The 123,887-nt window shown below is 42.2% G+C and overlaps 4 protein-coding genes across 11 annotated transcripts; all 4 read left to right on the top strand.

The window, feature by feature from the left end:
* The first annotated feature begins 5,350 nt into the window (after positions 1 to 5,350).
* Positions 5,351 to 22,975, top strand: akap1b (A kinase (PRKA) anchor protein 1b). The gene is made up of 12 exons (XM_080459152.1): positions 5,351 to 5,492; positions 13,681 to 15,161; positions 16,457 to 16,581; positions 17,013 to 17,139; positions 17,231 to 17,352; positions 18,301 to 18,478; positions 18,578 to 18,728; positions 18,940 to 19,007; positions 19,093 to 19,166; positions 19,245 to 19,310; positions 19,721 to 21,560; positions 21,924 to 22,975. Exons 2-11 carry the CDS (start codon positions 13,706 to 13,708, stop codon positions 19,781 to 19,783), a joined length of 2,430 nt encoding a protein of 809 aa, XP_080315278.1. The 5' UTR covers positions 5,351 to 5,492; positions 13,681 to 13,705; the 3' UTR covers positions 19,784 to 21,560; positions 21,924 to 22,975.
* A 2,310-nt stretch (positions 22,976 to 25,285) lies between these two features.
* cuedc1b (CUE domain containing 1b) lies at positions 25,286 to 51,477 on the top strand. Its single transcript, XM_080460175.1, has 11 exons — positions 25,286 to 25,424; positions 39,689 to 40,348; positions 42,281 to 42,408; positions 43,616 to 43,742; positions 44,356 to 44,617; positions 47,857 to 47,922; positions 48,097 to 48,177; positions 48,262 to 48,355; positions 49,663 to 49,721; positions 50,580 to 50,649; positions 51,342 to 51,477. Coding segments are annotated over exons 2-11 (1,200 nt in total). The 5' UTR covers positions 25,286 to 25,424; positions 39,689 to 40,036; the 3' UTR covers positions 51,343 to 51,477.
* Positions 51,478 to 57,959: 6,482 nt separating this feature from the next.
* On the top strand, positions 57,960 to 70,435 carry wsb1 (WD repeat and SOCS box containing 1). The gene is made up of 9 exons (XM_080460582.1): positions 57,960 to 58,347; positions 59,798 to 59,966; positions 61,008 to 61,282; positions 62,533 to 62,664; positions 63,802 to 63,902; positions 66,617 to 66,789; positions 66,940 to 67,053; positions 68,261 to 68,368; positions 68,453 to 70,435. Exons 1-9 carry the CDS (start codon positions 58,308 to 58,310, stop codon positions 68,613 to 68,615), a joined length of 1,275 nt encoding a protein of 424 aa, XP_080316708.1. The 5' UTR covers positions 57,960 to 58,307; the 3' UTR covers positions 68,616 to 70,435.
* A 9,318-nt stretch (positions 70,436 to 79,753) lies between these two features.
* Positions 79,754 to 123,253, top strand: LOC308107265 (kinase suppressor of Ras 1-like). Of its 8 annotated transcripts, none has more exons than XM_080459521.1 (20): positions 79,754 to 79,985; positions 85,599 to 85,688; positions 109,321 to 109,462; positions 110,088 to 110,475; positions 110,942 to 111,105; positions 111,186 to 111,252; positions 112,915 to 112,998; positions 113,085 to 113,146; positions 113,857 to 113,969; positions 114,239 to 114,416; positions 115,334 to 115,388; positions 116,967 to 117,021; positions 118,354 to 118,602; positions 119,472 to 119,668; positions 119,769 to 119,865; positions 119,987 to 120,120; positions 120,207 to 120,338; positions 120,443 to 120,578; positions 121,879 to 122,006; positions 122,454 to 123,253. In XM_080459521.1, exons 2-20 carry the CDS (start codon positions 85,617 to 85,619, stop codon positions 122,560 to 122,562), a joined length of 2,562 nt encoding a protein of 853 aa, XP_080315647.1. In that variant the 5' UTR covers positions 79,754 to 79,985; positions 85,599 to 85,616; the 3' UTR covers positions 122,563 to 123,253. The 8 variants fall into 8 exon arrangements, with proteins under 8 accessions (XP_080315647.1, XP_080315646.1, XP_080315650.1 ...); XM_080459520.1 differs by having other exon boundaries at positions 114,239 to 114,473; XM_080459524.1 differs by lacking the exon at positions 85,599 to 85,688 and having other exon boundaries at positions 114,239 to 114,473.
* The last annotated feature ends 634 nt before the right edge of the window (positions 123,254 to 123,887 follow it).

The following is a 123,887-nucleotide window of genomic DNA, read 5'->3' as shown; positions in this document are numbered from 1 at the left end:
GCACCACACACACACACACAGACACACACACACACACACACACACACACCTCCCACTCCTGTACATATTTTACATAGACAGATTATGTATAACTAGTCCTTAGTGCTAATTTCGATGTTGACGTTTTCTCCATGGTGTGCCTTTGTCAGGGTTTTTCAATGTGTACAATTTGTAAAGTGGAACCTCGCTGGGTGAAGGAGGGGGGAGCTGAGAACAGGTACTAATTACGGAGGGCGAGCCGTCCACGTTCCCGCCAGTTTCACCCGAGCTGCATCGGCCTCCGATGAGATATTACAATCACTCCCCCACCACCACCACCACCACCACCACCACCACCTCCTCCTCCTCCTCCTCCTCCTCCTCCTGCTGCCTGAAAGTATTTAACCCCTACAACTATAGTGCTACTACACCTCTGTTCACTTTCCACAAAAAAAAGGAAGAATATCCCCTTTTTCCAAACACTCTCAACATGAAGATTGCGAGACACTAGGGGAAACGCCACCGTGTAAATAGCTGCAGGCTTTTTCAGTTCCTTCAGGGTTTATTTTTTGCTTTTATTCCGCTTTTTTTTTTTCTTTTTTTCTTTTAGTTTTTTTTGTTGTTTTTAATTATGGAATTTATCTTCAGTGGCATAGCCTTTTTAATTTGTTTACACAGCGAGAAGGAAAATAATGAATAATAAGGAAAGGCAATAATCCTCAACCTCCAACTCCTTTTGTCAACCACATGTTTCATCGGTGCGCCAACAGGGGAGAGCGCGATGGCGTCGACTTGAGATGCATCTCTCTTCTCTGGCGGGGGATTAGCTCCAGTAACCGTCCCAGTTGAGGAGAAGTGGGTCCGTTTTGGGCGCCGTCACAGTCACAACTTGGTGCGATCGAAGCTGCACCTGCAATCAGGAGAGGTTTCTTATTCAAACTCTTTGAAGGAAAAATCCCAGCTCGCTTTAAAAGGTCCGACTGCCAACAATAAACTAGCTCCAGAACGACCGCAGCCTGGACGTACCGAGAGTCTGCGTGTCTCTGTGTGGCGTTAATCACTTCGATTTTTAAGTCTCATGAATAAAGAAACTGCTCATCTGGGCCAGACATGTAATACCACTTTGTACCACAAGGTGGTGTCATTTTTGGACAAATAACAATAGTGAACGCGTGAAAAGCTTAAACTGTACACAGAGTGGACAATAACGGATTTACTTACATTTGACGTATCATTTGAACCCGTTAACCTATTGCATTGTGGGGTTTTTTGGTCGTTATGTCCATCTTAACTTGGAGTATTGGCAAAGCAACTCCAAAATCTTAACGTTGACCCTCGTACTCCAGTACAACATGCTGCATTTCTTCCTCGTGGTTCTCAGTGACAGGAAATTATGGATTTTCCCTTCAAGAGTTCAAATAAGAAGCGAACTTAAAACTAGTCCTTGAATGAGTTGTACTGTCGGAGAATGTGAGGTAGCTGCTTTCCTAAACATGTTCTGCACTTGTTTTAAAGGTACAGTATGTGCTTTTAAAAATAGGCTTATAGTAAAATGAGGTGACTGAATACTCTGGTTTTCATGGAAGTTATCAAGCAAAAGATTAGTCTTGAGTCTTGCAGTACCACATTGTACCACAAGGTGGTGCAGTGAGTCGCTCAGCTGCTCGTCTATTGTCTTGAGAAGTAACGTGTCAGGACGAGTAGAGCTCTAAAACGCTTTATTAGCGCAAGTGTTGGACAATCTGCAGTGACTCACCACTGCCACCCAGTGCACATCAGTGGTATTGCTTGAATTTTAACATACTGTACCTGTGACACACCGTCATTACACCTTTTGTTCCAAATCATTTGCGTCGACTCGGGAGGGTTTCACGTTTTTAACTTTTCCATTCACATCGTCGTGTTATAGACTCTGCTCATCACAGTGAACGTCATGCGTGTCTGTTTTTAATTTAATTTTTTTCCTCCTTTCGATAACGTGCATGTGGAAGTACAGCGGAAGATGACTTAACAATCCGCATGGCCGGCATCATCACTCCGTCCTTACGCATCACGATGTGTGTTTTTAATCTGGAAAGAACGTTGATTTCTGAAGTCTGGAGATCAGCGGCCGTCCGTCTTCATACTGAAGCGACTGTGAAAGTGGGTTTGTCCTTGCTTGGAGAAGCAACGAGACAAAAAAAAACAATCTGAGAGAATCCGACTGGTCGAGGGTAAAGATCTTCAAATGTCCCCGAGACCCTTTCAAAGGACTTTAGTGCGGCTTTAAAGAAGTCACGCCCGGTCCATCCATCCTCATCCCCGCCTCTCAGACGTCCGTCTTAAAATCACGTCCCTCCGCACCATCGCGTCTCTTCGACAGTACAAGCAGCCACAGTGTCGAGACTCGGTGCGCTGGCGCAGATGTTGGAACCGGTGGTGGATTGACAGATCTGGAAGTCGGTGGTGTGCAGTGAGAAGTCCTGAAGCAGGTCGTTGAACGAGACTCGTCCATTCGCCCCGGTCGCTCCGAACGCTTCAAATCCCGCCTTAACATCTATGCATGTATAGAGTCGAGTGTTGTTGTGCAGCTCGGTGTCGGACGCCTCCCGAGACGTCCTCCGTGAACCCGTCCACTCTAGTTTTATGTCCTGCGCCGCAGTTGAAGGAATCAATTAATATCTCTCCCTGTACTTCAATCGATGCTCATTTCATGGAAAAGGACTTTTTTTTTTTTTTTTTATGAGAGGCAGCGTTTAGTATTTTACTCTGAAAGGGATGACAAAAGGAAGAAAGACTTTAAAAAGCCCGTCAGTCCTTTAGAACCGTTTCTCTTGTTAAGTGAATCAGGACCAAAGAGAAGAAATCGACTTTAACTGAAGGTGGAACAGGAAGTTAGAAAGTGACACTCCCACCCTGAGCCGGATGGTCATGGTGTCCGATTGGGTCATGATGGAGTAACGACGTAAAGTCGAGGAGACGGAGGATCCGGTTCCTGCTAGAAAAGATCATTCGACGTTTAGAAGAGCAGGTTAAAACAAAACGTTTTCTTCTTTTAATCTTCGCGAAGTCTTCAAGTCGCCACAAAGAATGTCAGTATTATACATTTCTCCATATCGTGGACACACTGAGTATCTTAATCTCATAAACAAAATCTACAGTTTCCACCAATTTTTACTCACGAAGAATCCATCTTTTGTTTTTTTTTTAAGTTCTTGGTTTAATTCCGGGCTCTTGGTCAGCGTTGGGTCTTCCAGAACAGAGCTGGATAAAAGTTGACAATTTCTAAATATTTAGACACCAGAACCACAAGAATTTCTGAATATAAGTACGGTAATTAAATGTGCGTCAGAAAGGTGTTTGCAGGTATAACTCACTTATTTTTTATTTTTTAACTTGGTGTATGAAATGTAGATTTGAAGCAGAGTTGGGTACAGGTGAAATAATTAAAAAAAAATTATAAATATTAATACACTAAAGTTACTTAAATGCATATAAAGACATTCTTCATGGCGACTGGACTGTTTGGTGTCTTACGGGAAACGGTTTGACCTCTGTCGCACCGCCGCGTCACAGAAGATGTCGACTTTCAATCGTAGTTGTACAAAACAAATAACCTGACGAGTAGAGGAACTTTAAAAAAAAAAACAACTGGATGCCAGTGCAGTCGGACCGTCCTCTCAGCGCTTCAGAAACAACTGAAGTCGGCCCGCAGGTCTCCTCACCTCGAGCTTCTCCACACTCCCCCGTCGCCGCCGTCCTCCAGGAATCCGCCGCTCGCACTCCTTCAACCAAAACACACGGCCGGGACGGAAAGAGGAAAGAAAAAGAAAAAGTGAAGGCTGGCTTCGTCTGAGCACTGTGTCCGCAGGTCGCCATGGTTACCAGGTTTCAGTTTGTGTGTGAATGAAATGATTAAGGATTCTGTATCCATAACCTCCTAAACAAGTGGTTGACTTGCACTAATTTAAAAAAACAAAACAAAAAAAACGGTCATGGATTTGTAAAGATGAAAAACCTCAAAATGTGGCATGTTTTATTTGATGTTATGCAAAATCTAATGTCTGTAGAGTATTAGTCTGAGTTTTGTTTTTAATGCAGTAAGTGTGACAATTGTAAATACTTTGTGTACAATTTGAGATGGTATATTTACTACACTGTACATACATGTGATATTGTATCATTTTGTTTTTGTAAAGCAGTTAGTTTCTGTATAATAATATACAAATTGAACTATTCCAGTGTTAGTAATAAAATGTTTTGCTCTCCACGTGGCCTGAACCTTTGTGATGACTCAGCACTTTAGGTGTAGGATCCATTAAGGGCGCTCTAAATTAAGGTTTAAAATAATAATAATAAGATGGATTTTTTATAAGCATTTGTTGACCATTGAATGTGATCCAATCTTGATCTACACTCACCAGCCGCTTCATTAGATACACCTCTTCAGACACAAATAACCACATGGCAGCAAATCTGTCTTTAACCATGAAGACATGAGATGAGGCAATGAAGTTCAGACTTAATGTATGATGTAATGAGCTGGATTATTTATAATCCTAAAAATAAATGATTAAAGAAGAGGTCTCGTAAGAAAGGAAGCTTAAGTCAGTTTAAAAGTCCGGTTCTACAGTCAAACAAATTCAATGAGAAACGTGTAATCGCTCAAATTATAATATATAATCTCAATTTCTTTTTATCAAAACAGCATTTCACAAGTCCAATCTTTTCTGAAACAGAGATTCTGGAAATTTATTTGTGCTTTTTATTTTTATTTACTACATCACAGATGTCTGCCTCTTTTAGAATAGACTTGGGAATTATTTTACTTGATTATAAATCACTTTCTGGATTACAACCTTCATATATTTCTGACAGAAAATATGCCAAAACGCTCTTCAAGATCAGATAATTCTGCTTAATTTAAAGTTCATGTCATGAAAAGGATGTGAAAAGGTGAAAAGTTCTGAATTCTCTTTTTATACAGTGAAAATATCAAAGAGCAAACATAGACGAGAATCAAAATCAAGGGAGCAAAGAGTAAGTAATGATCAAAAAGGTGAAAATAAATATAGGTAAAATGATAAAAAAAAAATAAAAGGTTGAATTGAAAGTCCACGGTGAAAGTATTTCCATATATTTTACACGTTTGAGTTAATTGGGACATAAATATTAACACCAGTTTATGTGCATTATTTTCTTTAATGGTTTTTTTAAGCGCTCAGACGAGTGTGTTTGTTGACATCAAGTGGTCAGTGCTGGTATTGCCTCTGGTGCCCTCTCGTGGTCCGGGGATGCTATTACCTCTGCTGCTCTCTGGTGGTCAGCGGTATAGTATTACCTCTGCTGCTATCTCGCGCACACGCCTAAGTATCGCGAGACTTGCCCAGCTGTTTAGTCTGTGTTTTTTTAGACGTGAGCTGGTCGGTCAACACGTGGGGAGCAGACCTCGACTTTCCACCGGGACGCGGATAAAAAAACTCCCACTGTCAGGATCTGTCTCACCGTGGCGGCACCGAGGACTCTAAAATACCGTAAGTAAGGTCAGAGATCCCGGAGAGGACCCATTAGACTGAAGGAAGGCGGGTGGGGTGGTGGGGGGGGTGTAGCGTGCTAGCCTGTAGCCTGCTGCGTCTTGTTCACTCCACAGCGTGATTTCCTCCATATCCACTCCGCGGGTCCCAGCGGCGGCACGCCGGCCGCACGCACTCAACCACGCACATCCACACGCTCGTTCGCGGCCCGTGTGGAGCTCACTGCCCCGCCGAGTGAGCGTGTCGAGCCCATGTCATTGAACTACTAGCCTCGCACATCTTCCCACAACTTCAGTGTCGGAGCAGCCCGGCTACACCCCCCCTCAGCCCGGGTTGTGTAACTGCACCCCCCCCACCACCACCGGCACTGTGCACATGCTAACGTCCCCCTCTGTGTGTGTTGCGGGGTCGTTGCGGGCTGTCAGCGGTGTGTGCGCGCGGTGCAGGTCGGCTGCCATTTGCGCCAGGGCCGGCTAGTCGGCTAGCGTGAAGGTCTGAGGCCCGTGCGGGACGGGGGCAGAGCCGGGCTTCCAGTGTCATTGTAACCGCGGCGTCACGCCGCGGACTCGGGCCGGCTCTCCCGGCGCGTCCCGGCCGTGCTTCCAGCTCCGGTTGGAGGACACGCGTATGAAGCACGCAGCTTCGACGGTGTAACCGGGCGGTCACGGTGTCGTAATCGAACGAGTCTGCGTGATTAGCTGGCTTCTCGGTACCGTGAACGCGTTTGTGCGTGGAGACTTTAGCCTCAATGTCAGTGTCGTGTGCTGACTTCGTACTTTGGAGTGTGTGTGTGTGTCACTGTGTGTGTGTCACTGTGTGTGTGTGTGTGTGTGTGTGTGTGTGTGTGTGTGTGTGTGTGTGTGTGTGTGTGTGTGTGTGTGTGTGTGTGTGTGTGTGTGTCCTGCGGCCTCCCGCACAGCCACGCTGTATTATCCCCACGACTGTTAATGTCAGGTCACAACCACCTCTGCGGTGTCACGCCAGACTCCGTGGTCTTTCCGGTGAATTTAGCCTTTCTCCCGTGCTCCCTGCACGCCGCGGGCCCCTCTGCAGCCCACAACCGGAGCTCTGCGTGCCCGCTGGAGTCTCCCACACTTCGGCTTCCAGCAGAAGGAGCAAGCGGCGTGGATTGAGTTTCAGTGTCTATAAATCGAACACGCCGCTTGCGAACTGGCGCAAGTTCTACTACGCCTGCACGCCCTTATTTTTATAGACACACTCAAGGCACTTCAACCGAGTATTTATTATATATATATATATATATATATATATATATGTTATCAGTGTGCTTTTATGGAGGCGCGTACGCCCGGCCGCACACTTCTAGGTGGATTACTGCGAGCCTCGCTCCCCGGGTTGGGGTATAATTAGCTCCAGCGTTCTGCCGGTAGCAGTCATCGCCCAGGGTTGTGTCACGTCACGAGACGAGGTGGTCGCCGTCAGCCTGTTGCTGCAGCCGCTCCACGGTGACCGTCCAACCCGCGGAGGAAGGCGGAGTCGCGGGTTCGATTCCGGCGAGGTGCACCTTGTCTGCTCACCACATTTTACGTCTGATACTTTATTCAGTTTTTCTTCAGTTTTGTAAGAGTTGCTGCACAATATTACTGCAGTGATATGACTTGGAATACACCGTGTCACACTCGGTGATCATATCTTGATTTATCACGGTGCTCTTTCTCTTCTTGGACCCAATTTTAACCAGATTTTCTAAATCACACATGAGTCTGCAGCTGCCAATTGCAGCCTCTCAGAAACTTGTTGATTTTAGTGGTTTTTGTAAATTTTTTCCCCCCTTGATTTTTAATGCTTCTTTTACCAGCATCGATGATAGATTCGTGATTAAATGTGCGGCTCCACCTCACAATCCCCTCTTTATGTCGGTTATACTTTATTTTATGTCTAATACAAATTTACATCGTAGATGCTGTATTCTGGAATAAGATTCATAAGAATTTCTCAGAGAATGATAAAGTAGTCCTATGTTATTGCTTTACAGTAAGTTAGTGGTGTTAAATTTTCTGTATTCCACGAGCCACATAAGGTCCAATTTGATCTCGAGTGGCCCCGACAGGTGAAATGACGGTAAAGTAATCCATAAACTACAAATGAAATGAAAGTTTCATTCAATCTCCTCATACAAGTCCCCAAAAAGATTAAATCTACAAAGAAATATGTACAATTTCAACATAATTAAAAGTCTCCTGATGCAAGATGCAGAGAAATATAAATAATAGTCTTGAATGTGCACATCTTTCTGAATTCACCTTCAGTGTGTCAGTGCTACTTCACGAGCATTAAGAGCTGTCCTTAATAACTTTTACTCGATAACTAAAATAGAAACTGCAGTTATTTTTATTAAACGATTACTAACGTTAGTTAACTAAAAGCTGAGAGCAGCGACGGAGAGAGAGAACTGGACTGTTTCTAGGCCACATTTACAGTTAATGTGTGTCTGCTGATAAGTGGTAATACTAGATTATATTGTGCAACGTTCAGGAGAGACTTCAGAGCAGAGACTCTTCTCAGGACGGCGGTGCGTTTGAAACTGAGAAAGTTTGAATTAAACCCAGAAGCATGTTTGTATTTTTTATTTTATTTTTTTCCTCCACTTGTGGTCATCTTGTGGACCGTGGCGTTCCCTCTGACGGGCCAGCTTTCAGCCCGCGGGCTTTCATGTTTGACAGCGTGGCTTGTGAAGCCTGCGCTCGGCAAGCCGGTGATCTTTTAGGAAGTCGGGAGTGGAGACGAAGGTCGGCCTGGCGAAGAGAAGCAGCAGTCTTCCTCCCTGCCTCTCTCCCCTGTTGTAACCTTGTCCAAGGTGAAAGTGGAACGAGCCGCCGTCGGCTGCTTTTCTGCCTCAGTCCGACCCGCTTCGGGATTTTCTTCATGCTACAAGTTGAAACTTGACTTTCTGAAGTGGTTGTTGTTTTTTTAAATCCATACCTTTAACACGGGAGAGGCTTCGCCCAGCTGCAGTTATTCATTAGCTCTGGTGACACATTGAGCCTCCATGGCCGTCTCGCTTTTCTCCAAACGCCTCCATGCGGGTGCTTCTGACACGGAACGCTCGCGACTATCGTCTCTCCCCCCTCGAGGAGACCCTAAACAAAGACCAAGGTTACAAGAAACCTCGCTGTAGTCTCATCATGACGACATGTGTTTTCACTCTTAAGAGACACAATAAGTGACTTTAAGCCGCGTACGGTCACAGATCAAGGTCACGGGTGTCCCCATGTGCTCTCCGTGACGGTTCATAGTAACCCCCTCCTCTGGTTTCATTTGAAGCTCGTTGCATACCTGCTGTCACAAGTCGAAGAGGAACGACCAGAAATGGCAAAATGAGAATCAGAGGAAAGAGAAAGAACATTGGCATTTAAAAAAAACTGATTATAATAGACTAAAGTGTTTTGAATTTATGGTGATACTCAACATTTTCACATCTTGGAGTACATTTATTTTTATTTATAGCCACTTTATCAAAAGAAAAATACAAATATTCTTCAAACTGACACACATTTATTAAAAAATAGAAAATTAATTTGGCGTTAAATGAATGATTGCGTGATTGAAATGACTTCTTTTCATATTTCATTTGATATGTTCAAAGTAACGTGGATCAGCCGCTTTCGGTTTGTTGTGAAGGAGACGGGATTTGTTTTTAGAAGTCGTCTCTTTCTAAAAGTTTCACCGCTCCTCCTGGTTTCTGCTTCTTCTGTTCTTACACTTTTAATTCAGCCGGGCGTTTCTGCCCGCCTGCAGTGCCGTCGTGTCTTCACAGAAGTCTTTAGCGCCTCCCTTTACTCCAGATTGTGTTTGTTTTTATTTTGTTTAACGTCTCTTGATGTTCCTAACCTTCATGCAGGAAACCAGGTGAACAGATTCTCTTTTCTCTTCGACACTTTATCAGTTGTCGGTGGATCGTAAAAGGCGAGAACGATTCAAGGTCACCTTCCTGAGCAGCAATCATTTACTAGCAGCACATTTTATCATCAAAGAAAGTCTAAATTAGATCTGATGTCACTGACTGGACAGATTAGGTACAGTTCGATTAAAACTAGGTGAGTTTGTTTTATATGGTGGCAGGTGAATTAATTTATTTTTAAGGTGATTGTTTATAATCGACTCGGAAGTCAAAATTGGCCTTTGTGACATCACTTGATGATTTACGAGGTTCCACCAACAGCTTAAAATCGGATAAAAGTCAGAGGTTCACCTTTGCATTATAAAATAACAGTTAACCATATAGGGAATCAAACATTCTTATAAAACAAGTTTTGTAATACTGTCCTCTCTGTGGTGTTGTGATGTATCCAAAGTTAGTTTGGTTTTCTTTCTGCCACAGAAGACGAGAACAAGCGTTTTAATTCTGAGATGAAACGGTAAAATAGCATTCAACAATCCACACAGTTCTAGGATCAATAGTTTTTGAATGTATAGTTTTAGTCAGTGTTTAAGTTGCAATCCTAACTGAAGTTAAAAATGGTGTTGCACCGTGTAGTTTATTTATACTCCAATAAAAGAAACATGTAAAATCATGCAGAAACTCTGACTGCACCTATTGATTTTATAAGATTTTTTTTTTAACCTATTAACAAAAATACAATGAGATTTCCAATTTTGGCACAATTTTAAGTTTAATACTCTTTCCACAGAATCACATTAGTCAGATTAAGAGGGACTAGTGTTAGTGTTTCTGCAGCCATAACTCTATAAGTCACATGTTGCTTTAGATACAAGCTTCAGTGAAGTGAATGAATTTGATCCCAAAGGAAATATTTGGGGCTGATTACTTAAAAAGCTGCAGAACAAAACTACTAATTGAACAATAGAATAAAGGAATGTCACATTTTCACCGGTATCTAGAAGAAAAACTTAAAATTGGAGTAAATTGGACTTTTTATAAAGTTTATACTAAAGTAGGTTAAAGTTTTGTGTCCAACAGTGAATAATGTTTATTGTAGATAAAGAAGTTAATATTCTTACATCTCGTTTTCAGTATAACAAAGCTACTTTATTATTTATATTTAACTTTATTGGGTAATGAAGTTCCCTCATGAGGAGGAACCTTGCGTGGAGTCGTGTGTACGTGCAGGTTTTGATATTTGGTCGTGCCGGTAGTTGATAATTACACGTCGCTGGCAGACCGAACAAACCGGTTTAGTTTGTACTCTGGTTCTCCAGGCGTGTCCCAAAAGACACCGGATGGACGAGACGAGCCTCGGAGGGTCTCGGCAGGACGCCGCGGTTCAGTCGCTCTGAAGGAAACTCTCTCTGAACGCGTGATCGGCGTCCTCGATCAGACGTCCGATAGCAGGTGGAGCGGCGGACATGTGAAACACGCGGCCCGCTGCCTCCCGGCTCCGGCCCGGAGAACACTGGTGTAGGTTTCCCCACCTCTTTGGGAATGAGTCTTCTCGGCTCTGCATTATTGAAGACCGGGCTGGCGTTGGGCGTGCGTCTGTGCGTGCGTGTGTGCACTTGCCCTTTATTCTAAATGTTGGGCTATCATTGAGGGCCGAGTGCATGCAGTACTCCCAGAAATGCTTTTCTGGAGCGTGAACCGGAACTAAATGCACCTCAGACATTTTATTTTCTTCTTCTCTCAAGTAGTTGCTTTTAATAGCACATGCCCACTCGACTGCACAACCTGTGTGTCCATCATAACATGTCCAACAAAAAGACTGGATTGGATTGACTGACGTCTCCATGCACTGTGCATGCGTTCTCTGCAAATCAATTCTATTTAAAAAAAAAAAAAAAGTGTGATTGTACAATTTACTGATTTAAAAAAAAATAACTGAATCTTGTAAGAACAAATGCCAATACACAAAACAGTTTTATTATTAATATATTTGATCGGGACAGCGCACACTAAGGAACAATTACAGACAAATATAAATCTTAAATGTACCAGATTATAACAAAACTTCTCATTTACATCTGTAGTCCCGCATCATGTCGTTATTCAATACTTGGGTGTTCAACATTATTACAGATCACATGTTCACCTCAGATCGTGCAGCTCTAATTTAACTTAGACGTTGAGATCCAGAGGAGGTGAAAATATTTCAAAACTTGTTATTAAATGACAAGAAAACTCAAACTTTCAGGTCACTTTTATAACCGCTGTCGTCAAAGTTAAGTCTGAAAGAAATTGCACTAATTTAACCATAAAGGAAGAGTCGCTGCTCGTATTTTACATAGATTGCTCTGTTGGCTGTTTTTATTTTTTTTAATTCGTGCCTCCTGTGCAGGTGAAAGTGGTGCCGCCTCCTTCAGATAGTGGACTTTGACACAGGAGCTACCTGCTGACCCCGGGATCAGATTCTGGATCCTTGCTGACCTCAAACCGTCTGTTACTGGGCTGGACATGGCTTACAATCGGTTGTTAAAGCATTTATATCTGGATAGTGTCATTAATGAGTTACTGGTCGCAGATAGAGGCACGTGGGCCTTTTCTCTCGGCGACTGTTCATTATGCTCAAACGGAGCTGCGGGTTTCCTTTTTGGTGCGTTAACCTTCGACTGCGTACAACGAGAGTCTGCTCTCCCAGCATGGCCGGACGTAATCGAGTCACGTCCACACCATGTGATGCATTCCTCCAGGTGGAGGCGTGCACAGCCGGCTCCGTTAAGGAAAGGCATGCACACATGGCCTTTTTTTAACACGGACACGGAGTCGCCTCGTCCGAGATGGAACGCAGAGGGGCTCCCTCCCTCCCTCCCTCCCTCTCTCCCTCCCGGCCTGGCCTTGTTTTCATTTATTTACCCTTTAACTTGGGAGGATTTGCCCCTGCGGCCGAGAATCTTCCTCAATAGCATTTAGAGCTGAACAAGAGTTCAGCATCTTTGATTGAGGACGACCCGGCCGCCGTGGCGGCAGGAAATGAAGCAATCTGAGGACTCGTTTCCGCGACAACTTTTTGAAAATTGTTAACATGGTGGAACTTTTCTGAAACACTGCGCATGCGCCAGTCCATAGTCTACTAGGAAATCGACGGCACCCACTAGTGGCCCAATATGAAAACTACGTTTTCAGCGCTCCGCCGTTTCCATGTAAACGGACATCGTTTTCAAAATGTTGTGCTTTTCTGAAACCAATGTAAAGACGATGCATTTTGTCTTTGTCTAAACGGAGCCTGAAGCCGAGCCTCGGCCAATCCAGCAGTGATTGGAGCAGCAGCAGTTTCTAATGTATTTGCAGGGGATCACAGTGTTTTAGTAATATTGGTGGCGATTACACAGAAAGCAGGTGTAGTGGTGAGATTTAGCTACCCACACTGAGATCCTGAGTTTGTAAAAACCTGCATGCTGAAAGCTGCAAAATGACACAAATTGAGAAAGTGGTTTTTATTGTATTTAGTGTTGAGAATCCATTTAAGCACGGTTTTTGCTAAATAGAATTAAAGCTATTTCTTGTAAAGGATCAATAATGTTTATTTTCAGCATCCCTGCAGTCACCAACACATTAAATTGGATATCACTACCTCTTTTAATAACGGAAACACGCTTGAAATGCTTTAAAAAAGTTTATTATGCAGAATGTTTCTGGTACGGCCCACTTGATCGGCTGATCTTGAATTAGTTCGATACTCATGATGTAGTTTGTCCTCCATAAATATAGCAGAGGCTGGAATAAAACTTTATTGATCATTTACAGTAAACGGATTTATTTCTGCAGACGCCAACATTCATCAATGACGATTTATCATAAATTTAAGTAAAATGAGAAAAATGTGCATACTGGTGAATACCAATTAAACAATAAATATCCAATAACTGCAATGTCTCGGTACTGCCATCTAATGTACAAAAGTGACATTTCTGATAAAGTACACCTTCCAGAAAAAGTAATCTGGCAACCTTTATAAAACCTGCAACAAGCTGCTCTGTAAAGAACAAAAAGAAATGTTTAGGAACATTCTTACCAGCAAGGGAGAAAATCCTTTTAAAGCTTGCACTTGGTGAATTTTGCCCTCTAGTGGTCAATAAGGGAAACTGCATGAAGCCGATAAACTACTTTTTTAGCACCTGTTCCCAGACTTGGGTTCATTTGAGTTGTAGACTCAAACTGTCTCTAAATCAGCCTGTAGTGGACGCTCGGATCAGGACTGTGTCTCTCTGTATGTTGGACAGACTGCAGAGTGACGCCTTACTAACACGCTGCTGTGTTTTCTGTCTCTCTCAGGTTTAGCCGTTAGTGTCCTGCGGAGATGCCGCTGTTTCGCTCATTTGTGCCGTACGCACTCCCTGGGGTCCTGGCGCTGATCGGCTGGTGGTGGTACACCTCGCGGAAGAAAGAACGCCTCATTAGCCTGGACAGTGCTGAGGAGGCGCTGACCACTGCGGGCCACCTCCGACCGTCTCCGGCGGAGGGAAGCAACGGCTTGGTGGAGAAAGCCTCCGTATCGTCAACGGACAACGGCGAGAGCCCCACGCACAGACCTGCGAAGGTCAGCGGTCGGAGTGCGCAGCATGAGGACATTTCCCACATCCAGGTCCAGCACAGTGAAGCGGCTGCCTCACAGGAGGACGCCGCTCCTCAGACTGGCAGTATAATCAGCGAGGAAGTCCAGAAACATTCGGCAGAGGACACCTTACAGATATCCCAGACAGACACGGAGAGGAGCTCCTCGGAGCTGGAGAAACCTCTCGCCGAGGTCTCGGCGACGGTAGAGGAGGTCGTCTCCTCCCAGCAGTCTACCAAAGTCAGCAGCTCCTTCCCCTCGTTGCCGCGGCCCTCAGAGGCTCAGCGGCCGGAGCCGGAGGGCGAGGTGGCGAAGCACCATGGCGGTAGCACGGCACAAAAGGAGGGGACCGACTCTGACGTCACCCCGGCTAAAGAATGGAGGACGAGCTTGTTGGAGGTCAGCTCTCTGGAGACAACGCCACTGGAGCTACACCAACACGTAGCCACCAGCACGCCCACCGCGGCTTTAGAGTCGACCGTGACCGACGTCCAGCTGCACTGCAGCGCCCCGGAGGAGCAGCAGGACCTGGAGCTGCTGGCAGCCGGACTCATAACCAAGGTCATCTCGGCAGCCACCCAGGAGGTCCTCGGCGTCACCGGCTGCCATATCGCCGACAAGAGCCCACCGGGCTGCTACAGCCCGGTCCTCCTGAGCGGCGACGGCAGGCTACATTCACACCCGGAGACCGCCACGTCCATGCAGCAGCACCTCCTGACGGGCGGCGACTTTATAGAAATGCCAGAGAAAGTAGAGCCGGGGATGCCCAACGGCTGCTCCTCGGCTTCCATATGGGAGCCGCTGGAGGCCAGCAGGCGGCTCCACCAGACACACGACTCACAGAGTGGCCACTGGCCCGTGGCTTCGCCGCTGTTGCGGAGCGCCGCGCTGAAGGGCGACGAGGCCGCGGCGCTGGCCGAGGACTCGGCCTGCAGCACGTGCCACTCCGAGGATGGGCTGAGCAGCGAGGACCTGCAGAGCAGTGTCTTCCACAGCCGGAGTGGCATTCAAGTGTCGCGCCTGGCCGAGGGGGACGCCGCGGGGCCGCAGTCGCTGGTGGAGGGCATCACGGAGGCGGCGGTGCTGGCCGCTGCCGCCGCCGACTCGGTGGAGGTGGCGTGCGAACTGAAGAGGCTTAACGGGATGGGTCTGAGGAACGGCGCTCACGGGACGAGCGAGGCGGAGACGGACCAGTCTGGAGGTGAGACGTCCAACATGGAGAGCAGAGCGTTAAAGATCTGGAAGGTTCAACTGGTCAGTCCAGTCAAACAAAACCAGCGTAACATCAGCATCAAACCAGATCTGGTAAACTAGGACGAGCTTTCATTACCAAGTGAAATGTTTTCATTAGAAGGTCTGCAGCCTCAGAGAAATCCTGACACGTCACACAGAATGAGTGTTGATTTGAGTTATATGAACTAGTTTGATACTTTTAATGAAATACCGTCAAAATAAATCTCTTCAACTATAAAATGTAAAGTTTAACAGCCAAATCACTCATGGGTCTGATCAAACATGCTTGTTTTGAAGTGTTGGTACAGAATCAAATCTCACACAATTATTATTTTTTGTGTGCAACTGTAAATAATTGAGCTGGTCATTTATAAAACCTGCAGGAGAATTTGCCTCGGGTTCAAACTGCACCTGATTTTCATACGTTAACTATCAATGGGGAAGTTGAATATCTTTATGAATTACAACTTTTCTCTGCCGATGATTTGTTGGTCAATCTGTCCCATTTCCTCAGTGTTTCCAGTGAGAAATTCAGTTCGCAGTGGAGTTTTTGTATTTTTCAGTTTTAAGCATCAACAAAAACAATATCAGTGGTTGGATTTTAATCTATTGACACATTAGTTCTAAGATGATTTCTTGCCTTTCTAAAAGTTTGTTTAAACTGCCTGTATTTCTATTTTATTTTTGTAGTTTTCATACAGTGACATCTAGTGGTCCCACATGGCATTTCATATATAAGTTGCATTGCCAAACGGCTAAAATGTGACTTGTAATCCAGAAAGTGTAATCTGTGGCGTAAAATAAGGTTAACGCGGTGTTTAAGCTGCGCGGCATCCTCTGACCTCCTTGCTTGAAGCGTCTCCTGCACAGCTGATAGGAACGACTTCCTCATTAAGATTCACTTCATGTGGTTCAGGTGTGCAGCAGGAAGGAGGGGCAGCTCCGCAGGCGGCTGCCGTTCACATCACAAACACTCATGTAGTCGTTCCATCGTTGGACTCGTTCCTCGGGGTCCAACGGTGGGGGGGGGGGGTGAAGGAATCGGCAGCCAACTGTTTCTGAGGGTTTTTATTTCCAATCTGCACTGTAATGCTGTGTGAGTCTGTTCAACTGTATCTCTGGCAGGTTGTGCTCCATCCTGCTGTGCCTGACAGTGATGGTAGAGGTGGTTCAAAGTTTTGATGTTTAGCTTTGTTGCAGCAGCGGTTTGCTCCAGATTTCAAACAAAATCCTGGATTAAACGGCCCATATCGTTGTTTCCAGGTTCTGATGTCAACAGCATGGACTCCGTGGACAGCGGCTGTACAATGGGTGTCGGGGAGAGTCAGGGCAACCACACCGCCTCCTCGGGCTCCGAGCTCGTCGTCTGGGAGATCGAGGTGCCAAAGGTGAGATGAACCGACAAGCTCAAACTGAATACTAATGGGAGGTTTGAGAAAAGCGAGTTAGAAGTAAGTTCTTCTACCATTTCTTTGGTTTGTTGACACAGATGCTCAAGGAAGAAGCGCTAAAGACAACATAGTCATAGCAAATGTGATGAATGGAGGTTTAATGGTATGAAGTTGGTACAAACTCCTCTGACTGCAAGCAAAAAAGTAATTGCAGCTTCATTTGCAGTTCGCTCATTGTAAGAAATAGACCCTCTGGTGAAGTGGAGGACATTTTTGTGGTAGTTGCACGTCTCTGGACATGAAAACAAAACTAAACTCTTTACCTGACGGGATTAGAGTGTCGGGTCCAACACTGGTGTTCCTCATCGATTTGATCTGTCGATTAGATGTAACGTACCGTCCTGTTGTCTTTGTCTCGTGCGGTCCAGCATCTTGTGGGGCGGCTCATCGGGAAGCAGGGGAGATACGTGAGCTTCCTGAAGCAGAACTCCGGTGCGAAGATCTACATCTCCACGTTGCCTTACACACAGGAGTTCCAGATCTGCCACATAGAAGGTGAGTGTGTGTGTTTCTCAGGCTGGACTCCTTCGTCATACAGGAGGGGGGGCACGTGTGACCCCGGAGTGTGTGTTTCCTGTCCGCGCAGGTTCGCAGCAGCAGGTCGATAAAGCCCTGTCTCTGATCGGGAAGAAGTTCAAAGACCTGGACATGACCAATCTATACGCCCCACCGCCTCTCTCACTGCCTTCACTTCCCATCACCTCCTGGGTAAGGACGCACTCTGGGAAGTGGAGAAAACTACATTAGTACACTTACCGAAAATCTGGGATCCAAGACGAGGTTGAAGCAAAGTTTTTTCTTAAAGCTTTATCTTTAACTTCAGTAAATAAGTAGTTGAATATACAGTGAAGACTGTAGATTTTGTATTCATTCTTTCATTTTGATATTAGGCCACATTAATTGGGGGTTAGGATTAACCATAGAAGTAATTCTCCCACTGTGGTGTTAAACATTTAGCCCACAGAACTAAACCAGCCCCTTTACTGGTTAATAACACAAAAATAACTGAAATTCTTTCAGAAAATGTACCTGCTTTTCCTGATGTGTCCACTGGGGGTCAGTGTTTCAATTAGTAAATGTAGGACAGGAAACAATGATCATGGCTTCTTTTAAATTGTTAATCTGATAACAGAAGAATAAAATAATTCCAATAAACAGATCTGATGCATTTACATGAACTTCAGAAACGCAATAGTTCAAAGAAATCTTGCCTGAAACATGCAAACCAGAGGGTTTTTTTGGACTACATACTGTGTGTAGGTGTTAATACAAGATTCAACTTTAGCTTATGGTGTACATGTAGAAGTCGTCAGCCTTAATGTAACTTGAGAAGAATCTGGTCTTCATTACATTCTTTCCACCCTTTTGAATGAAAATGTCTTTTTTTTTTTTTTTTTTGCGTGGCTGTCAATGAGTATGCCGCAAAGTTATTTGTTCTTGCTGGAGGAAAAAGCATCAAAAATAGTAAAATGCTTTACCAAACCTTCAGGCTTTAGCCCCCATAAACATAAATAGAATAACCTGCAGTGTGAAATTCAAATTGCTGTTTTCCGTCATTTCCTGGAACAATTTCTGGATTGATTTCCTTAAAATAACACGGCACGTGAATTCTTACAGGATGTTTTTGCTTGTTTTACAATTGTGTCTTTTCTCCAGCTCCTGCTCCCCAGTGGGGTGACTGTGGAAGTGATCGTGGTGAACATCGTGTCGGCCGGTCACATCTTCGTCCAGCAGCACACACACCCGACCTACCACGCTCTGCGGAGCTTAGACCAGCAGATGTTCCTGTGCTACTCTCAGCAGGGCACCCCGGCTCTGCCCTCGCCCGCTGAAGGTCACTCGACAGAACACTGGCGCCGCGTTTGCAAGCCCGTTTCCATGTGTCCTAAAGATCCCGGGGCAATCTTCTTGAAAGTTCTGTTTTGTGTTGCAGTGGGTGTGATCTGTGCGGCTCCGTCAGTGGAAGGAGCCTGGTGGAGAGCTCAGGTTATTTCCTTCTACAGCGAATCTAGCGAAGTAGAGATCCGATATGTGGATTATGGAGGCTACGACAGAGTCAAGATCGACACGCTACGGCAGATAAGGCGAGTGTGATCCACCCATTGTCTGATGGTGTAATAGTGCCTCTGTACCACCATGTAGTGAGTCACTTTGATCCCACATGAACTATGATTCCATTGGCAACTGCTAATGTTTAAAGTTTAAGGATTTCTAGAAAATGTGAATATTAAGTTTTTTGGCTGTATGAGCCGCGTGTACATTATCAATAACGTACTGCTTTTATTCATGTTCCAGGTCTGATTTTGTAACGCTACCGTTCCAAGGTGCTGAGGTTTTACTTGACAACATCGCCCCACTTCCAGGTAACCTCTAGCAAAGCCTTTTAGGAAGATGTGTTGATAACGCAGCAGAATTCGATTCACTGTTTTTCTGCGTTGCGTTGACCAGGTGAAGACCGTTTCTCAGCCGAGGCCACGACTGCGCTGGAGGAGATGACCAGGGGAGCGGCGCTGCTCGCTCAGGTAGGACCACCTCACTCGGAGTCTCCCCACAGCGTCACAGCACATCAAACTCATCACCTCTCTGCATCTTCTGCAAAGGTCTCCAACTACGATAACAACACGGGACTTCCACTGGTCCATCTGTGGAACATGGTGGGGGAGGAGGTATGTAGACGGGGATGATGGGATTCTACATACCGTCTGATCGTGACGTAATGTTCCAGATGAGGTTACTTATGTTTAGTCTTGCCTGTGTAACATGTTGAGGAAAGAACTTTTGAATTTTTTTTTTTCTTTTCAAATAATTAAAGCGCCACACTGATTTTTCAAACAATCACTCAAGACGGTTGTCTTGAAATGTTTGAAATTATACCAATTACATTACAAATGCCCAGAAAGATATACAAATATAATCATCCTCTTTTAAACACTATTTAAAGAATGTATTAAATCTCCTTCAGAACTTGTATTGAGAAGTTGCATAAAACGATGGAAACATGCATTTGGATGTAGCACCTAGTTTTCTTTGTACTGAGTGGGTTGGTGATGATTTTGTGTGTGTGCTCCCCCTGCAGGTGATTTCAGTGAACCGCACGCTGGCAGAGAGGGGTCTGGGTGTTTGGGTGGATGCATTTTGAACTCCTACAGCTCCCTCCTCCTCCTTGAACTAACCGCCCAGCACCTCACCTCCCTCCTCCCTTTCTCCCTCTGTGGACGGCGGTCTGGAGGCCGAGCTCACTAGGACGGGCGGGGGGGGGGGGGGTCCCGACTTCGCCACACACCACCGGATCGAAGATTGTTTTTTTTGTTTTTTTTTTCCTTTTTGTTTTTCCTTTTTCTGCTCTTCTTCTCTCTCCTCCCCACCTCCCTCATTCCTTCCAAGAGAAATTAAATCTAGTTTGCAAGTGTTTTCTCTGTCAGAGTGAGACCACCTTACACCTCTCGATCACGTGCACTGAAGAACATGAAGCACGAAAGGAAGAGGTACTTTTCTTTTTCTTTTCTTTTTTTTTTTTTAAAGAAAATCTATATTGTAACAAAATGGCTCCACCCAGTGGTTTGTCTTTTTCTTTCTATCTTTTCTTTTCTTTCTTTGTTTTTTCCCCTCGGGCCTTTGCACACGGACTGCGGTTCATCACCTCCCTTTGGACTACATAGACGCATCAGATTAAAATCTGCGTAGTCGTCTGTGGGTCGATCTATTTCAAAGCTGGTGGGATGGAGGAAGTTGGTGGTGTTTCCCTGAGTGGGTGGGGGGGTCTAGCTGCCTTCTCGCTCCACTTTGTTGCCCAACATAACCTGCACGCCGTCACAGAAGAGCCATAAATCCAACACAGGTTTTACTTTAAGGATTTCTTGTTCTGTCCGGCATCACGTGGGTCCTCCTTGTGCTCTTTGTTTTGTTTGTTTTACAGACTTGACAGAAAAGATCCACTTTTTTCCTTCTTGTTGAGAACCTACAGATCCAAAAGTCTTCTCTCTCTAAACTCATAGCTGATTGTCTCCATTTTTTTTATTTTTTTTCCTCCTCCTTCCCTCAATATCGAAGGAACAAATTGTGGACTGTGGAAACTCTAAAAGATTTTGTGATTTCATGGCACTATAACCGCGTCTGACTACATTTTTAAAAACACTTAAATGGTTATTGTTGTAAATCTGAAGGGAATCAAAGCTGCTAGACGTCTGTGTTGACTCCTCATATACCTGTTAATACTCACTGTGCCCTCTCATGACTGTCTGACGCTTGTCCACCGGTTTAAATCCAAAGGAACGCAGATTTTCTGAGCGGAGGTGAAAACACTCAATCTGTGGGGACACTACGAGATTTACTTTGAAGTTCAAGGAAAAACTGTCGCTCTCCGGTTTGATGGAGAAGCCATCGCTGTTGCCCTCGTGTGTTAAAATACACGATGAGGCAAGACGAACTTCTCCGCTTCAAATGATCACAAAGCTGCTCTGGCGACTCCAGGTTTTCCTTCCCCAGCAGTCTTTTATTATTACAAACATCATTGCTTATGCCCCCGAGTTTAGCACTTTAATGCGCGCTAGAAGGTGAAGCTGGTGTCAAATTACGCGCTCCCAGAAGTAATCATGACCTAGATAAAGCGGGCTAATCGGAAGACGGTGAGGAAGCACTTAAAGGTGACGTGTGTAGAGAATAGTTGACGTACTGTCGACGTAAACAAAGTGCACTCACCTGGGAGCCGTTAACCGCCAAGTGGCTCCTCCAGTTATGAATCTTTTCATTTTAGCTCGTATCGATTGAGCAAGAAAACCAAATATAAGTACAAACGCTTGGAACAATAAATGTTAACCCTGACAAACTGCTACCAACTTTGATGTTATGTGTTTTGACAAGTTTGAAGTCCCTCCTGCTAAAGTGGAAGTGGGCGGAGTTCATGACTTGTTCTTTCAGTCGCCATTGGGGGGGGGGGGGGTCACGTGGAAGATTTTGGTCTGTAACTGTTTGTTTCTATCGTGTCACAACGGAGCCGGAACTGTGGTACACGAGATCCCATTATCTTGGTTTAGAAATCGAGAGTTAAGGACGATTCAACCTGATGCAAGTCTGGTTCTTAAGCTCCTAAATCATTTGTTTTGGGTCGGTGTGTCACGAGGAAGGCCCTCATTAGAGACGCGGTCGGACCTAAAGTCTGCCCTCCTGAACCACGACGTAAGAGTTAACTTGTAAAGTCCAGATCGCGTTTGACCGACACGGGCATGTCTGCGAAATCCGTGATCTTGACGTGAGCTGATGCTTTATGTTGTCGGGCGTAGCCCCCCCCCCCCCGGCGTCTCTGCTGGGTCCACCATAAATATCTCTTTCACACGTTTGTCAGCAGACGTCGGCCCTTTCTCTATGCTTGCACTTCTTTGGTAACGTTGGATTGAACCCTGTGAGGGATTATCTGCCAGTGACTGTAATTCTACACGACGCAACCCGGGTCCTTTTTCTTTTTAATGGGAATTAAATCACTGGTTCTCTAGCAATAAGGCAGCTTTATGTTGACTGACTGAAGGACAGATCGGGGGAAGGGTAACTTTGGGTGTTAAATTTTGACACAACTAAGCTGAATAGTTGAGTGTATAAATGTTGTCAAGCAACACTAATGAGTCTCTATACTTCAATAATGTATCTCAGGAATGGGCAATGTGGCGGGCGATCAGTCGATCGACCTCCGACAGTCGATGAGGGGAAAATGGGACTATTATGTTTGAGTTCCTCAGACGTAGAGAAATTGGACTTTTGGTTGGATGGACCTGGAGGGTACCCGCATGCTGGTGCTGGAATCGGAGCAGTAGCCATATTGTCTGTAGCTCCTGTGAGTGTCTGCTTTCTGTCTCTGCTCAGTCTTTCTATTCAAAGCCCCGCCCCCTTTAATCCTTTTACACCCCCCCCCCTTCCCACTGTCCAGAAAACCTCAGCACACCTTAAAGATCCAGCTCGAGTTTGTTTCATTTCTCTGTAAATAAGATATTTGACTGTACTTTTCTATAACACTGGAGAGAAAGCGTTATAAAGGGAACATAATTTGCAGTTTTGGTTTTCGGTTTGCTTCGTGCTGGTTCGTCCCGCCTCCCAACCGTCGCTCACGCCGCCGCCTCAGGCTGTGGGACTGAGTGAGAAGTGTTTGCATAGATAGACATGTCATCATTTGGTTATTTAAAAATGGGTTGAGCTGTTGTGCCCATAAGCATTTAACGTGTACAGATCAGTTTGTTTGTTTTTTTTTTGTTTTGTTTTTGGTTTTTTTGCTAGGCTCATCTTAAGTTTGATTTGTTGATTGTACAGATCTATTAGGGGAAAAAAATAAAAGTTATTGAAAGTGTTTGTGGTGTCTTTTCATTCTTATTGAGTTGTGGGGAGAGGAAGTTGTCCATTCCAGCCGATTCATTTATAATCCAGAGATGACGCACATGCACACTGTTCCACCACCACATGGCCCCATTTATCTCAGGATGGAGACGAGAATCCAGTCCAGTATCCTCGGTCATCCATCACAGGTCCAATGCAGATACACACAGCTACACGCAGGAAGGTTTAGTTCTGCTTTTCTGAACCAGTGTTCAGACAATATTCTTTAAATGTTATTTGTGAGCCGGTATGTTAGTAGATCTCAAAGTGCATGATGAATTCTTGGCGTCAAACTGATGACCTTCCTGAGCAAGGTTTCTTCCCATTCATATCTGAGGAGAAACCTTCATTAAAAACAAATAATTGAAGGGTAAAACTGTGAATAACTTCATTAAAATGCACGATTTTGGGCCCTGGTGGGCCCCCAGATTTTACTCTTTAAATCTGAAGAATCCTCAGAAATGTCATATTTATACTGAATACATTTCTAATTGTATGTATATTGCAGTTAAACTACAAAAATAAACTTATTTATAGCGGGACCAAACCCAATGCATGGTGTTTTCTCCCCTGCAAAGATGAATTTTTCTCAACAAAGTAATGGAATTCGTGGATTCCGCCAAAGCTGTGGATTATATTTGGAACAAAATCATCCCAGCAAGTGAAGAAGTGACCGACCCGACTGATTGTTTTACACTTGAAACTACAAGGACACTGAACTGAACTTCACTGAAGCCACGGACTAGAGAGCTGAACTGCTGCAGGCAACAAAGAGGATTATTAACCGATCTTAAGTTACCTTATGCTGGCATAACTATATGGTTCTAAAACCGAAGTGACTTCTATAGACGGGCCTGGGTTAACCCTCCTTATTCTCTGTCACATATCGTTTGTTCATGGAAATTAAACAAGTCATGACAAGATATTCAATGTTGAAGCACCTTCCTTTACCTGGAAGCGTGCTGCCGATACAGGAGGATGACCGTTTTTGATGATGCCTCAGACGGTCTGTGGCTCAGTGGCCTACTTCTGTGCAGAGTTTAACTTCAGGGCAGAAGCAGCATCACGCTGAAATCCATGTCAGCTCTTTCAAGCTGCCGTTCCCTTGAAATCAGTCCAGCCTTCATTCATGTGCTGTGCTGCTTTGTGGAGCCCTCAGGCCCATCAAGCTCAACATAATACCACAGGAAGTCAGTTGTCCAACTCTCCAAATTCAAACGGTGAAAAAAATGCAAGGAGTTGTGTTCACCAAGTCAAGACATCTACGCCAGGAACGCTTGACGTAAAATCAAGGGTGATGAATCCATCCTGTGGATGTTCCTTTGTACTCCAGCATGCCACTGTAGACTATTTCCTCCAAATATTTCATTCTAACCATTTTTTTTGGTCAAGATTATTGCAAACCTGATCGACGTGGAGACTGTGCAAAGGTGGTTTGCTGCAACGCCTAACCTTTGCGTATTATTCATCCATAGAGTATAATTTAGGTTTAAAGTCATTGTGATCTAAAAAATTAAATAAAAATAACAATGAAATTTTAAGCTTTGTTGCGTAAAGGACCTCTGAAGATGGTCTAAACTAGAAGATGGCAGCATAGGAAAATGTGCCCCGAGTTAAAAACAGCCTGTAGCAACATGAATTCAACAATTGTGAGAGTAAGAAAAAAAGAGTGAAGGTTTCAAGATGCCAAAAGGAAAAGAACAGCAAGAAATCTATGCAGTCAAGGAACTAAGACCCCCGTTTACACAACTTCACAGGTGAAAATGCATCGTTTTTGCATTTTCATTTTAAGAAGGTTCCGCGTTTACATGGCAACATTCTGAAAATGGAACTATATCGTTTTCTCCCGTTTACACAACAGTCAGAGCGTTTATGAAATGTTCTACCATGGGAGCCGTTTTCAAAAAATTATGTTATCTTTGGCTCTAAGCATCTTTGTGGTGTAAACGGATAAACAAAAGTTGTCCCTGTTTCACGAGAAAACAACATGACTTCTGGCTTCTCGGAAAAATGTTACTTAAATCCGGAATTACCATGATGAACCACTGGGGGGCGCACCACGCTACGTTTTTAAAAAATCCTTAAAAAAAATAAAAAAATAAAATTAAGAATGTATTTGCAAGAAAACAAAATGTAAAAATTGCTGATTTTTTAAAAATTATTATTATGCTATTGTACCAGAGAGAGAGAGAGAGAGAGAGAGAGAGAGAGAGAGAGAGAGAGAGAGAGAGAGAGAGAGAGAGAGAGAGAGAGAGAGAGAGAGAGAGAGAGAGAGAGAGAGAGAGAGAGAGAGAGAACGAGAACAGACAGTAGCCCTCTGCCTGCTTCCCGTTCACAATGCTCCGGTCCGCCGTCCCGCGGCTCGGCTCTCCTCCGCCTCCCCTCTCGACCCCGTGCAGCGGGACCTCCGGCTGTCCCCGTCAGTGAGTACCGCTCATATCCTCCGCGGATTCTCTCTGTTTTCCCCTCTTTTCCCCCTCCCCCGGTTCCAGCTCGAGCAGCTGGATGATTTTTCACCCAGTTTACAGCCTCGCTTTGTAGAACTTGTTCTCGCCGTTTTACTCTCAGACAAATCTAAATTTTCCTGACACGAGCGAGTGTAAATCGATGGGATGTGTGTTTACGGTGTGTGACCGAGGCCTTGCGGTGGTCGTCCGGAGCCCGGAGGGGGGAGTGGAGCGGAGCACCGGAGCCCGCTTGTGATTAGTTAGCTGCGGGAGCTAACGCAGCCGTTAGCCGCCACTAAAGCTCCGGGGTTAGCGGCTCCAGGCCGCTCCTGACAGAGGCTCCGCTCGCTTTAAGCTCGTCGTTAAAGTGCTTTGTGCTTTGTGCTTCCCCCCCCCCCCCCCCCCCCCCCCCCCAAAGCAACGTGTGACAGCTGCGAGCGGCTCAGAGTCCCGTCAGCTAGTTAGCAGAGCACATTTGCACACCGGCGCTGCACGAAGCTGAGAAACATCCACCAAAACAAACAGATTATTTTCTAGATGTGGGCCACTGACAGGCAAAAACACTACACCGCTTCCAGACTGTCTGCTCCTCATCCCACTCCAGAATGTAGTGGAGCTCCCTCACCTCCTTCAGTTTCTCCACTTTCTTCACTTTCATGTATGATTGTTGTGTTAAAAAAAAAAAAAAAAAAAAAAGCATCAATTTCCATGTGGAAGTTCTCCGAATTGAGCTTCAAACTAGAAGCAGATGCCATGAAAACATCCACAGACAAAGACCTGGTTGCCGGAGGAGGGTGTGAAATGTTTACTGATTTCTCCTGGGGAAGTGGATTAATGATCAGCTTCAGAAAAGAGGTTTCAAGTGAAAATGCATCGTTTTTGTGTTTTTTTTTGTTTGTTTCAGGAAAGTTTTGACAGTTTACACAGCAACGATGTTTATGCCTAAACCCTTTAAAGTTTAAACCACATAGTGAGCATGCCAGGCCACGAGGTGGCACTGTTGGTTGTTTTTGTCATGAAATCACACTCACGTGTGCAGAGAACAATAAAGCTATAAACATAAACGATGACAAGTTCACTGACATTGGTATTGACAGACGGCCAAGTTGGATTGCTATCACGGTGACTCAACTATAAAACTACCAGTTCTCTGGAGGCAATCGTTGTTATTGTCCATCTACCCGTACATGTGTTGTAGAACTATGGAAATGGATTCCCAAAACCCTCAGTTTTCACTTGAGAACATCTGGTGAAAGGGGCCCAAGTGTAGATGCCCTTCAGCGAGCGAGATGTGAGTGGCTGGAGTCACAAAGTGTGTGTGCGTGTGTGTGTGTGTGTGTGTGTGTGTGCGTGTGGTTAACAAAAACATGTTGACTGGGTCGATTCGCAAGGATAATGACTTGGAACGTGACAATGTCGCCGTGATGGCAGGATCTGGATGATACGATTTTCTGGAGGTTGCATCTCCTTTGTGCTGTTCATCGTTGTGTCCTATTCTGCTGTAATGACCCGAATGTAACTGCTCCATCCATATTTATTTGTTTTCTTTCATCTATTTTGTTGTTCTTGATCACATCCGCAGCTCCGACCGGCAGCGTTTCTGAAATAATCACTAATCGAGGTCAAAGAGATGCATTTGATTGTCCAAATATGTTAACCTGCACAACGCATGGAAATAAAAAAAATGCATTTCTGTCAGTGTCTTTCAATTAATTATATTGCAAATGTTGACACTGGAATAATTATAAACTGGCTATTTGTCGTGCAGCCTTATCATCAGCCTGGTTATATGTGGAAGTACTAGAAAGAGTTGACAGTGGAGCATCCACAGAGGAGGCCCTAGTATCTCCAATAGTGTGTGAAGCGTTTACTGACATCTTCTGTGGAAGTGGTTCTCTGATCATCTTCAGGAAATAAAGCTGTTTTCCATGTGTGATGAGACGGTTTGTTTGGAAATTAGGACGGATGTTTGAAGAGTGTGCTGTCGAGCCACATGAGCTCTGTGTGTATTGTCGGGCTGATTATTGAGATCTGAGAGTAAATACATGCGGTATTGGCTGCAGTGTCAGTGTTTGAATGAATGTTTCTATTTATTCAAGTTGATTGAATTAAGCTTGTTTAAGTACAGGGTTTTCACACATGTGGCCTGTTGAATACGTGTGAAAATTCCTGCCATTTTTCAATGAAACTAACTGCCAGATGTCAGAGGTTCTAGAAAAAGAAAAACATGCATGGAAGACATTTCACTGTATTTTACACCGTTAGGCATTGCTAAAGATGACATCATGTTAAAATTCAGTTTATTTTTTAATGCAGCCAGTCATCTTAAAATGACTTGATGTTCCTGGTAATATGGAACTACTTTGCCCTGTATTTTATATATATTTTTTCCCCTAATAAGAGCTGTCATCATATGTGGAAATGTCACTCTTGAAGAGACTTGATTTCAACTGGTTGCATTCAAAAAAAAGATTAAAAATAAACAATCTAACCCATTCTAGAGATCTCTGGTTTGTTTGTGAGGATAATGTAGACCCAGTCCAGATTTGAGACGAGAGAACCAAAACCCTCAGATTTGCCTTCAAATCAACCAAAACCTTTCAGATTTTGAGGGACGACACCTGAATATCCTTCAGTTTGCAGCGCGCAGTGTCGCGTGACTGCTGCTGCTCGGTGCAGCTGAAAGTGACGTGATCGGAGCACTGGAGGGGAACTAAAAGAGTGAAGTTGTAGGATGAGACTCAGTGGAGTGCGGTTGATGTGAGCAGGACTGCGTGTGGATCAGTGTGATGGAAATGTCATTGCCCGTCTCCGTCTGCGTAGGCGTCCATGAGCTGTGTGGCTGTCTGACACCGTGTGAGCTGTCTGCTGTATTCTAACACACTGAACGAGACGTCTTCTCTTGCTGCCGGAAGGATGTAGGATTGAAGAATGTATGGACGCATGTAGACTCAAATGGAAAAACCAGAGAGCTTTGACTACTTGACCACATGCATTTATGTATTTCCTAGATTTCTAGTCTTATGATCAGTGCTACTATGTGCACAACATATTCACAAAGCACCGCTGCATAATAAGAGGTGAACGTTATGATTTTTGCAATATGCAATTCCGGTTTGACAAAAATAATCTTGTGTTGATATTAAATATTTAAAGTGTTATTATTTTGGTTTAACCTGAATAATCGACAATCACAGTTTTGTTGTTCTTTCCTTTGGATTAATTTCTTCCTAACATCGGTTCTGTCACCAGTTCTGGTTAAAATAGGCATTTTCACAGATACTAAAGGCCCGTTTACCTGAGAATATTTTCAAGTTAAAAGTGTTTTGGTGCTTGGAGCCGCTTAGTGGAAACTGAGGACAACACAATTTTTGGGGAAAACGCTTCTTCTGCACATGCGTGAGTAGATGAACAATCACGGCCTCCAAAGTGTCGTGACTCCCAGTCCATATTCTCCTGGGACTTTGTAGTTTTATAGTTGAGCCGCCCCTAATAGCAGCCCAACTTCTTCATCTGTACATACAAATATCTGTGTACTCGCCATTCATTTTAATAGTCGTTAATGTTTATAACGTCTTGGTGTGTGTGTGTGTGTGTGTGTGTGTGTGTGTGTGTGTGTGTGTGTGTGTGTGTGTGTGTGTGTGTGTGTGTGTGTGTGTGTGTGTGTGTGTGTGTGTGTGTGTGTGTGTGTGTGTGTGTGTGTGTGTGTGTGTGTGTGTGTGTGTGTGTGTGTGTGTGTGTGTGTGTGTGTGTGTGTGTGTGTGTGTGTGTGTGTGTGTGTGTGTGTGTGTGTGTGTGTGTGTGTGTGTGTGTGTGTGTGTGTGTGTGTGTGTGTGGTGGGGGGTGTAGCTTCATTACAATCACAGCCAAAAGTGCCAATTCATGGCCTGGCATGATAATTACATTATTTTACATTATTGCTGTTTCTGTGTAAACGGACATTGTTTTTCAAAACGTTGTTGTTTAAATGTGAAACTTTTCTGAAATGAAAACATAAAAAACGATGCTTTTTCACTTGAAATGTCATGTAAACTGGGTGTAAGAGAGACTCTTGGTGATACAATACATTTTAAATTATGGTTATAATTTGATATGTCACAAATTGCAGGGAAGTAAAGTGGGATTTCATAAATATTTTTTTGCATTCAGATCAGACTGATCCCCATTTTACCTCACAATCTTCATCCAAATTACAACATCAAACGGAAGAACCAAAGAAGCGGCAGTGTTGTAATTAATCCTGATAAATCTGTTCCAGAGAAAACAGGAAGTCAAGGCAGCCCCAGTGTTAGCTGGCTAACAAGCTGCCAATGGTAGAATTAGAAATCTAACAGGAAAAAGTTCAAACTATTGATTAGAAATCCATTCATTGTTTTGGGAAATAGATAAAAACACGACTAAACGAGCTTACTACAAAAAAAAAAGTGTGAGCATTTCTCAAGTTTGTTAAAAACCACACCAATTGCATTTCTCGGCAGTGTGTCTGGGGTGGTTCTTGTAAGAAAATCACACATTTTGTTTCCTTACACATAAACAATCTAAAAGGGAATAAACCTTGAAACTCTGGGGTGCCGGGGGAGCATGGCCCCTGGTTGGGCCTCTCAGGCACCACTTCCTCTCATGCTGTTGGAAGAGTTTTCCCCCTAAACTCAAACCATTTGATGGTTGATGCTGGCTGGGATCAGTCTGACAGGAAGTGCTGCTTTGCAACGGAGGACAAGAAAGAGCTGCAGCCAGAGGGTAGAGCAGACTTATGCAGAGTTTCCACCCGATCGTGCACAAAGATCTGACCAGTGACAGCGTGTTGGTGTTGGTGCAGAGCTTCATCTGCAAGAAAATGCCGAAGCATTGTCTCTTTCATGTGTTTTCCCCGACAAAAAACACATTAACTGATCAGCTGAACACTTTATTGAGTTTTCTGTTCCGTCATTCAATCACTTCTGCCTCTTTTTATCTTGCCGTGTGGTTTTCTTCACTCTGACTTTGCTTGTTAGTCGCATTTGGCTCCAACACGGTACAACGCTGAACAGGATCAATGTCAGTGGTACTAAAATGAACTGTGCAGCACTTTAATGATGGCATCAAACAATAATTCTGTGTGGGGATCAAAAGGCAACTAAAGTATTTGGCTTTTTCTTTTCTTTTTCTTTTTCTCCAAAACAATAAATATGAGGCTGGTCAATACCCGGCTCCTTGCACCATTTTTCATATCTTGCTTTAAGTTATTTTAATGTTCTGTACTTGGAGTTTGTTGTTTTTCCCTCAAATTACAGCATTGCAATTTGAATGAGCACATTGCTTGGCAGTTTTGCAAGCAATTTTTTTTTTTAAACGTCAATTTGGGAAATTGCACACTTGTGCAGCAATGGCGAGTTCTAACTTTTTATGTTACTGTATTTTTTTCCCCATAATTCAAAATTAAACATCCAATTACAGCATATTTGTCCAAGTGAAAGAAGAAAAAAAAAGTGCTATGTTTTTGAATTTACTGTTTATAGGGGTGTAAGTGTGTCCATACATGCCGATAACAAATGTTTCAGCTAATATAAAATGCTGGCGGCTTTATAGACACAATAATACTTGCCAGCTTGCCGTGTCCAGGTCAGAGGCACAAACTCAAGCTGCACAGATGCAGCGGCGAGGACGCGACTCTGAGGCGACGTTAGATTCATGATGATCCTAAGTGATCGGCGAGCTCTGTGAAGGCCTCATGTATCACGAGCAGCGGGCGACAGGACAGTGATGGTGTGGGAGAGCATGTGCTACTCCAGCAGGGGAGGATGCTGACTGGTAGTGACAGACGCTCGGCACAACACGGCCAACAGATTTGTTGACGTTAATACGAGAAGGGGAGAAATGCATCAGTTTCACACTGTAGTGGGACAAAGCCGACCATGACGAGAAGCCAAAGTGTTGCACATTTTTATTCTGTATGTGCATATACTGTATTCAGGGCCTTACCTCTGTGCATGCACTGTTTAAGTGTATACTCATAACAGCTTAATACTTAACATAAGGAATAGATCCAGGTTTGACGTCGTCATACTTTTTTAGCAATCGTAGTTGCCTGTGCACAAAAAGAAGCCCATCTTTGGAGAATTGCTAAATATACCAAATATGTAAATATTCTTGAAGTCTTTCATTCATTATGAATGTTTTGCTCCATCTGTGCCTTGATTGGGACTGAATGTATGTCAGCTCTGTTTTTAAAATGTATGTATAATGTATTCATGTTAAAAAAAATTATACTAAAGAAAACACAGCTCCCTGCCTTTAAAAGCTAATTTAGGTAGAGATGGCCTCCAAAAACGGAATAATGGCTAAATGTAGAGCAGAACATCATCTCAATGAGTGGAAATATTCTGAAGAACAATCATTTCTTCTGTTTCGGCATACTTCGAATTTAGACACTTTTATTGATGTCTGAAATCCGAACATTTTAAATACACACTCAGTTTGATGTAAAAAGAAATCCCTCATTTGAAAAGAATAAAATCTTTGTCAGAGCCTCTTTATGAATTATACTGTATTATTAAGAAGTTGCAACATGGAACAATGTGTTAAAATATTACTATACGGGCCACGTTTCCCCTTCAAAATACACTTAACAGATAAACATGGAGGACAATAAACATGACAGCATTGAAAATGACATCTAACTCAATTTTAAATGACAGAATTTGATGCAACATCAGAACTGAGTTTCTACTGTTTGTATGATGAAAAGCTGCGCTGTCCTTCATAGTTAACTGATGTGATCTTTTAGCATGTGTCACTCCTCCCTGAGGGCTCGTAATGTTCACTTCAAATGTCTTGATCGCTGAAAATATTCATACACGCATCCAGCATACCACCAGCCTGCTCTTTCATAGCGTCTTATCCATTTTATTAAACTTTTTGTTTTAAGATTCATGTAACATTACTCCATTGGTCATAGTCACATTGTGAGCATTAGCTGGTGTATCGAGTGAGTGATCTTACTTTGTGGCCTATTATTTAATAAACAAACATGGATTGCATTCACTGATTTAACATGGAAATTTGCTGCATTAATGAAATCATTTATATATACTGTCCTATCCTAAAGTTAAGCCTAATTTACACTCCATATGCAAAGGATACAGAAAAGCTATGTGTCCTCGCGAACCACCTCAAAGCAGAACCTTGCAAATCTAAAATGAAGCGTCACTGTCGATCTTTGTGCCAAACGGCTCATTATGTCTGCAGTTCGGCAACCGAAAAAAAATAAACATTAGTTTCGTGACCTTTCACAACCGATCCTTCTACGCCCCCTAGCGTTATGGTGGTGAATTACTTCATAGCACACACAACCCCAATGCAGAACTTCCAGTGGAGCAGGGACTGTCGGGCTACGTACTTCCCTCTGTGTACTAGAGATGCAGTGGTATATATCGGCCTTTAGTAGGCGCTAAAAAGATTTGCCTTCACCATTACTACTAGGCAGCTCCACTGTGGGTGGACGAGTCGGTGAGAAGTGTTTCTCAATGGAGGACAGAACTTGAATGACGAAACGACATTTAAGACGGCTTAAACTGCAAAAAATACTCTTGAAATAAGTGTCATGTGCATCAATAATTACAATGAACTGCAAGCTGAATATGCATGAGCGCTGTCTGGCCTTGGTGACTCTGTAAAGGCTGTACATGAGGTATGGATGGAAGTAAGGCAGCCGCGGAATGAAGGCAAACACTACAGATGTTGTGAACCTTTTCTAAAGAAGGACTGCAAAGCCCCCCCTTCCACCGCCAGCTTCTGTATTGAAGTTGAAACTGTCCACAGTATAGTTACTATGTCATTGAGAACATCCAGTTTTCAAACATTGAATTATGCAATTTGTTAGAACAACAAAATAAAAGTGTGATCATGTTCGGTTGCAGTGATGCTATTTTGATGTAGTTGTTTGTCGATCTAGTACCTACTGAATACTTAGCCGGACAGAAAGATTTATTTACAAAATTATATTTACAAAAATAATCGTAAACCATGTCCAACAGAGGCTCAACTAAACATAGACATTATTTGGTCTTATTTAGGTGATCGGTATACATCCTCAATATTAGGATGATGCTAAAAGGGCATGGAAAATGCATTTTAAAGAATTTCCTAGAATGCCACATATAGTGGTATTAGTACAAATGTTTTCCACGTACAATTTATCAAGCCTTCGTTTGAGCCTTTATTATAAGAACCTGGAACATCTGGCTGTCCTGGAGCAGGATATGATCCCTTTTTTTAATTTACATCTGGTGCAGCTGTTGGATCCCATGACCCTGACTGCATTCATCTAAATCCTGCTTCCTGTATGTGGGAGAGACTTAGAGGGTCAGATATGTAACGATATGAAGACATGTGCTCTCTTATACTGACCAAAATCATTGTCGGTAGAATTCTGTTGATGGTAAAATGTAAATGCACAGATACAGACACTGAAATGATTGATCCAACTCAATCATATGTATGTTTCGTTTCATGATTAGTCTATTGGGCATTGGTTTTATCATGTAGTTGTCATACATGATATGTTTGTATAGTGTCAAGAATCTATTTTGTCAAAGCTCTGTTCTTCGAAGGAGCTTCATGTTTAGGACTTTCTGCTTTATAGCCGATACTTGATCATTTCCTTTTTACTTGAAACTCCAGACATCCCAATCACTTTTTTTTTTTAAAGAACTGAGCGTTTGCTGATCGTCATTCTTTCCAGATCTATTACTGATGATTTCTTTGTATATTGACCTGCAAAAGTGGTTTTATGGTATGAATAATGACTTAAACCTGTTGTTGGTTTATTCCCGAATTATTGATCATGAGAATCAATCCGGTGTGTAGTGACATGGGGGCAAACGTCACAGCTCTGTGGTAAAACTTAACAGCGCTCACTTCTTGTGATAAAAGTTTTAACAAACTGATTGTGTTGAACGAAGCTCTGATGCTTCCACCTTTTAAAGCGTCGCTATTGCAGACAAGCAATTTCATCAAATTCTTCCTGTAGAAATCTAGAATTTGTAGTTGAGGTTTTATTGTGTTTTAGTGAAACCTCTTCTGAAATAACTACGTTTGCTTCCTTTTCCCCAATACGGTTCACAGACATGAATCATGTGTGAAGTTTCTCAGTCATGCTTTTGACATTTTGGAGTGAGAAGAATGTTTTTGAATATTGTTATAATTTTCTTTTTCATCTCGATCAGGAATCCTGTTTCTCGATTAAGACGAACGACTCTGTCGTTTTGTTATAAACGGACTTATATTCAGTTAAAACTCCTACCAAACGCTCGGAATTAAATGCGGGATCAGTTGGCTAAATCACGAAAGGTCAACACCGGAGAGATTAGTTTGTTAAAGCAATTCGCGTTTCACACATAATCAAGATTGACTGTCCTTTAATTGAAAATGTAAGGAAGTAAGCATGTTGCCACACTCCGCCCAGTTGGATGTCGTTAACCCAGAGACACTGTAACCTCGTCCGGTCTGAGAAAATAATGCAGCTCGTCACTTCGCAAAATCTGCTTCCGCTTAACTTTGTGTAAGGTAAAGGTTTCAAGAAGTTGTGGCTAAAGACATGGTGGTTTGAGATTTTTTTTTTTTATTTCTTAGTTGAAATATCTAATCCTAATTAGATGCTTTGCTTAGTCATCTGAGAAACGATTCACCCGTAACATTCCTAGAAGCTTTCTAGCAGATCACGGGGCAGATGGGTTTGATCCACTATTTGCTCTGGGCTGTAGTGACACTTGTAGCTGGCTTATGTAAGGACAGTCCAAAGCTGATATTTGTGTGTTCACCGGTCAGAGGAGAGATCACACAGGAGGTTTTTTTTTATTTATATATATATATATATATATTTTGTTGGTTTAGCCACTAAGCAACTAGCTCCCACGCGCCGTCCCTCTGAGGACAGAGAGTCCTGGATTGTTGGCTAAATATAGCATGGTTCTTAGGTGTAGATTAATATGATGATGGGAAGATATCTTTTGAGAGCAGAGCCAGGCCTCGCTTTTATATACACACTAGTACCTGCTCTCATTGTGTGGGACAACAAAGCTGAGAGACTCTGATAGTTAACAGAGTAACAAATAATTGAAAGTGTGACCACAGAAGCCAAACGTGGGTGTTTTGTCTTTAGTGCTGCATTCTCATCTCCCCTGTTCCTCAGCAGTCACAGTAATGTACTGCTGCTTCCTGGCATGTTGCTCCATGACCATGAACACGCATGCAGTGGTCTGTTTTAGCCTCTCTCTACTACAACAAAGGTTCACCTAAATAAATATCCACTACAGAGTAAGAAACAAAGAAAATCACAATGAAAATTTACAAAAAATTATGCAGAATTTATAGTTGGGTATTCTAGATGTTGACTCTTGAATATATTGTGTGTTTTAAGAGCGATTTTAAAGCCTTTTTTATCACAACCTTCAACAGCTGTTGGATTTCAAATGCTGTAGCATGAGACACTCTGTGCCATACTAGGGTAGTTAGCGTTTAGCATTTAGCATGGTGTATTTAGACCACACTAACTACCTGAAGTCTTGACAGTCAACAAACTTGAGTGAAAGCAGATTTTTTCGGTGTCATTGTCGAGACAAGTTGTGTTATTTTCCAAGGCTTGTTGGGGTAAGAGCATTAAACAATGTTAAACAGGCCTGAGTGTGGCGAGCTCGTTACAGCGAGCAGCAGCAGCCATTGTTTGGTGCAGATTAATATAAAAATGCTTGGATTGATGTTGTTGTAGTCTACCCTAGTACTGTTGTTTGACGGCTCTGTAGCTCCAACGAGTGTCGTGCAGGCACATGCCAGTTAAGCGGCACTTTGTACATGAATTAAATAAACAAATTGAGAAATATTTTTGATGCTGACTAGGCACAAGCATACCTAGTGGTAGAGCTGGTTTTCATCCAATTGCGTATGGGCAATTCGATTAATCAAAAACGGTTACTTGATCGTCAGCAGGATGTGCTAATACTGGCGGCACAGCTTCCTCTTTTACTTTTTCTGTGGAAGAAATGCCTGACACCGCCACCTGGCATCCAAAGAGTGAGAGTAATTTATGTTTCATTGAGGGCAACTTGTTTTGCTGCTTTGAGTTACTTAAAACATGATACTGTTTGATGTATGATGGAAGGTACAAAACAAGATGCCTCACGGTGATGATACCTATTTTTATTAGTTTCCCAGAATTAAATAGCAACACTATACACTGCCATTCTCACAATGTTCTTGATCAATTCTGTTGTAACTCATGCACTGTGGTACAGATTGTTTTGCTAGATCCTTGCCAAGAACCGCTGCATTCAATTGTAGAAACACATTGGCAGGCTGTGTTTTTAAACCGCAACCGCCGATCATACCTGAGACAGCCTTGAAGGCTTTTTCACTCAGTTTGGGTTTTAACCTTGTGGAGCTGACAAAGACGGAGCGCTTAACATTTGCACTTTAGCTGGAACACAATGCTGCAACATCTGGCGAGCATTAGCCGTTTGACTTCAAACGTTTGGCCGATCAGCGTTGAATCTGTCCCAGAGTCGAGCCCTCCCCTCCATCCCTGCCCCGCCTCTTTAGGAGTGAGCTGCATTTCAAGTCTTTCTCTATACGACCTCATTCAGGGTTTCTTGTCTTTTCATGAGCACACAGTGCTTCAGTGTGGCAAGGAGACCAGGGTGCTCCGGCAGACATCTTGTTTACATCAAAGAGCCGGACTCTTTAGTAAATGGGAGCCTGAGAGAGGAGCTGTTTATAGGCCGCGGACGGGGCCTGGCACTGCCATGTGGCACTGGGCAGCCGCCAGCTACAATGAACCCCCAGTAAAGCAGGAAGGAAGGGGGGGTTAGGAAGAGGGAGAGTAAGGGTTTCCACATGGAGAAAACAGAGCAAAATTTTTTTGGTATGTCTACATTTTTGTAATTCCACGACTTTGCTCTGTGAGCACCTGCTTCTCTACCTTCTCATTCTAATGAATGTCATCACTGAAAAACATGACATTACAATTCACTTTTTGGAACTGTCATGCAGTGAAGGTCCTCCCAGCAGAGATGAATGTCTTATGCAACTAGCTCTAACACATAAATAGTATTTATTTTGTCTGCGCCATTTTTTAATTGATTCTGCCTGAGGTTGCAATGAAAATGTGGAAATAAGGTGAAAGGAAATACCTTAGAGAGCGGAAAAACCACATCAGTATCACATTATAAAGTAAAACATTGGATTCTATAGTGATTGATGAGTAAGTTAATTTGAGTTCAGAGTCCACTTAACTAAATGTACAAGTTCAAACACTTACCTATTTGCAAATGGAAAGATGGCAGCGTGCAAGGGTGCAGCACCTCGTAGCTCTGTTATGTCTGTATGTTAATTTGTCTTTTGTCTAATTTTTAGTCTTTTGGTGAGCTCCTTTACACCAGACAAGAGTTAATTAACATCGTTTTCATAATAAATATACTGTATTTTCTGGACTTTTAGTTGCCCTTTTTTTTTTAAAGTTGTTTGCCTGGTCATGCGACGTGTACAGTATATGAAAATATCCCTGCAGAAAATATTGTAAAATGTATATACTTTGGGCAATTTTGGCAACATGTGCAAATAACATTAACATACTAAGAGATAAACAGCATTGAACTGCAATATACTGTATATAAAATGTTCTATATGTTATGATTCTATGATCTCTCTGCTTTGTCAGGTCGTCAACACGTTCTAATCCTTTACGATCTAATATCGCCAAATCACACACCCTTAGACTGAACTCTCAAATAATCAACAGTCATAATGATAGCAGTAACAGATACCCTGTGAACCCTCTAGGTGTCACTGTATGACCACAGCAGGCTGGTACAGTACCGCAGAAATGCCAAACAGAGAGAAAAAAAAAACTACACAGTAAAATTTATGTTAAAAAATAAATATACTAGAGAAAACACGAACAGAATTTAGAGTATATGAGAAACTGAAGTAAGCAATGATGGCTAATCGTGGGCTAAAAGCAGGAGGGCCAGAGCAGAGCAACAAATTCACAGAAGGTTCTGGAACAGCAGCTGCTGGATTATAAACTCTGCCGCATTGTATCCATCACAGTGAGGAGATAACGCATTTGCAAGAGCTACTTTTTATACCTCCCCTTAACGCTGATAATTTATTAAGATTCTTAAGAGGCACCTGCTTCATCCTCATTACATGGTTGAAATGGTCTGACGCGTCTTCGCTTTTGGTAATAAACCGCAGCTCATTCATGTCACTGCGATCAATAAACTGTCGTCACAGGATTCGGGAGCCGCGCTTTGCTCAAAGGACTGCATCATTTATTTTTATCCTGAAATGTGGATCATGACATACATTCACAGTTTACGCTGCTCACTCAGCTCTGCATCGAGTCCATCCAGAGAGCCTCCACATCGCCCACCCACCCACTCAACTATTCAAACACAGCTCACCCCTCGGTCGCCGCATTTTTCTCCAAACGCATCTAAAACATTTTGTTCTCGTGTTACAGCTGCCCAAAAAGAAAACCCACGTTCTTAATCTCCCTGGGGCCATTATTTGCTCTGTATTTAATCCATCCTATTAAGGGTTAACCTTGAGTTTGACTAGCAGCCCGGATCGCTGCTGGGGGTCAAGGGCCTTGCTGAAAGTTACTCCACCAGAATCCACACAGGAAAAATGTAAAATTTAGGACCCAGTTTTAGTTTTTGATGTACATCTCAAATACTTTATCAATACCTTTCTGAAGGAAATTCATCATTAGACTCATACAAACACTTATTTCCAGTATTCAAATTTCGCGGAACATCCCCCGGTTTGTTGACATCTTTGCCGGTCACGGAAACTCTTGAAGATTTCCGAGGCATTGCGTGCATAAGACCCCATTTGTACGCTTGATCTCGCGAGATCATGATTTGCAACTGGAAAAATGGTCAACGATCAGTTTCACAACATCGGTCAAATGTCAATTGTTTCACTTGAGCTGGTATGGGATAATCATGTGATATCTAAAACTAACTGCTAAGCCTTTTTTGGTTACCTTGATTTTAGGGAGTGGTTACAATTACAGTTGTATAGTTACAACTGGGACTGGTGAAAATGAGTTCCAGATGAAGCATTGATTCTACAATCTTGTTAGTTGTGCCATCTGCAGTTTTCACTCCCAGTTGAGGAGCAGTGCTGTGATTTAACTGTTGAACTTCATTCTATTCTTATTCCATTTCTAACTCTCTGCCTCTGTGCTCTCTCTTTAGGTGATGACTGTGGTGTAGCTATGCATGTTCCCTGGCGGACTTCAACTCTCATCTCCACTTGATGACAGGACCATGGACATTTAATTTGTCACCACCTGTTTATTCTACATCCCACACACTGTCTGATACTGTTAGCCATGCCAGATGCAGCACAATAACGAGTAGCACTGGGGGGGAAACTGTAGTTTTTCTAATCTCCCATCAGAAGACTGCCATATTTGTGCGAGCATGAGAAACTGAGCAGACGCATTAAACACAAGCGAGACTGAAGGAGCCGAAGTGCTTGACAGGAAAGAGGAGCCATCCTCTCAGTAGGTTGGCAGCGCCTGAGGAAGCCAGGCCCCGAGGATGACTAGCCTGTTCAGGCGGAGCAGCAGCAATGGAGGCTCCAGAAGCAGCGGGAGTGGAGGCGGAGGCGGCGCCGGACAGGGACAGCTCAACAACAGCAGGCCCAACCGGCAGGTCAGACGCCTGGAGTTCAACCAGGCCATGGAGGACTTCAAGACCATGTTCCCCTCTATGGACTACGAGGTGATTGAGTGCGTGCTGCGCTCCAACAATGGCGCCGTGGACGCCACTATCGACCAGCTACTCCAGATGAGCATTGACGGACAGGGCACCGATGACAGCTCCGACTCGGATGACAGCATCCCACCAGAGGTCAGTGGAAAAGGTCGAAGGGCACAACACCAGTTCAGTTATTATTGACAGCCTCACCAATGCTTCATCCTCAATTTGGATAATTATCCGCTAACTCTTAACTATCTGTTCACATACTTATCCTTATTGTTTTAAGTGATGACATTGCTTTAGATATGTATTCAGATCCTTATCTAAGGTCAACAACACTCAGGTTTATTAACAAATGATTCTTGCTGCATCTTTTTATTTTTTATTTTTTGGTTTCTCTTAGCAGAATCTCGTAAAGTCCCCTATGTTAGCTACACAGTCTTTGTCCGATCCCTTCAGAAATGTCGTATTGAGGTCAGATCTGGACTAGCCACTCTTCTTTGTGGCATGCTTCAGGTTGTTATTTTACAACTTTTCACAATTGCTATACCGTTGCTCTTATTTGCTCCCGCAATCCAAAGACATGCTTGTTATGATAACTGGTTGTAGGCGTGAGTGTGTGGTTTTTGTTGTTTGTCTGTGTTGGCCCTGTGACAGCCTGGTGACTTGTTCATGGCGTACCCAATGTTAACTTGGATATCTGCCCTCACTTGTAAAGTCGGGAAGGCTTCTGTCCTCTCAGCTGCCACACATCCATAATGTGCACTCATCTTCACAAAGGAACCGGGGAAACTCACTCTTGAGACCCTTCATTGCTCTGATATGCATCTCAGGAGGCTTGAGGAGAACAGTAGTAGCTCTAAACTTGAAAGTTTTCTTGTATCCTTGTTCAGATCCAAGCCTTTGCATAATCTCACCTGTCTATGGATGATTCGGTAACCTTTCCTAATTGTGTTTCATCCGCGAGATCCTATATAGATTAGTATATCCCTTTCCTAATTAAGTCCACAAATTGAATTAGGCTGAGGTCAACCAATCAGTGTATTGAAAAATCTCAAGGACCATTGATCAAAACAGAAGGTGGAAAAACTCGGTTGTAAGATTCATGACAAGAGGTCAATATTCTCCTCCGAAAGAGATCTGTGTATAAGTTCATGTTTTAATTTCATACATCGAACAATCTTCAGGCTGGTTGGTTCAGAACGAAGGTTCTGAACAAACACAAATAATTTTTATCTCTGGATAAATTTCCATGAATTAGAATTAGTTTGGACTGTCATGGTGGAATGTTTTGTGTTGCAAGATGATATTTGACTCGAAATATAATCAAGTATTCTAAACATGAACAGGCTTTAAACCCTCCAAACAGGTCTGAAAATGTTCGATTTTTTCATCACTTTGATCCCTGCCTGAGCAGCAAGTTTAATAAATTTAATAAATTCTCTTTTCCATTGATCCCAGTATACATGTAAACAAGAGACGGATGTGTGCAACCAGCTTTATTCCCTGTGCTCCTGTGTCTCGTGCGTCATCCATGAAGTGTAACTCGTCACTCTGCTGGCTCCAATCAGTCACAGGACATTGACCTGGAGCTTCACGCTCAGTTAGAGGTGCTGCTGACCCAATCGCTCATTGATTTTGACTTTAAGCTCAACTTTGATCGCAAGCTCCACTTTAAACTGTAATGTTTTTCCTATAATCCTTTTTATATCACCACTCATAAACCCCAAAAACTCCTGAAGCATGCATTTCATTCAGTGTTAGGGTGACAAATACGCCAGAAGGGAAGACTGTGAATATGTCTCAATTTCAGAAGTGATCAAATGGAAACCCGAAAGGTTGGCGATATGTTTGTCCTCCACACATCTAAATAAAGGAGCTGGGGGGATGTCACCTCTGAGTGGAGCTCGACACAGCTGCAACTTACAGCCTTTGAGCCACAGTAAATAAAACAAAGACGATATCTAACAAGAGTGCATTTTTAAACATTTGAGAGCTGTCTGCTATCTAAATCTAATGACAAATGTGTGGTTGGAAACATTAATAAAATCATCGGGTTTTTTTCTCTCTCTCTCTCTCTAGATTCTGGAGCGAACTCTGGAACCGGACAGCTCTGATGAAGAGCCACCACCAGTTTACTCTCCGCCAACATATGACATGCACATTTATGACAGAAAATACCCAGAAGCCCCACCAACGCCTCCACCACGGTGAGTAAAAACTTTGACCAGACAAGGCTGTTTGTGGTTTGTGGTAATACATCCCGATTTTTTAACATAATAGTGGAAACTTTTGCATGCGGCAAGAATCAAAACGGTGAATCAAACTTTCGTTCTAAGGATAAACGATGAAGGATAAAGGATGAGATTAACTTTGCTCGATGTCTGTGCTTTCTGTGAGCTCCAGTGTCACATCCTCTGAAACACACTGAACTGTTCGTCTTATGGCACCCTCTCCAAGCCCGGTTTACACAACATCGTTTCAAGTGAAAATGCATCATTTTTGCTATTCCTTTCAGAAAAGTTTTGTTTTGTTTGTATGGCGACGTTTTGAAAACTGTCAGTTTACAAGGATCCGACAGAAAGGCTGTAAGTGATGTAGTTTTCCTGTACGGCCACGGGGGAGTGCTGTTTTTATGTAATGTAACCACCAATGTTTGCACGCAGAGAGCAGTAAATGTTTTAGATTTTCATTTGAAAGCATTGTCGTGTAAATGTGGCCTTAGCACCTCCTGCACTCACCGGTAATGACAGTCGTCATTTTTTTTAAGTGAAGCCTGGAACCGATCAGCAGTACGTCACTGGAGACTGATTGAAGCACTTAAAGAACCACAAAGCATGAATCATTCCCAAGATTACAATAATAAGCACCAAAATGCTCAAAACAACTTAGGTTACTTAATTTGAAGACTTCTAATTGGTACAAGAAGTTAAGGCGTTTGGTAAAGCAACTGTGCAACGTTGATCACTGTGCCAAACACATTCACTTTTTTTAAAGTGGACATTTGCAGTCTGGCAGGAGTGCGTTTCCTTCTTCTTCTAGCAACACTTTCTGTCGTCTTGACAGGTTTCACTCATTGTTTATGCTTGGCTGAGCTTTTACTCATTCGTACTGAGGAAGAAGTCGATGTAACCCTAACAAAGCTGCACTGACAAACTGTGCTCGTTTATGCGTCGACACACCAATGAGTCGGTGCAGCTCACTTACATTTCAAATCTGTTGTGACAATATCAAAAACCATGCATAAAAAAACGGAGTCAATTTTTGTCCCTGTCAATATGGGCAGACATTTTCTGTCTCTGGGCCTCAGACATTATTTTATAAGTGAGCAGTAATGGGAGGCATTTCAGAAGTAGTGGATAACTCGTAAGCTTCGCTAACATCATGCGTCTCTCCATCTTGTGTCGGCTCCTCCAGATTTGAAGCCCAGCCACCTCCAGGTCACCAGCAAGTCCAAAGCTACAGAAACTGGAACCCACCTCTGCTCGGGAATCTGCCCGATGACTTTCTACGGATCCTGCCACAACAGCTGGACAGCATCAAGGTGAAAATATTTGGTCATTATAATACCATCACTACTCTATACATAACCCTGGTTGAAACACCTCCAGGCCGTCTGAAGACATTTTTTCAGGGACCGTTGTTGGTCCACGGACCACTGGTTGGCCTCTCTGGTAGACTATACAGTGAATATACAGAAACATAACTAAAATAAAATCCTCTCCTACAACTGTTGTATCTTGCATGTTTTTACAAACGCACCCTGGCAGCAAGGCTTTGAGGCTAATGCTGGTTTGCCATCTTTCGTGGCAGCATCACCGACTTCTCAGCTAAGGTCTCAGTGTTTTGTTGTATCTGCTACTCTCAAGTTTAGTTTTTTTCTAAATCAATGTTTTCTTTTACAATGTGTGTTGGTTTGGCAGCCAGATGGAGCCTCTTGTGGGTTGGTTTTGGTCCATGGGCCTTATGTTTGACAGCCCGGTTGTACATTATACCACAGTTTGAGTGCAGATGGATCTTACTGGTCTTTAACGGTACTGTATTTTTGGTATATCAGGGTCATGTTAAGATATTTCACTGAGCTGCAGGAGTTTACAGAAGAATATTTGTTGTGTAACCACATGACGCCAAGTAACCTCTTGTCTTTGTCCCTGCAGAGTTCTCAGAGCAGTCTATCTCAGCCTTCATCCTCCTCCTCCTCATCAGTTTCTTCAATAAGCCAATGGACAGCTCAATCTGGTTCTGCCTCAGGAGCCGCGGGCACCGCTGGAGGTCCAGGTTTGACCGCAGCAGCCACCGAGCAGGACAAGAAGCTGAAGCAGTATCTGGAGGACGAGCGCATCGCTCTTTTCCTGCAGAACGAGGAGTTCATGAGAGAGCTGCAGCGCAACCGCGAGTTCCTCATCGCCTTAGAAAGAGGTATGAACCCAACCGTGCTCATCCAGCTGTATCCCAATGCACACAGGATATTAGTTACTCTAAAAGTGGCCGTGTAAAAACACTTACCCCTGGAATCCGCCGGGTCGGGTTACGTTGTGCTACAATGCTTCATACGCTGCTACATTCCATTCTTCTAAAAATATACTGCTATTTTTAAAGGAACCGTGAAGACTAACGGTTATAGATCATGTGAAATATATTAATAATAAGTTGGTTTTACAGTTTGCCTGTGATCACAGTGAAAGAAGCACCTTTTTCTCTCAATTCTTTTCTGCCTTTGTGTTTTTATCCCCTGAAAGTATTCATGCTGAAGTATGTCAGTGCTTAAATGAAAATGCTTAATTCCAAGTTTAGGGCGCATTTACACGACAGCGATTTAAGATAAAAACGCATTGCTTTTGCATTTTTGTTTCTGGGAAGTTTTGCATTTACATGGCAACGTTTTGAAAACGATGTCGGTTTCCATGGAAATATATCAGAAATGCAAAAAAAAAAATACTAAAAACAATGTAGTGAGCATGCCAGGCCAGGAGTTGGTGCTGTTGGTTGTTTTTGTAATGAAACTACACACATGTGTGCAGAGAACAATCTACTATAAATATTAACAATGGCGAGTATGGAGCTGGAGTGTTTTCAAAAACTTCCACCTTGGGAGCCGTTTTGAGTGGACCCCCAGAGCGCAGCAGAAGTTTTCTGTCTTCACGTTGTGTAAACGGGACTTTAGACAAACGGTCTGACGCTTTTAGCTGCACTTGTTCTTGCTGTTGTATTCATGTGGGCTTCACAATATTCGATAAACATGTAATATATGATTATCTTTCTCAAGTATTGCAATACTTTACAATACAAATACTTGTGTAGATGAAGTTACTGTCTTCATAATCTCAGTTTTGTTCTCATTAATTGCAGTGCTCTTTCTCTTGCCCCGAGTTATTCCTAATTTTTCCTTGATTTTTGTTCTTCTGACTTCTGCCCTGCAGCCACCAGATGTTAAATAATTGTGGGTGTTGATCAAATACATCCTTTAATGAGTTGATCAAACAAATCATTTGAAAGATTGTGATTAGATGAATGCTTTATGAATGCTCAGTAAATGAAAACATTACATATATTGCAGAGGTTTATCATGATAGTAGTAATACATTTGCAGCATATTGCTCAACCGTACCTCAAACTAATGATGCAATGTTGTAAAATTCATTAAAAAAAATGTTTGTATTGTAGAATTGTAGAGGAACGATCATGTAAAATCCTATTATTCTCCGCCTCACTCAGCTCTGCTCCATAAACCCTCCTGGTGAGATTTGAAGCTCTGCAGTGGACATTATAGATGTCCCAGATCCCCCGGTGGGATCCAGGGGGTCACATCTGAGTAAGTTAGATGCTTCACGGGTATATTGGAGAGCCTTCAGGTCCTTTTGAAGGTTGCCATCATAAAGCTCCCTGTGGAGATATTCACCTCTCGCTGTGCAGCTGGTTCTACATGTTCCGTTTGGTTCTTCCTCACATCGCAGTCAGTCCTTAAACTGTTTAGATCAGTGGTGCTAAATATGCGTGGTTCTTAATTCAAAGTGATAATTTCTGACCAACTTCCTGTTGCAATTTGAAAAGCTTTTGTCTCCAAGCTTTTCACACAAGTTTATTCCGCTTCAATATCTTCATGGTAGTTTTTTGTTTGCTTGTTTTTCGATAATCTGAAGGCAATCCATGAGTCCAAACTATAATACGAGCACTAAGATAAAAATGTTGTCTTGTGTTATGGAGGAGTCACTGAAAACTTGCATAAGTAGCTGCCAGTCAGGATGCTTCTCCTGCATATTAGTAATGTTTTGGTACAAATGCACTATTTTCATGAAACGCCACTGAATGGAACTCCACAGGGAAGGCTTTAAAGCCTTTTATATTTCTACTTTTTTTCTGGATTCTACAGTCTTAGACCCCATTTACAAGTGAAACTGGAAAACCTTTGTTGCATTCTGGGTATCTGTTTACACGACAACGATTCTCGGAGCCACTGAAAACACAGCTTTTTGAAAACGGCTGCAAGGTGGAACTTTTTGAAAATGCTCAGACTCTGTCTTTGTGGAAACAGGTGAAAATGCGACTTTTCTGAAACGCTGCTACTGCGACAATCACAACCATGTTTACCTCCAGAGTGTCATGACTCAGTAGTTTTATTGTTGAGTCGTCTGTTATAACAATCCAACTTGGTCGTCTGTCCATACGAATGTCCGGGTGTCCTCTCCATTGGTAATGTAAATGAGTATTGTTCTCCGCTCATGGGTGTGTGGTTTCATGACAAAGTCAACCAACCGTGCCAACATGAAAACTACATCGTTTTCAGCATTTCTCCCCATTTCTGAAATGAAAACACAAAAACGATGCATTTTCACTTGAAACCTTGTCGAGTAAGCAGGGCCTTATGCTTGTCTCTTTTGGAATTACTTTTGTCTGAATAATGAAACTTCACTGACTATTCACACTGCTAATACTGAATACTAAAGCTGCTAACTGCTAAAATGTGAAAAGTTAATTAACTTTGCAGAAATGGAACAGGATTTGTCCTCTCATCAGGTACTGCCTGTTTGCACTCGCCTGGCCCGGGGTAATTTCCCGTCGGAGGCAGAAGTGGACATTACAAATACATTTTCCCGATGGCTTCATATCCTGATAACACATCCTGCACTGTGCGCTAATTGGAGCTACAGTCCAGAGTCGATCTCAGTGCAGAGATGCACCAGGTCTGTAATTGAACTGAATGGAGAAAAACAGCTTGTCATGATTTCAGGCGTTTGAAGTTGCTTTGCGTTTCACATTTTAGCTCTGCTTCTCCTCACACTTTTATCGGCTCTCCTGTTCATCCTTTCTATTAGAGTCTGCCGTTCTTTACTTGGACAAAATGAATTCCAGATGTCTCCATTTGTCATAGTCTTACATCCCCAAACTTAGAGTCCAAGCACCTGCTTTCATTCTTTACTGTTTCTATTCAGAGGTACTGAACCACACTCCTGGTTTCTCACTTTGAAAACATTCTGTACTGTATTTTTGAGGAAAAAGTGACTCTTTTGGCCCGGGCTGTGCACCAAAGCTTTAAACTGTATTCCTCTCCTCAGCAGAAGGTGGCCCAGGTGAAGTGGTGTGGTTTGGCAGCTGGGTCATTGCACCATTACTCCAGAGCTCATCACATCCTGCTCATAACATCTGCTCTCTGTTTTTAGATCGCTTGAAGTATGAATCAAAGAAATCAAAGTCCAATCATTCATCTAGCATGGAGAGTTCCACAGGTAGATATCAGTCATCCAGCTTCCTCTGCCGAGCTGTGTGTGTGTCTCCGTGTGTGTGTGTGCGTGTGTGCGTGTGTGTCTGTGTCTGTGCTTCCACTGTGATTCCTGTGTTGAATGTTAGTGGTGACTGGATGTCTTAGCTGGTGTGAGTGTACAGTGTGTGTCTGTGTGCAGGGGAGCAGTACTCGGCGGCCGCCATGGAGGCCGCCTCCGACGACGCCCTCTTCAGAGACAAGCTCAAACACATGGGGAAGTGTAAGTCTGCTCCGTTGGTAGTTTTCACCGATGCTGGTTGTCATCTCGTCACGCTAACCAGCTCATGTATGTTCTCACCTGCAGCAACGAGGAAGAAGCTGTTTGAAATCGCCAGGACGTTCTCAGAAAAGACAAAGAGGAGGAAGTCTAAAAGAAGGACGCTCCTCAAGCACCACTCGTATCCTTTCTCATTTTATTGTGACGCAGTAGGAATTAAAGTAGCTTTCGGAATTATCCAGTGTTGCTGCTCATCGGCTGTTGAATTTCCTTCGGAGTCCGTTGTGTCATGAGTATATTGTAGAATACACACATCGAGGTAAGCTCATTTAATCTGGTTTATTAGAAATCTGCCACAGAACTTCAACAATTATTTGAAACACACTTATTCATTTTTAAATGGGTTTACATGTTGGTTGGTAAATTACAGATATGATTTATGTATATTTCCTCATTTAATTTTGACAAGAAGAAATAATTTTGAAAGAATATATACATTGTATTGTATTGTATTATATATACATTCAAATATAAATTATAGAATAAGAATTGGATAAAAAAAAAATAGAAAAGTGGCTTTGATGAGTATTTTAAGCTATTTTTTGTTTTGATTGATTTTGTTAACTTTTAACCAACCCACCTTTTAATTAAGATGATGCAGAAAACTTTTTCAAAACAAATGCTATTCTGATTTATTTAAAAATTTAAGCTTTGGGTGTGTTAACAACTGTTAATACAGATCAAAATGTTCTTTAATACACTGTTGCTACATTTCATGTTCACACCTAATATTCCTACAACGCGACAACCAGCAGATCATCCTGTTTCCATGACGACACGGTGAACATCATGTTTACATAGCTTTGAAAGAGTTAAAATACACCCATCTGAGTACTTTTAGTACATTATAATATGTAGTACTGGAGTATTGTTTCTATACCACATGTACATTGTGCACGGAACTAGGTCGCGCCTCAAAACAGCAGGTGCGGAAATGCCCTTATTGTTTTCTTTTCTATCCGCGCTGACGTGTGCACTCTGACATTCAATGACTCGGTAGAGGATACAGTGAATGTTTGAGAGCTGACAGTAAAAACGTGTTAAAAGGTCTCATAAAGCTGGACAAGCTTAAACAACAACTTTGAAGTTTACGGCTCACACTTGTGTTGGACACTATTATTGCTGCCATTGTGACGGAAATGGGCTTAAACATTAACTGAAGTGTGTATCTGTCCTGTTTTCCTCCCTGCTGCCAACATGAAACCACTTTCCTCTGTGTATGCGTTTGCTCTGAACACATTTGAGTCCAGTTTGTTTTCTGTGGCTCATATGTGTGAGATACACAGTCAGCAGTTCGTTTCACACATGCTAAAATCGAGGTTTTTGAGAAGAGTAATTATTGGCGGGTTTTCTTGAATAAACACATTTTTGGAGCTTTGAGGGAATTAAGGAACAGGATTTGATTTCCTTAAGTAAACTGCTTTCCAGCCTGGGCACAGCCAACTCCACAGCCAATCTCCTGGATGACGTAGAAGGAAACCCCTGTGGTAAGAAAGCATGTCGTGTCATTAAAGTAACAGAGCAGCGGAGTCCAGTGAGATCGCAGAAGGTCTCGCTTCTCATCGTGGAAAAACAATAATCAGCGGTGAGCACGCTCGCCTCATAGCGAGAAGGTCATGGAAGCTTGGGACGAGTTTGCATGTTCTACGGTGCGAGTTTGCTTTAGATTCTCCAATTTCCTGCCACAGTCCAAAAACATGCATTTAAGGCTAAATTTTGACTTTAAATTGTGGGATTTCTGCTTGTCCTGTAATAGACTGCTGCCTGTCTCCTGAAATTGCACATTTCCTTTCAGACTTAGAAAACCATATCGGGCATTTCAGTAGCTTCCGTCAGCGGAAAGCACAGGCCTCGGGTTGCTGCACTGCTTGACTCAGACTGTTTACTCAGCTGATGTCAACTTGTTGCATTAACGAAATAATCTGCCGCAGACACCGCGGCGTCCGAAAGATGATTGAAGCTGGTGTCAAGTTACAGGGACGCGATGCGAAAGAGTTGAGCCATCTCCTGTACCTCTTCATACATTGTAGTGCTGCAGGGTGCCGGAGCCAATCCCTAACAACAGGCACCCAGACAGGTCACCAGCCCATCACAGGGCAATTAAAGATCACCAATTGAAATCACATACATGGATTCTGGGATTAAACCAGATTAGCGAATCCATCTGTATTGAAGATATTTAGTCGTGCAGACTGGTGAAGTTTTGCCAAAATGACCTTTAAATGTAAACTTTACCTTTTACTGAGACGGTTTTGGCCCACGGGCCTCATGTTTGACGCCCCTGGTCTGTAAGAGCCGTATGAAATAAATGAAGGTTTTGATAATGTTTGTGTTTTTGTATCCAGAAGATAACGGCCAGCCAAGACGGGCAAACACTCAGGAAGAGACGGAACAACGCAGTGAGCCTATATCGTGGTAAGATGCTCCTTCGACCTGCACGCTGACCTGCAAGCAATCCAGTCATCCTCAGACATCTAAACACACAAAGAACCAATCATCCATATCTCCCTCTGGTTCAGAAGGGTTTATTGTGTCATATTCAGACTTTTTAATGTCTCAACCACACGTGATGTACCACTGAGACTTTGCACGCGCTGATAATGCGTAGGCGCCAGATGCACCAGGCAGCTGGAAAACGGCCTCAGTGGGGGGGGGGGCAAGTGTGGGAGGAGCTGATGTGATTAGTTCTCCTTGTGATGTGTCCTCCCTCAGGGGAAGACAAATATGTGGACATGAGGTGGGGTAGCTTGGCCAGCTCCAGACGCAAATGTTGTTGGGGCGTTTACAGGAAGTTGTGAGACAATAGGTTATGTAAGAATGTTAAAAGTGCTAAAATCTCAAAAGAAAGTAAAAAAGTCGGCGCCTCTGGTTCACTACTCTCAAACCTGCAGGGTTTTTTTTGTCTCGTCTGTTTGATGCTGGCAATAAGTCCTTTTTTGAACTCAAGTTGTTTTTCTGGCCTGCATTAATCGATCATTTGTGACTTGTCACTTGTGGCCTGGCATCTTTCTTTTGGACAGAAAGCTTCTAAATAAATCACCAGCAGTCTTTTCATTCATTCATTTCTGGGTGAAAACCATCATTCAACACTCTTCTCTTCATTTCAGATCCCACTGTGCTGCATCATATCACTGACACATGGCTGGGGGGGCTTCCCAGATCTTCCTGTCCCCCCCTTTGACTCGTCCCACCTGACTCCTGAGCAGTGAGACCCCCCCCCCCCCCCCCCCCCCCCCCCCCTCCTTACCACTACTCTCTCCGACCTGTGGAGAGAACCAGGACTGTTCCCAGCACTGGGCTGACCGTCTGTAAATGCATCACCTCTGTATTATAACACTTTGTTGATATATCATTTTAAATATAAAGGAAAACACATTAGTCCTTCCAGTAGATCAGCTTCCTTAAATCCACAGAGAGGAACACAAGCGTAGAGAAGACTTTTTTTTTTCCCCCTCCACATGAGCCCTTGTTACCCTCCAGTTGTGTACAGTAGCAGACTGTGTGTTTCTGAACGGACTCCCTCAGGCTGGGCATTTCAAATCCAAAGTGTGCATATGCCCCTTTATACACTAAAACATGTAGAGCTTTTTTACCATGTTTTTCTTAATCAGATTGTAATATTTTGCTGTTGTTGAATGTCGGGGCAGAACTGTATTTCCTACATGTCTGAATATTGTGGCCATTGATCTGTGGCTGCCCGCGTGTCCACGCCCGTCCATCGTCCATAAGAACCGCCGGGTTCCATTTCAAGGACTGTTTTTTTTTTTTTTTTAAACCACAAAGACCGTGTTTGGAGCAGGTTTCTACTTTGTTCTGTTCGGCGAGGTGAAACATTCCAATTCGTTTTAGGATTTATTGTAGCAGCACTAAAACCATGTCGTCTCCCCCAGAGCGGCTCTCAGAATGAATCATAATGAAATATTAAGTGTTGTCCACTTGTGTAAATCATAGATAAACTCAATGTTGTTGTGTGCCAATGCTCATTGTAGGATTTACTACAGTGACAGACGTCACAAAGTCAACATCAGCCAGTTTGTTGGGAAGCAAACTGGAAATTATCATCCTGGAGATGTTTTTTGTTTTTTTCTCACGTTAACCTTATTATCTAAACCTCTTCAATGAGTTTTGGTTTATAGCTCGAAAAGAAATCATGATTTTGATCTTAACTATGATCTTTGTCCAAACCAAGTAAATTCTGTGAGTTATACCAGCTAAAACATTGTTTTTGTTTTGACGTATGGACAGACCAAATAGAATTTGTGGCTGAACCTGAAGAAACTTCATAATTTTAGCCGGAGCAAAAACTAAGAAATGAAACTTTCAGCCTCGACAAACAAACTGTGAGTATAGAACTAATTGGGTCGATTCACGGATGTAGAACTCGGGTTTTTTTTTTGTTTGTTTTTTTAATGTTAACGTTCAGTGAGTTCAACGCGGTTCTACGACCTGACATGAGCTCATTGGTATTACTTCTTTTAAAAGCTCTGCTTCAGTTTTAATTTGATTAAAAACTATCGTTTGTAACTCAGCAGATTTGCAGGGTATTCAGCTCGGCTGTTCTCGGGTCCATTTTGGTAGAAACTTTCCTCCCATCCAGCGAGGAAATTACTCTTTTTAATCCAGTAGGATTGTTTGATTTTTTTCCTGTTTGGGGGGACCTGAAACGATCTGATGATGTTCATGTTGTCCTGTAACCCGGCAGGTGTTGAGTCAGATTCAGATTTATTGGAGGTTTTTTTTAAGGCTTTTTTTTTTTTTTTTTTTTTTTTAACCTTTAGAATACTTTCAAAATGATTTAGGAGGAATCACAAGGTGATGGCTGTTAGCTGAAGTACCTGCCAGTATTGTGGAGTTTGTTCTTTTTAGATTGTGTTGGAGGAGACAACAGTTTAGGTGAATGAGGGTCAAACAACCGACACAAAATGTTCAGTTGACTTTTATCATTTAAAGAGAAAAGAATTATACGATTTACTACATATGAAACTACGAAGTTTGAATCAGGGGTTGTTAGTTTGTAGAAAACGGCTTATTTATCCCGCTAACATTTGTCTGGTATTTAAATGTGCAGAGATCTAAAGAAATATGTAAGATATAGAAAAGGAGTTGAGAATAGTCGAAAGGGTTATAATGGCGAACCGCTTCGCACTGTACGTGTCCTTTTTAAGGAAAGGCTCAAACTCCCCTCAACCTTAAGTTAGAGGAATCGTCCGTGTTGCTTTCAGCTTCCATGACCAACTAGAACAACTTGTGTTGATAACGGATGCATAGAAGAACTTTGCCTTTTTCCTCAATGTCTGCAGAGATTGTTTTAGGCCTCCGCAGTTAACTTGGATAAAGTGTGAATGAGTGTTTAATGCTGAAGGGAGCCCAAGTTCTAAAAACGTTGGCTTAAAAGAGCCTCTTGTCTGAAATCAATAAGATGAGAATGAAAAAGCTTTGGTTTGTGTGGATTAGATGTAGTAGAATGCATTTTCCCATTGACTTTATGTTTGAGTCGAAAAGTAGAAGTTCATATCAACTTAGGTACGTCAACTGATTTATTTTTTTTTTAACCTGTAAAAATAAGTATGAAACGTCAATATCTTGTGTCATTTGTTCGACTTTGTCGTCTTTATAAAAACGGACACAGTTTCCACCAAGATCCAGGAACTCTAAAAGAATCCAACAAGGTCCTTTCTTTTGTCCCGTGACTCTTAAAGCGTTTGTGTTGTGGGAAGCGCCTCATTATTGTTCTGTGTGTTTCGGGGTGTTTTTGTTGGTGGATCATGAGACTCGGCAGCCCTCCCCGAAACAAAGAAGTCTTTCAGATTGCGCCCAGATGTCAGGAACTACCTCCTCCCACCTTGTGTTTTTTTTTTTTTTTCCACATCGTGTCACGTCGGTTGGGATTCGCTCGTTTCTCACCTCGCCTTACCGAACCAAACCGAAACCTGCTTCCTTGAAAGACTCTGCCAATATTCTGCCAGGTTTCCACAGCTCGTGCACAAAACCAAAAACACACAACAACAACAACAAAAAAAGCAAAAGACGATTCTTTTGCCAGGCGTTACGGAAACGAGATGTATCACTCAGAAGTACTCGGCCATATCTTTGAGGAAAGCCTGTCCTTGTTATCTCGCCTCCTTTTGAAAGAGAACAAGTTTCTACATGCCAGTATTACTGCTGCAAACCTCCACGAGAAGACGACGAGCGTGAAGCTGATGGACGCAACGGAAAAACTATATAAAAAAAAAAAAACATTTTCATGAGGTTTTCGACTTCCTCTTTATGTTTTTGTTTGTTTGTGTAGATGTGAAAGTAGCATGGAAAAAAAAGCAAAAAGAAAGTTTGATGCGAGGAGGAGAGGAACACAAAAAAAAAAAAATGTGTGTTGTGTTTATTAGAAAGTTTACAAAGCGAGGCCTGATCCGAAGCTTGGGACGAACAAAATGATTTACTTTACAGCTAATAAAAGCAACTTTTTTTTGTTTATGTGCATAAAGGAGCACTATAAATTGTCCCCGTATGAACCTTCTTGGATTGTATTTATTTTGGTGTTATCATTCCCCATCGATTAAAATGCTTCCACATACAGTTTGATTATTTAGAGAGAACAATCCAAATGTTTCCTGCGCATACATTCATTTTACAGCTTCATTAATCCACCGTTATTCAGTGACACTGTTCAAATAGCTGTTATGAAGAGATGCATTTATTATTCTCAGGAGTTGGTGGAGACCAAAACTGAACAAAAAAAGAAGTACTGACGTTTACCTGGCTTTATAAACTTCTGGGCAGTTACAATAGTAACCGATTTTGTTATCCTAACATTGGCTTATCCTCAATCAAAGTCTTATCATTTACAATTTAGTTTTTGAGTGATAAAATTATGGGAAATTAAAAAAAATAAAAATAATACAGATTGTGAAAAGTGGAATTTTTTATGCTTCATTTTTTTTTGTCGTTAGTCCATTGAAGCCAACAGGACAGCTTTATCCAAATAATCAGTCTTGTAATGCCAGTTTTTACCACAAGATGGTGCATGATCTTCCATTCTTTACAAATGTGTCTTTGCTCAAGCTCTTTGTTGGGTCTGTTTTTTTCATTGTGAAACATCAGCTGCCATTCCTTTTTGTGAATTTAACGAATAGTCTTAATTTAATTAGAAATCCTGATTGGACTGTAACTTCCTGAAATAATATTTCTGTTTGTTATCTCACATTTGTTACACACCCCGGGCATGTTCTCTTTGGATTATTCTCTCCATCTGCTCCGTCCATCTGAACAGACGTCTGTGATACTGGTCTCGGTTATAATTCTGCTCAAAAATAACATTTCTTGGGATTAAATCCTATGAAAAGTTAAGATTGCTAATCAACATTTAGATTAATTTAGAAGTAAGAAGTAAATCATGGTAGCTATTGATCAGGGTAAAGTTGATTGCTAACTATCTTATTAGTTCATTTGTCATTTCAGTCCTTCAAAGCTTTTTTTCTCAACGTGCATAAAGATGCATATTTTCCTCTTTCCTCAGTTTTTCTTGAGAAAAGTTTATTCATTTTGGCAGGAAATGTATTTAAAGGGGTCATACTGTGCAAAATTCACTTTCTAATGGTTTGTTCGACAGTGTTATGTGTCCCCGTCCCTAGAAATGATGCCCGAGGTGAAGAAAATCTGCCATCTCTCTCCCTGGCTCGTTAAAATATAAAAGAAAAGAAAAAAGTGTGCTTCAACAAGCGAATTAGAAATCAAACCCTATATAGTGTAATCAGGGGTTTAGCCAAGCTCAATCAAGGTGCGTCCTTCCTTTGACCCTCCCACAGCTCTGCTCTGGTGCATGGCACCACGGGAGGAAGTACTTCCTCCTCTGCCCAAGATGGGCATGTGTGGGCGGAGCCAGACCAGCTCAGACAGACACAGCAGATTCTCATATGATCCAATCTTCAAACGGCTGAAAGCAGCTCTGGTCATAATTTCCTGAAAAGAAACTGGGAAAGTTGTTGACATGAGTCTCAGGAAGCCGGGCGGATCCTTGACCTTCTACCTACTCCCTAATCACTGATTGTTTCAGCTCCAGAACAACAACATTAAAATACTGTATTCTCACATGCGGTGGTGTTTGTGGAACTCTAAGGGTCTGCCTCGAGTGTTATTTCTGTTCGCACTGTTTTGACTCAATTTCCAACCACAAATACCACAACGTTGGGATTTTTATTGATTAAGTTGAAAACTGTCATTTGTAATATAAATTAGAGGTTTGTCAAGTCTAATACTCCTAATTTAGAAAAGACACTGCTGGATAATGTTGGGAACAGCTTCACTCTGCCTCTGGTTTGGCTCTGAAACGCTGGATTTCTTCCCACAGTCTTTGTTTTTCTTTATAATGCTCTGAGAACCAAACATGTTTGTGCTGTTTGTCGCCCTCCAGGGATTCACTGTGAGTAATTATTTATGACCTGATCCAACATAAATTTGGACTCATGACTCCACGTGGAGTACAGACACGAGTTGGTCTGCTGTCCTTTAAAAATAACTCGAGGAAATGTAGCAAAAAAAAACCCATCAGGATTTAATTGAAATTTACTAGTTTATAAGAAGTTTGTGGATATTTAAACTTGTGAATTAAGAGTGAATTTAACTAATGGTGAGCTGTTTTTAATTAATGCATCAGAATTTAATATCCAAACTAAAACCTAACTGGTTTTGAAAGAAGAAGAAGAAGAATCGTACTTTATTAATCCCCTTGGTGAAATTTCTTCAGCTTCTCCTTTCCGATATTTTAGTTTTTAATTGTATCAAATGGAAGATCACCACTGCATGAGGACTTAAAATTCTAACAGAATGTGGATTGAAGCATATAAAATCTACCAAATTTTGTTGAGCATGATGGAATAGTCACTCCTGCCTCAGATCGCATCAGTTCTGATGATTTAGATTCAAAGAGCCATCAGACTGTTTTCCATTGGTTCTCATTTTTGTATGATTCCTGGCTCAGAGGATAAATACAAGTTTGCAGGTGGAGCTTTAAGTTGATTCTTTTCTGTGGATGCAACATAAAGCTGTGCCCACAGACAATGGTTTCATAAAGTGTTCATCAACCCATGTAGTGATTTCCGGGAATGAATCACTTTGTTTTTATTGCAGGGTTGAATGAAATTCCAACCACCCGAGAGTGTGTTTCAGCCTGATCCTTTACACACAGAACTTTGAATGACTTAATACCATAACAGGTGAGATTCCACAGTGTTTTGCAATTTAGGTAATAAGTTTGCCCTGGAGTTGAAAAAGTCTTTTCATCTTCACTTTTTCTTGAGTCAGATGTATTTTTCAGTGTTGCACTATTTACCTCACAAACTCTTTTTGAGACTAATTATATATTGTTCACATTTCCTCACAACACAAAAATCATTTATTTATGCTCTCACACATGCATCAACGATGCAAAATACAATTGCAACAACTTAGGAGGCTTAACCTTTTAAATTACGTTTGTGTAAAACATTCTTTTAATGAATTTGAATATCTTCATGTGTTATTTTTGAATCGAAGTGTTGTTGTTGCACTGCTCTTTTATACCAGCAGGGAGCGGTAATGCGTCGTATCTTCCGTTTGTCGCCCCAGGAAAAAAAGAAAGAAAACGATGAAAAAATAATACACAGTGGGAGGGGGCGGTCCCCACAGTTTTGCCATGACAACGGTGATGACGTCCCTCAAGCCCCTCCCCTGTAACACGCCCCGCCCCCTTCAGATCAAAATAGCTTCATACCGTCCGGACAGCGGCCATTGTACTAACAGACAGTACGTAGATATACTAAAACTCAATTCTCGGTTAAAACTGTTTCAATAGCCAAAGTGTATCAGCACTCGACTGCACATTTATTCAAGATAATACATTTGACCGTCTGAGAAGAGAAGGAAAGAGACTTTTGAAGGGTTTTCTGTCGGGGACGTTAACGCTCGGCGGATTGATTTCAACAGACTACGGCACACGTCGGAAGGGGGAAAAAAAGGCGCCGCGTAGATCTGCAAGCCAATTTTCTGCAACATTTCTTTTGCCTCGCTGACTTTTCTCCTAGGTCTTTGCTCTTATTTAGATGGCAAGCTTCCCAGACTCTGTCAACGATAATGATATAGGTAAGTAACATTTAATAACAAAACAAAAAAACAACAATAGCCACGCGTATGTTGAGGGCAGGTCCCGGGAGGGGCGGCGCGAGCCCGATAACCGGAGAGAAAAATAAAGAAAAACACTGCTTGGAATAGCATTTTAGAATATATTTAGTTGTGGGTTTTTTTTTTATGATTGAGACATACTGCAAATTTTTTCTTTCGTAGCTATGTAAGCTAGAGAGCACGGGCTCGTCATACGTAAAGGATGCCACACAGCTGGCGCCACTAATGTCAATATCGAGGTTAATTGACATGTAATCTTCATTTCATGATGTTTTATCAATTTAATTAATTTTTTTCTTCGTGAATGTCTGTATTTGAGCGTTCGTCCCTCGGTGACTGGAACCGACGCCTCCCTCCCCCACAGCAGTGACGCATCGTACGTGCACGTCCGCACTGCTTTACGCCACCGCTCCGCTGCGTGGAGGAGAGCGCGCACAAGCCAGCCTGGCATGCTTTGTGCAATTATAGTGAAGATTAAATGAGTTGGAGATATTGGGGGCTTATTTACGTTACGCAATTTGAGGGTTTTACAGCAGCGCGAGACTCTGTGCTCGGTTTGAATCCCTACAGATGCAATTTTCAGGATCTCATCCATCTTCCATAGCGATCTATTCAGTTAACAGTCGGTATAGACTGATTGCAATCAGGGGACAGGCTCTGGCCACCAATTTCTCTCAAATGCTTTTGAGCTGTAGGATTTAATCATGCATAGGGAGAACATGCAAACTCTACAAAGAAAATTGCAGCATGGACTGAGATTCACTATATTTTTTCGTAACCACCACACCCCTGTGCAGCTGGATGAAGCGGTTCTCTTTAATTAGATACTGACAGGTGTGAGGTGTGTTAACATAAACTCCAGGCGTTGCCTCAGATGTTACTACAAATTTTATCATGTATTCACTTCCTCATTTCAGTTTACTTTCACGGTGTTTGAAAACCACAGACCTATTGTTGAATCCATTCAGCTCTTCCTGTTGCGTTGAGATTTCCCTCGGTGTGTGTGTGTGTGTGTTGGTAAATTATCTCCAGCAAACAGTTTGTCATGTATCTAAAATCTATACGGTTCTGAATTCTAGAGCAAAGGTTCCAGTTTGAACTGGATTTCCTTTGCCGTTATACTTGAGGATGAGTAAAGCTCCAAACACGAGAAGCGTGACGCAATCATCCATCCACTGTTGAAGCGTTTCACCTATTTCTCTGATGAACTTCTCCACCCTCCGTATTTGCACATGTGGGTTGTTCAGCACAGGTAGCCAATCACATGCCTGCGTCAAGGACAAGCCTCCTGGCATGTTGTGAAGGAGGTTACTTGAGGATAGTTAAAGATTGTCTGGGTTGGGCTGAGTAAATACAAGGGTTGTAACTGGTCAGTTTTGTAATGGTTTGTTGCTGTTTTGTTTTTTTCTAGTTAAGGCTAAGTTCATCGGTGAACTCCTGGTGCCTGTTGCTCCCTTCGACCAGAAGTCCGGGCGCGAGGCTTGGACAGTAGCCTTTGCTCCAGATGGTTCCTACTTTGCTTGGTCTCAGGGGCACCGTATTGTCCGGCTCATTCCATGGACAAAATGCCTGAAGAACTTGTAAGCATCGCCTTAACCTGAAATCCACCTGTTTAACACCATAAATGCGTATCAAGACACATAAAACTCTACGACAGGAAAATAACGTGTGTGAAAAGTAAAGCGACTTTTTAAAAGACTTCTGTTATTATCATGATTTGATAGTCTAATGCTAAATGAAAGGAAATTTAAATATATATGTACTTTTCTCCATGGTGTTTAAGTACTTCATAAAATTCAGGATTTTGTTTCCATAACTACCAATATCTAATCTTTTCTGTATTTGTTTCGTTTTTTGTTTTGTATCATCACCAAAAGAGTTTTGTATTTTGCTGATTTTTCAGGAAATGTTATCATTTTATTTCCTCCATGTGGTGTTTCCATTTTCCACTGCAGTGAATGATTTACTTACTTGGGCTGCTCTGTTCACAATATGAAGAAAATGGCTTTGGTGCAGCCTGAAGGCGCTTCACGTTTTATCTATCGTTTTGGCGATAAATCTCTGCAGTTACGTAAATTCCATCCGGATGAGGTCAAAGTGCAGAAAGTTAGAAGCTTAAATTTTAACAGATCGAGCATGTTACCAAAGTGTGTTTTCACCTAGTGGTGGATGACTCTGTGGCCTTTGCCATCCTCTTTTATGTACAGTATTTAAATTTATAGAAAGGTTAACTGTTGTTGTTTTTTTTTTGTCCACACTTGAATTTGACTTGTAGTAAATATAATCTCACATGTAAAATGCAGGTTCGTGGAAAATCTGGCAGCTCATAAAGATCAGAGCCAGACCCTTCCAGATAAAAAGAGTGATATCAGAGAAAAGCTCACTTTTATTAGCTGCTTCCAGCTTCATAGAGCCTTGTGACTATGAGCCATCAACTGAAAGTTGTGTGTATGACAAGAGCCTGTTGTTCTTAGGCAGCAGGCGGCTCCCTCCCTCCTCGCAGTGTGTCGAGTGTCTTTCTGAGGTGGAACATGTGAGAGGAAGAATTCCTGAAGAAGTCAACCAGAACTGAACTGTCATCACCCGTCTTTGACCTGGTTGTGTCATGCCTGTCCCTGCAGCTCGGTGGGCCACAATGGGGAGGGCACCGACGCCTCCAGCCCCCGCCACCTAGCCTGTCAGAACAGCGACGGCAGCCAGTTCCTCGCCGAAGCCGGCGAGCACACCATCGACTGCGGCGACATCGTCTGGGGCATGGCCTTCGGGTCCTCGGTGCCGGAGAAGCAGAGCCGCTGCGTCAACATCGGCTGGCACCGCTTCCAGTTCGGCCAGGACCAGCTGCTGCTGGCAACGGGCCTCAACAATGGCCGCATCAAGATCTGGGATGTTTACACTGGTGAGGACACCATGCCTCTCATTAGATGCATTCACCCTCATCTGATCCATCAGTTGATAATTGTGTTAGAGCTAATTTCATGAGTAAATTGGGTTTAGAAAACAGGATGAGCTCTCTGAAAACACGTCGCTCATCATCTTGGTCTCTAAGCTTCACCAACACAAACACCAGTTTACAGCCTTCAATCACATTCCCCAGCCTGTCTGTGCAGAAATACCCTCAACATACCTCTGTTATATAAAATGTTCCTGTTGATTGATGATTCATACAAGTCTGCCTCCACCGCCTCATTGTTATTCATCATACATTTCATTCTTTAAACATCAGTGCAGAGTTAATGTGGATTTTATACAGCACGCTTTGAAACAGCACAGACGGACTCTCAGAAGTCTGTTTTAATAGTTTTTTAGAATCAAAAGCGAGAATAAAATATATAAAAGCATCAGACAGTCCAGTACGGCTCCAGAATAAAACCAGTGTAATTGTACTTAAGCAGGATTATTTCAAACTTGTGGACTTGATGATTATAATTGGAGCTTTTAAATTGTTCAGATTCACTTAAATTTTCTCTTAAATATCTATGATATTTTTCATGTCCCTGATTCGGTGTTTGGGATTATTCTGGCTTTATTCTTGGTAAATTTTTATGATGTATTTGAAGTTGGTAGGAAGCATACAAGATATGAAGCCTCCTTGCTCGTGGTACTTCTCTACACGTTACCTCTCCTCTGAATTTGGCTGTTAGTCTTCACTTCCTCAAAATTTGCCGACACTCATGGCACAAGTTAAATCAATTTCGTAACAGTGTTAACCCCCCCCCCCCCTCAATTATATGGAAGCAAATAAACATTTTAAACTTATTTATCAACTTGTGTCCAGCAGAAGGTTTTATTCGGTGTTTGATGTAGTGAGAAACATGTTTTTATCCACAACCATGTTTTGACGAGCACCAGTGATATCATTTCTATTAGTCACACCCTCATTTATCACAACACACAGTATCCTCTGTCCGCGTGACTTCAGTACACATGCAAACGAAAACTGTAACAAAGGCTGTAACAGGCGTGTGGGCTCAGCAGGAGGCCACACAGCGCTCATTAATTCCAGTCCTTGCTCGCAGACTGAAATGTGGGCACTGTGCCGGAGAGAGACCAAACTGGTATTATGTTGTGCCAACACAACGGAAACAAAAGAAGTCAATAAAGGTGACCTTCCATCTGAATCACCTAACTTTCTCTTTGTTGTCGCAGGAAAGCTGCTGCTGAATCTGATGGACCACACTGACATCGTGCGAGACTTGACGTTTGCTCCTGACGGCAGCCTCATGCTGGTGTCTGCATCCAGAGACAAGACTCTCCGTGTGTGGGACCTGAAAGACGACGGTATGGACACCGGAGCTGCCTCCTGTTCCGCTCCTTTCTGTCTCTCTTTGAGCTCACGCCATTGTTAGGAGGGATATTAGCTCAAGAGAAGACGGGGATGATGTATGCGACCGTGTGTTGCGCTTCATTTTCAGTCTTTTCTCTCTGCTGGGAAAATCTGGTCTCTATTAACGTCCTGCAGTCACATTTCCTCTCTTAAGGGTCTCTCGGATCACGTGAGCCTCGGCAGTATGTCCTCTCTCCATTGGCCGAATGGCATGACCTACTTTCCTGCCATAACTTCTCCTTATGTCAACAAAAACCCATAATACACACCAGGTTTTTTTCTTTTTATGAGCCTGGTCTTGTATGTTCCGCATACACATGTTAAGTGTGTTCTTTCCTTTCTGATGCATAAGAAAAGGAGAAAAAAAACAGACACAGTCCCTCATATCTGCTAATGTTTATTTTGCATTGACGAGTTCATAGTCTCACGTGTTGTTAGTCTAAATAACAGTCCGGAGAGATTCTATATTTCTGTGGTTTTATCAGTTTTGTGTAAAAGGTCAGCTTTTACAGTGACGCCCAGATTCTAAAACAATGACGAGTTTGTTTTTTTTAGTACGTCTGGTTCGTTTGTCTCAAAATTCTCATGTTTTAAAGTAAGATTCTTCAGAACGTGGCTGGTGATCGACACAGCTCGTTTAGGAGTATAGGATACTTTTGTTAATCTAGACGGCGATATGTCAGCTTTACACTTTTCTAACAAATCAGATGGAAGTTGCTTTTTTGTTTTTGGGGATCACTACTACAAAGCTTCTAACTTAGTCCTTATACCAGGGGTGTCAAACACATTTTAGTTCCGAGGACACATGCAGCCGCTTGCGTGGCACGGACCAGTAAAATATATAACATAGCTTCGCAAAAGCAAACAATTGCTACCAAAAAAAATTATGACAATCTCAGCATGAAGTCAATTTTTATGAAACCTTCTGCTGCAAAATATCATGTAATGTCTCCTCGTTGTTGCATTATGTATGTTTTTACAATCTCACCTGAATTCAACGTTTGTGGTCAAGAACATTTGGCTCATGTTTGGTTAAAAACCTGTCTGATGTTTCTTTGGGACTGACGTTGGTGCTTCTTCCTGTGTCTCAGGTAACATGGTGAAGGTCTTGCGGGGGCATCACAAGTGGGTGTACTGCAGCGCCTTCTCCCCGGACTCCTCCATCCTGTGCTCGGTGGGCGCAGGCAAAGCAGTACGTACACCAGTTCCTCTCCTCTCACCTTCATGACTTGTTTGCTAGCTAATCTCTGCAATCGCTTGTTATCAGTTATGCTCAGTCAACACTGCCCCCATTTCTTTGCCCCGCCCCACCACCACCACCACCCACACATTTTTGCTGTAGAACAAACTGCTCGGTGTCATGATAATGATGATGATTATGAGTTTAGCTGCAGTTAGACTTGTTTTGCATTTTGTTTGCATGCAGAACAGACTTTACTTTTTACTGTTGTTGCATAAATTGTCTCAGTCCAGAAAAACACACACCAAGAAAAAAAAAAAAAGAAAGAAAAAAAGTTCCTATTGTGGTTAAAAACATGTGAAGTCAACAGTTCCCTCTTCTCGAATATTATTGTGACTTCCCACATGAAGGCAGATGTTGTTAGCGGACCAGAAGTCCTCACACTGGCTACCATTAATCCCGTAGATTAGTGAACATTGATGGTAGCTCTGTCAGGCTCTGTGTGTCCCTACAGTGTGTGTGTCTTGCTCTCCCTGTCACAGGTGGTGGCAGAGCTCAGTGTGTGATTGGTTTTGAAAGGAGCGCCGCGCTGACATTTTGAGCAGCCGGTGCAAACCGTGGACGCACAGTGCACAATGCCCAAAGGCCTGGCCAGGGGCAGCCTGGTACCTGACCCGCAAGGTCAATCTGTACGTAGGTGCTGCTCCTCGTCTGTCTACCTCTGGTGTCGCAGTTCCTCTTTTTTTTAATTTTAATCCATCTCAGTTCATTAAACTGGTGGTGAAAATATCCCCTCTACCCTCTCCTTCCTTTGATACCTTCCAACTGTCTCCCCCAAACCCACCTCCACACTCCCCCCTCCTCTTTCTTTAAATTAGCCCCGCCTGCCATCCACACACACTAGCTTCTCTTTCTTTTCTTGCTGGGATTTTTCTTTTTCTTTTTTATCTGTCACTTTACATGTTTCCCTTGTAACACACAGTCAGTTACAAGAATGAAGCTTAGAAGGCTGCAGCAACATTTTAATAACGTCACAGTCAGTTTTCACCAGTAAAAGTGTGCAGAAGTAGGTTCATCCCAAGAGAACCGACAAATATCCCGTATTGTAATGGTGGAGAGAAGTTCCCTCTAAGGCCTTGAGAATAAAAGATCACGGATGTTTATGAGTCTTTCACTTGATTTAAAAGTAAGAACGACATTGCTCAAATTTGAAAGACCAGTCGCTCATACTTGTGGAAGACTGCAATTAAAAGTTGTTTTTCATTTGTCAGACTCCAACTGCCCAAATATTACCTCAGTTTTCAATTATAGCAATGGGCTACCTGTACTGTGAACTCTTTCCCACCCTGTTCTTGTCAATAATGTAATATATTGCTATATTATCATAATTAAAGTAAATTTATTGCCGTGCAGGTCAAATCGGTACACGCCCCAACAGTTTATCAACCCTGCTTGAAAGTTAGACTTTTCCTTGGGATGAAGCCTACTTCTGCACAAGGTTGGAATTTAAACCAGTAACTCTTGGTAATAAAAAAAAAAAAAAAAAAAGGTTTTATTGAAACTATTTGGGTGTTTTGGTGCAAAACATCTTAAATTTCTTAACCGAGACTTGTTGCCTAAAACTTGCGTAACAACAAAGCGGTTATTGAGGAGAAGGCTCCATGAAATGGCCTGTTATGAGGCAATGTTTCCATCTGCTGCTCCGTGCTGGCATTTGGTTCTTTTCTAAAGAATAAAAGGAGTCTGGTTGAGTTAGAGGCTTTAATACAAGGTACAACTTAAAAGAAATCAACAGAGAAATAAAGTGTTTTGGGGTTTTTTTAACCGAGGAGTGAAAAGAGAAAACTAGAGGGAAAGAAAGCCCTGTTTACCTCAAGAGAATCATTACTCTGCATGCCGCCAAGATTTAGTTCTCTAGATCATTAACCGCATGTGTTAACCAGCAGCACGCCGACATTTTGTTTAGTTTCTAACATTCCAACAGTGACGGGACCAAGGAGTCCCCCGACTGTCACGTCTCCTTAAAACAGACACCATCACTACAGATTCAGACCACGTCTGCTTCCACAGATCAGTTTTTACAGTGTGTGTGTGTGTGTGTGTGTGTGTGTGTGTGTGTGTACAGTGTGTGTGTGTGTGTGTGTGTGTGTGTGTGTATGCATATGTATTCTTTGCCAGAGGTTTCAACCCTTTGGCCATAAAATATTCTTTTCTCTTGCAGTATCTGTCTCTCTTCGTAGGCTTCTGCCGGAGATGCGAGCCTATTGTAAACACAGTGATCTAAAACTGAAAGGGGAAACCAGTGGAGTAACTTTATGTTACCTTAAGTTACTACTTGTTTTACTTTTTTCTTTTTTTTTTCTCTCTGTAGACTTTTTTTTGTTTTGTTTAAAGTAACATAAATGTAAATACTGATGTTGTAGTTTTGCTAGTGTATATTTGAAATGTAAAAACATTGTTTTGTTGTAAATGTCTGAGCAGGCTAATAGTTGTTTATGTCACAGCTTCTGCTGTTTGTGTAGCATGTGCTCTTTTGTTTAACCTGATTTAAGGTTACAGACCATTACGACACACTGAGCATAACTGTCTAATTCTGGTTTAATTCTAATGGCTTGAATTAATTCCTAAATGCTCCAATCGTAACGTTAAAACTGTAAGCTAGAACATATTCTACTCAGACCTCGAATCACTGCACGAGCTATAACAGCCCTCCCTTCCGTCTGCAGGTGTTCCTATGGAACATGGATAAGTACACGTTGATCCAGAAGCTGGAGGGCCACCACAATGACGTGGTGTCCTGTGAGTTCTCGCCAGACGGGGCGCTGTTGGCCACCGCCTCGTACGACACCCGGGTCATTGTGTGGGACCACCACAAGGGCACCATCCTGCTGGAACTCGGGTAAGAACCTCAACACAACGCCGCCTGAATTTATCTGAAGATCAAAGGTTCTCCTGGTCAGCTCACTGCCGATCCCGTCTGTCCGGTTCTTTTTGTTTGATGTTCAGTGAGTGTGGTGTGTCACTGACGTGTCGCCGTGTCTCTCCGCAGTCATCTCTTCCCTCCTCCTTCACCCATTTTTGCTGGGGGCTCCAATGACCGCTGGGTTCGCTCCGTGAGCTTCTGCCCTGACGGCCGACACATCGCCAGCGTTACAGATGACCGGTAAGGCGCTTTTTCCTTTCAAGGCTCCTCTGGAGTAGTGTGTGACTGGACATGTCCCAGTTATTTCGGAGTGTTGGGAGTGACTCACAGGGTCAGTGTGAACTCTCACACGGGCTCATCTGGAGGCAGAAACAGCTCTGGTCTGTTTGGAAATGCCTCACTGAGCTTCTGTGTGCTGCCTGTCGGGCTTGCTCTGGGTCACATGACCGTCATGAGGTGGCCATTAATCACTCCTGGCCCCACCGACCAGCCCAGCTCTGGATCGCTGTGGAGAGGAAACTCCACAAAATGGAGACTGCAGGAAGAAAACAGGCAGCACAGCGCGGCCGCCAGACTTCAAACCACTCCATTATTCACTCCGTTTTATTAACTTTAACTTCAGTCTAAGCTGTGCATTTGTTCCACAAAATGCTCATAACCTTTAACAATACTCTCTCTCTCTCTTCTGCAATGGAAAGATTTTCTCATCCAATTTTCATTCTGGCATCTGTTTTCCTTCTGCTGCCAAACCCGCCCAGAGCCTTCGGCTTTGTTTATATCGTTTTTGGTTTTTCACAACATCTGCAGTTCATCTGAGGTGACTGATTGGGTTTTTTTTTTTTTTTTACATCAGAAAGGAAATCTGTATTTTATTCTCTGGACAATTGAAGATAATCAAGCAATTATTCACAAAACGTGTTAATTTAAAAAGAAGCAAAGGGACTTTACTGTAAAAGTTCAACCACAAAGTCCAGATTCCAAAATGTACTGAAATGTAATTTTTAACCGTTTGCACATACGTAAGAACATACGATCTTACGTATGTGCAAACACACACACACACGTCAAAGTCACACTGTTTAAAAGAGACTGTGTGATAAAATCCACAAAATTGTGACCTTGACCTGGAACTGTGAGACGAATCAACATGGGAAAAAAAAAACCTTCTTGATTTTGATTCGTCCGGCTTCAGCACTCGTGATGCAGAACGTCGCTTTAGTGCTCGTGACACAAGTCACTAGCGTTTTTTGCGAATGCTCCAGTAATGAAGTTTTAATATTTGAGATTTCAAGGCAATATAAAGTGTTTGAGGTCTCTCCTTCCAACAATGGATCCACTTTTTAAATGGAACTCATATTTTAAATTACAGTTTTTTTCCTTGGGATCATCAGGCAGCTGATTTATCAGACGTCCTGTGTGCTGACTTGTGTTGATCCGTTGTTCTCAGGCTGGTTCGTTTCTGGAGCATCGAGGAGCGAGCTCCTCAGGCCATCGCCTCGCTGTCTAACAGCCTCTGCTGTGCCTTCTCCGCTGAAGGGAGCGTCCTTGCTGCTGGGTGAGACGCCGTCACATGCACTCAGATCTTGGGAGTTTGATGTCGGCTGGAGTGTGACTCGTCTCCTCCTCCCTTCCTTCGCAGCACCCGAGATGGCAGCGTGCACTTCTGGGAGTCCCCCCGTAGCGTCACCAGCCTGCAGCACATGTGCAGGATGGCTCTCCGGCGGGTGATGACCACCCAGCAGGTGGAGGCCCTCGCCATCCCCACGCCGCTCCGCGACTACCTGACCTACAAGGTCATGTAGAACCAATGATCCCCACCTTTTGATTTTGTGAGGACAAAACAGCTTCTCACAGAACTCCGAACAAACGGTGATCAGGACAGGAGGAAAGTTTCATTACAACCCCGACTCAGATCTGTTATTTTAACATATTTATTTTTGTACGTGCCGAGGCCGGCCCGCCGTCCGCACCTGTAAGGTCAAGTGTGCCGCCGAGCCCCGCTGCCGCCTTCTGTGTGTCTGCGCTGCCCGTCAGTGTTCGGCTCCTCTTCCAGCCACAATACTTCACCCTCCTTCTGCTCCTCTCACTTGAATTCGCTGTTGCACTTAACGAAGAGCCTCTGCAGCGCCGCTTGCTCCTCATGTGAGTTCATTCTGCTGTGTGCGGGGGAGGGGACGTAAAGGGATGAGACTGGCAGTATCAAGCCTCCACTCTGAGACTACTGATTCTCTGGACTGAAACTATCAAAACTTCACATCACTCTTCAAACTAGTTTAAGGTCCATTCATGGGTTAAGGAATTCTTCTTATTATTTTTATTTTTTTATTTTGTTTGAAGCAGTATTTGCACCACCACGACACGCTCACTCACTGGAGGCTCCCAGACTACCTGCAACGTTCAATTTTGGTACAGTCACTGTTTTTGGTCTGGGTGTGGTCTGCATGATTATGCAAATCAGAAGCAGCTAACGACCATTGTTCCACTCGTGCACGGACGTCACACACGATGAGAACTTTCCACCAAACTGCAGAGAAACACGCGATTTGACACTTTTCGATTAGCTCGCCATCAATCTGCCAGGATCCAGGAGGCGGGGCTTAAACGTATATACTATTATCAGTCATTGTTTTTAACGAGCTGCTTCACTTTGCCGATCTGCTAACGCGCTAACTAACTGCAGCGCTCTGGAAAATGCATGAAGTGTCTCCTTGTTGTGGAATACTAACGTTGATGTTGGACCACTTGATAATGTGGAAAAGCAGCAGCGACGACGCCGACGACTCAAAGTGAGAGACCGTCTGCAGGTCACCTGAGTTCACCTGTGTGAGTGGGCGTCGGCTTTGCCTGGCGGCAGGAAGACAAACCTTAAAGAGCAGTGTTCATATTTTCACGAAGCACCTGTACCGCTTAAAACTATTGGAGCGTGTACAGAACCCGCTACCCAGAATTCCATGTGATGCGTGTACAACTGTTAATAGACATATCAAAGGTGAAGCTTTTTACCACTTTATTTTTCTTTTCTTTCTTTTTTTTTTTTTTTTGTATTTACTCCTCATGTTAATGATTTCTACTTTTGTATTTTATTCTTTTGGTTTCCTTTAAATGTGAAAATGTTGATAAAACAACCACACACGTCTTACTGCGAAGAGGCTGGAACGAAGCGGTGTACACATCATCAACCGGCCAATTGGAGGCCGGCGTCTCTCATCCTGCGTGTTCTTTGTTAGCGAGCGGATGGAAAGAAGGGAACGATGTGTCGGAGGAGGCGGGCGCAGAGCAGCTGTCAATCATTCTTGGCAATAAGTCCAGAATAAGGCCAAAGGTTTTTTTGTTCTCAGATAGTTTAGGGGAAGTCGGGTTGAGATGTGCGTGTGTGTCCGTGTGTGTATGTGTGTGAGTGAGCGTTTGTGTGTGTGTGTGTGAGTGAGCGTTTGTGTGTGTGTGTGAGTGAGTATCTGTGTGTGTGTGTCTGTATACCTGTTAACATTGTGATTGGACAAACACAGCTCTGCCTCAGTGAGATGCAGTAAATATATCAAATATATATGAATGTATACAGCAATCTTCCTGTAATGGTTTCTGTGTGTGTTTCTAGTTTCAATAAACGCCTTTTGACAAATGATTGATTATTTTTGTTGGTTTATTTGAACAAAGTCTGTAAATCAGGTCTGCTGATGATCCTGTTGTGCATTGAAGGAAAAACCCAGACATTTCTATCTTTGTACAATATTTCTGGGACCTCATAAATGTTATGGTCAGTTCTTAAACACAGTTTCCGTTTTCTTTATTCTAAAGATGCAATGATAGAAAAAAAAAAGTTAACCTTAGATAGTTTTTTTTAAAAGGCACTGCAACGTAGATGAGTAAATGTCTTTCCGTCACAATCTTCAAATGTCTTTAACCAGTCCTAAAATCTTGATGCCAAAATATATGATAAAAAAAAAAATTCCATAAAATTCTGGCACTTAAAGGGTTAAACAAAAAGAAACTGAGCAGACCAACCAGAAAGTAAAGCTAGAGTGATGGCTGCAAAATATTGGAAACTTATTTTCATTTCAACGTTCACAATATACATACTGTATGAATGGTACTGTAGATTTTTCTTTTTAGAAATATTTTTTTCTTGTTAAATACAGATTTTTCTGTGGTACTGTAGCAGCTTTCTGTAGTCAAACAGCGACATCTAGTGTTTATATATAACATTTACCAAAATATGTTGATGTATACCTTGCTTCGTAATATAAGGGACATTAACAGTCACACAACTAAAAGCAATTGTGAAAATATGGTAATTGACTGTATTTATGAGGTCATATAATGAGTGCAATACTCACCATAATAGCTTGTTTAATTAATGTTGTGCAACATGAACTCTTGAATTATAATATTTGCTGTCGTCTTGCTGAAATAAGTGGATTTGATATAAAAAAACCTACTTTTTCAACCTACTCCTTTATTTTCTGCCTTTTTTGCCTTTCATGGTGAAATTATCTTAAATGAGTTCAGACGCATCAAAAAGACCAAATCTTGGCATGTTGATAGTTTCTGGTCTCCAGATTAAATACAAACAGATGTCGCAATAAATTCAGACAGGTTTCTTTCTCTTTTTTTTTGTTTCCCAGCAGCTCTGTGTGTTTTCTGACTGTGTCCATTAAAAACATATGAGACGAGCGCCCCGGTGTCAGGTTACAAACACAGCGTTTGTCTCCCCATGTGACCAGATTGGATTTCATTCTATCACCGTTTCCTGCGGGAAACTGGGACATGTCACTCGTGTCAGGCCGTTGCCCTGTGGATGTGAGACACAAGACGTCCAGTGTGGCCACCAGGCATCCGTAACGGTGGCTGTAAATATCAGCGCACGCATTATAAAGTCCTGTCTATCTTTGGCACATCAGGAATTCGACTCAGAATTCACAGCCCCGGAGCGATCCAGTGAGTGGAAATTTACCAGCAGGGCCTCGTGCTCGCGGCGCACACGAGCGCAGCTCTGGTTTATTATTGACTCGGGCTGCTAATACCAGTGGTTACACATTAAGGAGACGTCCTGGTTCTTCACATCTGAACGCTGGTATTTTTACAACCTTCTCAAACATTTAACCTTCGTGTGAAACGCAGCGTGCAGAAGGGGAATGTTCCCGGCCTGGTGGGAGTGAGGGAGGGCACTAGTTTTCATGAGGTTCGCAGTATTTCTGGCACATCTTTCCGGGTATTTGTCCAACAGTCTTGAAATCATATTTTCTCGTGAATTCACGGTAATCATGGCACGTTTGTTTACGGAGTCCCACAGGTCCTCCGAAAACTGCACCGGCAACAATTCTAAACACCAAGAGCAGCAGTCGTCTGCCTGCATTTTGAGAAAATGCACATGGACCAGATGCATCCTGTGGGATCATCGTCATGCATTTTGAACCCTTCTGGAAACGAAGGCCCGGTTTGAAATGTGCATGTGCTGTAGTGGAGACGATGGTTTCTTTTTTTTTTTTTTTCTTTTTTTTTTTTACGTACCACCTTGGGAGCTGTTTCAAAAAGTTGCGTTATCCGTCGTTGTATAAACCGACTCCCAAAATGTTAACAAGAATTTTTCCGTTTTCACTTGAAAATGTCGCCCGTGGTAAAGATAATTCGTCAGGAAGGGATCAACTGAGGCCGAAGGGGAGTGAAATCCCATAATGCCAAAGGAGGGTCCATCCATCCTCCCTGATCCTCCTCCAAACACAGCCCTTCTTTCTTCTCCCGTTTCTTGATGGGTCGTTCTCTTGCCCCGGTCAGGTACCTGACAGGTAACCTGAAAACAGGTTTAGAACAGGTGAGAAATATAAATAGATAAAGTAACTGGGGCAGTTCCAAATAAACAGAAAGAGAGCGGGTAATGGATGACGGCACACTAAGATATTTATTCGTCTGTATTCACTTTTCTATTCATTTAACTAAATGAGTTGTCGGAGCCTCGGAGAAGAAGATTGCTGCCAAACTTGGGAGTTTGTTTCACCCTGTTGTGGATTATGTGGTTAGAAGTGAGCACTGTATAACAACCACATGTATTAAGGGTCTTGTGCATGCGTGAAATTGAACATGATGGAGTTACAACAGCCGTGTCAGTCGATTACTGAGATATGTTAATGTCAGTGATTAGTTCCTCACTGTGGAAACTGATTGGACGTGGAGAAGATGAAGCACGTTGAAGGGAGTTACGGGACAATTTGTGCTTAATCGGGTCTTTTATTTACAGTTTTCAACTGAAAACAGAAAACATTCAACCTTAAAAGATAAAATTTTATATTTAAAGGTTATTATGGCACTATTTTACCGGTCCGGCCCACTCAAGATAAAAATGTGCCGAAGGTGACGCCTGAACTGAAACGTCTTTGACACCCCTGTATTATATAGTATAATTGTTAAGAACAAAACAGGGTCACTTGCATTTGTGAAGGTATTGTGAACGCTGTCAGTATAAATCCAGGGCGGCCAGTGATTACAAGCAGGCTGATCCAACCTGCAGCTCAGCAGCTGCTTTATATTTGATCCGAATGCAATATTTGTTTGTTACTCTTCTGCTATCGATTCATTCATTTCCATTATGTTTTTTTATACTTGTATTATTTTTCTACTTTTCTATTATTTACTTATTTATTCATTATGATGATTTCTTAATTTAATTAAATTTAATTAAATTTAATTAAATTTAATTAAATTTAATTAAATTTAATTTAATCTAATCTAATTTAATCTAATTTAATCTAATTTAATCTAATTTAAAATTTAAAATTTAAAATTTAAAATTTAAAATTTAAAATATAAAATTTAAAATTTAAAATTTAAAATTATTTATTAAAATGTTTTATTTCATTTAATGTATGCCTTAAATTCTGTTTTTAGTGGGTGGGTCACTTGCTTCCCTTATGGTGGAATTTGGGGATTTGGGAAAAAAAATGCTTAATGACCTCTGTATGTGTAAGTCCTGTTTAAATCTATTACCTTTCATTTGCTATAATAAAAACATTTTAAAATAAAATAGTTTGTTGTATTTTGTGTCACAGTCCCCGTGACATTGTGGCGTTTGTGTAAAAAGAATGTGAAGCAGCCTGAGCAAACAGGAAGTGAGTCATGGCTGTGATATGAGCTCTCCAGGGCCGGAGGATCGGAGGAGGGTGGGTCAGTCAGAAGGCAGAAAAAAAATAAGAAGTATAAAACTTTTATTAACGGCTACAGAGGGGATTTTTAAATTTTTTTTTTTCCAGTCTCACTTTAAATGAACATTTGTTCTGATAACACATGCTGGACACATTTGCACATCAGGGTGGAGGAGGCGAGGCGAGGCGAGGCGAGGCTGTGTTGCAGGAATGTGTTAACGTGTCTCAAATCCTTTTAATCCCTGAGAAGAAACGAAAAGGTCCTGCTGACCTCGGCACATTTTTCGAGCGCCAACACGATTCCACATAAGTCCGGACACCTTCTAGAAGAAGATGACCTGCGTGAGCAAACATCTGCACCCACAGCAGAATGTACACATTTGAGGACTTAGCCGAAAGCAAAAGGAGTGTCCTGACTGTGTGTGTCATTGTGTTAACGTGGGTTAATGACCTGGTTAAAGGAACAGACGCCACAGACACACACGTTCACACTCACAGAGAGCCGCTGAAGCTCACAAACGTCTGTTTTTCAGGTTTTCCCATCAACTTCCACTCTTCCTGCCTCCATCTGAGCCCAACATGTGAGGCCTTCCTCCTTCATGTCACGACTGACGGAGGGAAACTGACGGAGGGCAGAAGATGTGGAGTCAATGTGAAGCTTCGCCACGTGATCAGCTGATCCTTGTTGCACAACTCAAAAGGTTGTGCAAAACATTTTGGGGGTTTCTATTCATTTCTAAAGCCGCGGCGACAGTCATGGATGCTGACGGTGCAGAACGGGACTATTTCAGGAGGGATCAAGTTTTAAAAAAAATTTTTTTTTAATTTAAATTTGGAAATAAAAAAATCCTTCCGACATACTGGATTACAAAACCTGTTTGATTTAGAAGATCATTTAATTTCTGTTACCGTTATCATCTGTGTCATTCCTAACGACGAAGCTGCTGCTGCTGACAGCCGTGTGTGTGTGTGTGTGTGTGTGTGTGTGTGTGTGTGTGTGTGTGTGTGTGTGTGTGTGTGTGTGTGTGTGTGTGTGTGTGTGTGTGTGTGTGTGTGTGTGTGTGTGTGTGTGTGTGTGTGTGTGTGTGTGTGTGTGTGTGTGTGTATGTTTGCACACGCGTTCTTACGTATGTGCAAACAGTTAAGAATTACATTTCAGTACATTTTGTAATCTGGACTTTGTGGTTTACAAATACTCTCTTTTCACACGAGCCCCCGCGATTCTGTTCCAGCCGACGTGTTTTTGTGAACGAGTGCTTGATGACCTTTACGTGTCCAGAGAAGAGACTGTGCTTCTCAGACCAAAGTTAAAAAGAGAAGAACTGTAAAGGCGTGGATCCTTGTCCCGACCTGTGTTTGCCTCATACTCCTGTCATAAATCAACCCCTCACATACCAAACTTCAGGTTCTTGCTTGGCGACAGGCCCGATTCTGTACTGGGGGCCACTGCAGGGAGCTCAGGGACTCGTTTCAAAGAGGAGAAGAAAAAAAAAAAGACTGAAAATGTCAAATCATGAAGAGAATCTTTGGTGGAAAAAAGATGTTTGAATGGATCCACGTGTAAACTGTACACTGTAAAGATATTTTATCCGCCCCGAATACAAAAGCCTCATGCAGCCTTCATTATCTCCCCAAACATCCAGCAGATGGTCTTCCTCACTTCTCTCGATGTTTACATGCAGTTGTGAGACGAATTGAACCGTGTAACCCGAACCCGTGTGTTTGTGCTTCGCTGTTTGTCATGAGATGTTCTCCGATGAGCGTCTGAAACACGGAACAGCTGGATTTATTCTGAGATTAAACCGATCACAGGTTGGACTCTGTTGTTCCGAAGGCGCTTGGTGGCACTGGGTTGTATTTATGGGGATCAGAGTGAAGGAGGCAGTGTTATAAACTATGTGTCACTTTGTGTTCGTCTGTCACGTATAATCCCATTAAAATACGTCTACTTTTGTGGTTTTAATGTGGCAAAGATCCTTAAAAGTTCAAAGTTCAAATTTTTTACGAGAAAAATGTAAAATAACTCCCAGTGATGAAGTGTGTAGTCTGGATCATCGTGTGCAACGAGCTTTAAAATCTACCGTCCTTTGGTTTCTGATGTCGGCTTCGAATTTGACAGAAAGCCAGTGGCAGCTTTGTTTCGTCTCCAGCAGGACTGTCCAGCCAGTGAGTTCTGGACCGGGAGACATAAAGAGACATTTTGCAAACACACCCTGCAACACAGCCCGGTGTGTGTGTAAACACACCTCAGTGTTTGGACTGGCCACAGTCCAACGTGTAACACGTGATAATAGATCATAAAGACTCTTTCATCACGCCTCAAACTGTCTTCAAAGGAGGGACATGATGAGACGTGTCTCTAATAAAGCGTCATCGCAACTTAATTTTTCTTTTCAGTAGCTTTGTATGATGGTAGCCTCAAGCACAATCCACGTTGGCAGAGGCTTTCCAGAAGCTTCTGTCGGAGCAGGGTTCCCAGCATTCCTCCATAACGAAGCGGACGGAGGAATCCAGAGTGCCAGCTCTTGTGAAAGCGCTGCAGTGAACTGGCCGCAGGATTGACGGTCACACTGACCACTGAGCAAGTTCATTTCCATCACTCACCTCAGAGGACAGTGTCACCTCCCAATGCCACGGGGAAAAAACAAATAAACTAAACCCCCGACACAGATAGAGACTTTTACACCCGACGCTCTAGATAAGGTTCTATCGTACTGGACAATGTGTGAGCAGCACAGCTGGAACGTGTCTTCCAGTCCTTCGTAGAGATAACAGGGAGACAAATCGTGTCTTTGGAGTGTTTGACGGCCGTACGGTGGAGGAGTGAGCGGCAGTTTTGCCTCGTAGCTTGTAAGTCTGAGAAGGTTTGAGTCCCGGCCAGGTCTTTCCTGCGTGGAGTTTGCACGTTCTCCCTGTGTTTTCTCCACGTTTGTCCTCCCAAAGATCAAAAAAACTTGAAAATAACTGTTTTTCAAAAGTAGTTTTTTGTTTTTAAACCTCCTGGCTAAAAAGATAAACTGCAGCTGAAATGATTACCACAGTTTTTCTTTCTTTTTTTTTGCACAAAATAAGAATATGATGGATAATTTCATACAAAGGCTGGTGTGAAATCCTCAAGCGTCACCGTAAAGAAACTAAAAATACAAACGGGTGAAGGAACAACAAGCAGATGAAACTGCTAATAAAAACACTCAAACCAAACTCAGTGGGATACTGTTTGGACCCGAGATGATTAAGTAATTTAGCTTTAAAAATGGACAAAGAGGGAAGCATTTTAAATGATTTGTCTGTAAAGTTCCAGAATATTGATGGTTGGACGTTACTTAAAATGTTTTAAGTTCCTCGTTGGGCCGTGGTGAATGTCTGATGGTCAGAGGAAGGAGTAATAGAATGTGTCTGGGAGGGTTTGTTTATCATTAATGAATTTATGCGTAAATATGCATGTTTGTAGAGGATTAATAGATGACATTGGTAAATTTTTAACTTTCTAAACAGAGGTGCAGTTGAGTCTTGACTCCTGGAATATGAGATCATTCTTTAAAAAAATAAGTGGGAAAGGACATGAGGCAGCCTGGACAATATCACAATATGTGAGGTATGGATGTACTAAACTATGGTACAGTGACATTAGACAGGATTTATTTACTAAATTAGTTAAAATTGCTTTTATGACTAAAACCACTTAAATGTGTAAAACAGCTAAAAAGACTGAAATAAGAGGGGAAAAAAAGAAGCTAAATGTCAACAAATAACTAAAACCATAATAAAATTGAAACATCCTTATGAGACTGAACAACAGAAACCATTTTAATATATGTAATTTAAACACAGATGTTGTGAACTGTATCATCGGTAAATATAAAAGTGTGTGGTAAAAACCAACGCAGGCAGAACTTGGAAAGAAATACCTCACTGTGGGTGGAAATGAATGAAATGTGAGGGTTCATTTAACAACATATGCAGATTAATAAAATACTAAATGTTTTAGTTTCTGGAGTTCAGCTCTGGATTTGACCGATGATTCGACTTTTTCCGTGTCGATCCTGCAGTGAACTCATCCTACATCAAACTGCTCGTGGGACTGATGATTCTCAGTGAGAGGAAGCCCGGATCAGTTTTGTAGATTAAAAAGTGAAGCATTGGCACCAGCTGGAGGTCACTCCCTTCATCGGCCTCGTTTTAAACTGTCACTGACACAGATCTGCCACAAGAGGGCAGCACCGTCAAACCTTTGACAGTGCTCTTTCCTGTCGGGGGGGAAAAAAACAAACTAGTTTTCTGCATTGAAGTTAATTTTCATAATTGTAAAACGTCTTTACAGCTGTGGGATATTAACTTATTTTGTTTGAGGGCTTCATCCTGCTGGATCATCTAATTTCCTGGAATCTCAGCTGGTGGAAATCCAATTTAACATTTTGTAACTCAATGATTGTGAGAATTTAATAAAGCAGCCCAAAATCATGACGCTTCCGTCATCATGCTTCACCCCATGTTTGAAGATTGTATACAGTTTCTTTTCTTTTGTTTTACAAATTGCTGCCTTGTTAATTTTTCCAATCTTAGTTTCAATAATGCATTTTCTGGATTATGAAGGTAATTTATTGGCAAAACTTCAGCATGTATTTTATATTGTCTGTGTTCAGTCAGACACGCCGTGTCTGATTAATGTTTTGTGTATGAATATATAAATTCTAACCTTGGATTTTACAGAGTTTTTATTCCACTGTTACTTTGTCATATTTTCAACATTTATTATTGGACATTATTAGATTATTGGAGATTATTGCAGATTACTGCATCATTTGTAAATCACAATCAGAATCTTTATGTTTATGTTATCTTGTATGTTTATGCAATTCTATTGTGCGTCTATATGCACAATAGAATTGCAGTTGGAAGTCCCAGTTCAAGGCATAAAACAAACACAACACAATAAACTCAGTCAGAATATATACTTTCAAAATGCTTGAATATAAAAATTCTAAATGGATTAAAAGGATAATTGCATTGTTACAGATGATTGCAGATTATTCCATCATCAGTAGCTGCATGGTGCATCTTGTTGAAGGATTATTACATCATTAAAGCTTGTTTGAGATTACTGCCTCACCATGGTGTATCTTGTTGAAGGATTATTACATCATTAGGGATTATTTGAGATTACTGCCTCACCATGGTGCATTTTATGGGATAATTATTACATTACTAGAGATTATTTGAGATCACTGCCTCACCATGGTGCATTTTATGGGATAATTATTACATTATTAGAGATTATTTGAGATTACTGCCTCACCATGGTGCATTTTATGGGATAATTATTACATTACTAGAGATTATTTGAGATTACTGCCTCACCATGGTGCATTTTATGGGATAATTATTACATCATTAGGGATTATTTGAGATTACTGCCTCACCATGGTGCATTTTATGGGATAATTATTACATTACTAGAGATTATTTGAGATTACTGCCTCACCATGGTGCATTTTATGGGATAATTATTACATTATTACAGATTATTTGAGATTACTGCCTCACCATGGTGCATTTTATGGGATAATTATTACATTATTACAGATTATTTGAGATTACTGCCTCACCATGGTGCATTTTATGGGATAATTATTACATTATTACAGATTATTTGAGATTACTGCCTCACCATGGTGCATTTTATGGAATGATTATGACATTTTTACAGATTACTTGAGATTACTGCCTCACCATGGTGCATTTTGTGGAAGGAGTCTTGTAGCAGCTGCTCTCTGATGAGAACAGGAAGAAGGAAACTCGTCACAGCTCGCAGGGTTTAGAAGAAGCAGCAGGCTGCAGCGGTCCTCCAGCAGGTCGCTGGTCGCAGGTCGCTGGTCGGTGGTCGTGGACACGTGCAGGAGGGGGGGAAGGGAGGTCCATGGAGGAGGAAGGGGGAGCAGAAAAGGTCCTACGCCGGTGTCCGGACCTCCAGAAGCGGGGGGAGAGCTCCGCGTGCAGCAGGCGCTCCGGAGCAGAAGCCAGAAGATCCGCTCACTCCAGGTAGAGAGGAGACCCTCCTCACTCCAACTCCAACATAAATACACAACCTGAAGGAGGTGGTCTGCTCCAGCTGCAGATATCAGCCACATCTTTATATGATGTGTGTCTGAAACTCAGCGCTGATTCAGTTTTAATAACATTCCTGCTGTTATAAATGTGGAGGTTCACAGTGGTAGAGTTTTCTCTCTGTCAGTTCTGGTTTGAGACGAGGGGGTGTTAAACATGTGGCCCGGGGACCAATGTTCATGCCGCCAGGTTGTCCCAATATGGCCTTATTTTCATTTATTTTTTAAATGCTCCGTTTACACAGAAAATATTGCTTCTTGGTTCTTGGTGAAATGTGATGAATTAATTCCAAAGCCAATAACTAAGTCTTGCCACTTTTTTATATTCCAGAATTTTTTTATTAAAATATCACATCAAGAAAAAAAAAATGCTGTTAATGGAGGAACATCATTCAAAGTGAAGTTTTGCTGAGCTTTTTGTAACAGTTCATAACATCAACAAAGAAACAGAACTAGAACGACGCTCTCGTTAGAACTATACACGTACCTTAATCTGATGGATTGGTCCTTGGATGATGACAAATTTTCCCTGAAGATTTCATGTGACTTTGGTCAGTGGTTTTTGCGAAAAGTTGATAAAACACATACAAACAAACAAACAAACAAACAAACAAACAAACAAACAAACAAACAAACAAACAAACAAACAAACAAACAAACAAACAAACAAACAAACAAACAAACAAACAAACAAACAAACAAATCAAATCAAATCAAATAAATAATTAAATACACGTAGACAGAAACATAACCTTCGCTCCATCATTCGTTGGATGATTTTCCACTTGAAAACATTTCAAGTGGAAAATTATCGTTTTTCTGTTTTCGTTTCTGAAAAGTTTCCCATTCACACAGCAACGTTTTGAGAATCATCAGCCTGTTTACACTGAAAATGATGTAGTTCACGTGCCAGGCCACGAGTCGGGGCCGTCGGTTGTTTTTTCTAACGAAACCACGCACACGCGCGTGCACAGAGAACAACACACTATAATCGATGATCGGTGGCAGAGAAACAAGGTTGGACGCCGCCATTGTTGTTGTTGTTGTTGTTGTTGTTGTTCATCTGCTCACACAGAATTTCCAGAAGAACTGTTGACTACGGCCGCGGTGCGCACGCGCAGTCGCGGCGTTTTCCTGCGTTTTCCACGGTGACAAAATCGGAGCGTTTTTGCTTGAAAACGTTGTCGTGTAAACGGGTCCTTAAAAGCATTTAACACTCATCAACATACTAATGTAAAGAAAAACTAACATTAAAACGGTTTCTTATTCATTTGTGACGGTGCCTCTGTCACAGTGTGACGTTTCGCCTGATCTTCCGTCCGCACGTTTGTATTTGAGTGGCGACTCGCTCGGCCCACTCGAGTGCAATGTTTGTGTCACCGGGCTAAATTTAGCCCGTGGTTCCCTCCCACGCGTTCTGAGCGTGTCCTGCTTGGCGAGAAAAAGTGGCGTGACGCATCAGGCGGTGGGAGGGGAGGGCGAAGGGCGCCGCAGCTCGGGCTGGCGGTACATGTTGATGGGGGGGCTGGAGCGTGTGAGCGCTGCACAACGTGAATGCAACCGTTCCCTTTCTCGACCGTGGCGTCTCCATGTGCACACAGCTCTGTATCTTTACTTGTTATTAGAACTCCCACAGTCGACGTCAAATGGTGGCAAACTTTTTTAGATTTGCGTAAAGTTTCTTGTTTACACAGCAACGTTTTGAGAACAACGTATGTTTGCGCGGAAATGTTGAAAACGGTGCAGTGAGCATGCCCGGCCATGAGTTGGTGCTGTTGGTTGTTTTTACAACAAAACCGCACACATTGCGTGCACATTTGGATGAAAATGACGACGACGACGTATCTGGATATGGCATCAGGGAGTTTTTTAGAATCAGCCTTGAAAAAATAAACAAAAAAAATAAATTTATTTCATGTTATAAATGTTATAAAAATCTGATGAAAAAGTGTAAAACAGACCAATTCTTCACAACTTATAGTCTCACTGGATGTTTTAAAAGAAGCATGAACAATCCTGTTAATTCATTCTAGTATACATAGAATTTTATTAAATATTTTTTAAATGAGAAAAGTAACTTGTTCTCTAACTAGTATTCTCTTATAAGCATGGGGTATAACTGACTCATGTGGTTACTTGCACCATGAAGGGTTAACTCATGCACCTGCTGCTTCTTCCTCCTCTGTCTCAGCCTGATGCATGGTTGGTTGCCTTCAGTCATTATTTACATTAAATCAGATTATTAGTACGAACGGATATTACAGTTGTTGCAGCAGCAGAGGGTCAATAACAAGCAAAGGAGTATAGAGATGAAGAAAGTCTTCTATAGACTTTTATATAGAGGAATCACTGTGTGTGTCGGTGGACCTCATATGAAGCCGGGTTGAGAAGTGTGACGAAATGATGAGATTAAAAGTTCCTGTAACAAAGACGAGCGTCGTGTTTGAGGAGCGCCTCGAGTGGTCGGCCTGCAGAGTGGAAGATCACAGCCACAATAATGAGAAGCTGAAGAAGAGAGACTGGAAACCCCCCCCCCCCCCCCGTGTGGTTTCCCAGCTGCCTGTTCACCATGTCACCTTTCCCTCGTATTTCTGACCTTTTCTCATGTGGATTTGTCAGTTGTTGTTTTTTTTTTTCTTTTTTTTTCTTGCCTGCATGAATTTCTCTGCACACCCCTCCTCCTCTGCTTTGTTCTTTCCACTGTCGGAGTACACAAACAAGCTCTGCACCAATTTCCACTGTTTGACACCTGAGCCTAAAAACCAAAGGACTGAAAACACACAATCGAAAAGTTTCTAATGCTGCGGCACATCAGGTGAAGATGATATAATTACAAACACTTTTTGACGATGGTGAAGTTCTTCCGGCGCTCTTCCTCTTGCGTTGTGACAGGGCCGTTTTTTTTAAATGCTATTTTTGTACATGTTTCATAATCGGCGACACGTCTCTCATACGACAGTGCAGCCGGAGTAGTTGCTGCAATTTCACCTCTGCAATTTGACAGTTACTTTGGAAAGTAGTTGGTTCGGTAGTTCAGTAATATATATTACGAGTAATGTCTGTTTAAAAGCGACGTGCCTTATCGGTCAGACTGACGTCCACCAGTTGTCTCCGTTCTACTTGTTCCAGCTTGAACGAGCATGAAGCAGCTCTCACAGCACGTCCCCGTCCCTCCCCGAGTCAGAAATCCGAGGCCGCCCTGCAACGTGCGACCGTGCGGCACATGTAATGAAACCGAGGCGCAGCGGAGCAGAGGGAGATGAAGCCACAGATAGAGCCTGTTAACATGCACACTCTTCATCGCATGTGCAGGTGTTGCTTTGTGCAAACTGACGCTTTACGGCTCTCAACAGCGTTTTAACATTGTCCTAAAAACCCGGTCCTATGGAGCAATGCCACGTTGAAACAGTGCGGATTACACAGTGTGAGTCACTCTATGAATTGGACTAATGGCTACTAAGTTCACAGCAAATATATCCAAGTTAATACATCAAATTAGAGATTAGATTAGATCAGACTTTATTAATCCCACGTGAGGAAATTCGGTCATCACAGCAGCAGTTATAGACGGGATAGATACACACACAGACTAGACTACAGGTATGTATATATAAATAGATAATTCGATGAATAAAAATGTATTATACACACAGTAATATAGAGATTGAGATGGGGAATAAAATGCACATAATAGCAGCAGCAGTAATACGTACAGTATTTAAGATAAGATAAGATAAGATATCAATTTATTTATCTCGCATGTGGAGAAATTTGCAGTGGTACAGCAGGATAGTACAGAGAAAGAAGCACACATAGCAGGAACTAAAAAAAGCAGATAAAAATACAATATAATAGAAAAATATGCACATGGTGCCTATAAGTGTGGACATGTACAGAATATGGGGGGTGGATGTATTGCACAAAAAAGCAGGTAAAAGCAGGTAAAAATACAATATAATAGAAGAATACATTTACAGTACTTCTCTGTTCATCAGTGCAAATAAAATGTTGAAACATGATCACATTTGTCTCTATTACCACACCTCATTTAAACGCTACTAGAACAACTGCTTGATTCTCTTTTACCTATTTTAATGTAAAGTGATATATCGGTAATTAAGCAGTGAGGCCAGTACTGATCCCTGAGGGACGCCGCAATGCAAAGGCTATCACAGATATTAACCGGTTTTAGAAGGTTTCAAAAAGTTACTCAAAGTCAAAGATGTTATCAAATATTTTAGGAGCTTAGAATGATATAACCAGTCAGACTAAATTAAATACAGTGGAGTTGAAGCAAAGATTAAAAAAAAAAAGAAGATTAAATTCAAATACAAGCTGCTCTTCATTACTGTTTTTCAGAAAAGAAAGAAGGAGGGGAAAGTTTGCTCGTTTGCATTTTTAAGGATCTGAAAGGACTTTACTCTGGTTGTTTCCACAGCCGCAAGCGAGAGTAAAGAAAAAAAACGTCTGTGGCTTTAAACTGATTTTAGATAGAGACGAGGGGTGAGAGCATACATCAGAGGACAAGGAAGAAAAGAAATATTCTCTCTTTCTTACCGTCTGCACGGAGACTTACTCATCTCAGGAACAAACCAAACACCATGCAGCACAGCAGCTCAGTCATTTTTAAAGTTTTCTTTTTTTTTCTGGTTCCATGTTTCATGTTTTGTGGTTTCAAATCATTTTTCTACAGTTGTAATACTAATACTAAAGTTATAAATGTTATTTAATAATTTTTATTTTACATCTACACACAAAAAAAGACATTTACTAATGTCACAATGTGCATCCAGAACACAAACCTATTGATATTGGTGAATTAAAACTGTGAAAATATACATTTAAGTGTCTTTTCTATATATCTGAATCTTTTATTTTTATGAATGATCCATCTTTTTAGACTTGTGTGGATTAAGTGTATTTTTTTCTTTATATACTTAATGCACGTTATGCACGAGTGATCACCAGAATGAAAAAAAAGAGAATAAGCCTACACGTTGTGTTACACAACAGCGGACGTCTGAGGTGGACACCAGTTATGGGGGATTTCCTCAAACTGAACTGCTGTTTTGTGGCTGCTTTGTACTTACATACACTGCTTGACATTGATTATCGATTAACTCAAAGGTCATTGTTTCTAACATATCATTTAATTATCTCTTTAAACAGGTAAAAATGAATCCTGACTCAATGTGAGGTGCTGTTTTATTTTCATTCTGATGAGATTTTTTTTAATGAAAAGTGTTTTATCCATAAAATTTGATATAATAATTATCATAACCCTTTTTTCCAGATTCACTTCACAGGATAAAAACAAATGACATTTTTTTTGTCTTTTTCCCCTCAACATCTATTATTCTACATCGTACTTGTGTTTCATCATGCCTATTGTAAGATTTAAACAAACGTTTGAGTCTCTTTCAACTCACAATAGAAATAGAAAAGTCTCACCACGGCCTCCGACCTACTTTTCACACTGTTTCAGATGAAGGTGCCCCCTGTGTGTTTACCGGCTGTGTGAAGCAGGTTGTGATGTGTCCCCCTGCAGGAGAAGCTGGTGAACTGCATGGAGGGGCGCACGGCTCAGTCTCTGGAGGACTGGCTGCAGGCTGCTGGCCTCACACCGCACTTCATACAGGTGTGTGTGTGTGCGTGTGTGTGTTTGCACATACATAAGAATATACGTTTTTACGTAACAGTTAAAAACCACATTTCAGTACATTTTGGAATCTGTTGTGGTTGAACTTTTACAACTTTTTACCGGTTCAGGCTTCAGTTTGTAATATCTGAAGGATTCACTGTTTATTGCCTTGGAAAAGGTGCCACGTTTGTATAATGAGCAGCAGAGCCGGGTGTGAGGGTTGTGCCCAACGTTAAGGAGCTTTTCTTTGTTGACGACTCCTGTTTGTTGGTTGAAGGTTAAAAATAAAAAGGTCTAAAATTGTAAAAAAAACTAAAAACATGTATCAATAGCAGACTCTTTCTCTGGGCTGCCCATGCCACAAATGCCGATTCCTTACAACCGTGGGCCACATAAAGTAAGGCTGCAAGACATGCTGCCGTTTCACATTTATTATCGCAACTCAGCGTTTATGATAAACATAACAAAAAGATCTATTGAACTGCAATAAATTATGTTTTAATGCACTTCATACCCTGGGAGAGATCATTTTTCAGTTGATTATTTAAACATGAGATCACCATGGTGACAACTTGTTAAAAAACACAAAACTCAAGGAAACATGATCTGAGGACCCGTTACACCATACTAGTGGACAAAGGTGGAAGTGCATCAATCTTGAATAGTGTACTTTAATGGTTTACTATGATGTTTGTTTGTGATTACTTTGATCCAGACCCCACAAACACATTATTAACAGTATAATCCCATTTTAAGAGTCTAGAATAGTCTATTTTTTTTCATATTCTTATTATTGTGTTGGCAAAAACATTCAATCAGACTCAAACAATTACTAACAGAATCAGATATTTAGATCAGAGATGTTTTTATTTCTGTATTTCTTTTTTAAAATTCAAATTACTTAGCTTATTCAGTTAGTTGTGGTTCAAGCTGCTTGTGATTACGCACCCAGCTCACGATGTCACAGCTCTATGAGACAGTTTATGATGATTAGATATACAATCAGAACTTGGATTATTTTTTTCTTCTTCCTTCAATTCATTTGTTGACAGTTCTTTCCTTTGTAACTGAATTAAGGCTTGACAATTTCAATACTTACATTTTCTTTGGATATAATGACCTGAAAAATGGTTTAAAATAACACAAAATGCCATGCACTTTTTCTTTGTTTATATTATTCGGTTTATTTAATTTGGATTCGGATTTAACTGAAAAGCGTCCGGATCAGTCCCGTGAAGCTCAGCGAACGATCTTGTTTGTTGTCATGTGTGCATTTTGATATCGTGGAAACTTTTCTGATATATCGTGCCGGCCTAATGTGCCACGGTCATTCTTCAAATATGGGTCCATTTCAGCAATCATTTATGAAGCAGGAGGTTGTTGAGAGATTTTACCTATGGTTTGATGGGAGGAATCGTCAATTAAATTGGATCTTTAGAACCGTCTCCTCCGGCTCCGTCATCCTGGGTGGGAACGCTCCGGAGCTGAGTTTTCATCTTGAGATGTCACAAATTCTTGGAAAATCCCCGTCGGCCCAGGGGCAGCTGCTGGTTGTTTGTGTTGTACACAGCCGCCCAGTGACTCAGCACTAATGCAGAGGTCAGAGCCAAGCAACAGAGAAGTGAAAAAGTCTTTCCAGAATATGAGACAAAGCCTCGAGGACCAATCAGCTGCTTACTGCCTTCAGTCTTTATCTTTTAAACCACACAGATTACTTCAACATAAACAAAGATTTTTTTTTTTTTTTTTTACGTAATTGACTAGTAAGTAAACAGATAAATGAGTCCATGTTGCTATTTTTAGGACGAGTTCGCAGGTTCAAATCCCACAGGTGACGGGGTCACCACTGAGCAAGACAACATCAGTGCTCTGGAAACATGAGTTTCCCCCAAAGGGGATTATTGGAGTGTGATTAGTTTAGTTAGTGTGACTCTCTGAGTGTCTGAATACTGAGTGACCAGTCGGACTGGTTTGAAAAGGGCTTCAGGGAGGCAACAGGGTGAATCTACCCCGGCTGGGGTAAAACATGTCAGTTCCAGAAAAGTTTGGACATATTATTAGAAAATATAGCATTAGATTATTTAAAAAAAAAAAGAAAAAAGGCTTGACTTTCTTCCACTAGAAATACCCATACCACTAGAGGGAGCTCTTTAGTACAATTTGCGAATCAATCATGTAGTTTATTTGAATAGAATTTAAAGCTGACTTTACAGATACCGTGAAAAAAAAAGAAAACAAAGTGCAAAGGGAGAACACACTAACTCAACAATGATCCCGGGATATTTTCACTGGAATGCTTCGTGCAGAGCTGCACTGCTTCTACTCCGTGCAGTTCATTCATTGACTCAGTTACATCTCATCTTAGGTCCCGAAGATAATCCCTGGTTTTTATACTCACGTTCCCCACATACTGAGATTTTTCTAAATTTACTCTGAATATTTAACTGTGGAAGTTGTGAAATATTTTTCCTGGAATGTTTCAAACAATCAGCCTCTCTCATGGAACTTTAATGCCGCTGAAGTTTTTGTCTAATGTGGCAAAACATGTTGAAGTTAATGTGGTTCGGCAGGTTTTGTGGAATTTCATTTGGTGGAAGGTGGCAAAAATACAAGCGATCGAGAGCTACTTCATCTCCATCAACATCAGATGTTTGCATTATAAAGACTTTAATGTCCTTTTACTAGTGCCGTCAATCGATTAAAAAAAAAAAAAAAAAAGATTAACTAATTAATTGCACAATTATCTGTAATTAATTGTGATTAATCGCATTGTTTTTCTCCTGAAGACTGATTTATCCAGGGATGTCTTTCAGTCAGGTAACTTTTTAAAGTGAAACTTTCTGCCGTGACATTATTCCACTAGGAATTGCGCTGCTCTGTTGTCCCGGACCATTGGACCATTGGCACCATTGTAGAACACTGGCGGGTTAAAAAAATGTGTCCACCCTCTGTCTACATGTGCTGCAACCTGCATCCTGGTGTCCTGGCTTCAAAGTGCATCCATAGCATTTATCTCAGCTCACATCATCATTGTAAAAGTCATGTAATGTCCAGCAGGAGTTTGGTGCACGTATAAATGTCGGGAGTGAACGTGAAGAGAATCCAAACTTTTCTCCTTTTACTTTATTTTTTTCCATTTTGGTCTGCAGCGGGGAAAAGTGGTTGCATTACTTTCCCCTGCAGTTTGTTTGTATCTTTGTCGCCGTCAGCTGCAGAAGTTTTGTGCGAGAGTGACACTCCAGTGAGCACGAATCCGTCGGCCGTGGTGGAAGTGTGCACAGGTTGGCGTTTTGAAGCGCTGCAGCCACGCTGCTCTCACTGTGTGTGTGTGTGTGTGTGTGTGTGTGTGTGTGTGTGTGTGTGTGTGTGTGTGTGTGTGTGTGTGTGTGTGTGTGTGTGTGTGTGTGTGTGTGTGTGTGTGTGTGTGTGTGTGTGTGTGTGTGTGTGTGTGTGTGGCGGTGTGTGATGAGCACTCACCCAAACTAGAATGTGTTGAGTCAGCTGCTCTGCAAGCCTCTGTCCCTCCCCAGTGAGCTATTTATACACACCCAAACCAGCCTCGGCTACATACCAGCACACAGACACTCACACACAGATGTAAGAACGTACACATTTTGTATGATCACCCACACTCACACACACACACACTCACACACACACACTCACACACACACAGAGGCTCGAAAGCACCTTGTAAACAACCGCGTGGAGGAAGGGTTAGAGCAGGGCTTCAGGGTGACTCAGTGATTTCTCTCCCTTCCTGACACTGTGCTGAGGAGGAAGCGACAGGTGGGCCCACAGAGACGCTCGGAGACGCTCCGGCCGATACTCGGCTCTCATGGGAGCAGCTGGATCGGTGGCCGACCTCTCAGGATCACATGTAGCACGCTAAGGTAGGACAACAAGTCCACTTCACCTACGAGACACTGCACCTCCTGTCTGCATTGAAAGTAGTGTTGACGCCTAAATGTGGAGAATCACCTTGACCGCGGAGGATCCACTCTTAAATTCTAGCTTGGGTGTAGTGATTAGATCAGTGTCCTTTTCTGTTGTGACAGTGGCAGCTTCCGTTGACCTGCATTTGCAGCTTCTTGCGTGATGTGCTGATCCTCCTCTGAGTTATGTCTTGTTCTGCATGAAGAAGAACACATTTTAGTTCAGGGGTCATAAAAAACCACATTTTCATGGTGATTGGGCCAGACAGGTAGAATGGTACCATAGTAACCTTCATGTTTGAACTTTAAAGTTTAGTTTTTTTACTTTTCTTTTGCGTATGTGATGAAAAATGTCTATATTTTCAACAATTCCTGTGGAAAATAATATTATGATCTCAACATAAAGCCAATTTTAATGAAACGTTCTGGTGCAAAATACAGTTAAAATGTAAAAAAAAAAAAAAACATACCTGTTGCATTATGATATTTCTTACAAACTCACCTTTTTTCCAAAAACTTATTGTTGCCACTGTTAGAAGTGTGATAAACCTCCACGTTTAGTAATCAGGTTGGATTTAGATTAAATGTCTGCAGCCTTTTTGAGTAACACTGAGTTTCCATTACGTAAAATTGATGTTTACCCTTTAAAATGAGGATAACACAGCTCATAACGTTTTACATTTATTCTTATACAAAAACAAAGTCATGTTATATTTATGTTTAAGTTTCATAACTACACTACAGACATTTCATCACATAGCTCTCTTTAGTCCTTTTACCATTATTTTTAAATAAATGTATGCATTGTTTATCTAGCTGTTTGGACTCTTAGAGATTTATGGATGTTTTTCCCTTTTAACGGTTTCTTGTAATAGTTCTCTCCGTTTGTTATCATTTAAGATCTTTAAGCGATTGTTGCCATCACATTTTTAAATATGTTTTTTGTATTTGAGTGTTTTTGGTTGTTGGAGATAGATAGTCCACGTCAACCTTTCCGAAAGCTTGTGGCTCGAGAGCTGCAGGTTGCAGGCTCGTGATATTTTGCCCCTCATCTATGTTGGAATTAAAAACACTTCAGACTATTTTAACACAACTGGCGACCACAGTCATTTACATAGAGTTCATATATCAACACAGCCACTTTTACAGAGTGATGCTATTCTCAGAGTGTTGTGAGTTGTACTGTGTAAATATACACGCATGATTGCAGTAGTGTAGAGATGGTGTTCATTTTTTTTAATGTAGTGTTGAAGGTGGCAATCTGTTTCACTCTCCTCACAGCTTCCATATGTTCAAATCAGCTGCTTGACAAGGTCTGCCTCCTGCAGTTGAACGGCATAGTGATTCTGAATGTGTCCATGTTGTCCGTTCAGTGTGTACCTTGATTTGTTTCCCGTTTTTGATGCTAAAAGTTTAGTAAATATAAAATTCCTAAAGCCCTCTGACGTTCCATACACGGTCTCAGAGTAAACCTCGTCTCATACTCGCAGGGTTTTGCGTTTACACGGCAAAGTTTTGAAAAAGCACGTCTGTTTCGGAAGCAGAATAACTATTTACTAGCTGTGGTGCGCATGCCCAAAAGCAGCATTTCAGAAAAGTTGTGTTTTCCCTGTTTCTACGGAGGCAGAGTCGGGCCAATTTCAAAAAGTTCCATGTTGGGAGCTGCTTTCAAAGGGTTGCGTTGTCAGTGGCTCCGAGCACCGTCGTGGTGTGTACGGACACCCAGAAAGCAACAAAGGTTTTCCATTTTCACTGAATCCTACCTTGTCTCACACTCGTACTTTCGTTTTGGGTTTTTATTAGGATACAGATCTCTTGTTCCAGAGATTAGCACCAAACTGACAATACCTTAACAATAAATACAGTGTTGTGCAGTTTGTATTTAAAAGCAATTAATGCCAAACACTAGTACTAAAAGTGTGATACATGTGCTGCTGATCTTCTTGAGTCCTGTATAAAAGATGGAAATGGACTGAAGGAAGGTTCACAGCTTCCACTATGATCCCACACTGCCAGTCTGGGATTGTCCTGCTCTTGAGTCCTGTTTTGAAGAGTTGGTGGTAATGGTTGAGTTTGTGCCCGTGTTGCCCGGGATCCGCTGGTGAAGTGGGTCGTCGGCTCTCGCCTGCATTGGTCAGCGTGCGAGCTGCTGTTGGCTTCACGCTATGACTCACGCTACAAGAATGTCTGGTCACTGAGCAGAGTGAGATTATAATAGGTAACATGGGCTGCTGCCAGTTTCTGCTGACCACATTTGCATGAGCTCCGTTTGTCAGCGAGCATGAGAGCGACCACAGTCGCTATCAGTTCACCCGGAGCCGATGCATCATTCGTCTTTGGTGCTGCTGATGAGATGAAGCAACATATCAGGCTGAGGTGATTTCCAGTTTTCTCTGTTCTACTTGACTTTTACTCAAATACTACCATCAGACTCTTACGTCCTCTCATACTCAAGATAGAGAAAAATAGAGTTTCTACAAAAAGATCCATTAAGCTTTAATTTTGTCCTCTGCTTCATTGAGGCCATATTCTGTGTAACTCTTTTGGTACCCCCTGTTTTTTCTTCTTCTTTTTTACTTTTAAATATTATTATTCTTTTATATTTTCAAAATAAATGATACAGTTTTAATGGAAATGCTTAAACTGAGTAGTTCTCAGACATAAATGAATTAAATGCAGACTCAGCGATTTGTAAGACATTAAAAAAATATGATACCCTTTAAATTTAAGAGGGCTTCACGACTGCTCACTAATCTTTGGGGTGCCACCCATGGGGGTCAGGGAATCACTGGTCTACGTGACTGCAGGGTTCCACTCCTAGTTTGACCAATTATTTATTGGAAGACGTAACTAGGAGTTGAAACGTGAGTAGAATATTGTATAGAGGTTTAAACTGACCACACATGATGGAGGATCAAGAGATTCAAGGCCAAAAGTTCAGCAGGAGTTTTTTACAAACCATTTTACAATGGCATTGTGTTTTTCATTTTAGGTTTTGTGTTTCGACAGCAGAAAATACTGTACACGCAGAAAGAGTAGAAATGCTGAAAACATCGTTATCATGTCAAGCTACTAGTTGGTGTTGTGTTTTTGTACTTTCTTTCATTGTATAGGCCCACCCAGTATCTGATGTATGTAAAAATATGTGTGTCCATGTATGCAGATGATGGTGTAGTAAATCTACACTTTATTGTTGAACTGCTGTTAAGTTTAAAAGAGTGAGCAGCACCAACACTCCGAAGTCCTGTGTTATTAGTGTTGATTGACTTGCACATGTGAAGAACTACTTCCTAAAAACATAGTGTGCATGTGCAGTGCTCGTCAGAGATTCTGAACTTTGTTAACGTATCGATAAATGTAAAAAGAAAATGGAATGAAGAAACTCTAATTCATTAAAAGTTTGCTGTCTTCACTTAAAGATGTTGTCATGGAGTTGGTATGTGTCAGGAGAAATGGAGATATCAGAGCCCCTCCTCACCTCGTCCTTTGAGAGAACCACATCCACGTATTCATCTGATTCCCTTGACTTAAGCCTAATCTGTGTATTCTGAGTTACTCATTGTTAAAAGGTCCATGCAGATATTGTGTGCCTCTGAGTCTGGTTCTGTTTGAAGGTTTCTCCATTTGAAATGGTGGTTTTCCCCCAATGGTCACCAGTGCATAACACTGAGGAAATAATGTAGTCGTTCCTACATCCAATACTTTGTATTGTAAGTGTTGTGAGATGTTGGTAACAAATGACCAGAATTGACTTGAATTGAATGTGGCTGCGACCATAATTCTACCTGGAAGTAGTAAGCTGAGTACGTTTCTGGATTTCCCATGTTGATCATCAATGCAGATGTTGTATGGACACCTTCTGTTACCAGCACAGTCTCAGTTCATTGCACTCGTTCACTGAAGAATCTGAATAAAGTTATGCAAGCATAACACTTTGCAAATTAAGTGAGTGCCACAGTCAATGCAAAACACTAAAGAACAATTTTTAATGTAAGAAACTTGGAATTCTAACGCGCAGTTGTTTCGTCGTGGTTTTCACAGTTCCCTGCTTGCCTGTCCCTGGCTCTGCGCTTTGCGTGTGCATTCCTGCCGTTTAGTTCTGTGGAAGAGGTGAGCAATGCCCCCCGGGGGTAGAGCTGGGATCGGGCGTGTTTCCACAATATTTACATGACTTGGACTGTTGGGTGAAAAGCATGAAGAGGCAGAGATCAAGAGAGCTGGCTGAGCTCGCCGCTGGAGGCTGTTCTTTTGCTCTCAGTAATGGCATGTAATGGGGCTCCTCCTTTTCATGAATAGCAAGACGATGCCTCAATTTTCTTCTCTTTTAATGAATGTGAGACATTTATTGCGAAGCCGTGGAGACATTAATCACAGAGGTGAAACAAGGAGTTTATTGATCGGTCGATCAGTGAAGCAGCAGCCGAGTGCTTCCATTGTTCAAAAGGGGGTTTGTTCAGTGTGAAAATGTGTGTTGTATGGTCGTTGTGTGAACTACAGGCTGGCACGAGGTGATCAGGTGACCATTCAGACCATTCACCATCCATTCCGTTTTCCAGTTGTGGTATCTCGATCGTTCTCAATCCTCAAACTCGATTACAATGAATTGTTCTCTTCATTTCGCGACACCGTTCACTTCAATGAAACACTGTGGCACTGTAAAACTCATTACTGTAAGTCTGAAATAGAGCTGGAAGCTTAAAGACGGATGCATCCTGCTCTACCGGTCCTCACAGTGTCTATATCGACACATCTGACCGTACAGGTTCCTCGAGAGCCTATATAAACACATTGATGGCAGCCGGGTTTAAAGGAGAATGAATCTCAGTCATAGAGTGATATTCATATTTTGAATAGCCACACTGCATTTTAGATGGTGACTGATATAAAGATAAACCTTTAAAAGTAAAATTCCTTATGATTAAAGCTACTGTTCTAAATTGTCCCGCGCCGTTATGACACGTTCCAAACTCATTCAGGTAGAGTTAGAAACAAGTCTTCCAGAGTTACGTAACACGAGAGGTTTGCTTTGGGCCTGTGAAAACAGTGAAAGGCAAAAAGATATTCCAAGCTTTTCTATAAGTCTGATCAAATATTTACTGAGTGGAAAGGAAAACCTGACAGTAGATAACTACCTCCCATTGTAAGATTAACCCTTCCATTAACAACCCACGTTCCCTTCTAATGGAAAACATGGGGCCAAAATTGATCCGCAATCATTTCCCAAATTACAAATCAATAAATTCTGTATTAAAGGTGCACAATATATTGAAAATTGACTATAATCTACTGTGTCACCACTATGGATCCCCGATAAAGACCCCTGACTCCCATCAGCTTCCTGGCGCTCCACAGTGTCATTGCACCTCCTCGTCCCAGAAATAGGATTGGTCAATACGGGGAATAAAAATAAGGAATTTCCCAAAGGGGATTAAAAGTATGATCAGCTATGAAAAGGTTAGTAAGTATTGTGATAAAGGTGTAAATTTGGGGCAAGGGAAAGAGCACTGTTTGTTTGTAAGAACACCTATCACTTAAGTTTCAGTATTTATCAAAAATCACATTATTACCACAGTACACCATGATATTGGGTTGGTAGTTTTGCTAACTACTTCTTAATTGCTTTGTTTTATTATATAGTATATATAAATAAAATTATCTTGCCTTATTTATCTGACCACTACTGCATTTAGCTGAGCTACGATTGTTGACGGTTGAATATGTGGATATCTAGTTGACATGAACCAGTTGCAGCTTTCTGAAAGGCAAAGTGTTCATTCCCAGTGTAACCAACAACCTGTGTAATAAAATGTGCCAGTAGATTTATACAGTGTTAACCAGTGTTGCCACAGTTACCTTGAAAATGTAATCTGATTAATATTTACTCCTTTAAAAAGTAACGTAGTTACTTTGCTGATTACTTGTTTTTAAAAGTAACTAAGTTAGAATACAAGTAACGTTTTAGTTACTGTAACCAGCTGCCGACAACACCCCCCACCGTCCCAACATAAGAAAAGAAACCAGTTTTGCTAAAAACTCTGAAAAAAGGGGCGGGGCTTCCTGCCAATATATGTTCTTACTCAGGAAAATTACAAAAAATAGTGTAACATCTCTGCAGTTGTGTTCTTGTTGCAGTGATATGGTTTCGCGATTTTGTTTGTTAGTTTGTTGTTTTTTTTGTGTCACCTGAACATTAGAGCAAGTTGGTCCGTGATTGGCTGAGAGCGGAGAAGGGGGCGGGTCAAGTGAGCGTGCAGACACAATGCCTGAGTCCGTTTGGAGGAAAACGGAGGAGCGACCTGGTTGTGTAGAATAATAAAGCGGCTTTGCAGACTAGAAGTAACTTAAATCTGATTACTGGTTTGAAAATAGTAACGCGTTAGATTACTCGTTACTGAAAACATATGAGAGTAATGCGTTAACACTGGTGTTAACATAGATGAACTTGATATGAAGACCTTTAAAAAATCTGAAGTTTCTTTCTGAACTCCAGTGTTTCTGCAGATTTTAGCGCGCCTGTTTTCACTGTTTTCACCTTCAATGTTATTCTACTGCAGCTGGGCAGCGAGCGGTCATCAGAAGCATCGCTGCCGTATTCTGGTCAGTTCTGCACCTCAAGTGTCATCTCAGCGAGCTCAGTGCAAAATCTAGGATAGAAGCTGCGTTTATTGAGAAGTCGTGGTCAGTGTTTTCCAAGGTGATCCCGTATTTCCTTTTTGTTTCAAATAGACGTTGATTAATCACTGGTAAAATCCCCATTGGGGCGAAGGACAAAACAATACACCCTGCACACGTCTGACATTAATGCACCAATGTCAGTTTGAACATTAACATTAACTGTTTGTGTGTTTAGTTTGGTCTGACATGTCACGGCTTTGGACGGTGGAACAGCGAAGTGCAGTGGAGTGTAGTGGAGACATGCAGAGGAAGTGGAGGATTTCTTGTGAGACTGGGTGGGGTGCTGCACTGATTAGACACGCACATAAAACACCAGCAGCTTCAGGAAATGTAAACATGGTGACGGCCACAAGTGTTTCAAAAGCTTATCGCACACGTAAGAATGTCAGTGAAGTGACAATAGGGAAAAGGTGCTCGATTTCAAGAAGCTGTGTTGTGAAGTCGGGGCACTGAAAAAAAAAATTCCAACAAAAACTGCAAAATAATTCACAATACTGCAGTATGCTATTCAGTACTTGTCAATAAAGCCTTGTTTCCACGATGCAGTATGACACGGCACGGTACGCCAAAGTGTACCCAGACCCAGGTCTTGTTCCTCCGCAGAGAGTACGGTTAAAGCGTAGGTGGGGTTGTGAACCGTAGAAATGCACTTATAGATAAATATCATTATTATATATTGTGTCGAGGTTGTGAACGGCTGCGTAACGACGCGTTGTCACGCACCAGTAAACGCTGGACCGGCACCGAAAATATTTGAGCGTGTGCCTGGACGGGCCCGGGTTGTTGATGGTGCAGAAAGAACCGTACCCAACGGTTACGATTTTACCGTAGTCCCTCCGTAGAGGTACCTAGCGTAACGTAACAAGCCCCGTAAAGAGGAACAACAACACAGCTCCGAGTTTACAAAACTGTATGCGAACAACGACAGGGAAAAGGTTGGGTACGATACTTTCGGTACTATCCACAACCTTTGTCAGCGAAAACGCATGAAAACTTAATGAGGCTTCCTTTTTTTGATATCCATGCAGCTTTTGGTTATTTAGTTCAAGGTGCAGTCAGTTTATTTGATGACAGAATCGGAGCGTTTTCAGTAAAAACACGATTTTTTTTGAAAAGTTCAAGATGGATCTTTACCTATCCGTGCTCTTATTTTGTTATTTCTTCATTTTGCATTTTATAATTTCTTTCTGCCATTTGACATGGTGTTGTAGACAGTCGCTGCATTTCACCGCCTCATCAGTATGCGTATGTGACTAATACAAAATTGGACTTGACTTGACGGTGACAGTGTTTAACTTGTATTGGCGTTAATGTACCAAATTCATAAGGCCGTTTTATGAGCTAAGAAAAGATGCAGACCAGCCAAATTATTCTGCTCTGTGCTGTTTTCCTCAGCAAATTGGGTCAGCCCAACACTTAATGGTCTGCCCACTCAACCTGTAGCTCAAACCCAACTCAATAACCCAACACCTTTTATTGTGGAGGGAGTCAGTTTATGACTTGAACCCATAAAAAAACAAAATAAGTGAAAATGTAATGACTCACCGTCTGTCTCTATCGGTATTTATAACTTAAGACTTCAGAAAGTCCCAGAGAGAGTGACCGGCTGGTGATGCACAGTGTTGGTATGTCAGGAACAGGACTGAAGCTGACCGAGAACGAGGGAGGGAGGGAGGGAGGGAGGGAAACGTAAGAAGGAAGGAGGGGAAAAAGTGGGAGTGTGATAACAGCACTGGGAAGATTTGTTGGCTCTCTGTCAGTGTTTCCCAGCAGCCTGCTCGGCTCCCGGACTTCTCTGTGGCAGTGTCTGGATCACACCAGCGTCGGCTCCAATGTTCGGCAGGGACCGTCAGCGTGATGGTGAAGTACAGATCCATCCTGTCCTCTGAGTGTCTGAGTGTAACCTTTGGAAAGGCGTTTCCTTATTGCCGCGCTTTCAGTGTGTGTGTGTGTGTGTGTGTGTGTGTGTGTGTGTGTGTGTGTGTGTGTGTTTGTTCAGCTGTTTGTGTCGTGTGCAGTGGTCAGGTTCAGGACTGATTTGGCGTTTGTCTGTCAGGTTGGAGGCTCAGTGCAGAGTTTAAACCCACGTGCCTGGTGGTCGTTCCGAGTCGAGCCCTTTCATCCTGTCAGCCGCTGCACTTTGCTCAGACGTTTGTCTCGGTGCGTGTGCAGGTTTGTGCGTGAGAAAGACATAGATAGTGACTAAAGAGAATCCTTTGGGGTCTCTTCTCCCTCTGATTTACCTTTTATTGCACCAACAAAAAGCCCCCACCCCCTTTCAGTTCAGTGTCTGTCAGTCACTGTCCTGTCAGTGTTTCTCCTTCTTTTCTGCCTTTCTTTTCAGGCTCTCGTCACCTGTAAACACAGGCGGCTGAGGCATGCCCAGGCACTGCCCAGGTATCGGTATGCGTCAGCTCTGCAAGGTGTAAAGTCTGTTCCTCTAACCTTTATTCCTCTTCTTTTAATGGAAGCAATATGAACGAGAAACCGTCCACATTTCTCAATAATTGGGAATTTTCTTTGTAAGTGAATAGAAAGCAGCTGAGTAAGTTAATAGCTCAATGTTTGTTTGTTTTTTTGCGCTGACTTGGCAGTTCTTAAGGCCCCTCTTCAGGATGAGTCGCTGCATTCTGCAAGTTAGCACCGATTTGTAATCTTTTTAAGGCTGCGTTTTATTTCCATCAGTTTTACACATGGGTCCAGACAACTTGTCGTCCATCGGCTATTTGTTTGTAAGCGGACCAAGCCGTGACGATGCTGCTCAGTTGGAGGCTTTACATAACACTCGGGACAATGGTACTGACACACCCGTCCATAGAGAGAGATAAGTCAACCTGTACTACTAATATATTTCATATGGACTGACAATGACCTTTTGATTAATCTCTTAATCCTCCCTTACCGAGCAGAGAAATAGAATGACACAATTTCCTACCTTGACTTTTTTAATGTGTTGTTGTTTGCACCCAGTGGGAATATTGTGATTTTCAAGGTCTTGCAAATCTTCATATCCGAGTTGCATTGTTGCTAAAGGAGCCAATATGAAGCCGTCTGTTGTTTGCACTGATTATAGTGGTTAGCATGTCCTTGATTTAATTCTTAGCTTGGAGTTTCTTGGATTTGTATTCCATGTAGTTTTGGTTTCCTCTCAAGCCAATAGAACACATGCTTGAGGTAGATTTGTAACTCTAAATTGCCTATACGTATGAATGTCTCTCTGTGTTTACCCTGACTGGCACATGATACTTGTGGACCTTTCCATAAGAATAAAACAAGTAATTAGAGTATCTTGTCTTTCTCCCACAGTCTCCTGGGATCAGCTCCAAGTCCCTTAAACTAGATTAAGATGTACAGAAAGTAGACGCAATCTAGCTGGTTGAAGCGGAGTTGATTAGAAGAGTCTCCTGGGATGACGTCAATGAAACTGTAGTTCTTGTAATAGTGAGTGGGGTAACACACCTTTCTAAATGAAAGTTGCAATGTAAGTTGCACCTGTCAGAAAATTCATAATGCAGATTAAAAAAACAACAACGCCATAGACGTCGCAGCCGCTGTGGTTCCTTGTATGTTTTCTGCATCACGGTAACAATTTCTCTGCTTATTTCCAGTTCCTCTTTAGACAATCTGAACAATTTCTGCTGCATTGTCTTATAATTGTTCCTGTAAATTCTACTGCTTCTTTTTTTGTACCATGACATTTTGCTTGGGCTGTCAAATACAGCAGTAATGGAGGTTTTTCTGTGGGACAGTCGCAGCAATCAGATGACATGTACCAGTATATCTATATATATCAGTAGGTTTTTTTTCTTGATATAAGTCGCATGACCAGCCTAGCAATGACTCAGTTGGAATCTTTATTTTCCATCCTTTTGTAATCATATAAATCAAATTGTTAAAGAAAACTGATTGACCCTTCTCAGGCTTCATCAATAATGTTTTTTTTTTTCCAGCCATCATAAAATCTATTACCATAGTTCCCTACTTGGGGTCTGTGCAACATGAGTCGGAATTATAACCTCTTTTTACTTCATATTTGTCTTACAAAAATCTCAGTGGCTTTAATACACAGCCTGATGGTTTTATGGGGACACTATATGACTCCATCTGGTTGTAAAGAGTTTAGATCTGAGCTGCAGAATGTGGAGGGATCTACGGGCTTGTGGGACTGAACCTGACACTCTATCATTTCTTTTCTCAGTGGTTTCTAGTTCTCAACAACAAATAAAAGAAACAAGCCACTCAGGACAGATCGTCTTACAAAACTATGCGATGCAGCCAACAGCGAACAGTTGTCTTGTCTGCGAGTTCACTATTGTCGTTTCAGCCTTTAAAACCATGGCCGATGGACATGTTTAGTTTTCTCTCCACACTAACAGAGATGTCAAGCTCAACAAGAATAACAATCTTGTCACAAAGACTGCGACGGGAATATGTTTTAAATTAACATTTTGCTTGTTAAGGGTCTAACCAGACGCTGATATCAGTTCAGAATAATCTGTAACCATGCACTCAATCTATTGCCATTAAAAAGGACTTGTTAAAAGGGAACAATGCTGACCGGGCTGCATTGACTAAACTATTTTGCGTCGCTCTGATGACTGGTGGCCAACCACTGTCACTGGACTTTTTTTCCCAACATTTATAGCTTGTTTGAATTCAGTAGAACATAACCTTTGTTACTAGCAACAACCTTTTCATTGAGATCGGCCGTGCTCGGTCCTTCCATTACACCAGGACTTGGAAGGAAGAACAAATTGGGTAGTTTGTCCCCTCCACACTGCACTGACATTCAGCTTCTTCTCCATTTTAACTCAGTAGTAAATTCGGTGAACACTGCCTTTCCTTTTATCAATCCACTTCGGTATGTGGTTTTAAACGTTTTTTGTCTCAAAAACGGCAAAAAGTCAGATATTTAGAGTTTTAGTTTTTTACATTTATAAAGGATTTATAAAAAGTTCCAAATTAAAGTGATGCATATTTTATCTTTAATAATCCACTCATTAAAAGTCTGTACATAACATAAATTAGTAAATGTATATTATTTGTCCTCGATGACTGAAATTGGGCCGAATCTTTAGTCTTCGCTCTGGTTTTGGATCTAAATTAGAACGCAGAGTCGTGTGACAATTTGAGAATGACATGTGAATTTTTATGAAAAGAGTCACCAGCTCTGCTTAATGCCAATAGGCTGCTGCAATTTAGAAATTAATCCAATGTTGTGTTTTTGATGATCAAATAAGTGTCTCTCTGTCCTCATCTAGGGACACACAATGGTGTAGTTCAGGGTAGCTGGAGCCACATGTGACCCCCATTCTATAGCTCATTTCCAAATATTTTTCGCATTTGAACCTCATTTCAGTTATAATGTCTCTGCAGTTACAGTATTTTGTTTTGATTAAAGTGGCTCATCCCTGGTGTAAAGATTTCCTCTATTGCCTCACGTTTTGGGTTTTGGGACCTTTTAGTTCAGGTTTTCCTCCACGAGTGGGTTTGTCCAATAACTTGGCTCGCTATGTTGGGTAATTGGTATCTCCATATTGACTCTATACCAAACTCTGTATATGTGGATGTTTATGGCGCTCTGTGATCAATGGAGCATCCCCAAAGATGCGCCACCCCTAATCTGGTGATTGTTATGCCAGTCTGACACAGTTCCTGTTCCACTGATCGTTTCCAGCTCAGTTTGGGGCGGCTCCATTTTCCCTTGACCTGTGGGTTCCAAGATAGCGCTTGTCTTGTCACACAGTTCTGGGGTTTTCCTGCGCGATCCACCTCCACTTCCTTCTGCGTATTTGGTGTGGCATTCTTTCCTGGTTGGTGTCTCCCATAGAGCTTTCATGAAGGATTACCAAAGGCCGTCGGTGTTAAGAAACACCTGGACCCGGTCTGTGATGTACTTGGTTGTGGTAATTGGTGAGCAGTTCAACTGCTTTGCTCTGACTCGAAAGATGTGTAACTTTAAGTTGCTTCACAGCCATCTATCATTTATGCACGGTTTATTGCTCCTGCCTCACAAAACGTGGCACTGGAGGCCAGATACAGTATTAGACACCACAATATAAGATTACTTTACCTTTTCAGATCTTTTCCACGAAAAAATACCCATCTTAAAATTCATAATAGTATCGTATCATGTATGATTGTGCTTCTAGACTTTCACCTAAATTGTTCAGTTATAATAAAGTCGATTAAACATCGATATCCTGGAAGTGGCAAATAACTTTGGTTTTGTGTTTTGAAGTTGTGATTTGTATGAAATATTTTTTAAATGGTATTGCACTTTTATTGACAAGGTTGTAACCTTTGAAATAGTAATGCACAACACACTTCTTTGTATTGTTGTTTTCTTGTGAGTAACAATGTGATTAATCATGCCATAAAGCAAAATGTTAAAGAAAATGTGGAGTTATTTTCTATCACAATAAGAAATAAAATCACTTGATTGATTCAGAGTGAAAGTAGAGGAATGATCATACGCCTCTTACTTATCAGAGAGTTAGGTTAGTTAAATGTTTCTCTTAGAAAAAGCTGCAGAATTTAAACAAAAAATAATGGAAAAAAATATTTATATACAGACTAATTTTATCATCATCGTAAGATGTAAATTTCTTCAGGTATTTTTTTAGAGGCCACATGTTGTAAATTTTTATTTGTAATTTGGTAAAAATCATCATATTCCAATGTTTATATATGTTGTCAACAAAAGGAATGAGCCATTGAACACATGAGGATAGTTTCTGTATTCAAGAAGCAGTCAGCCTCATTTTTCTAACCTTATTAAAGTGCGAATTATTGCAATCATGAGGTGCAGTAGAAATCCATGTGACCCAAACTATGGATTTAACCGAACCAAAGCTTTTTTCCACTGTGGTCCTTCTATTTGTGATGTTGGATGAACATGCACATTGAAATGTCATTGTTAAGTGCAGTTTTAGGTTAAAAGGTTTTGCCATTTCATTTGTCCCGCGGTGGTTAAGGTTCGTTGAGTATAAAAAGTCCTTGGTGAGGAAAACGCTGTGGGTCGAGTTAAGTTTGGAAATGGTATGAAAAGACTGCGGTGGTTCAGGTTGAAATAAACGGGTTATGGTTCGGAAACACTGCGGTCAGAGTTAAAAAGGTTCTTTACTTCTGGTTTAAAAAAAAGACACCAATGCTGCAGGCTTTGTTGTCGTTTCAGAAGGTGTGACAACATGTGAAGCGCTGACCCTTATCAGACTCACTGTCTTTAAATACAACTTATAGTATCTAACCAGCATGTCGGATGATGCCCTTTATGTTGGTAAGGCAGTCTTCCTGAGGGATTGTTTTAATTATAGTTACAGTTTGAAAAGGAGTCAAAGTGAAGCCTTTATTGTGGTGGTTTTAATTGATAAGCGTGATAATGATTAGTTTGTTGCTTTTCCTTGACTGAATCTTACAATGGATAGGAAATCATCACCCCTATCAATATGGGATCAAACTGGTGTTTCTATTCCTGATTAGTACCAGTACAGTACAAGGAAAATGACCCCAGAACAAAAACCTTGCTGAGGATCTGTTGTTATTTGAATTGTCCTGTCAAGATTAGTACTCCAGCTCAAAGCAATTCAATCACGTCAACTGGAGTCATTTGTCTTGGAAGATATTTAAGCGAGCTAATGAAGGGGACAGCATGAACTAATGAAGCCGCTTAGATAACTACTAAATACTACGTTGTGACATGTAGATTTTGCTTCTTGCAGTAATATATTTATGTTTCTCCTTGACATTTTTGCTGATGCGTTCGATATCGTTTCTTGCTTTGTTAAAAAGTTGTCTTTTTTTTTCTTTTAAGGTAATAGCCTCTTTTCATTGGGGATGGTTTTCACTTGTACTTGTACTTGTACCTGTAGCTGTACCTGTACCTGTACCTGACTCACCTCAGTCTAAACTTCTGATATTATTTGACATTTATCCCCACACCCCTTTCTTTTCTTCCCCCTACAAATCACAATCATGTTTCCCAAATATTGAACCTTTTAAACTTCAGTGCTTGTGTGTGACCGTTTGCTATTTTTTTTTTGTCTTGCATAAAAGGGAAACAATATATAACCTCTTGCAGAGTTAAACAGGTCCCTGGGACTCTGGAGAACGTTCATCCCCCAGGTTCTGATAGGAAGTGGGTCCATGGGGACAGTCAGTGGGGATCTGAAACATTTGTCTGAGTCGGGGGGGGGGGGGGTTCTGGCTGAGCTGTGCCCACAAACACCTCTGCACGTCACTTCAAACAAGAACGTTGTTGTTCGTCGGACTCTAACTGTTTTTTGAACCTTTCCACTCCCCTCCGATTGGCTGGTCAGGTGGACCTGGGGTGGGGTATTATTTCAGCTGTAATGATTCTGTTGTGATCAAATTCAGTTCTTATTAAAACTCAACTCTTATGTCAATGTTTCTTAGAAAGAGAGCCTCAAAGCAATCTCTTTATCCTTCAGAGTTTCTCGGAATCTGCAATGAAGAATCAACTGCTGTTTTTTAAACTCAAGGTGACCCGACTGTGCAGGCGGGGCTGGGATGTCTTTCACATGTTAGATCTGTTTTTATACATTATCTTACATTACCACACGCACACGCCTCTCATCTGATGCTTTTCAGAAACACAAGCAGGGAGTTGTACACAGAGCAGAGCTGCTGGGGCGTCAACACGGTCGCTGAGTAACCTAAAGTGAGATTGTTCCTCTGCCGTGGCTAAAGATACTGTTCAAATACTGAGAGCTGGATACAACAAATCCATTTACATATTGACTTATATCGGAACAAAAGGGAATTAAAACACACTTTCAATGGAACAATAGGTAAATTTCGGTTTTTGCTATGCATGTCCAGAGCCATGGTCTTACCATTAGATAGTATGGACACCAATATGGACGATGCCTATAACCAGATAAACAAACCAGGTGTTTGTAATGCAGTGGCCCACTCACCAGGCCCCGCTGGAATCTAAGCTCTGGTTGTTTTGATGATTGCAAAAAGCAATCCGTTCACTTTTGCTGCATTCAGAGGTGAAACAAAGGACAATGTCTCACGGTTGTGACACTTCCTTTAATTTAGCGCTCCTCCTGAATGTTTAGGAGTGAATGGGGCTTTTGTGCAAAAGACAATCCTGAATCTAAGTTGTTTACATGAGCTGGCAGCACAGCACTAATCAGATTTCTGCCCTATTTTCCACCTTATGCGAGACGTATGGCTTATTTATCGGTCCTGAAGTCCTGACGTCTTGTGCTCCTTAGTCACAAGTGACTGTTCGTATTGAATTAAAAAGTGAAAAAAAATCCCTTCCATTCATACACAAAGTTTATCTTTAAATTAAAACGGATTGCACACAGATACAGTCTGAATAAAAACTACAGATTGCCACTTTAATTCTACCTCTGTGGTTTCACGTTGCTTAGGAACAAATGTCAGCTACCCGGACCAACAGTGAGCCTCAACGTGTCCTCGACCGGCTCCCAAAGACTTATGTAATGATAATTGGTTAATCTTTCAGTGAAATTCGACTATTATGCAAGCGATGTGGAATTCGTCACGTGATTTCATTTTTAACGTGCAAGTGTTGGCATGCACCGCTGTCAGCGAGTCACCATGTGCCGTAACAACCGTGTGATCTCACCGTCACCTGACTGATTGCACCTGCGCCGTCTATCTGCCCCACCCACCTGCACCACCACCCAGCGAGACACCCGAGGCAGCCAACAATGACAACTCCAATAAAACAGAAGCAAACAACGACTCTTTACATATATGCTCAATGTAATGAAAGTTTAATCCATCCAGCGACTCTTGGCGTCACCTGGACCGATCTCAGTCCTCATGCCTGAACCCAACCAACTGGGTCCTGGGAAGATTTGGAGTCTTGGCCAATGCCAGACTGAAACTACGTCCCATTCATGGACCAGTGGTGTAGAAACACTCTCAGACAAGAGTGGATGATCAGACCTGAGTAATCGGGTCAAGACTCTGAACCTGGACCACTGTTATCAGTGGCTACTGAGACGGTACATGATATTATGGTTTTTGATATGATTGCGTTTGAGGAGTAAAATTGTGAACAGTTTTGTTTTTGTTCATCTTGTGTAAAGAATTACAAAAGACTGGGCTGAAACAATCGTTGGTGTGACCGGCGGATGATGATTTGTTCAGTTTGATTGTGCAGATGAAGCTGGAATTTCTTGTGCCACATTGAACAAAGTCCATTTCTGACTCCTCCTTATTATTACATAATGCAGTTTGTGAAAAAAAAAACACCAATAGCTGATGGCCCAGTGATTGATGACTAGAGGCGACTTATCTGACACTGGAAGTTTCATCTCACAATAGAACGATTCGGACTTCCATCAAACTTCGCCAGTTTACCAGTAATCTCTCCAAACATCGGTGAACTACTACAGCTATGAAAACATTAGAAGGGACGCCCACGTTATTAATCTACTGACACTCTTTCTTCATGAAGCTGCAGTTAAGACAGAGTAGAGACTTCCAGATATAAAATGTCTGAAACTCATCGGAGCCTTCGTGGTCTTTCTAGCACATGTGCGCCGACTCAGCCAGTTGTTATGCCAGCCTGTCCACTTCACTCACCATGGACACAATGCAGAAAACGGACAGTTGCCAGGAGATTAAAGCAACGCTTTACCCCGTCCTCGCCATTAAACATGCACACACAAAGGCTGAGAAAACACCACAGTGTTGAGACAACCTTGTTTTCACAGTTTGCCAGCAGATTCCAGGAATGAGGCAGTGCAGGCTGGCATCTGACTGCAATTCAGAAAAAAAACAAACAAACAAAAGAAAAAAGCTTTGTGGACTTTTTTTTTTTTTTTGCCTTGATTCTACTTTTACCACCAAATAAGCCAAATTATTACTTTAGAGCTTCTTTGAAATAAAAACAAAACAAAAAAAAACAACCTGGTTACAGATTTCAGACGGGGTCATTCAAGGTTCAGAAGTAGGTGAATTATTTTTACAGTATCAATTTCAAATTAAAAGCCACTCTTTCAAAGTAAAAGTGCTTTAGTTATATACCTTGACCAGTCACATATTTTTAAGTGCGGAGTGATGTGCCCATTCTTTAGCGCGGAGTCTAGGGAAACAAACACTCTACGAATCCCCCCATTCTCCTGAAGTCTTTCCTCTGGGATTTGGTCAAACTGATTCCCTCTGCATGCTGACTAAGGGCACGTTGACAGAACAACGCTTCAGGCGAAGACACATCATTTTTGCATTTTTCGTGACGGAAAAGTTTCACGTTTACACAATGTTTTAAAGCGATATCTGTTGGTGGGGAAACGCTGAAAATAATGCAGTTAGCATGCCAGGCCACTGGTGGGTGCTGTTGTTTGTTTTTGCAATGTAACCAAAACACACATGCGTGCAGAGAACAATGCACTGTAAACATAAACAATGGCGAGCACATGGACAGAGGACGAAGTTGGATTGGTATTCCAGGTGACTCTCAACAAAGAAACTACGAAGTTCTGGGAAAATATGGACTGGAAGTCATGATACTCCATTGTCCATCTACTGAGCATGTGTGGAAGAACTACTCACTATGGCCACGGTGCACATGCGCAGTAGCACCGTCTCAGAAAAGTTGGACTTTCCCAGTTTCCATGGAGAGTTGAAACATTTTTAAAATGTGTTTTCACTGGATCCAAGTACTCTTGTCGTGTAACCTGACCCAAAGACGTGACAAAAGTTTTACGTTTTCACTTGAAAACGGGACCTAGAGCAAGCAGATGACGTTAATAAAGAAAAAAACAACAACAATCTGGTTTGCTGGCGGCAGTTTTTATGAAATCGATCCATCGATCTGCGGTTGAACCATTTCCACTTCAGAGTGAAAATCAAATTTCACTTTACTGTTTTAATTCCCAATTGATTTCAAGTCTCAGCCTCACGAGACTCCTCTGCTTTCAGAAGAGTGTTACCTCACGATGTACGTACGAGCACACACAAACACAAACGTGAACTTGGACTCAGTAGGAACTCAGTCTTTATCCTCCCATCCTGGAAACATTTGGCACTATTGTTGGCAGAACATTCCCAACCATTACTGTAAGTCACTGTGTTTGTTTATGCCGTAATTACAGTTGCGAACTCCGCAGTTACTCTGCTGAACTGAAGTGGAGGGATTTCATAACTGATGTGAATATTATAAATGTGTTGGCTTAAACACATCTGAAGCTTTGAATAAAGCCTGGAGATGAGGCTGGGCACAAAGTACTGGGATGAGAGCCACAATGTTTGGTGTAGACTGTAATTTAAAGTCACAGGAGCATTTTGAATTTCAGTATTTTTGTCCTTCTTTTACGTTAGCAGTTTCACAACCAGTAGTTTGAATCGTACCGCTCAAGCTCAGTTAACGTGAACAAACATCATCCGTGGCTGCTTTAAACAAGTGTTGTGTGTAGATTTTAAAATGTGTTGCGATCGCAGATGAATGAATATATGAATGCATATATAATTTTTTTTTTTTTTACTTTCTTGCCTTATTCTCATTTATCTTAATATTTGTGAGAGTTTCTTGTACTATCAGAGGTTGTAGAACTTTTATAGGAATTGCTGTAATTTTATTTGCTGGTACCGTTGCCTTGGTTACGAGCCCTTATCAGGGTCTGTAAATTTTTTGCTTGTATTTAACGTTGAGAGTTGCCAGACACTCCCTTATATTCAAGATTAAATTCATATTAATTCACTCACTGTGCTGGTGTCCATCCTGCACTGACAATAGAAGTTGTGTATCGAAGGTTTGAATATTGTTTTAACTGGAGATGAAGGCACGTGGACACATCATGTGCACATATGAGATGCTTTAAATTATCATATGCAAATAATTTAGTGAGTTCTGCTTGTTATTTTCTTTGGAAACTTGCTGTTCTGTTTTCTAAAGCAGTGTGTGTGTGTGTGTGTGTGTGTGTGTCTGTGTGTGTGTGTGTGTGTGTGTGTGTGTGTGCGTGTGTGCGTGCGTGTGTGTGGGTGTGTGTGTGCGCGCGTGTGTGTGACAGGCTGCAGCAGGGAAGCTCTCAGTGGACGGCTTGCTGCGCATGCCCAGCTCTGAGCTGCAGGACACCATGAGACGACTGAGCTCCAACTCCGAGGACCGATCTCGCCTCACTGCCGCCCTCTCCTGCCTGAAGAGTGAGACAGGTAGGCTGGAAGGAAAAGTCACACAAAGAAGACGACTGACAGACGCAATAGAGACTTGCTTTTAACATGAATTCCTCCGGAAGGGTTCATCACTGAAAGAAAGAAAGTTGAATATCTATTAATATGAATTTGTGTCAGAATGATGCTCCATAAATACATGTGCTCTGCCTATTCCAGTAGTTTACATAGTGTGGGCATGATCTTTAATTATTATAATTTCATAAATCAGGAGGAAATTGAATATGCAAATCATTGATACTTTTAACAAAACACACAGTTTAATGTAAAATGTCATCATATTTTGCAGTATATTATTAAAAAAAAATCTCACAAGATGTCTTCAAAAATATGTCATCGTCATGTTTTATCCTGATCACTACTTAGTATGAGGGTCTAGTACTACTGTATGTAGTGCTGAAACCAAAAGGCTCATGTTTTTGAGAGGGAAAAAGTCCTGATGTGCAGAACACAGATCAGCAGATCTGTGTTCTGCACATCAGGACACAGATCAGCAGATCACCGCTGGAGGAAACAGGCGAGAGCGTAGAACCTTTCAATTTGTTATATTTTTCCTCTAAACATGTTAAAAGTCTGTTTGAACGTTTTTTTTTGGGTGTGACTGCAGGAGACGAATCGGGGCCCGACTCTCTGGAGGCGCAGCAGGACAGCAGTGTCTTCTCTCCCATCAGCCCCCCTTCCAGCACCACGGGGCCCCACAAACCCCCGCAGCCCGCCAGCGTGCACGGCCGCTCCATCTCCATCTCGGTGGTGCCTTGCTCCAGCGAGCACAGACCCAGCATATCCGCGGAGGACATGCCCGACGCCTTCATAACGGAGCCCGGCAGCCCGCCGGGCACCCGGGCCTTCAGGATGCGCGCCGCCAAGACCTCCGGCACGCCGCCGCCGCCGCCGTCACGCAAGCTGCTGCAGCTGCTCCCCAACCTCACGTTCCCGAGGAGCAAATGTCACGAGTCCCAGCTGACACATCGCATCGAGGATCCTTCTGCACACAAGTAGGTCTGATTAGACCGAATGATCCAATACTACTCAGGATAGGCCTTCAGCTTTCACGAGTCTTAGAGACACATTCATACATTGACCTTTCATAGATAATCTAATAGATTTAAAATAGAATATGCCTCCAATATCCTTAAGCATGAAACATAAAAGCAAAGTTGAAACATATTCAATATTATCCCTTCTCCATCAGGTATTGAAAAATAGCCATGATCCACTTCCATGTTAAATAAAAAGAAAGATAAATATTATTTTGAATAAAATACATAGCTATACTTGTCCTCTATCCTCTATATTTAATCTTCTCAAGTTTAAGGTAGAACATGATATCTGTGATCCACTGTGATACAGAGGGAGGGGTCGGGGGGGTTTCCACTGAAGGAGCAGATGATGATTGATCATTTCTCTTTGGTTCCGACCTCGCGTTAATCGGATTGTGCTGGTTCCTCTTTGTCTTTCCAGGGCTGGTAAGAAGAACAAAGTGCTGGCCGCCATTCAGATCAACGGCTATGGGAACAGCCCCGAGGACTCGGCGCTGAGGTCACCGCTGACGTCTGGCCGAACTCACAGCTCCTCCGGAGTCTCGGCTCCGTACATAATGCCCGCCACCCCCACCCCGCAGGACAGTGAGTCCACGTGACACACAGTGGGAAGCATTTATCTTCTCCCCGTCGCTGCTTTGACTTAGTTTAATTTCACCTTGCAGGTGTGGCCAAGCCCAGGAGTTCCCCGCAGACCATGAGGAGGGACATCGGTTTGGCTGTGACACACAGGTCAGCGCCAACTGGCTGTTCTGACATCTGAACATCGAATTATCTGAATATCTAAACCGTCACTTGAAACATTGACGCTTCCTCCTTCCTTCATATGCACGCTATCTTTATAATGGCAAGGAGCTGCACACACACACACACACACACACACGCACACACACTGTGTAGCTCCCTTTTTGATGATTGCTGGTGCCAAACTGCAGACCATCAACATGATTAATGATAAAATAATGTGTATTAAAATGTGTTTACCTGTGATGGACTCGCGACCGACCCAGGATGGCTTCAGTGATCTGTGGCGCCGAATTGGATGAAACAGTATAAAAAATAGAAGGATTCATAAATTATATGGTTGAAACTACCGTTGTTTTCTTATAATTGTGTTTGTTTCTTTGAGTTTTTAATAATAGTTTATACACATTGAAATAAAGTTGAGTCGTAAAGGTTAATATTACTGGATTGTAAAGCTCCCGTCATCCCTGTCTGACTGCTGTGGTGTTTGTAACCTCCAGCCTGAAGCGGTCGGTGGACTCCACTTATATTGCAGGAGTTGTTTTTAAGCTTACTTCTGCGGAAAATTTAGACGTTTTTTTTGCAGCAGATCAACGTTCCACAGTCAGCGCTGTGGTTTCCTGTTAACTTCCTGTGAGTGTGTGAGTCAGTGCTCGGTCAGGGGAGCGAGGCGTGTTTTTGAGGATCCCGGAATTCCAACAATGCGGAGCGTTCGCTGTGATCCACCGGTTATCCAAGCGGGCAGGGAGGAGTTTAATCCGGCTGCACTGACAAAGCAGGAACATTGAAAAAAAAAAAGAAACACTTTGAATTTTGTTAAAATGATTTTTAAAAAAAAAGGTAATTCTAGGAAATTCATCACAATACTAGAGTATTTTGTTATGAGTGACAATTAAATATTTGAAGGCTGCAAAGCTCGTTGTTTCAAGTCCAAACTGCAAAAAAAAGAAAATATCAGGGATCCACATTTCGCTCTGGGTAAACTGTGTTTGTTAGATCATCTGATCAACCAGTCGCTTTCAGGCCACAACACGGAAACAAAAAAAAAAACGCATCGTTTTTGCATCTAAAAAGCAAAATCCCAGGGGGAACCTGGACCGGGAGTCACGACACTCTGGAGGGAAACGTTATTGTTTTTGTCCGTCTACTCGTACATGTGCAGGAGAACTATTTACCACGGCGCATGTGCACTGGCAGCATGTCCGAAAAGTTGTGCTTCCTCAACGTGGCGTTGTAAGTGCACCGTTTTCTGGTTTCACTTGGAAACGCTGTGTAAACGGGGCTTCAGTGAGTGAAGAAGGGAAATGTGTCATTGAGCCGTATGATCGACGGCCTCTCTGCTTTCCTCTGTTTACATCGCCGTGTTATGTTGCCATGGCGACGACGTCCCACACTGAGTGAAAAAACTACAAAAAAAAGTAAAAAAAATTTGCTGAACGGGACAATTTCAGTGTGAAAATGGTCAAATCATTCAGTGATAAAGTCTCGAGCTTCTTTAAATCCTTAAGGATTCACCACACTCGTCTTTTTAAGCAGAATTACGGCGCCATTGTTTACAAGGTTGTTTCTTGCACCGGCTCCTTTTTGTTCCCCTTCTTGATCTACAAGCGGCATCTCATTTCATTTCCTTCCTCCGTCTCTGCGCTGCAGGTTTTCCACGAAGTCCTGGCTCTCGCAGACGTGCCAAGTGTGTTGCAAAAGCATGATGTTTGGCGTCAAGTGTAAACACTGCAAGTAAGGATGGGCCGCCTCGCCGCTCCTCGCCACTCATTCTGCCCCTCATCGGTTTGATCGCAGCTCATGATCTCATGTGTTCGCAGGTTAAAGTGCCACAACAAGTGTACCAAAGACGCGCCGTCCTGTCGGATATCGTTTCTCACACGTAAGCAGGAGTTAGTCTGCACCGTTCACAGCCTCCTAACTCCGGCCTGTAGGCAGATTGAACTCCAGAGCTTTCCCTCCTGTCACACTGGAAAATTCCTGGTTCAAGTCCCGGCTTAGGGAACCTTTGTGCGGGTTAATCTCAGTTCACTGCGATTTAGTCTAATCCTTCCTCCAGAGAGTTTGAGGTTCATTGGTGATCCTGAATTAAGTCACACAAATAGTTAATTACCATAATTAAGTACCAATTATTTAGAGATGTTGAGAGGAAAGTGTAAAACTGAACACATATTTCATAATTTGTGGCTTAAAAATGGGAATTTTTTTTCTTATTGCGTTTCTCTGAAACTCACATTCAGTATGAGTGTAAACATGAATAAACATGCCCGCCATGACGGATTTGATCACATTTCTGAAGTGAAATAGGAGCAAGAAATGGAAGGAAGAGAGGATTTTTAAAAGGAAAAGTCATTATTGAGACAAGATTCACAATTTACTATCAAGTTTTCATTGTTAGTTCAGAATTTTTTTTTTTATCTTCTGTTAATGTGACCACCTGCCTGTTAAAGATTTAAGTGCTTTCTAATGCAACGTAAATCCGAGCTGGTCGTTGGAGAAAATCATGAGTTAGTCTGTCTTACTAAACGGTAAACATGTTGTTTATTATTCAGCGTGACGTGAACTGAACTCATTGTTTAACGTGGGTTCCAGTGCCGAGGATGCGCAGAGCCGAGTCGGTGCCTTCAGACATCAATAATCGTATTGATCACACAGCGGCGATCCCGCTGCAGTTTGGTACTTTACCCAAAGCTCTCCACAAAAGGGTAAATACGCTTCTCTGTCGGGGGGTTGTGGGAGTTGTGTTCGGACGGGAGTCTCAGGCCTCCGCCCCCTCACAGCAGATGATGACATGACTCTCCGTTATCACATCACTGGTTGCTGCAGACCTTCGTTCAACTCATCCTGTGTGTGTGTGTGTGTGTGTGTGTGTGTGTGTGTGTGTGTGTGTGTGTGTGTGTGTGTGTGTGTGTGTGTGTGTGTGTGTGTGTGTGTGTGTGTGTGTGTGTGTGTGTGTGTGTGTGCGTGTCAGCAGGAGCCTGCGCCCAGTTTGAGTCATCTGGATTCAAGCAGCAACCCGTCGTCAGCCACCTCCTCCACGCCCTCGTCCCCGGCACACTTCCAGCAGAGCAACCCCCCGAGCGTCGGCACCACCCCTCCGCCCGGCAACCCGTCCCCGCTGGCCTCCAGGGACGAGCGCTTCCACTTCCCAGGTCAGCAGCAGCAGCACGTGACCGCGGCCGCTCAGAACCACTCGGCACATGTGGAGGGTGTGTATGTCCGTCAGTAATACTCACAACAAGTACAGAGAAAAATGCTGCAAAGTCCAGAATGAAGGGCGGAAAAACATCATTTATATCATGTATATCTTAGTATTTTTAACCTGAAGTGAAGCCCCAACTCAAGCTTATGACCCCAGAATGAATGGAAAACAAGGACACACACACACACACACACACACACACACACTCACACACACACACACACACACACACAGGAACCAGTTCTTGATGTTTGAAGGGTGGAACTGACTTATGGGGGTCGAATCGAAACCTTTTTTTGAAACAATGTGTGTTTGAATGTTTTATGGTGTTTTGTTTGAAGATCATTACTTTCAGACTTAAATTTGTTCCTGGAGTTCCAGTGAGCTGAGGAATTTAGTGTCTCTCCATTCTGCTGGTTTATCTGTCAATGTCAACCTGCTGAAGCTGCCGTGACGTGTTAAACTTACTATTTCCCTAAACTCCTGTTACCTGGGAAGGGAGCATTTTGTTAATCCTGCTCTAACCCCGCCCCGGTGACGACACATAGTTCCCATCAGCCTGTACGTTTCCCTCCAAGTAATTACTCTTTTCATAAGAAGCAAAGTATCTTTACTTATTGTAATGAAAAGTAGCTGCTGTAATCATGTTTTATATTTCTATAAATCCTTTATAAGAGTTTTAAAGGTTTTATTTTGTGCTATAAACAGCCGTGTCTATCTATATGCACGTCATATTAATCCTATTGAATCTTGATTTCCTTGTATTAGCCTTCGCTTCAGATGACTAACTAGAAGAGTTTTAACTTCTTTTCGAGTCGTAATCACTTTTTCTTTTTCTCCAGTAACTGAAGTTTTATTTCCCGCCAGATGTTCCTGCTTCCACGAACCCGGTGCAGCCCGCTGGCGGCCACTACGAGTCCAGGTGAGACAAATCCACATGGATAAACACACCCAGTTTATTGGTTTTTGGTCAACAGTTTTCTGTGCTTTTTTTGTTTGTTCATGGGAAAAAAGTTAGTTCAACCTATTTGACATATTTGAAATTTGACATATTTAGGCAATAGATTTTATTCCTCTTAAAAACTGCCAGATAAGGGAGTATTGTGAACAGCACTATTACATTAATTAGGTACATCGCTCACATCAGAAGCTTTTATTCTCTAAGCAAAACAAATATTTAAGAGAGGTTGTGAATCATAGTTCTATTTATCTCAATCTTAAGTAAAACATTCAACCAAGTGGCCAAAATATTAGCAACAATTTTCAATATATTACTAATTCTGTCTTCAAATATTCACCAGCAAGAGAAACTGGACATTGAAGTAGGTAGATGCGTCAGTGTCTTCTTTACTCTGTCCACCAGAGGGCGCTGACGGCTTAAACATCTACATGAAGGTCTGAAACATTCTAGTTCAGGGGCCACGTTCAGCCCAATTTCATCTTGTGTGGGCCGGACCAGTAAAATAGTGCCATGATAACTTTTAAACTTAAAAGTTAAAGTTTCTATTTGTTGCTGCACAGAGTATATGTGATGAAAATGTCTCTATTTTCACAAAACCAAATGAGTTACGACTGAAAATGGTTAGGATCTCAACACAAAAGCCAGTTTTCATGAAATCTTCTGGTGAAAAAATACAGTGAAATGTGCAATATGCAACAGCTATAGGACAGGCCGATGGGCCTTATGTTTGACACCCCTGATCTGCACATTTAAAAGATCCTAATCATTTAAATTTTATGGGTTTAATTGGTCATTACTGGTTTTTGCTGCTACTCCTGAAGGCGGACCACCAAAGGAAGTAAATACACTGGAACCAGTTAATGTCTGCTGCGTCGCTGTGGTCAGTATGTTGGGAACTGAGAGGAATTTCCTTCGGGCACTGACAAATGTTCCAAGTTGGATTTAATATACAATGTAAAAATAAAATCTAGGAACTAATTCAATGAAGTTGCAGGCTCAGTGATTTTTTTTGTTTTGTTTTTACTTATTTAGTGTTTTACTGTTACTCATCCTGCTGTTAAGAAAATATAAAACTTTATTACGCACCATACCATCCAACCAATAGGAAGCGCCTCTAAATCACCTGTAGATTTGATTGTGAATGTGTGTGATTGTTTGGCCCAATAACATGAAAAGAGAATGTAAAGCGACGTTTGTGGCCCATGATGTCTGTAGAGAACAAAGTGTTAAACCTTCGGTTTATTAATTTAGGCAGGAAAGGAAAGATGTCGATGAAAGAAATCGATGAAACAGCCTTTGAAAGAAAAAAATCTAGTCTGCAGCTCAGCTCAACACAGGAAATATTAACTTCTCACTTTGCTCTTGGACTTTCTTTATTTGGTCCATGTAAAAGGAAGTAAAAAAAAAAAAAAAAAAGAAAGAGCCAGAACAATAAACTTCTCTGTTTATAACTGCCGATAGTATCACCGATACCAGGGAAGTTACGAACAAATAGTTTAGTCTGTTATTAATATAAAATCCCTTATTTTGTGTTCTCAGAGTCTCACAGGTGGCAGCCAATGAGGCGCAGCTGACAGCAGAGGAACAGACGGTGGTGAGTGTACACACACACACACACACACACACACACACACACACACACACACACACACCCACACCCACACACACAAAAGTTGTTGCATGCACACAGTGATCAGCCCAAAATAAAGAAGTGAAACTCCACTTTAACGAGAATTTTCTCTCACATGAATTGTGTTCTCCTGTGGTTTGTAGAAAGTCGATAATTTACTATCACTGAGCTATTTTCACAGTCGCCGACATATTCTATGCTGCTTTAAGGACTAAAATATTGGATTGGAGTTGATCACACTCACCAATTGGCTCAGATTTGAATTCACCAATGTGGCTGCTGCCACGCGAAGTGTTTAACCTGGAAACTTGAGCTTCAGGCTAAACCACATTTTCCGACTAGGCTCACCACTACACCGCGTGTACAACGTCACGGGACGTGTGTTTAACGACTGCTAGAGAATACTGCATGTGATGTTACCTCAGAGTGGGAGCTCAACTCTCAGAGCGTCTGCCTACAAAATTTCAAAACTCAGGCGCTGCTTTTTAGAGGAACTGCATTTCCTCCGAATGACAGATGGAGTGAAGCGTATCCGAAGCTGGAAGATACTGTGTGTGTCAGTGTTTCATGAATGTAAAATGTATATTTAAATCTAGATGTTTGTTGAATGACTCTCTTTGTGAGGTTTCATTTTCTACATTTTTACACTGAGAAAAAAAGCAGGATTTCCTCAAACAGAAAAGGTATCCAGAACATGATTTCATGTTTTATATTTGAACTGTGTTTGATTGCTGTGTCATGATATTTAACTTTTTTAGACAGAAGAAGCATTATTTCGGCCATTATTGCTCGTTAAAGATGTTGAATCATTTAACGTCAAACCTCTAAGAAGCCTGTATGATTCTGTGTCTTTGATTGTTGAGAGTTGTTATTGCGTTATACTGATTTTCCCTCCATATAATTTCTTGCATGTTTGAGTAAACTCTTGAGTATTTAAGGCTCTCGAATTTCACAATGAATTCATTTCAATCAAATCATCCACAAAATGTTTCCCCATAGGACCAAACATGTGACTTTCCACACAGTAAAGACGTGAATAAATCGATGTAAATCAAGAGTGTGGATTCTCTGTACTGTTTCTCACACTGTCTGAGCTGTAACGCCATTCATTCATCACCATCCACACATTTGGAAGTTTATTTTTTAAACGTTTGCTTTCACCCCTGAAGCATGTAGGCCCTCATTACACGACAACGTTTCAAGTAAAAATGCATAGCAAGAGTCACTTGTCCGATTTGTGGCAGCCTGAAGCTGCAAGGACACTTTTACTGTGTTCCTGTTTGTTTCCTCCTCTAGACGAGTGCAGACGACGGCTACCGAACCGGCGGCGTGGAAGCGACCGCCGAAACTGACCGAAATAAGAACTTCCCCACCGAGGAGTACGATGAGGACGGTTTGGAGGACCTTCCCTCCTCGATATGTCGCCGTGAAGCCTCGGGCCGCTCGGGGGGTTTCATCGCTCGTAAGGTCAGCCAGACCAGCGTCTACCTGCAGGAATGGGACATCCCGTATGAGCAGCTGCAGCTGGGGGAGCTTATTGGCAAGGTGACGACTGAAATGTCAAGTTTCCATGACTAATGGAGATCTGGCTTTGTCCCACACGACTGAGGACATCCGAATAGTCCCTCCTTTCTCCTTTCCTTTCTACTTTTCCTTAATCCTGGAAGTGTTTTAGTGTTCCATGATAAAGAACGCTGAAATTCCCTCTAAACTGAGGAAAGGAGGCTCAGTGCTTCCTTCATAACCTCCTTTAGCCGAGGAAACACTGATGCTTCCTTTACCAAAGGAGACCAGATCATGCTGCCCCACAATTCCTTGTGGCGACAACATTTAAAGGGGCCCGCTCACGGGAAACTCAGGATGACTGAAAAGGGACGCGGATTATGTAAATGACCAAATCAATAATCTGCCTTGAACAACTCTAAATAATCTAAAACTCAGATTCCAACTAGGAATGTTATGCGGATGTTGTGATACGAACACAGTAAAGTAAAGTTGTTGTGCCTATTTTCAGTTTGATTGGTTATTTATTCACCTGGCAGCCTCTTTTCCTTTGATTTCAATTCAAACTTTGTGATATTTGAGATTATATCAGTGGTTAGAGCCACAGGGGAAAGTGTTATTAATGCACTTTTTCTAGTCCATTTTAGGAAATTTGTAGATTTTGCACCACGGATGACGTCACTGACCTGCGCCGCCGTCGGATTATTATTACGTCACCTAGTGGAAATGCGGTCCAACAGTCACAACGACGTGATCGCCTTTTCCTAACTCCTTTAGGACACCTCCTAACACCTTTCCTTAACCCCGTGACGTCATCCACGGGGTTAAGGTAAAGTCGATAGGAAAGGAGAAAGGAGGTACTATTCCTGCAGACGTACTCTGAACTCTGCTATTTTGGACCTCCTGTTCAGGGTCGCTGGGGAAAGGTGCATAAAGGTCGCTGGCACGGCGAGGTGGCGATCCGCCTGCTGGAGATCGACGCCACCAACCAGGATCACCTGAAGGTCTTCAAGAAGGAGGTGATGAACTACAGGCAGACCCGGCACGAGAACGTGGTGCTGTTTATGGGCGCCTGCATGGCCCCGCCTCACCTCGCCATCATCACCAGGTCCACAGCAAAAACTCCAAAAACCTCCAGCTCATCTCCAGTTTGGGGAGTTTTGAGTACTAGTCTGAGTAATCTTTACCCTCCCGTGCTTCCCCCACAGTTTCTGTAGAGGTTTGACTCTCTACACGGTGGTCAGAGAAAGAGGTCACATGCTGGACATCAATAAAACCAGGCAGATTGCGCAGGAGATCGTAAAGGTGAGAGTTGTGTGTTGAAGTTATGTGAATTGTAAAGTAAGCCAAGTCCCACGGTGTACAACAGTAATAGTAAACCTTTACCCAATGAAATATCATTATTCAGCAAATCGCTCTGTTACAGGGAATGGGTTATCTGCACGCAAAGGGCATCATCCACAAAGATCTGAAGTCAAAGAACGTGTTTTATGACGCCAAGAAGGTGGTCATCACAGACTTCGGCCTGTGTGGGATGTCTGGAGTGGTGGAGGAGGGCAGGTAGGGGGTGAATCTATCGAGCAGCGTATCGGCGTGAGTTCCTCTCCTTTTGATGGAATTCTTCTCTTGGTTCTGCACATGTGCAGGAGAAAGAACGTGGTGCGAATACCAAGAGGCTGGATCTGCTACCTCGCCCCAGAAATCGTCCGGAGGATGAGTCCGGAGGTCGACGAGGACCAGCTGCCTTTCTCCAACGCCGCAGACATTTATGCGTTCGGGTACTGACTGACGCAGACTTAACTGTTCACACAGTCCACGTGCACGGAACCACAGTGTTCTACAGTGATCTTTGGTCTGTCGTCTTTTTTTTTTTTTTTTTTAGGACGATCTGGTATGAGCTGCAGGTCGGAGACTGGCCGATCACCAACCAGCCCGTGGAGGCGAAGATCTGGCTGGTGGGCAGCAACGAGGGCATAAAGAGGGTCCTGGCTGAGGCCAACCTCGGCAAGGAAGTCACGGTGAGTCTGAACTCAGAGAGCGGGACGGGGACGACGTCCTCTAGAGCAGGGGTGTCAAACATGAGGCCAAACCCTGGCCTGACTCCGATCCGGCCAAACCACCAACACTCAGCACTGAGACCCGAGCTGAGATGTCGGCGTGAAAGCTTGTTGCACGAAGCCACGCTGTCAGGGAGAGTTTGTGAAAACATGAATAAAACAACAGAAGTTTTTGGGGGGTATTTCACTGTTTTCTGCTCCAGAAGGTTCCATTGAGATCGGCGTCATTTCCTGTTGTAAAAATAAAGTCGAGGAGGAGATGAAGCCTGAAACAAGCTCGTCTTTAAGTAAACACCCTGAGTAAAAGCAAATCATGCGCGCAGGCCTTCCTGTGTTATTTAAATGACAGGCTGTCAGTGTGACACACGGGATTGAACTCGTTTTGCTTCGGTTGTTTGTTTTCCACATTTTATCTCAATGAAACGTCTCGACTTCACCACCGATACGAGAGTCGATTTGATAAGCAAACAAAAAAAAATCCTTCTTCAAACAGCGGAGAGCGGCAAACGCCTTTTAACCGCACAGCGTGCAGAAGGTACAAGCCACGCGTGTACACAGTCGCATGTTCAAGAAAGAAAGAAGTGGCATGTTGACTTATGAACAGAAGTACTTTCAAGGGACTGAAAGATTTAAGAAGCAAACAAGGTGGTAATCTGCCACACCAGCAGACTCGAGCTGACCCATGAGAAACCAGGCTGGAGCGCTTCTCCGTCGCAATCCAGGACAAAGTAGAGACACGTCAATGAAAACTGCGATTTTTAGTTTTTTCTGAGGATAAATAAAAGCGTTATAAAAGAAGGGCTGTATGAGAGACGAGTTTCTTAATAATAGAATAATTCACAACCTTCAATATGACTCAACACCTCTGAAAATGTTTGCGTTGTTTATGCTCGCGTCAGTTTGTTTGAAAGGTTTGAAATGAAGCTGCAGATCAACTCGGCATTCGGCAGAGACGCAGGTTTATCGTGGCGCCTCGACTTTATTTTATTGGTAGTTTCTGTGTTGCACCTCCTGCCGTTATTCCTGAATCTCTTCTGTTTCGTCTTTAGACTTTGTGAATGAATCTCCCAGATTTCGCTCCTCGTTTTTCGCAGTCAGATTTATTTGCTTGCAAGTGACGTCCTCGGGGGTCAGACAAGCAAATATTCACCGCAAATAAAATGAGTGAAATTCCAAAGTCCCAGGCAGCTGGAATAAACCAAAGGTATTGTGGTGTTTCCGTGGGCCTCATGTATCCACGCCGTTCTTTGCTTGGCCGCAGGAGATCCTGTCCACCTGCTGGTCGCCTGAGGCAGACGACAGGCCGACCTTCACCCAGCTGGTCGACACGCTGGACAGACTTCCCAAACTCAACCGCAGGCTGTCTCACCCCGGACACTTTGGGAAGACGTACGTATCATAGGAAGAGAGCCAACCGGCCGGCATCATTCACACCAGCATGTCCCGGAAACACGTTGTGTGTGGAGCTCAAAAGGACAAACCCCTCCCCCACATCAGAGAGAGAGAGGAAATACTGTAAATAGTGTTTTGTAAAGAATGTGAATTAAATTTGACTACTGTTGTCGATTTCTAGGTCATGATAACATTTTAAGATGGCGTCGCAGATCTGTCCTTGACTTCCTCTCAGTCTGCAGTCGGTTCTTTCTTGTATCAGACTTTCACCTCTGGCTGTTTTCCCTCTTCCCCCATGACTTCCTGTCCCGGTGCCTCCCGATCCACCCCTGCCTCTTGTGTTTGTCTTGTGCCTGATCTCACTGTGGGCTCCTTTGGATCTTTGCGTCTTCATCTCCACTCTGCTCGCTTTCCACCGTTCCCCTTCTTCCTCTGCCGGTGAAGGCCGTGGGACCTCCACCATCATCATGACCATCAGCATCGGTGCCTGAGAGATCACTGCCATCAGGCTTTGCATGCACACGGTCCGTATGAGTATAAATACAGCGGCTGAGGTGCACTGGTGCTCCTCCGCACTTCGTTTTGTCTCCGATCCGGCGGTTTTTACTTGGTGTTGACGTGTGATCCGTTCCTTGAGTTTGTCAGAAAGCCTGAAGCAGGCAGCTCCTCATCAATCCTCACCAAGCACACCGACATAACTGCAGAAGCAAAGTGTTTTTTTACACGAAACACCTGACATGGTTTGGTGCAGGCAACCAGCCCATCAGAACGAGAGCTTTAGTCTATAACTTATGAGATGCCTGGTCAGTTTGATACCAGTCTTTATTACACATAAATGACTTTCGTGTCTTTTAAAACTGACTCAACATAAAACAAAAGTATTATCTTGGGATATTTCTAGTGTTTCTAATTCTCCATTTTGAAATAGTTCAAGGCCTATGATTGGGCCTCGAAAACCATCCATTGGGAGCATTTTGAGGGTTATTGTCTTGCTTTAGGACACATCAACATATGGGGGGATTGAACCTGCGATCTCCCCACTGAACATGCTTTTAAGGATAATTAACCTGTGTTAGCCATTTCCAAGATATCCACTACTCTTCACCAGTGGCAGCTAGGGTTGGTCCCTTTGACTCGAACTTCAACACAGAATGGAAAATTGCACTTTTACATGTCTATGCTGCAAAAGATTTGTAAACTACAACTTGAAAAACAACATTTTGATAAAAAAAAAAAGGGTCGAAGATGAGACTTCTGATAAAAGGATCCAGTCATTGTCTTTGGACGTTGGGAGAAAGTCACAAATGTCTGAACCTCTGACTCAAGATTGGAGGACTTTCATTTTTTTTTTTTTTTTTTTTTTTATCAGATAATCCAGATTACATGTCAACATCAGGTGTAAACACAGTGTGAAGCTGTGTCTGAACTGGGTCGGTACTGTGTGTGTGTGTGTGTGTGTGTGTGTGTGTGTGTGTGTGTGTGTGTTTTCTCCTTCATAAAACCACTTTCGAAAGTTATTTTTCACTTTGGGATTTGCACAAAGATTTACATAAGGGGAAACCGTTGGGACGAGTGCAACAAACGACGTGGCGTGTGACTAGAGGCAAACAGGAAACCACATGTGGACTTTCAGGACGACGCTCGTTGACACGACATGACTTTTGCGCCGTGCGACCAAAACCCTTTCAGATTGATGCAGATTCACGAAACGCCGGTTCACAATCTGCTGTACTTTGAACAGCATTGGCCTAATCTGAGTTACGCCACCGTCACATGGTTTTCCTTTTCAGGTGACCACATGTGTAGATGAAAGGTGAGAGTCCTCCCCCGTAATGCAGGGAGCGCGTGTTTAAAGTAGAGGCAGGAAAACTAAACAAA

Source organism: Lipophrys pholis (assembly GCF_963383615.2).
Source record: "Lipophrys pholis genome assembly, chromosome: 3".
Lineage (NCBI taxonomy): Eukaryota > Metazoa > Chordata > Actinopteri > Blenniiformes > Blenniidae > Lipophrys > Lipophrys pholis.
This window is presented reverse-complemented; position numbering and strand designations above follow the sequence as displayed.

Bases quoted from the DNA above. Each gene is read 5' to 3' on its own strand.
- akap1b (XM_080459152.1), top strand. From the start codon at position 13,706: ATGCCGCTGTTTCGCTCATTTGTGCCGTACGCACTCCCTGGGGTCCTG. The intron at 15,162-16,456 runs GTGAGACGTCCA...CGTTGTTTCCAG, and splicing joins GGAGACGGACCAGTCTGGAG to GTTCTGATGTCAACAGCATG. The intron at 19,008-19,092 runs GTAACCTCTAGC...TGCGTTGACCAG, and splicing joins CAACATCGCCCCACTTCCAG to GTGAAGACCGTTTCTCAGCC.
- cuedc1b (XM_080460175.1), top strand. From the start codon at position 40,037: ATGACTAGCCTGTTCAGGCGGAGCAGCAGCAATGGAGGCTCCAGAAGC. The intron at 47,923-48,096 runs GTAGATATCAGT...GTCTGTGTGCAG, and splicing joins TAGCATGGAGAGTTCCACAG to GGGAGCAGTACTCGGCGGCC. The intron at 49,722-50,579 runs GTAAGAAAGCAT...TTTTGTATCCAG, and splicing joins CGTAGAAGGAAACCCCTGTG to AAGATAACGGCCAGCCAAGA.
- wsb1 (XM_080460582.1), top strand. From the start codon at position 58,308: ATGGCAAGCTTCCCAGACTCTGTCAACGATAATGATATAG. The intron at 66,790-66,939 runs GTAAGAACCTCA...GTCTCTCCGCAG, and splicing joins ACCATCCTGCTGGAACTCGG to TCATCTCTTCCCTCCTCCTT. The intron at 67,054-68,260 runs GTAAGGCGCTTT...CGTTGTTCTCAG, and splicing joins GCCAGCGTTACAGATGACCG to GCTGGTTCGTTTCTGGAGCA.
- LOC308107265 (XM_080459520.1), top strand. From the start codon at position 85,617: ATGGAGGGGCGCACGGCTCAGTCTCTGGAGGACTGGCTGCAGGCTGCT. The intron at 109,463-110,087 runs GTAGGCTGGAAG...GTGTGACTGCAG, and splicing joins CTGCCTGAAGAGTGAGACAG to GAGACGAATCGGGGCCCGAC. The intron at 112,999-113,084 runs GTAAGGATGGGC...ATGTGTTCGCAG, and splicing joins GTCAAGTGTAAACACTGCAA to GTTAAAGTGCCACAACAAGT.